This window comes from Syngnathoides biaculeatus, chromosome 7 (genome assembly GCF_019802595.1).
Source record: "Syngnathoides biaculeatus isolate LvHL_M chromosome 7, ASM1980259v1, whole genome shotgun sequence".
NCBI classification, from domain to species: Eukaryota; Metazoa; Chordata; class Actinopteri; order Syngnathiformes; family Syngnathidae; genus Syngnathoides; species Syngnathoides biaculeatus.
Genome location: NC_084646.1, coordinates 5,808,656 through 5,930,551, shown reverse-complemented (window position 1 = coordinate 5,930,551; position 121,896 = coordinate 5,808,656). Strand labels below are relative to the sequence as shown.

Genomic DNA, 121,896 nt, shown 5'->3' with positions numbered 1-121,896 from the left:
TGAGAGGTGTCACTGTCATCTTACCTGAATAAATGGTATTTTTTAGCAGTCATTGCATTCATATTTGTGTAATAAAGTCTGCCTTTTTTGAACCGGAACCTCTCGTCAATATCTGTGCGCCCTGAGCTAATTTCATGTCCAACTATTTCCCTGTGGGGCGGGACGGTGGAGCTGCTGGAAAGCGTTGCCCTCACAGTTCTCCCTTGTAAGGATAAGCGGCTCAGAAAATGTATGTATATTTCCCAGGGTGGCGGCGTCAGACAATTTCCTTGTGGAAGCAGAGGGACTTTCCAATGTTTGGTACGTCACGTGTGCATATCCAGTTAGTTATTGAGAACACCATAATGGATTTAAGAATACATATTTTCGTTTCTTAGAGCTATTTTGAAATACAGTACAAAAACAAAACAAGTACACGTGCTTTAAACGTTGACTGTGAACATGAATTTGTTTCACTCACAATCATAATACGTTCTCAATCTGTCTTATTTCCCCAAAATAAATAGTTAAGAATCCAGGGAAAATAAATGGCTATCAATATTTTATCCCCCGATTTAATGAATGAATTTATGGGAATTTGATCGTTTACCTCCACTAGAGGACAGCAAACTATTGCCTTTCGCGTGCCTTGACGTCATATGCATGAGCCGGAAGTAAACCAATAAACGCCGATGACTGTCATGATCAGCCAAATGTCAATTTAAAATATTCACAGGACAACAAGGTAAAGAAAACGTGCGTCTTTGTATGACAGACTAATATAGCGTCTCGTGATTATTTATATTCCATGCAAATTGCGGTCATGTAAAACTCGAAGTGTGCTGTTGTTTTTGTGAATGAGCTGCATGGTTTTATTAGGATGTGAGCTAATTAGGAAGCTAGCTCACGTTTCCATTCGTTTCGTCAAGTGTCATTCACACAATCAGCTCGACTTCTAATTATTATTTACAGCTTTATATTTGTGTGCCTGTTCCATACATTAAACAGCCCTAACCATAAATATCTGTCCTTATATGGCATTATTATATACAGATACCTGGGTCTCCTCCTTAAACACAAAAGGATGGTGAGTGATGCATCACTTTGTCAATGTCCAAAAGTTTCGTCTTAAGTCACCGTATCATATTTGCAGATGACATGTGGAAACATTATTCTTCCCTCTAAATTCCTGTGCATGACCACCTTCCCTATCTTTTTGATTTGTTCACAGCACGGTCGGGTGAAGGTAAAGTCAACTGCCCAGCAAGAGGAGGAGAAAAGAAAGGAGCGGGAGAAGAAACTCAAGATATACACGGCGGCACGAGATGCCTGTTTTTCCAAGGTGCTTTCGATGACAGTCAGTCACCAAAATCATTTAGAAATTTAGCGCTCCCCCACAATATCGCACGGTTCACGTACTGTTTCCCCACTGCATCACATTTTTTGTTTTGATGTATTGTATTTGTTTGTCTGCTGTAGAAACCTCCACAATTTTGAAGAAATCTGTGCTTTACAGCAATTTTTCTATTGAGGTGTTTATAGCGTTTCACATGAATATAAATGCAATGTTGCTCGGTGTTATAAATCTTATTTCGTTGCCATCTTCCTAACTCTCAAATCAGATCACCTTTTTCTATTAAAAGTTTTACTATACGTATTTTGTCCCTTACTGGAAAATTCAACATGATCAAAATGATTGGAAATACATTGCATCTGGGAAAAAAAAAAAAAAAAAAAATATATATATATATATATATATATGTGTTGATTATGACTATATTATTAGTTATAGTTGTGGTCACTCATCAGGGACTTCATCTCACACCATGATGTATATTCTGTGGTACACAATGTGTAGAACTGGATCTCACACATGCACGGATTCAAGGAGGGATTAAAAATGAAAGTGGTGCAGAAAGAGTGTCCCACCACCTGAGCTAGTGTGATGGGGACAATGCATTTCTCAAACATACCTTGACAGTCGCCAGCAAGATAATGAGTATTCCTCCAGTAACTAGTTGTCTTAAAAAAAAAAAAAATTGACCCAATGACTCGAAAGCCCAAATCTTCGTAGACTAAAGTGCTGATGCTAGTTTTTGTGCATTGTGATAATTCAATGAGCATTGCGATGCGCCTTCTGGTGTGTGATGCGATGCCTTGGAAGGCACTGATCCTCAGTATCTCAGGAATACCTTCAATATTTTTGAGAAGATTAAACTCCTGGGTATGTTTTTGGAAGGATGTAGTTATGTGGTTAGCGTCAGTGGTTGTCAAACTTTTGATATCATTTGTGGGCAGCATCCCATTTTTGGGACATGATTTTCACGCATTATATCCTTCAGTATATCAAAACTTTAAGTGTTTTAATCTGATTCTGTTTTTTGGGACGATCTACTAAGAAAACCCAAGTACCCTCTCACGGACAGCGTCCGTTTTTGGGACGAGATTATAAATGAGTAAAGTTATCATATAACTTAACCATAAATGGGGAAAAAAAGTATTATTTCCTTGATTGTGGCCTGTTAGGAGACTTTTGTCTCAATAAGGCAAAAAATTTCCACATTGCCCATGAATGGGTTAATAAATACAAAACTCTCCAAGTACCACTTTACAGAAAAATTATGCCTATGTAACTGTTTGAAAACGAAACAGTTCTAAAAACTTTAAACTGAACCATTATAAACCCAAATTAAATGGAATCCCATTGTGTGAAACATATTTTGTCATGGATTTTAAAAAAATTGTTTTTATCAATGTAACTTAATGCGCAGTTTGAACATTTAATCCTGCGATACTTTGGCGTACCACCAGAGAGAGCCTGTGTACCATGAGTAGCACTTATACCGCTCCGAGAAACTCAGTACTGGTAATTTTAGAAGACATCACTTATTGATCCTTTATTATGCATTCTTTGTGTTTAAATGTTTACAGTGTGTTTAAGTGTTTTGATAATTTTTCTGGGGTGTTAAAAATAGTCTGTATACTTATATATACCGTAGAAGCCAGACATAAACTGTACAAAAGCACACACTTCATTTTTTTTATTTCACTCTCTGAAGTTTCAAATCAGACTCAACTTCTCCCCTCTCCAAAAATTATATGTCATTATTGTGGCGTTTAATAAAATTAAATAATTTTGGTGATCCTGACTGACCTGAAACAGGAGAGGTTTAGACTGATTTGACTTCAGATAGTTTGACAAAAAAATGTAATGTTTTCTCACGCCACGCAGTATGGAAACCTCTGGTTTCAACTGTGTGTGCATGTGTCTCTATATATATATATATATATATATATATATATATATATATGAAAATGGTGGTTCATTGCATTGCTATTATGTTTTCATGATAGAGGAAGGAGGGCATTCGTGACGAAGAGGCTCTGCACTTGACCCAGCAGCTCCTATCATCAAACCCTGACTTTGCAACCCTTTGGAATTACAGAAGAGAGATCCTCATGCACCAGGAGACTGTCAAGTGAGTTTCCCCATCATTTTATATTCTATATAGTATAACCCACCCACCTCCAGCCCCTCACCCCCACAAGGGGATTTAACGGGTGCAATCGACTTCTGCTTGCAGAGACAATAGCGACGTGCAAAAGATGTATCAGGCTGAGCTGTCTTTTCTGGAGTCTTGCCTGAAAGTCAACCCAAAGTCGTACGGCAGCTGGCATCACCGAAGTTGGGTGTCGGAACGGGCGCCGCAAATGGACTGGGCCCGGGAGCTGACCTTGTGCGACCGCTGCCTCAGCATGGATGACCGTAACTGTAAGTGATGCCATTTGAAGAAAATATCCTGTCACGTTTACAGGCTTTTTCTTGCCTCGAATCAAGACGGGGGCAGTACAGTTCTGATCAGTTGCAGAAAATCCTATGCCGCGCCCTCCAGTGGCTCAAAGCAATGTTCCCTCTAATTTTTGACATGTCTGAGCAAACACACTAAGGCCGTGAGCGCCCCCTTTGGACTCCTGTGAGCAACCTCAGACGTATTCCCTGTAGTCAATCAGTGTCATCCATTGAAGTTACATGGCTCATTAAAAGTTTCAGATTATAGAACAATTTTCAGAACAAGTTTGTGTTTTTGCAAATTTACACTGAAACTGTCAAATACATTACAATACAAATACGTACCAAGCCAACTATAAATTTGAAATGTCACTTCGAACTTTTTCTTTTTTTTTTTTTTTTTTAACACAATGATATCCCAGTCTGTTTTTCTTGATGTAAAGCTTAATTATTGCTTGCAGAATATCTTTCGTAATGCATGTTGAGAGCTGAATGATGCTCCCACACAGTTTTAAAGTTAATGTTATGTTGCCTCCTACATTTAAAATACAGAATTAGCTTTTTGGGCATTGTATCGTCTGTGCTTTCATCCTCAATCAGCCTTTGTCACGGTGGAATTTTAAAATTATCCACCATCTTATCCTGTACTTTCTACTTTGGCTTCAGACCAGACCTTTCTCACTCAAAAAAAGAGAAAATCTCATCCAGTTTCCCCATTTTTTTTCTTCTATTCACAGACACCGGTGTTTGTAATTATGAGTGTACCCCTTTAAAATAGAGGGGAGGGGGCGGTGTCAGGTAAAGTAGGAAGTAGTAGTGTGGCCCAGCAGCACCTCTTTGTGAAAGGCAGTTTGCTGCCGTGTTTAAAAAACCACAACAAAAAAACACGTCAGGCTGTAGTTCACTGTTCTGGATCTGTTTTCCTCTGCGTTGAGACTGTGCGACAAGTGTGCAAATGCGCAGTTGCGCAGCTAAAAACAGTTTTTTTCCCCCTGCAATCTATTGAGGCACCCCCCCCCCATTAGTGGTGATACTTTTATCTGAATGAAGCTTCTCAGCAAACTTCCACAAAGTTCCTTGGTACCAAAATGCCACAAGATGGGGGCAAAGCAAAAACGACAGGACAACTAACGGGACAAGCTGAAAGAAAAAGATAAGAGAATAGCTTCCAGGATAAAACTGTTGGGACTGTTTGGCATAAATTGATATAATTCCTTCTAAGAGGAATTACAATTTAGATTGGAAATGAAGGTCAGTGCTAAGATAGACGTGTTTAGACCATCTTAGAAGGCCCTTTTGTCGTTTTCATGATTTCAGTTTTTCGAGCCAGAGGCACCTGGAAAGCAGGTGACCACGGCTGCTTCCAATTTATGGTGAACAATCCCGCGCTTAGCTGGAACCATTTGTTCATTTTTAATTTTTCCGGCAGTTCACTGCTGGGATTACCGGCGGATCGTCGTGAAGAAATCCGCCGTTCCCGTGGGAAAGGAGTTGGAGTTCACGGACCGTCTCATCGGCTCAAACTTTTCCAACTACTCCAGCTGGCACTACCGCAGTACCCTGTTGCCGCTGCTCCACCCGCAGTCTCCCGAAACCGCGCCCCCGTCGTTCTCCTCGCCGCCTTCGCCGCAGACTCACTCGCATCGCGTCTGTGAAGAGCAGCTGCTCAAAGGTAATCAATCCCCAGCAGACGAGCCAGCCCGTGTTACGCAGCACCCTACCAACAGGGGGCAGTCTGAGACTAAAATTGAATGAAACGTATCAATGCCGCTCCAGCACTTGCACTCCAGCAGACCTTGAACGTCGCTGACTAATATTTTTCCACCTGCATACTTCGACATGAGAAAAAACGGTATTTTGGAGTGTGTTTACAGTATTGCAAGTTGCATAAATGGTGCGTGTCAAGAAAGTGACCGAGACCGTAATACGCTACAGTAATTCTCTGCTACTAGCGCCATCGAAGAAGGGAGAATAGCAGAAAAGCGTACGTAATTGATCCCTCCACCAATTACATTATTGACATTGTTAATAGTTTAAACCGGCAGCTGCATTCAGAACCAAAGCAAGAGCAATCTGTAATATGACTCAGTTTTTAAACAGTTTCTTGGGGATTATTAATGTGATACGTTCACAAATCGAATCTTGACACAGAGGAGAAAGGGAAGGATTTTGCACATGTAAATTGTCTTTTTATTCACAGCAGTATTATGGAAAGACATGTTGTTATGATCTTAGATGTACAGAAAAGCACTAGGTTCTATAAAACAGATATCCATCCATCCATTTTCTTTTGCCGCTTACCCTCACGAGGGTGACAGGGAGTGCTGGAGCCTATCCCAGCTGTCAACGGGCAGGAGGCGGGGTACACACTGAACTGGTTGCCAGCCAATCGCAGGGCACATCGAGACAAACAACCACACTCACAATCACACCTCTGGGCAATTTAGAGAGTCCAATTAATGTTGGATTTTTTTGGGATGCGGGAGGAAACCAGAGTGCCCGGAGAAAGCCTGCACAGGCAGGGGGAGAACATGCTAACTCCTCACAGGCGGGTCTGGGATTGAACCCGGGACCTCAGAACTGTGAGGCCAACGCTTTACCAGCTGATCCGACGTGCCGCCTAAAAGCAATATATTAACATTATTGGTAGCTCCCATCAACTACGACCCAACGCCTCCCCCCCCCCCCCATCACCTACCAGGACGGTCCTGTCTAATGTACGAGTCATTGCTCACCTCGCTAAAGTCGATAACACTGTTTGCTAATGCTCATATGTGCTTCCAAGACTGCAGCTCTGCTTAACTTTTGGCTTTGATACTATCGTCTTCGAATTCAAACTGAGGATTTCCTGTAGTTCAACCAGAGTAGGTCGGCTGAGGGAGAATGCTGCCACGTACCAACTAAATAAATGGGGTCGGGAATTAAATTGTTTCACAGGAAGCTGATCACTTTAACGTCTGTTTCGCTGCAGAATATGAGCTCGTGCAGAACGCTTTTTTCACCGACCCCAACGATCAAAGTGCTTGGTTCTACTACCGGTGGCTGCTTGGCAGAGGTATGATTCTGTGTGGCGTGAAACGTCTTGAAGTGTTTTTTTTTTTTTTTCAAGGCCCACCGCACACCGAGCAACAGGGCCTAAGCTGACCGAACTGTCGTGCGGCGTCCAGGCTTCTGCCAGAAAATTTCACGGGTGGGTGATTGTTAGCCAGCGGTGTTGTTGAGATTTAAAACTTGAATTGGTGGCGGGTGGTCTCACAGCGTGCCATTACAACCGATCAAAAATGCCCCTGATTTCACCCCCACACCCAAACAAAAGTTTCCTTCTTTTAGGCGTAAGTGAGACCGAGGCAATACGAATAAAGCAGTCACTCACATTTGACGAGCGCAGCATTGCACGCGCAAATCTGTACAGTCGAGCACAAAAAATCACAAGCGTAAAATTTGTTAAGAGTAGAAAATATAGATATTGAAAGAGATCGTTTATTTTGTATAGTCTTGACATTAATTTACATAAACGTTTACAAAACAAGCCTGCTCCTAAACAATCAGTATTCACCCGGAAACAGGAAATAAGCGCATGTTCCAAGCTGCTTCACGTACTGCGAGCGCATTAACGTCAAAAGTCATCAACATCATGAGCCACGTCAAAGGAAATTCAGTTACACCACACGTGCTCAATGCGTCGATCGCGAGGCAGTTTTGCTTGATCGTGTGACGGCGTGCCCCGAAAAAAAGACATTAGACTATCATCCACCTCGTCGCTTGATTCAGGTGTGGGGAATACGTCGAGCGCACGCACAAAAAGGCGCGTTCTAGCAACCCGGCCACCTATTTACGGCAGTCGCGGCGATGCGCGTGTGGAGCCCCCGTCCCGCCCCGCCTGTCGATCAGAAGAGGCTGGCTGCTTGAGAAGTAGGTCTTGGGGGAGAAAAAAAATCTGGGCACCCCTGAGTTACATTGAAAACATTTCTGGGATATAACACGGGTAATGTTTCACTATCTAACTATAATAAGTATGAGATTTTGATTTACTTTGACTTGATCTAAGTTCTAATATTAGACTAGTCTGTCCATATTTCTAAATGTGAACAGCCATTTTCCCCCGTGGTACCGCGTTATCTTGAAGTTGAAAACCTTTCCCCTCCACATGCTTTAGGAAGATCTCGATCACTACTGCTACCTTTCATCAATGGATTGACAATAGATAACGTCGTAAATTACACGATACTATAACAATAGATCATGGTAAAATAAAATGATTTGATCATATGAATATTTAGTTTTGAAATTGAATTTCTATTGACCTCTTTAGAAATGTCTGTCTCAGTCTGTGCAGCGTCAGTAAATTATGATTATGGTATTAGGTAACAACTACATATTCGGGTACAACAACTCGGTAAGTTATTTTAAGGTCTTGAGATTCCATACCTAATCACACATGCAACCTTATATCTGCGGGCATGACTGGTGGACCACACCCGTAACTTTATATCTGCGGGCATGACCGGTGGATCACACCCGTAACTTTATATCTGCGGGCATGACCGGTGAACAACACATGTAATTTTATATCTCCAGGGATGACTGGTGGACTACACCCGCAACCTTATATTTGCGGGCATGACTGACCACATCCGTACGTTTTCCAAATGTGAGTGGCTGAATAATACAGTAAGATTTTATATCTCCAATAATACTATATAATATCCACCTCTGGCTAGAAAGCAAAGCGTGAAGAGTCTGTTGCAATATAATGCAAAAGGTGGAGTCAATGAATGGGGCGATCCACATCATTGGCAACAGCCTCATAAAATATTCTCTCGCTCTCTACTTTTTCTTGTTTGTGGCCATCTGCTTTTTCTTTGACAATCGTGGCATGTTTTTTCGGTTAAATGAAAATTTACGCAGGTGGTACGTGAAGGCTAAAAAGATTCGCAGTTTCTACGTTGCAGTATGTTAGTAGCTCAATCACTTGTTGATGAATTTTTTTTTTTTTTTTTTCACGGACAGTCCACTTCAGGCACAATTAGCTGCTTCTGCTAGGTGTGCGGCGGACCCAAGTGTGTTCTTCTGTATTTTCAAGTGTGCGTTTCATTTTGCGTTAAAGTGTCTGAGTATGAGTGCGTCTGTGTGTGTTTAAGTGCGTGTGTGTGTATGTGTTCAAGAGTGTGAGTGTGCTGAAGTATGCGTTTGAGTGCTTATGTATGTTTCCGTATGTGAGATGAAGTGCATTTAAGTGTCGATGTATATGTTTATTTAGCGCGGCACTGACGGCGTCAACTTAAACGCATCTTTTTTTTTTTGTGTGACAGCCAAACGGGATGAAATGATAAGTTGCGTTTTCATCAGCCGGGAAGACGAGAGAGTAGCTGTCGCCTTTTCGAGGCCGGTCAATGTGGGTTACGAGTCCCTGCTCTTACTTTTTATATTTATTTTGTTTTGTTGAAAAATTGAAGGAAAAAAAAAAAATCTCTCCCTGCTCTCATTCAGGCGCAGTCCGGTGGCCTTCTGCTGGTTCTCGACGGGCAGCCGCAGCAAGTGGAGTGGAGGAGTGTCCACCCACGATTTAAACACAGTCCAGTCTGGGTATCCTTTTTATGTTCAAAGTGGATCAGATTCCTGGGAAAGAAAAACAATGTTTGGAAAAATTACCAGCCAATCAAAATCTACGCATCTATTTTCAATAAGTGTTTTTCCTCATGCGGTTTGCGTGGGAGCGGGAGTCAAGTCTATCATTCTATCAAGTCATTCTATCTCCGGCGTTCACACTCACATTCACACTTATGCACCGTTTACCTTTAAATTAACTTAACAGATATGTTTATGGAATATGGAAGGAAGTCAGATAAATCCCACGCAGGCACAAAGAGAACACAGAGTACACAGGGATTCAGATCTGGGTCTTCTAACTATGAATCAATGATGAGAACTGCAGTCGTCGTCGTCATCTTCTTTTTCTTTCGGCTTGTCCCGCCAGGGGTCGCCACAGCGCGTCATCTTTTTCTATTCAAGCCTCTCTCGTGGATCTTCCTGTGCTGCCCACAATTGTTGTATATGTTTCCAGATTTACAGACATTTGAACCGTAAATTGAAAATATCATAAAAGTTGTACAAAAATAAGCCGCAATAGCTGAAACAAACTTGGGTCTGGCAATTCAAAGAGTTGACTCCAATCCCAGTTTAGTTTCGGTGATATAATCATATTCCCCCCTGTGCTTGTGTGGCTTTTTTCCAGGTACACCGGATTCCTCCCACATTGTAAAAGAGAGCATATTTTAGATTGATCGACAGCACCAAATTGTCCATAGCTGTGAATGTGAGTTTTTAAGGCTATGTGTGTATGGAAGTAGATTAGTGCCACCTGGATTTGAATTTGAAAAGCCACCAAAAACAGGATTTAAATTTGAAATGTAAAATGATCATATTTTCAATAATTGCTATAATTCGCTGTCTGAAATTCAACTGACTCCAATTCGCTGTCTAAAATTCACCGTCTGTGCCACCAGGCAGAACACGCAGCCGATCGCAGTTTCGCTTTCTTAGTCAGGTGACGTCACATACTAAGAAAGCGTAACTGGATTGGCTGGCCCTTTGGTCCTGACCTGAAATAACCTTGCCTGGTGGCACAGACGGTTGAATTTCAGACAGCGAATTGTAGCAAGTTGAATTGTTAACATTGAAAAAGTGACACTGAAATACAACGATTGAAAATGTGATCACTTTACATTTCAAATTCAAATCCTGCCGGCACTAATCTACTTCCACATACGTGGCCCGTGACTGGCTACGGAGGAGTCCAGGGTGTACCTGGCTGCTCACCCAAAGTCAGTCAGGCTCCAGCTCACCGTCGACCCTAATCAGTGAATGGATACTGCAGGAAACTTTGCTGCCTTAAAGTTTCAATTCCCACAGCAGCCCGTTTAATCTCCTAACCAGTAAGGCTTAAATTAATTAATGCTGAAAGATTCTGTTCTGTGTACAGAGACTTTTCCTTTTACCGCTATCACGACAGGACTTCCCACTGAAGGCCTCCCCCCCCCCTTTCTTTTAACTTGTCAGGAAGTGCTGACACCAACAGCCACTGTGTTTACTTAAAAGGACAGAGAACTGATGCCTTTTGGGAGGGACCTGCTTTCGTAAAGTGCATTTCCATTAAATCTCCAGACTTGCTTGCAGCACTAGACATGGCCTGGAAAATGGGTGACCAATTTTACTTTCAATCAGACTCTCTCGCGTTTATCCTTGTTGGTGTCTTAGTTGGATGTTAAATTATTACCTGCATAGCTACGGTTGCAAATGTGCTTACCGTACCATAAGTGTGACATAAATCATAGCCGGTTGCTCATTGGTAGAACAGGAGTGTTACATTTAAGGATCCAGTAAAAAAAACATTGGTGAGGGATAGAAACTGAGCTCTGATGCGTGGAATAAAACAAATTTTTAATCCTTCCTCCACTGAATAATCAAAGTTTAAATATTCCACAAGATACAGGATAATCCAAATCCACCTATGATCTGTAATACATCTTTTGTTACCCTGAAAAATAATAACACATGATTTGATTTTGAAAAATATACACCATCTGAAACATAAACATGTAGGAAAAAGTTCTTTCTGCACAGGCCACATTTAAAATCGTTGATACTCTTTTGTTAAAGAATGGGAAAACCCACAATCATCACTGAAATACGTTGAAAACTGGTGTGACTTGAATTTTCTGGAATACATATTTGCTTATCCTCATATGGGTGGCAGGAGTGCTGGAGCCTATCCCAGCTGTCATCAGGCAGGAGGCAGGTTACACCCTGAACTGTTTGCCAGCCAATCGCAGCGCACATGGAGACAGACAACAGTCGCACTCAAAATCACACCAAGGGGGCAATTTAGAGTCTCCAATTAATACATGTTTTTGGGATATGGGAGGAAACCGGAGTGCCCGGAGAAAACCCACGCAGGCACGGGGCGAACATGCAAACCCCACACAGGCGGGTCCGGGAATGGAACCCCCGGTCCTCAGAACTTTTAGGGCAATGCTCTAACCAGATGCCCCACCATGCCGCCTGAAATTCATATCGACAAGTCAAATTGATTCCGGTACAATGTTGTTGTTATGATTCTGGGTTTTTCTTTCGTCTACAAAATGGTACCCACAATTTTGCCGATGTTGTATATACAAAGAAAAGAAGACTAGCGTGAAAGAAACAGCAGGCCCAGTTATGTTCCGGGGATGCTTTGTGAACCTCCGGCAGGGTGTCTCAATCCTGTGCTCTGTGTAAAGAAATCTCCAGACTAACAAGGCGTTCTGCAGCAAAATGTGCTGGTCATGGGTTTCCAACAGGAGAAAGGCACAAGCGCAGCTAAAAAAAACAAAAAAAAAACGGCTAAGATCAAAACATCAGCCTATTCTGGAGAGTAATCTGGGAAAGAAACTTTGCAAAAGGAGCTGGAGAATTTCCTCAATATGGCTATAAAGTTTCCCAGTTGGTGTTGGCCTGTGTCGCCCGTACAGGTGGATATCAAAATAAAAACGCCTGCCATGGGCCAGAAAGTTCTTTCAGGAAGGCCCTTGTTGGGAGCAGCTAGTTCTTGGAGAAAGAGTGCTATCTTCCCTAACCCATTGTCTTCCCAGCCATTCTGTGAAAGCCTGCTCGTAAGCAAATAGTCAGTGGCAAAAATGTAATTTCGTTGGAGGAGCAGTGTGATTGAGTATCATCATTTGGTGTGCTTTTAGATTTAAAAAAAAAAAAAAAAAAAAAGAATCCCTTAAAGCTCGTCGCCTGCGCTGCCGCTCTTCCCCAGCTGCTTAAGTATGCAGATCTACGCCGTGGGACGCCTTTGTGCTGCCATAATCAATTGTATTTGGTTTCAGATTTATCCTTTTCTTCTTCTTCTTTTCCTTTCGGCTTGTCCCGTTAGGGGTCGCCACAGCATGTCATCTTTTTCCATCTAAACCTCCCTCGTGCAACTTCCTCTCTAAGTCACCCACTATCCTCATGTCCTCCCTCACCACATCCATAAACCTTCTCTTTGGTCTTCCTCTCGCTCTTTTGCCAGGCAGCTCCAACCTCAGCATCCTTCTACCAATATATTCACTCTCTCGCCTCTGAACATGTCCAAACCATCGAAGTCTGCTCTCTCGAATCTTGTCTCCAAAACATCCAACTTTGGCTGTCCCTCTAATGAGCTCATTTCTATTCCTATCCAACGTGTTCACTCCGAGCAAGAACCTCAACATTTTCATGTCTCCCAACTCCAGTTCTGCTTCCTGTTGTTTGTTCTGTGCCACGGTCTCTAATCCGTACATCATGGCCGACCTCACCACTGTTTCATAAACTTTGCCCTTCATCCCGGCGGAGACTCTTCTGCCACATACAACACCAGACACCTTCTACCGACTGTTCCACCCCCACTTCCTTACCACACTCTCCATTGCTCTGTATTGTTGACCCCAAGTATTTGAAGTCGTCCACCTTCGCTATCTCTTCTCCCTGTAGCCTCACTCTTCCCCCTCCACCTCCTCATTCACACACATATATTCTGTTTTACTTCGGCTAATCTTCATTCCTCTCCTTTCCAGTGCATGTCTCCATCTTTCTAATTGTTCCTCTGCGTGCTCCCTGCTTTCACTGCATATCACAATATCATCTGCGAACATCATGGACCAAGGGGATTCCAGCCTAACCTCATCTGTCAGCCTATCCATTACCACCGCAAACAGTAAGGGGCTCAGCACGGATCTTTGATGCACTCCCACCTCCACTTTAAATTCTTCTGACACATCTCACCGCTGTTCTGCTGCCCTCATCCATGTCCTGTACTATTCTAACATATTTCTCTGCCGCACCAGACTTCCCACAGTTCCTCTCTTCACTTTTAAAAAAAAATTCAATTTAATTCCATTCACTTTTTTCCCCCCCTTGTTAAACATTCTTGACCACGACTCAGATATGCCAACTTCCTCCCGGATCCATCAGCGACATCGCTAATGAACAGAATCTGACAGTGCACTGGTCTGAAAAACACGCTCGTCGGGACTGCGCACTGTACACAGGTGAACCGCTAATTGTATTGGTCCATCTCTTTGCGGCCACATGATTAAAATGGACAAGCACAGAGAGTGATTGTCACGTTATGAACCTGAGCAAAGACTGTTTTCCATACACTTGGTGCAGTTGTGACCTAAAAGAAGAGCACAGTAAGCCAAAAAGGTTAATCAATGTCAGGAACTGTACTCTCTTACCTTGAATCTAACTTGACAAGAAAAAGTGCTTTGTTCTTTTCACCTCTCTGTAAGGATTTCTGATATTGGGCTTCCCATTACTCATTTTGATCTTGAACGTTGGGAATGCAGGGGTCCTCTGCGACGGTCCCGACGTTTCAATGTTTTGAAGGGTCCACGATGAAATAGTACAACATATGTGTCACAAATAGATTAAAAAGACTGGAGTTTTTAGTACCCCCTACCCCCGTTGGATTGTTTTATACCATAATGGAACAGAGCCTTGCCTCAAATAGGGAAAAATCACATGTACCGTAATTCCCGGCCAACAGAGCGCACCTGGTTATAAGCCTCACCCAGTACATTTGTCAAGGAAATATCATTTGGTACATACATACGCCGGAGCTGTGTAAAAGCCAAAAGTGCCCCCATTGAAACCCACATTGAAACATGAGATATTTACATAGAAAGACGGTACACAGCGAGTTTAATGCTAGCAGTAGTGCCGCGCTAACGCTAGTGCCATGCTAACGGGGCCGGTTAAAAAAACAAAACAAAAAAAAAACATACTGGTAAAAATCGTTGAGACACAACAGTAATACGCTAGTCAAGTGCTATTAGAACCTGACCAGACCGGTAAAAGTCACTTCCTCGGCACATATATTCCGTCGGTCTCACTCTTACCTTTACCGCTCGAGTGCCCCCCTGCGGCCGTTTGAAAAAATGCACAAATTAGCCGCATAAACCGCAAGGTTGAAAGCGTGTGAAAAAAGTCGGACTTATAGGCCATAAATTACGGTAATTGACACGCAAAAAACGTTTATAATTGCCTAAAACTCTGGTTCTCGGAGTGGCAAGATTACCACGAGTGGTGCGCGGGCGTGCTCGAGTGGTACATGAACGAATCATTAATTAAATGTGTGAACTTTGCATGATTTTTACAGTGGCTTGAACTTTTTTTTTTAATCCAGTACAGTAATATAAACAGTGCAGTTCTGTTGTATTTGAATTTTGATTCCAATGCATTAGCATTTATTTTTTCACAATTTTGTTTTCTAGCTTTTAAGGACAAATTTTAATGTGTGTATATATATATATATATATATATACTCGCACACAGGTTAAACTTAGCATGTATACAAAGATCTTCATCTCTCACTCAAGCAGTGTCACTTCAACATACTTCCTTGACGCCAATTAGGGTGTTATAAAAAGAGCCCGACAATACACAAATGAGTAGATTTTTCTGAAAATGGCTGATGATAAGTTGCATGGGGGAAAAAAAACCTACTATAATTGGGGAAGGATTTTGCATTTGTGGCCAAGAAGATTTTTCATTCATGGTAATTCTAACTTTACTGCATTAGCATAAGTCACTGAAGCAGTACGGCACTTTCCGACTAAGAATGTTTAAATGTTAGTTAGAACATTGCATTAGTGATATGAGAACAAAAATGTTTTGAAATTAGAAGTTGGCAATTGTGACAAAACAGCTTTACGTTGGGACTGGGATACAACATTTCAAGGTCACGTGGTGTGCGCAATAAACTAGTTTGCTGGGCAGTATATGGTAGTTTTTCTTTCTTTTTTTTAATCCTTTTACATTCACATATTTAGTGCAAGAAATTAATAAGTGGCTGGGGAAAGCGAAGTCTTGGCGTTCTTCCTGCCAACGACCCGACCCGGATTTGCAGTAGGAGATGAATGGATGGAAATTGATACGTGAGGGATTATAATGCGTTCTGACAAATTTCGCATCTGGAACTCTTAACAGAGGGCCGACCCCCTGTACGAGCTTACCTTACACTGTATTTTTTAAAAAACTGGCATTTTTGTGCAACTTTTAAAACAAAGTTCCTTCCTCAGGACGAAGTGAGAGTTGGTGTCGTGATTCTGCCACTGATCAGGAGCTCTTCAGGTATTGATTTGCTCGATGATGAAAGTGTGGCTTTTCCCCCTACACCTGAAAAATTTTTATTCGAATTTAAATGTCTCCCCCCCCCCCCACACGATGATGAAAGTGTGGCTTTTCCCCCCACACCTGACAAATTTTTATTCGAATTTAAATGTCTTTTTTTTTTTTTCCCCCCCACACAGGAGTGAGCTCTCTGTTGAGAAGAGCTCCGTGCTGCAGTCTGAGCTGCAGTCATGTAACCAGCTACTAGAACTGGAGCCGCTCAATAAGTGTAAGTGCGGTTTTATTCCCTTTTTTTTTTTTCCCCGACAGAGCTGAGAAGTCTTATTTGGTGCTCGGTACTGTCTCGCCCTTGGTGCTGCTCAGAGAGATTATGAAATAATGCGTTTTCAGAAGCGCCTTGTGGCAAAGGTGCAGTTTTCAATCTGAGGAAGTCTCCCCGTGCGGGTAAATGTATTCCGACACATGGATAATTACCCTGCAAGAAGTGAAATCGGGGGGGTAAAGAAAGCATTTCCCAAATTCTTTTTACCAAATTGGAAGCATGCGGGTGTCGAAAATGTCTTGACAAAATTAAGAGTTACAGGAGTCATTAAAGCTAAAAAAAAAAAAAGCCTTTTGTCTGAGTACAAATAATTGGGTCTCTGGAGTGCTTGCTCAAGCATGATGTATGAAATTACACAACAAGTACATTTTAAGAGGGGGGTGCTGTCTGCGGTGAGCAGTTGCTCGTATGCGTGAGACGGCGCTGCTCCCTCAAGACAGGTGAATTTCAGGAACTGAGAGGTCTGGTCTGGTTAGATAATAATTAAGAGGTTTTTAATTACAATATCTCCCTGAATATTGTAATTAAAGACGACATAAAAAGGCCTCCTCGATGAATCATATATACGGATGAAGGTTTCCCTTGCCCCGACGTGGGTCCCCAATGCCTTGGTGGTCGGTTCGGTACCCGTGGGGCCGAATGGGTCACGTGGGTTGACCACGTGTGGGAGGGGCCACAGGGATCAGGTGCAGTGTGGCTGAAGGCACCTTGTGGCGATCTGATTCCCGGTGACAGAAGCTGGCTCTGACTTTTTTCACAATTTGTAATTTGGCCAACGTGCCCGCTGCATGGGCAATATGCACGGACCCGACCTTACACTGGGTCCTCAGTTTGCTACGGTCCATTATTTTCGGGTCAGGGCCAATGAGCTAGTTTCTGGACCAGCTAAGAATAGCTCGTCGCGCGGCACAAGAAGGCGCGGCCAGTTACTTGTTTGTTTATTTTGTTTTGTTATAAAGACTTTATGTGGTGTCTTTTGAAGAAAGCACGTCACGGATAATTAATACACTTGGGAACTGTTCCAAATTTTGAAAAAAAATGTCATGTCTTTAAGATTCAGGAGAAACTAAGTGTTGTAGTTGGAGCGATAATTGTCATTGAGTTTCTGTGTAATTGAAGTACAAGATGCTGTCTTCTGAGTGCTGGATTCCGGAAGCAAAATGTGTTTTTCCATCGAGCAGCGACAGATTATTGATCCTTTTACATAAATTAAAAATGATCCTACTGCTAAATGACTGGAGAAACACAGCCGGCAGGACCTTAATGAATTAACTCCACCGCCGCAGAGAAATCAGTCCAGCTTTCTGGCAAATTTCTTTGTCACTCTTTCAAAGTTATTCCGTTGCAAGTCCACACTTGGCTTCAGATATCAGAGAGCAGTTTTGTCGCAGCCGTGTCGCTGGCCTGGGCCGCGTCCCCAGGAAAGAGGGCACAGAGCCCCGCGGCTGTGGTGTACGGCCAACCACATCTGGATTTTGGTAAGGTTCATTATACAAAACTGGCAGAGGATGCACTAAATCTCATTTGTGTGCATGCACGCGTGTGTGTTTGGTAGCAGAGTCTGGGCCGAGGTTATATCGTGGCTAGCGGCCGCTCTCAGTTTCGGGGGGGGGGGGGGTTGGGTGCATTTGGAATAAGAATATCTGAGTGACGACGTTTCTAAGGCAAACAAAATCAAACCGATTTTGCAACATTAGTGTACTGTGCCCGCCACCGGTGACGATACAGAAGATGTTTTTTTTTTTTTTTTTTTTTTTTTTTCAGCCTTATGGGGGCTCGCTTTTCTCTTAAGACTGAGCCGCTTTGAGAACAGTTTGGTGCCGAGGAAGCCATAATCTCCATTGGCTCCTCGGTACGTCGGGGGGTATGCGTGGGGGCAGCAGCAGCTCATTTACATTACACAGAACCTCAGTTCCTGTTATTTAGACAACCGAGAACTGTTTTACATTGTGAAAAGGAATGCACGATATGTCTCCAAGACTTTTTCTCACATTCCTTAAATATTTTAATAATTCGAGGGAGAGTACACAATATTCAACTCCAAAATAATGCTTTTTTTTTTTTGGGGGGTGTGTGATAAATCCTTAACCAACTGATCCTCCTTGAGTTTGCCATATACGGTGAATGTTTTTTTTTCCAGCGTCTATCTGTTATTTGCACATTTTTAGCCATTTGGGTTTTGGTCTCCACCCCAGCGTGTAAAGACGGTTCCTGGTATGCCCCCTGTGCTTTTTTTTTTTTTCCTCTGCAGGGTGCTTGCTGACAATCATCCTACTGATGAGGGCGCTAGACCCCCTTGGTTACGAGAAGGAGACACTCGCTCACTTCCAAACTCTCAAAGTGAGCAGCGGCGCCAAGAGAAATTTGGTGTCCATTCCGTTAATTGGAGATGTATTCACACACAACACACTCATTACCGCCTCTCCCTCAGGAAGTGGACTCCATGCGATCATCCTATTACAGCGACCTGTGCAGCAAGTTTATGATCGAAAACACCATTTTGAAAATGGAGTACGCCGAAGTGCGGGTCTTCAGCGTTGCCAACAAGGTTTGGAAAAAATAAATAAAATAATAATCCTTTGCCGTCGCGCAGTCACCTGGGGGACGCTCGTGGGCGTCATTTCTGGCTTCTTTCCCCCACCGACAGAACCTGACCACCTTGTGCCATTTGGACCAGCTGCTCCTCATCACTCACATCAATCTGTCCTCTAACCAGCTGCGGCGCATCTCCGCTCACTTCTCCATGTTGCAGTGCTTGGAGGTAGAAAAAAGAAAAAGGAAAAAGACGCAAGCCATTGGAGTTTTTTCCCGTCATTTTTCCTGTCGGGGCTGTGATTGTTCCATTCGCTCGTAATCGTCCCTCTGTGTGTGCTTTGCAATATGTTCCATTCCACTTCGTGCCCACACACTTATAGGTGTTGGAGGCTGATAACAACTCCATAGAAAACTTGGAAGGCGTCTACTGCCTACCCAACCTGGAAGAGGTCCTCTTGAAGAACAACCGTATCCTTCGCACTGCGATATCTAACTTTTATTTGTCACTCGAGGGCAGTTGCGGTGTTTTATCTCTCCATTTTCCAAAAAGGATCGTCCTTATTAGTTACTCAAGGCTATCGCGGCTCGTAGGTAAGGACTCGTCGTATGTAATCCGCACGGCACAAAACGTCAAAAAAAACATTCACTGATATAATGGATAATTTGGAAACCATTCAAACTCCACACAACAAGGTTGCAACCGAGGTTTGAAACTAAATCTCCTGACCCCGAGACAGATGTTCCACCAGGCTACCTCATATTTGTGACTTGATACCTGCCCCAAGTGCGAGGTGTGCCGACGTGGTTAATTACATTCTAGGAACAAAACTACATAACTTGCAAACGTCTCACTTGACTAGTGATTAGCAGCACATCTGCCTCACAGTTCTGAGTTTGGAGGGTTAAATCTCAGCTCTGGTCCTCCTGGAGACATTGAATGAGTTTTTCCCTCAGTACTCTGGCTACCTCCCACATTTCAAAACATGCATTTGAGGTTGACTGAATCTTCTAAATTCCCCATAAATGTGAACGCTCACTTTGTTTGTATGTACTCTGCAAGGATAGGCTCCGCCTCCCAGCACAAGATAAATTGTATAGAAGATTAACGGATGGCTGTTTGTCGATAAATGCCCAAATTCAGCTGCAATAGGCTCCAAGTTACCCATGACCCAACTGAGGATAAGTGCTAAAGAAAATGGGTGGATAGATGGATGCATAAGCACAGTGGATCAGCTGGAAAGCGTTGGCTTCGCAGTTCTGAGGTCCCGGGTTCGATTCCGGACCCGCCTGTTTGGAATTTGCATGTTCTCCCTGTGCCTGCGGGGGTTTCCTCTTGCCCCTAGGTGTGATTGTCAGTGTCTCCATGAGCCCTGCGATTGGCTGGCAACCAGTTCAGGGCATACCCCGCCTCCTGCACGTTGACGGCTGGGATAGGCTCCAGCATGGCCCGCAACCCTTGTGAGGATAAGCGGCCAAGATGGATGCATAACTAATTTTAAACTTTGGTTGTTGCACATGCGCACAGAAGGCATTTTCAGTCCACTTGCGGTTCGTTTCAATTGGGATCAAGCGGGTTACATGAGGCAACTGAACATTGTGGTCCATAAAAAAGTAATTTTAATGCGTGCAACATCTTCTTGATAATGGTAATTATTGCCACCCACAGGAATGGAGGGGTACATAACAGATTTGAACGAGCCTGTTGGACATGATGCTACGGCTGGTCTTCATTCCAGCGTGTCTTACTATCGTGCGTTTTTAATTGTACTTTATTGAACCCAAAACGGAAATTGTCTTTGCACTGAGGAGCAATGTCAGCCGTAATTAAGACATTGTCCATCTGCCATTGGAATTGACCTCGCGATACTTTTCTTCTCACCCCAAATCTTTCCAGACTGAGCTACGGCTGGCAACATTTGTTTTTGTGTTCATTTGTTTTGGTTTTGGCCAAATTAACATTTTATGCAAGAAGTCACATTAAGAGCGAAAAAGTCAATCCAAATAAATAACCCTTGAAGCCGAAAGGAATTTATTTATTTATTTATTTATTTATTTTGGTTGCGCGGTATGTTTACACGTTATCATTAAGCTCTTGGGGACGTCAACAGCATTACGAGGCCGAATGTTATATTTAATCTCCCCGCGCAGTTGGCGGTGACTCATGAAATGTGCGAGCGTGCCTGGCTCATCGCTGCAAAACAAGCGCAAGCATCTGATGGTGTGCAAAGAGAGACTGTTAAAAATGTTCTTTACAGCAGTAATGGTGAGGTTTGCGGCCGGGGAGGCACTATTTGATTCAGATTTACAAATTTATGAGCCAAAGACTGTGGCATATTAGCAATTGAATGGAAAAAAAACATCGATAGTCGCCATTGTTCTCACACGCAAGGAACGCTATTTGCAGCGGTTTAGAGTGACCGTTAGCCATTGTAATTTTCTACTTATTTCAAAGGCTGCTGGTTAAATTTGTGTTTCTTCCAAATTTTTATTCCACTGTTCAAATGCTTTAAACAGACCGTTCAACAGTGTATATTTTAGTTCATTGGTTAGTTTTTAATTTGAATTTCTGGTTATTTATTTCATAGTGTGATCAAATTTGAGGTCAAATTAAACACATTTTTTTGCTTGTACATAAATTCCACGCGCCTCTCCCTCTAGACCAGGGTGCTCAATGCGTCGACGGCATGCCGACAAAAAAAAAAAAAACAAAAAAAAATGACGTCAGCTATATTTAACATGCAGTTACACGGCACTGTGAAGTCAACTCAGATAGTTACAAAAAATGTTCATAGTTAATTATGTAATGTGATATTGGCTCATGCGGTTATGCAAGGCACACAAACAGATATTTACACATAAAGAATCTTCAGTATACTTTAAATGTTTTGCATTTTTTGTAGTGGGTAGATCTTTGTGACTTGGTCAATCTATTTCATAATTGGTCATTCTAAAAAAAAACAAAAAAAAAAACTTTTTTTTTTTTTTTAATTCACAAAAGTCCACCACCACCCCACCCCGTCGATCGCGAGAGACTGGCTGCTTGAAAAGTAGATCTTTGGGTAAAAAAAAGTCAGGGCACCCCAGCTCTAGACAACACTCTCTTATTTTACTACAAACATCCAATTTTTTTTCTTGCACTCAAAAGTCTCTCCATTTAAACAGAGATTGTTGCGAGTAAAGAAACGTAAACGTACTTCCTTCATCGGTCCTGTTCTGTTTAAACGCGTGGATCTTTTTAATGCCAAATCCTTCCATATGCACTGTTCTAGGTAGCACAGTAAGCGCAAGCTGGACCATTTTTGACTTCACTGCTTTATTACAATATTTTTTTTTTAAAGGCAATAACATCCCTGAAAATATACCAACATGTATATACGCTCCTGTACTGCAGAATATGTATTTTAGGAGTCCCTAATGGTACTCTAACCCCACATCTCATTCAGTAGTGCCCCTTTAGAAAGTTAGAGAAGTGTAATCCCCAGCACCAGTTTCACCAATAGTCATGAAATTAGGTGGACATGTTAATCATGACAGGATGCGCCAAAAAGTCTTCTGGACCTATGCGTGAAATTGAGCTGCTAATGGGCAATTTTCGGATCGAGCAACTTTTAGGCTTAATACTTTGGTTAACTGTTCGAATTCAAATTACTTAATACAAAGGGACGGCACGGTGGGTCAGCTGGAAAGCGTTGGTCTCACAGTTCTGAGGTCCCGGGTTTGATCCCGGCCCCGGCTGTGTGGAGTTTGCATGTTCTCTCCATGCCCGTGTGGGGTTTCTCCGGGGACTCCGGTTTTCTCCCACACCTGAAAAACTTCTTCTTTCTTGTCCTGATAAAGGGTCGCCACAGCGTGCCATCTTTTTCCATCTAAGCCTATCTCGTGCATCTTTCTTTCTAACACCCACAGTCTTCATGTCCTACCTCACAAATTCTAATCTACTTTCTCTTTGGTCTTCCTCTCGCTCTTCTGTCACCAAGAACACCTTCAGTCGCATAGGACGCCAGACACCTTCCGCCAAATGTTCCTCCCGTTTCTTCTTCCTTGGCACACTCTCCATTGCTCTGTATTGTTGACCCCAAGTATTTGAAGTCGTCCACCCTCGCCATCTCTTCTCCCTGTAGCCTCACACTTCCCCCCCTCCGCCCCTCTCATTCATGCACATATATTCTGTTTTACTTTGCCAAATCTTCATTCCTCTCCTTTCCAGTGCATGCCTCCATCTTTCTAATTGTTCCTCCACCTGCTCCCTGCTTATCACAATATCATCTGCGAACATCATGATCCAAGGGGATTCCAGTCTAACCTCATCTGTCAGCCTATCCATGACTACCACAAACAGGAAGGGGCTCAGAACGGATCCCTGATGCACCTCCACCTTAAATTCTTCGGACACACCTACGCCACATCTCACCGCTGTTCTGCTGTCCTCCTGTACTATTCTAACATATTTCCCCAAAAACATGCAACATTATTTGGACACTCTAAATTGCCCCTAGGTGTGATTGTGAGTGTGGCTGTCAACCAATTCAGGGTGTACCCTGCCTCCTGCCCGTTGACAGCTGGGATAGGCTCCAGCCCTCCCGCAGCCCTCGTGAGGATAAGTGGCTAAGAAAATGGATAGATGGAAATAATACATAGTTGACTTGGATCATCTTAAAATTGAATTTAGTAATTGGGCAAGGAGAAACAACAAAAGCAGAAAAAGCAGTTTACACAGTGGTTGCTAAAAGAATGATTCTCGTGATTCATTTTGTACAGTCCCAAAATCTCTTGACAGTCACTGTTTTCGCTTATCACGGGAAGACGGTCTTATCTTACTTTGTCATCATGTGTTTTAGTAAAAAGAGGAATTACTGTATCCCCCAACCAGCAACATACTCAAATCCTTAATTTGAAACATTTTCCATGCAGCTCCGAAGGAAATTGGCCAAATGAGGGCAAGTCAGAAACGGGTACACGAGACGTTATTTAACTCGCAGTATACTTTTTGTGACATTTTCATTTGCTTTGCAGCTGAGGGATTTTGTAAACACCCCTACGCCACGTGCCGCAGTGATGCTAAATTGATCAGTGATGGCGACTTGCGAAAGAGCGCGGCGTCAAAAGTTTCATGATCGTTTCGAGGATGAAGAAGAGGGTGTGATGGCCCGTTCATCTGCGCTCGCGGCTTTAATTGCGTGTATTTTTCTTCCATCTGATAGGTTGAGCGGCCGCAGCTCAAGTTTGCCATTTCACAGAACAAACGGGCGTCATTAAGCAACGGCGGCACCTTCCCTTTCACTTTCTTGTTTCCTCTCGTATTCTTCGGAGGGATTAATGAGCTCCAAAGGTTTGGAGGCATTGACTATATATCTTTGTTTGAACAGGCTCACTGTGTAAAGACAGACAAATTCAACACACCCCTGTTCACTTTTTTATGTACAGGAAAAAAAGGCAATGTGAATAAGATAACAAACATTGTTCATATTTGATCACCATAGTGTTATTGTAGTCAGCCACTTATTGATTAAAAACGGCAACTTTGCATTGGGTCCAATTGAGCATCCATCCATCCATTTTCTTTGCTGCTTATCCTCATGAGGGTCGATCCCAGCTGTCAACTGACAGGAGGCGGGGTACACCCAGAACTGGTTGCCAGCCAATCGCAGGGCACATGGAGACAAACAGCCGCACTCACAATCACACCTAGGGGCAATTTAGCGTGTCCAATTAATGTTGCATGTTTTTGCGATGTGGGAGGAAACCCGCGCAGGTTCGGGGAGAACAATGCAAACTCCACACAGGCGAGTCCGGGATTGACCGGGACCTCAAAACAGTGAGACCAACGATTTACCACCTGATCCACCGTGCCACTCCCATTTGAGCAATAATACAAAATTGGAAGTAACAAAAAAAGAGAGTTAAGCATTTTATTTTCCAATTTTCAGTTTAAATTACATTTTGCTGGCCAATGGGGGGGGGGGGGTAATTTTTTTTATTTTATTTTTTCTCCAGTGTGCATTTTTGGAGTCAGGTCTCTTAAAAATAAGTCGAATTTCTTGGTCTCGGCTGTGCTCGATCACGATTGAAAATGTTACCAGAAAGCTTCACTCGCTGTTGTAATAATAATTAAAAAAAAAAAAAAGTCATCATTCAGCTAAGTCAAGATTTATAGCGTTTGCACACTTATTTGCAAGAAATGATTATTTGAAAGGCTTAAATTGGATTTTCACAAATTAAGTTATTAATTGTCCTTTAAAAAAAAAAAAAAAAAGGGGGACTTGATCCTGAAATCCGCCATTCAAAGATTATCATAATCTGCGAGACTGCTATTTTTTCTTTGGAAATCCTCGTAATGTGTCTAATGAATTTGTGATGGGGGGTGTAGCAATATTGCATTTTTTTCGTAAAATCTTCCGCCCTTATTGGCCACGCCATTTATGAATCCATTTTCTAAACGACATGTGCTTAGTGATCCCTGATGACACTGCGCAAGAGGTCCTTCATCACCCTTCCCCGATCGTGTTTAATGAGCGAAAATTAAATTTAGTAAATTTGCCCGAAGTTAAGAGGTTAATGTGCTGTTTAATGAAAGAATTAATTAATTCTTATGTAGGAAAACGCGCCGAACGCCACGGTGGGATTGAGTGATCATACCAAGTCGAAGGTTCTGTATCAGCATCTTACATGCATGTGAGGGCTAATTGAAGACTAAATTAGCTTTTTGGTGGAAATGTGAGCGTGAAAGCTTGTTTATCTATGTCACCGCCTCTTGGCCCGGATTCAGCTGGATTCGGCTTCACCTTCCTGGGACCTTGAACAGGATAAGAAAGTTTCCAAAGTGTGTGTGTGTGTGTGGTGTTTTTCCCATCTATCCGCCGTCTCTCTATTTGGTGTCCAGGTTTTGATTTAGTGTGTCAACGGGGGTGTGTTGGGCCCGCAGATGATGAGGCGTATTCATCACCACGTGTCTCCTCAATAACACCCCCATGAAAGGCTTCTTCCCTAACCCGGCACGTTCAGACATCTCCACTTTGGCGGCGCTCCGGCCGCTCGCCTCCTGCCCCAAGCTGCGGCGCCTCGATCTCCGCGGCAACCCCGTCGCTCAGCGCGCAGACGTCGAGCCTCGTCTCGCCGAGCTCCTGCCTTCCGTGGCGTGTCTCCTGCTCTGATGTGCCGGCAGCGGGAGTCTGGCCCGTCACTCAAGGATGACGCCGACGCCGCCAGCCAGTTTGTGAAGGAGTGAGTGGATGATTTTTTTTTTTTTTTTTTTTCCCCCAGGTGTGCTACCACTTCCACTTGTTTGGTCGAAATTCAATCAAAACAGCCCCCACTCGTCTGAATGCCTCTGAAGGCGGATATCGAAACGCCTTTAATAAAAAGTGTGTGTGTGTTTGTGTGTACGTGTATGAGTCATAACCGCTGTTTGTCAAAATGTGTGTATAAAGCAAGGTCTATTAATACCTCCAAATGCATGCTGCAACATCTCCAATAACGAAACAAATTGTATGTTGATGGATCCGCATGATCACATTTTATAAGCTTTAAAGACGCCGAAAGCAACAATGAGGAGCTGGGACGGGACTCAAAAGTACCACCACCATTGTGAACAACAAAATACATAAAATATAGTAGCGTCTTAGGTGGAAATTTTTCTTTATTATAATGACATGGGTGGGAAATATTATTGTAATGTTATTGTAAGCCACTGTCATGTATTGCACTGTTTGAAAATGAGCATTGCGCTGAATTAAAACTAGCCATCCAGCCATTTTCTTAGCCACTTATCCTCACGAGGGTCGCGGGGAGTGCTTGACCCTATCCCAGGTGTCGTCGGGCAGGAGGCGGGGTACACCCTGAACTGGTTGCCAGGCAATCGCAGGGCACATAGAGACAAACAACCAATTGCACTCTCAATCACACCTCGGGGCAATTTAGAGTGTCCAATTAATGTTGCATGTTTTTGGGATGTGGGAGGAAACCAGAGTGCCCACCTAGAGAAAACCCACACAGGCATAGGGAGAACATGTGAACTCCACACAGGCGGGTCCGGGATTGAACCTCGGACCACAGAACTGTGAGGCCAACGCTTTACCAGCTACCCAACCACGCCGCCCTTGAATTAAAATGAAAATTGTAAAAAAAAAATGTAAAAGTTCTTAAAATTACCATAATTCCTCTGTATTGTTGACCCCAAGTATTTGAAGTCGTCCACCCTCGCCATCTCTTCTCCCTGTAGCCTCACTTTTCCCCCTCCACTTTTCTCATTCACGCACAGATATTCTCTTTTACTTCGGCTAATCTTCATTCCTCTCCTTTCCAGTGCGTGTCTCCATCTTTCCAATTGTTCCTCTGCATGCTCCCTGCTTTCACTGCATATGACAATATCATCTGCGAACATCATGGTCCAAGGGGATTCCAGTCTAACCTCATCTGTCAGCCTATCCATTACCACTGCAAACAGGAAGGGGCTCAGAGCTGATCCCTGATGCAGTCCCACCTCCACCTTAAATTCCTCTGTCACACCTAAGGCACACCTCACCACGTCTGTTTACAACCGTTTTTTTTTTTAATTTTATACTGCTTACAAATGCTGACAAGGGCTAGCGACTGTTTGTTTCTGCTCTGTAACTTTTAAACCACACACTTGACAATAGTAAATGGGGTGGGGGTGGAGGGGTTGAGCCAATGACATGTACTACAATAACCCCCCCCCCCCCCAAAAAAAAGAGAATTCCAGCGGACCCAGCATGAAATTTTAACGGTAAATGAAACCTATATTTTTAAAAGTCCTGAAAACACACATCCATCCGTTTTCTATTGCACATCATTAAGATCGTACAGCTCCAAATATGTATTACACTTTTTTAATAGTTGTATCGAAGACCAAGCCTTACCAAAACACACTATTATTATATAAACTCATTATTCCCTCCATTTTTCACCATTACAATGGATTTGTTGAGGTGAATCCATTCATTAACCGCAGAACTTATTGAAAAAAGCCTTTACAATAGGTCAACTGCACCTGCAACATAACAGGATGGTTGACCTTTAGTCAGAAATGGAAAAAAAAAATCCCAATCAATATTTTCCATCATTAACTCCATTATTCACAATGTCAAATAGTAAAAAAAAAAAAAAACTAAAAAAAACAGCTTTGCAATCTGTCAATTAAACCTGTTATCCAATGTGTCAGAAACAGGAGAAAAAAAAACATTTTTCTCTTTATTAATTCCTATACTCACAATTGTGACGGATTTTTATAGTTGATTAAATTTAATAATCTGCTACGCTAACTAATTTAACTCTACAACACTCATTTCGACCTACCAATATAGAAACGCAGTCTTGATTAAAGTGTTATGTAAATGTATGACATATTTATAGAGGGCGGCATGGTGGATCAGCTGGAAAGCGTCGGCCTCACAGTTCTGAGGTCCCGGGTTCGATCCCGGCCCCGCCTGTGTGGAGTTTGCATGTTCTCCGCGTGCCTGCGTGGGTTTTCTCCGGGTGGGCACTCCAGTTTCCTCCCACATCCTCAAAACATGCAACATTGATTGAACACTCTAAATTGCCCATAGGTGCGATTGTGAGTGCGGCTGTTTGTCTCCATGTGCCACGTTTCTTATTGTTGCTTTCCACTCTGAAGCTTATAAATGATGACCGCGGCGTCGCCTACTTGTCACGTGTCGTGCGTTTTCCACCCGTTCGGCGGCGCGGATCGTTTATTGTACATGTCGGGAGATGCGCTCAGTCGCCACAGAATTATCTGTAAATGAAACATTAAATGGTGTCACTTGCCTTAACCGTGAAAGCTTCCCGTGTGGTTTGTGCGTGGAAATGAATGAAATGAAACGAATGGACATTTTCAGAGAGGAGCGTCGTCTTGACTCACCTGCAGGAGTTGCGCCACGTTTTTCCATTGGCTCGTTTCGTGGGACGATGAGCCTCGATAGTTGGATTGTGTCATGCACGGGAACAATATTTTCTGAAGAAGGTGAAAAGGCAAAGTGATGCAACTAGAACGTGTCAGCGGTGAGTCCCACCTTAGCCTTCCTTTGGTTTATTTATTTAGAACCGCAAAAGGTAATGTGACTCGCTACATGTTTAACGATTACAAAAAAAAGTCTTGTCAAAATTGGAAATTCTAATAGGAAATAATATTACATTGTCGTTCTTTAGACCCTGGTGTCACTACATGTTGAGTACAGTGATGCCTCAGTTCTTGACCACAATCCGTTACAGAAAACGGTTCGAGGAAGGATTTGTTCGAAAACCGAATCGATCTTTCCCATTACAATGAATGGAAAAAGAAATAATGCGTTCCAAGACAAAAAAAATTGGCTTTTTAAAGGATTTTTTTTTTAGCTTTTCCTGATAATAAACTGCATAGTAGAAATACATGTATAGTTTAAATACTTTATATAGAAAAATAATTTGAGAAATATATTTATTTTTTGCTTCAAATGTATGCTTTAGTAGTAGAGTACGCTAGGCTGGGAGCGCATTGCCGTATCTGTAGCAACTCGGCCCCCAGCCTTGTAAACTTTTTTCATTAACAAAAGTGCAGAATAACTTTAAACAAGCAACTTTCCTTCATTGGAGCCATGATTGGGGGATAATACGGTGGTCCTCGATAAGATGAAAAACAACAGTCACTACCGGGACACGTCTGTGTACAGAGGCTGCGTTGTACAGAATAACAAAAGTGTGCTGGTTGCGCCTCTCCGGGTTTTTTTGTGGGGGGTGTTCGAATTGACAATAACAAAACGCGTCGTGGGTCGGTCAACTGCTTGCGCCGCGAGTGATGTTTTTTCCGGGTTTTAACAGAGGGCGTTCGAATAGACAATATCAAAACGCGTCGTTGGTGGGATCAACTGGTTGCGCACGCACAATAGGTTATTTCCGTGTTTTTTTCTGCGGCGTGGGAATTCACAACAAAGCGCGTCTGGCTCAGCTGGTCTGGCCCCACGCAATACGGGGTCGTTCAAGTACCGATTTTTGTTCAAAAACAAGCACAATTTTTTCATTCATTTTCATTTTTTCATTCGAAAAACAATTTGTTTGAAAACGGGGACCTTCAAGAACTGTATCTTTACTGTATATTTAATACACTATGAAAATACAAATAAAAATAGGTTAAAAATAAAAAAAGTAGTAATAATAATAAATAAAAAAAGAGAAAAGTGAGAATGACAGCAGCAGAATTTTAATTTTACAAGAGTTGAAGTGACTCGTTATATACTGTAGTTGTTAAGAAATATTTTTAGGCTGAATATTACAAAATATAAATCAAATGGGAAATATTTGTAAAAAAAAAAAGTGCCAGACATTTCTGCCTTTTTTTTTTTTTTTTTAAACTCCGTTGCAACTGTCTGGTCGTTGTATTTAATATAATGAAGAATTCAAAACAGAAATACGGAAACATTTCTTTCCTTTTTTTTTTTTTTAAAAAGCACATTTCCTCGTTCCAAAATTCCAACCTTTCAATGTCTTGTCCTCTGTCTGATGCTGTATCCCTCCCGTTCTGAGTTACCGTGTTCAAAAGCGATATAACCAGTCAGTGCGGATGACGCGAATGAGTCAACTAGTGCGTCATTTCTGTCAGATTTATGTTGTAGACGGACCACTACCTCGCCTTCCTTACGTATGCTGTGACAAGACAAAGTAAGTAAAAAGTACATAAAAGTAGATGTTAAAAATACCAATACAACCAGTAATAAACCCCACTTTTATTCATAGTGTAAAATACAAAGTTGACTTTCCAGATGACAGTTGAAGAAATGTGTCGGAAATGTAACGTGAATGACTTTGTGTGGGTGTGTGGTGGGGGGGGGCGTGCCCTCAGCGTCGGAGGAATACTTGAAAGTGGAACATGTGGAATGCAAGCAACTAGTCTTGAGAAACACCACAAAGCCTTGTGGATAAGAATATTTCCTCTTCCTCCTCCTCTGCTCGACCTCCTTTTTTTGTATCCTCCGCTGACTTGAGTGAGTCTCTTTACAGTACTTTTAGGATTACTTTGTCGGAAGTGTCGTCTTTGGGAGTTCACGGCTCGCGTTCCAGGTGGCTTTCTAAACAAAGTTCAAGTTGTTTCGCTGCTGCATCCGTGCAGCTCGGGAACGCGGTAGCGAGTAGCTTGGAACGTTCAGGGGATTTTTTTAAACTGCCTACCCTGAGGTCTTCGGATGGACCCAAAGCAATACGGAATATCATTGGTATTTTTTTAGAGCACATTTAACACGAGTAAAATTATACAGAAACATATTTACTTGGATTAAAATAATGTTTTTCTGATATTTTTTTAAGGGCTTTGTTTGAATTTTTCCCTGCATTTTTTGGAGTATTTTTTCAGTTTTTCTACCCCCACTAATTTTCCCCTATTTTTCTGAATACCCCCCATTATTTTGTGTTTTTCCTGACTAATTTTTGTTCCACCTTTTTTTTCAGATTCTTTCCCAACCCCCCCCCCCCGAGTTATTTGGATGCATCGAACTGACGCGAGAATCCGCGAAGTGCAAGTGACTCTCTGCGGAGTTATTAATGGTGGATTACTGCTTACACTCCTTCAACCTGCCCATACGCGTTTACAGTACCAGTTTAATTAAAGTACGTAAGGGACATAATTATTACATTGTATGATACGATAATTTTGCTTTAGTTTGGCAGATCTTAATTGAACCAGTAAGGTAAACGCGTATGGGCAGGTTGAAGGTAATCCACCATTAGTGCATCTGCTAAGAGGTTTTTTTTTTTGCAGTTCTCAGGTTCTCGTGTGACTTCGATGTGTCCTAATAACTCTGAAAAACAGGTGGAAAAAAATTTATCAAACCGGGGCGAGGACAGGGGGAAATTAGCCGGAAAAAGAAAGACAAACCATTTCTTTTTAGGAAATCGCAACTATTCATAGGCCTTTGTAAAAAGAAATGATTCATGTGGAATGTTTCTACTACTGTTACGTGTGAATTTAGAATATATCCCCTCTCTCAAACCAGCAAAATATGACAAAGCAGTTGTATTGTGTTTAAGACAATTTAATCACACACACGAGTACAGACAAGGTCAGAAAGAGCTACATTGCGTTTTTTGTAGACCTAGAGAAGGCCTACGACAGAGTACCAAGAGAGGAACTGCGGTACTGCATGCGCAAGTCTAGTGTGGCGCAGAAATATGTTAGAATAGTACAGGACGTGTATGAGGGCAGCAGAAAAGCGGTGAGATGTGCCGTAGGTGTGGCAGAAGAATTTAAGGTGGAGGTGGGACTGCATCAGGGATCCACGCTGAGCCCCTTCCTGTTTGCGGTAGTAATGGATAAGCTGACAGATGAGGTTAGACTGGAATCCCTTTGGACCATGATGTTCGCAGATGATATTGTCATATGCAGTGAAAGCAGGGAGCTTGCGGAGGAACAATTAGAAAGATGGAGACACGCACTGGAAAGGAGAGGAATGAAGATTAGCCGAAGTAAAACAGAATATCTGTGCGTGAATGAGAAAAGTGGAGGGGGAAAAGTGAGGCTACAGGGAGAAGAGATGGCGAGGGTGGACGACTTCAAATGCGTGGGGTCAACAATCCAGAACAATGGAGAGTGTGGTGAGGAAGTGAAGAAATGGGTCCAAGCGAGGTGGAACAGTTGGCGGAAGGTGTCTGGTGTTCTATGTGACAGAAGAGTCTCCGCTAGGATGAAGGTCAACGTTTATAAATCAGTGGTGAGGCCGGCCATGATGTACGGATTAGAGACGGTGGCAGTGAAGAGACAACAGGAATGTTGAGGTTCTCGCTAGGAGTGAGCAGGTTGGATAGGATTAGAAATGAGCTCATTAGAGGGACAGCAAAAGTTGGATGTTTGGAGACAAGATTAGAGAGCAGACAGAGATGGCTTGGACATGTCCAGAGGCGGGAGAGTGAATATATTGGTAGAAGGATGCTGAGGATGGAGCTGCCGGGCAAAAGAGGGAGAGGAAGACCAAAGAGAAGGTTGACGGATGTTGTGGGGGAGGACATGAGGACTGTGGGTGTTCGAGAGAATGATGCACGAGGTAGGCTTAGATTGAAAAAGATGACACGCTGTGGCGACCCCTAAAGGGACAAGCCGAAAGGAAAAGAAGAAGACACGACAATACAACACAAATCAAAATGGAAGTTCAAAGACCGAATACTCACCAAAGTCGAACGAAGGTTCCCAAACAGGCAAATGTTCTTCCCAGCGAATATTCCGAGCGAACGAACGTTCCAGAAACGTCCAAAAGACGAAGGAATTGTGTACTTGACGGAAGGCAGCGGCGGCCGTAAGAAGCTCCCGTCGACAGACCTTCTCGGAACATCCCAGAATCCCGCATCGCAAAAGATCCGCATCATAATAACTCAGCAACGTATGAAAGGAAAATAAAGTAAAATAAGAATACACACATACATAACACTACTAATATTGCATTTTCCCATTAAAAACTGTTGCACATTCCTAAATGGACCAACAAATATTGATGTTACGGTTTCCTAAAAAGAAGACAAATTATTGTTGTTGCACTTTCCTCAAAGAAAAGATTTGTGCTGTCACACAAGATTCAACATCATTGATAAAAAACAAACAAAAAAAAAAAAAACTGCACTGTATTTATTTTATTTTCATATAAAAAACAAGAAAAGTTATTGCATTTTCTCGCCTGATGTGAACTTTACCATGATCTAAAAAATTAGATACATACGGCACACATTTATGGCGTACTGTTACACCACGTAGTGCAAAAAAGAACAAACAAGTGTATGTTATATGTATGTTATGTATCTGCTCGTTAAAGTTTGTGTCCAGTTGTGATTTGTTGTGTTGGACCAGAATGATTCCTCAGGTCCATTTCCAGTTTTGTGGCTCTCCAAAGTGTCCCACATCTGAGCTGCTTCGTACATTTGTTGGAATAGCCGTGTTGAATTTAAATCCGCGGCGAGCGCACAACAAGCGCAGCGTGTAATCCTTTGTGCCTGTCAGCGCAGCATTCCAAAAGTGAACGTTCCCTTTTGTCGGCGCCAGCCGCCCTCGACGACAAGCAGCCCGCGGGCAAAAACGGGTCACAAGTGTGCCTCGTTGCATCTGTTGACATCCTCGTGTTGGATCTGACATCACGCGGGAGGTGGGTGGGCGAGGTTGGGCTACTTTTTCTTTGCCAGATAATCTTCATTCATGGAATTTTCTGCGCTCAAGGCACGCGGGTGAGCGGAATTTTGCGCACCGGCTGATTAAATCTGTTTTGGGATCAGTTGACACGCTCATATCGTCGCTGCGCTAGCCCGAGAACAGTTTAGTAATAATCTGCTGCCGGATTACACATCTTTGTTTTGTGTTTTTTTTTTTTTTGTTTTTTGTAGTCTCCATCATTTGGAGCACCGTGCAGGCTGGAATTTCCAGAAAATCTGCCGCATTTTGGCAGATGCTACGGGCGCGTTTCATTTTTTCCTTTACTGCGCAGGGGTCCTGCTCTGCAGTGAAAAAGCAACATTGACCCCGCAGGGAGTCCTCGGTCTACTACGACTGAAATCCGTTGCTACAGTCGCGGCTTTACTCGGATTTCGAATGAAGTCGGATTCCGCCATTAAAGTCGGAATTTACATCAAAATACTTTGTATAAAAAATAAACAAATACATTGAAATAAACAAAATGATATACTTAGCATGACTGCTGAGAGTTGGATGGAGAAGAAGAAGGGGAGGCGGTGCTTAGCTATTGCCAAGGAACCTGGTCCTCAATCCCTCTCCCATCCCCACAAGTATCAAAGAACCTTGTTTTGTGATCATCGTGTCCGACATAGGAACAACGGAACCCTTGACATGTGCTAAAATACGGCTGTCAAGTTGTCTGTCAGTTCTTTGAAAAGGGCCTTGGTCTTCAAACAACTCAAATCTTCGTCTTTTCACAATTTTCATGATGGTTAAGGTGTTTGGAGGGTGATTCGCGGTTGATTAGCTTGAAAACCAGTTGCGTCTGACCGGAAACCGAGGGGTGGTGCCTTTTGGGTTTTTTAGTTGCTTCTTGGTTGCCTCGGTTGTTTGTTCGTGATTTATTCCTTTGGCTGGTCGGCTTTCTTTGGTCCACACAAGCTCGCATGCTGTCTGTGAGCAATATGGCCGCCCCTGGCCTCTGACAGGAAGTTTGAAGAGTTGTGTGATTGAGGTTTCTCTGCCCCCTGCAGGTCTGGAGGGGGACAGGTGCTCTTCCTGTTAGTTGACTTGACAACGGCCTTTGTCTTTAATATTCGTCACCACGGTCGGGCGACTGAAGCCTCGGTGGTGTTGGCGTCTCTCCTTTCTCCAATCTTTTTATGATCTTGAGCTTCGTTTCCATGGTAATGGATTTTCTTTTGGCTGCAGAAGCGTTGCTAAAAGACACGGCTTTCTTTTTTGGGGGCGGTAATGTTGAAAAAGGAGGGCGAAAAATGCGAAAATACTCCCGGCGGACAAGCGTTAGCCAGACAAAATGGCCGACGGGGGATACGGGCGTTGTAAAGTGGAAACGTCTTAACCCGAGGACTTTGTTTCATATTTCCCAGCCTTTGTTGCCGAAGCGTTCATTCGACGTGAGGAAACGCTAACGGCGCGCCAACAAATTGATTTATCTGGAGCAGCTGGTTAGCGTTTTCGCGTGTTCAAATCCCGACCCCGCCCGTGTGGAGTTTGCATGTTCTCCCCCGCGCCCGTGTGGCTTTTCTCCGGTCGCTCCGGTTTCCTGCCACATCCCAAAAACATGCATTCGTCGGGGGCTCCAAATTGCCACCTAAGTGTGATCGTGAGTGTCTCCACGTGCCCTGCGATCGGCCGGCAACCAGTTCAGGGTGTACCCCGCCTCTTGCCCGTTGACAGATGGGATCGGCGCCAGCAGTCCGGCGACCCTTGTGAGGATAAACAGCTCAGATCACGGATGGATATTACTTATTGATATACGTGTGCAATCTGGCCTGTTTATTTAAACCAGGGGTGCTCAATGCGTCGATCTCAATCGCGAGAAAAAAAAAATACATCAATCAGCCGTATTTTTCTGACCTTTCGCTCACCGCACATGTGCAAACGAAGACAGTACAGGAAAACACACTAGTCAGCGAGTTCCCCCTTATTTTAAGCCCTCGCTTAAGAAATCTTATCAAACATGAGTATCAAAAACAAACTTTCATACGGAATGGGAGGCGGCCAACTTTTTAACGACGTCACTTTCGAAGTGCGTTTGCCTCGTCTGCCAACGGAGTGAAATGCGAAGCGGCATTTTCAAACTGCTTATGGAAAATATGACGAAAAGCGAGCTGAGAATGATAAAAGTCAACAAACTAAAATCCCAACGGGTCACTTTTCACACAATCTAGTTCAGGGGTCGTCAACCTTTTTGAGGCCGAGGGCGACTTCGTGAGAACTGATTGTACGAAGGGCTACATGACTTCTCTGCAGCAAGCTCCAGTCATAGTTCATTATACGTACATGAAATATTTTCCTTTGAATTTTTTGTATATTGTGACATTAGAGGTATTTTAAAAATTGAAATAACATAAGCAAGTCAGGTTCAAAATTTAAAGCTGTGGTATTTTTAGAACATGCCTCGCGGGCCACCATGCGCCCGCGGGCACCTGGTTGGTGACCCCTGATCTAGTTCAACAGCGAAAGCCGCCGCCGCTGCATCGTTTCTGGTTTCGTCACGTTATCGTTGATAAGGAGAAGTCCTTTCAAGGCGGAGAGCTGGTAAAAGAGGCATAGCTGACTCGTTCCGATCTTTTAAAAATAAAGCGGAAATATTATCTTCGATCAAATCTCTGCAGCTGGAAAGGACTCCAGTTCCACGGCCGACGTGCGGAAGGACATCGGAGATTGCCCGGGTTGATCGCGAGAAGCTGGCTGCTTGAAAAGTAGATCTTGTGGTAAAAAAAAAAAAAAAAAAAAAAAAGTCTGGGCAAGCCTGATTCAAACTGTAGCCAGGTTCATAAATATTGACACAACTGGAATATTTTTCCGCGCAAACACCACAATATTTTCAGAATGGTAAAAAAAAAAAAAACAAGCCGCACTTTAACTGCAGACTTTCCGCTTTAATTTGAATGTATTTGCATCCAAATCAGGTGACCGGTTTAAGGAAGTGCGACATTTTGTAGATATACCGTACCTCTCACTTTCTAAGTGACGAAAAAGTAATGGGGGGCGGGGGGGGGGAATTTAATCATAAATCAAAACTTTCATTTGTGTATCCTTGGTTGTTAATCCTCTCGCAGTCAATTACAGCCTGGAGTCCGGGACACAAAACGCTGCTGAATTTCATCCCTGCTGGCTGACGCGGTGCCAGGCGTCTCCTGCAACTGTCTTCCGCTGTTCCGGTTTTGTTCTTAGCGTTTTCTCTTCAGCTACTCAAATTTACGGTCGCTTTCGGGTCAGGTTTGGCGATTGCGTAACGTTCCATTTCTCTGCCTTAAAATACGGTTTTCTTCCCGCAGTGTTTTTTTTTTTTTTTTTTTTTTTTTTTTGGTACATCTACGCCGCTGTGAAATGTCATCCAATGAAGGATTAGGCTGATTATGAGCAGATAATATAGTCTCAAGGCCAAACTGTACCAAACAAATATGAGCGTTGATCCAAAGCACAGGCCCAAAACTATAAATTTCATTTGTAAATATGACGGGGCCTCCACTCCCCGAGAGGGGTTGCATCAGGAAGGGCATCCGGCATAAAAAAAAACTGCGGCAAACAAATATGAGCGTTCGTCTAAAGCACAGGTGTCAAATTCCAGGCCCGGAGGCCAGATCCGGCCCGCCGCATGATTTTTATGTGGTCCACAGAGGCAAATCATTTGCGTCAAATTCCATGATTCTTTTAAAATCTGTACAAAAATTCAAATTGTCACGTATCATAAATGAAACGAGATATTACATTCATTTTTGTGTTCCGAAATATGAACCATGTTTCAAAACCATTTTACACTTGATCTCTGATTAAAAACTCAAAATTTCATTTGTAAACATGACGGGGCCTCCACTCCCCGAGAGGGTTGCGTCAGGAAGGGCAACCGGGGTAAAAAAAAAAAAAAAACTGCAGCAAACAAATATGAGCGTTCGTCTAAAGCACAGGTGTCAAACTCCAGGCCAGGGGGGCAGATCCGGCCCGCCGCATGATTTTTATGCGGTCCGCGGAGCCAAATCATTTGCGTCAAATTCCACGATTCTCGTAAAAATCTGTACAGAAATTACAAATTGTCACGTATCATAAATGATGACGGTGAGATGTTATCAGCATTTTTGTGTTGCGAAATATGAAGCATGTTTCAAAACCTCACTACACTTGATCTCTGATTAAAAACTATAAATTTCATTTGTAAACATGACGGGGCCTCCACTCCCCGAGAGGGGTTGCGTCAGGAAAGGCACCCGGCGTAAAAAATTGTGCCAAACAAATATTATGGTTCATCTGATGCAGAGGTGTCAAACTCACGGCCCGTGGGGCCAGATCCGGCCCGCTGCACCATTTGATGCGGTCCGCGGGGGCAAATCATTTGCGTCAACTTCCATGCTTCTCGTGAAAATCTGTACAAAAAAATTCAAATTGTCACGTATCATAAATGATAACGAGATATTACATTCATTTTTGTGTTGCCAAATATGAACCATGTTTCAAAACCTCACTACACTTGATCTCTGATTAAAAACTATAAATTTCATTTGTAAATATGACGGGGCCTCCACTCCCCGAGAGGGTTGCGTCAGGAAGGGCAACCGGGGTAAAAAAAAACTGTGCCAAACAAATATGAGCGTTCAGCTGAAGCACAGGTGTCAAACTTAAGACTCGGGGGCCAGATCCAGCCCGCCGCATGGTTGTATGCGGCCCGTGGAGGCAAATCATTTGCGTCAACTTCCATGATTCTCGGGAAAATCTGTACAAAAATTTCAAATTGTCACGTATCATAAATGTTAATGTTGAGATATAAGCATTTTTTGTGTTGCCTAATATGAATCATGTTTCAAAACCATTTTACACTTGATCTCTGATTAAAAACTCAAAATTCAAATTGTTAATATAATGAGGAGGTTAAAGATAATGTTTTTTGTCATCACGGCCCTCTGAGGGAAACCGTAACTACAACGTGGCCTGCGACAAAAATGACTTTGACGCCCCCTCATCTCAAGCTTAGATGGGAAAAGATGATACGCTGCGGTTACCCCTAACGGGACAAGCCGACAGAAAAATAAGCAGATGTTTGGTCACACAAAAATGTTTGCAATAGTTTAACGTTACCATTTATGATGTGACAATTTGAACATTTGGTACAGATTTGAACAAGAATGAGAACATGATTTGCCTTCGCGGGCCACATAAAATCACGTGGCGGGCCAGATCCGGCCCCCCGGGCCTTGAGTTTGACACCTGTAAATTTCGATCACGAAATCCTCTCTTTCCACATCGTCTTCCCCTCCTCTCACTCTGGTACAAGCTGATCATCGAGCGCATCCGTCCAGAGGATGTTGTTCCAGAACTGCAAAGAGTTTTTCGAAGCACCGCTGCTATCCTTTTTGACAAGTCCCCCCCCCCCATCCCCAACCCCCCCCCCCCCCCCCCCCCCCCGCCCCGGTGTGAACCGTGCCGAGCTCGAAAGAAGTCATCTTGTGCCCGTATCTCACCTGTTCATCGGGTTGTTGCGGATTTTCGGGTGCATTGTTAAAGGGCGCCGAGTCGGTCGGCGAGCAGCGCAACACACTCGGGGGGGCTTCACCGAAGTGTTTTTTTTTTTTTTTTGTCTGCCTGCCTGCCTGCCGCAAGGCCGCTCATTGTTTGGATGCCATTTTAATATGAATGCAGCGCGAGCCCATTGTTGGCCCGTAGCTATTTTCTTCAAAGCGCCTCTTTTTTTGGGAGGCGGCGCGCATCACGGCACTCATTTGAATACGGTAAATATACGCGGCATCGGGCAGGAAGTATTATGCAAAAACGTTTTAATAATTGGTTCTATGTAAATGGTCGGACCACATCCCCCCCCCACCCCCGCAAATGGGCGTGAGCGAGATGTTGCGAAATTTGCCGAGTTTTGAAGTCGTAATCCAGCACCCCTACGCCGAGTTACTTTTCCCAAAGACTGGCTGGCTAGGTCGGGTGAAGATCCGATTTCAAGCCACCGCACGGGGAACGCAAAAAAAAAAAAAAAAAAAAAAAAGATAAGCGAGAGCCGAAGCGCTGCTGGGGGCACAGATTAGCATTAGCTAAATGCGTGCACCGCGGTTACGGTTCTGATGGATTAAGCGCAATTTGGCGGCTCGGGACTGGAGTTGAGCCGCTCCCTCGTTGTCACGGTAATGAGAGTGAAGTGCTCGGGGGTGAGCAGTGGCTTATTTGCGTGAGATAGGACTGCCCCCTCAAATTAGACTTGAGTGAAAGTCCAAATTCATTCCAGATCTATTTTGACAAAAGAAGGCCACAGATTTTAAGACATGAAGTTGAAAACTGTGGAGATAAAAATGGAATATACACTGAAGAAAATAAGTATTTGAACACCCTGCTGTAGTGCGAGTTGTCCCACTAAGTCATCGTACAGGGGTCTGAAATTTTCATCGTGGGTGCAAGTCCACGGTGAGAGAGAATCCAAAAAGAAAAATCCAGAAATCACAATGTATGATTTTTTTTGTGTGATACAGCTGCAAATAAGTATTTCAACACCTGTCCATCAGCTAGAATTCTGACCCTCGAAGACCTGTTAGTCCGCCTTTAAAAGTCGACCTGCACTCCATGGATGATCCTGAATCAGGTGGACCTGTGTGAGGTCGTTAGCTGCATAAAGATAACCTGTCCACCCCATACGGTCAGTAAGACTCAAACTTGTAATATGGTCGAGACCAAAGAGCTCTCCAAAAGACACCAGAGACAAAATTGTACAATCTCAATCGGAGTGGAACCCCAGGCAAGATATCACCTCGTAGGGTCTCAATGATCCTCAGAAAGGTGAGGAATCAGTCCAGGACTACACGACGGGACTTGGTCAATGAGCTGAAAAGAGCTGGGACCACCGTTTCCAAGGTGACGGTTGGTAATACACCAAGACGTCATGGTCTGACACGGAAGGTTCCCCTGCTTAAACCAGCACACGCCAAGACCCGTCTTAAGTTTGCTCATGACTATTTGGATGATACAGAGGAGTCGTGGGAGAAAGTTTTGTGGTCAGATGAGACCAAAATATAACTTTTTGGTCATAATTCCACTAACCGTGTTTGGAGGAAGACGAATGATGAGTTCCGTCCCGAGAACACCGTCCCTACTGTGAAGCACGGGGGTGGTAGCGTCATGCTTTGGGGGTGTTTTTTCTGCACATGGGACAGGACGACTGCACTGTATTAAGGGGAGGATGACCGCGGCCATGTATTGTGAGATTTTGGGGAACAACCTCTTTCCCTCAGTCAGAGCATTGAAGATGGGTCGTGGTTGGGTCTTTCAACGCGACAATGACCCGAAGCACACAGGCAGGAAAACCGAGGAGTGGCTCCGTAAGAAGCATATCAAGGTTCTGGCGTGGCCTAGCCAGTCTCCAGAATCTTTGGAGGGAGCTGAAACTCCGTGCTTCTCAGCGACGGCCCCGAAACCTGTCTGATCTCGAGAAGATCTGTGTGGAGGAGTGGGCCAAAATCCCTCCCGCAGTGTGTGCAAAACTGGTGAACAATTACAGAAAATGTTTGACCTGTGCAATTGCAAACAAAGGCTACTGTACCAAATATTAACATTGGTTTACTCGGGGTGTTCAAATACTTTTCAGCTTTATCACACAAATTAATTGTTGTATTTTTCTTTTGAGATGATCTCACTCTCAGTGGACCTGCACCCACGATGAAAATTTCAGTCCCCTCCCTGATTTGTAAGCGACTTGTAATATAGCAGGGTGTTCAAATACTTATTTTCTTCACCGTATAATCAATTTGAGAAGCGGCCCTATTGTGTCTTCATTTCGTTACGGAGGCAACAAGCGCCCCAGTTGTAAATCAGAGCGCTTGCTCACTTCCGCGAGGCTTTTCCCTCCACACATCCATCAAAGTCGGCGTCGGCGAACGGGCTCTGGACACCCTTTGATGGAATCGCCGCGTTGTGCTTCCTTCTTGGGACCACTGCGGAGGAAGCCGGGGAACAAACGATTGAAGATCGCCGTCTCTCTCGGATGTGATAGCGTTGTTTTTTTTTAATTTTTGATAGCATTTTTACCTTGGTAAAAAAGGCTCCAAATGATGGATGAGAAATCTTTGTTTATTTGCGGCTTTTGTCCTGATTTACGACCGGCCGTTTCCTGAATCGTTTACCTTCACGGGAGCGCCGGAGACCGATCCCGGCTGTCATTAGGCAGGAGGCGGGGCACGCCCCGAGCTGGTTGGTTGCCAGCCAATCGCAGGGCACGTAGAGAACAACAACCATTTGCTCTCAAAATCGCAATTTGGAGTCTCCAATTCTTGCCTGTTTTTGGGGACGTGGGAGGAAACCGGAATGGCCGGAGAAAACGGGCACGGGGGGGACATGCAAACTCCACACAGGCGGGGCAGGGATTTGAACCTCAGTTCTCAGAACTTTGAGCCAGATGTCGTCCAGTCGTGCCGCCTCATTTATTCATTTTAATTGGGCCCACATTTTTGATTGCGTATTTGCCTCCCAACGTTTAGCACATGACGTCGTGGCTAACGCTGGAAGTTTATACTGCTGGCATTTAACTGACAAATGCTCATAATAATGAATATAAATCATCATTTGATCATTCTGTATAATCCGCTGCAATTGGCTGTTGACCAGTTGTGATGGGATTGGGGTGAGGAGTAGTAAATATTACGTGAGCATGAATTACGAGTAACGCGTTCTGATTACCGCAATTTCCGTTTTATAAGCCGCGACTTATTTCACACGTTTTCAACCCTGCGGTTTATGCGGTGATGCCGCTAATTTGTGCATTCTTTCCAACAGCCGCAAGTGGGCACTCGAGCGAAAAATGTAAGAGTGAGACCGGTGGAATATATGTGCCGAGAACGTGACTTTTACCGGTATGGTTTTTTTTTTTTTTTTCAACCAGCCCTGTTAGCGCTGTGCTAGCGTCAGCGCCGTGCTAGCCTGTTGCTTCTGTGTTACGGCCATGTCTCAGTGATTTTTACCGGTATGTTTTTTTCTTAACCGGCCCTGTTAGCGCTGCCTTAGCCTCAGCGCTGTGCTAGTATGTTGCTGCTGTGTTACTGCCGTGTCTCACTGATTTTTACCGGGAGGTTTTTTTTTCTTAACCAGCCCTGTTAGCGCCGCGCTAGCGTGTTGCAGCTTTCTGACTGCCGTGTCACAGTGATTTTTACCGGTATGTTTTTTTTTTTTTTTAACTGGCCTTGTTCGTGCCGCGCTAGCGTTAGCGTGTTGCTGCTTTGTTACTACCATGTCTCATTGATTTTTTTTTTTTTTTTTTTTAACAGCCCTGTTAGTGCTGTGCTACCATGTTGCTACTGTGTAGCTGCCGTGGCTGTTTTTTTTTTTTTTACTGTTTTTTTTTTTTTTTTTTTTTTTTTTTTACCAGCCCTCTTCATGCTACCGTGTTGTTGCTACGCTAAGCTGAGGTGTTAAAACTTCGAAAACGCTTTCTGTGTACCGACTTTCTTTGTATATATCTCGTGTTTCAATGTGGGCACTTGCGGCTTTTACACGGCTGTGGCCTATGTATCTACCAAATGGTATTTCCTTTACAAATGTCCTGGGCGAGGCTTATAACCAGGTGCGGTCTGTCGGCCAGAAATGACGGTAATATTGTAGAATGGTATCAAAAACCTCGTCATTGAATCGGCAGATGCTACGAAATGAAATATATTGTTGAGTCGAGTCAAGAGCAAAAAAACGCATGGCTCTATTGATACAATATTGTCACAGAACAAGCCTGCGGAGACCTGAGGATTTCGTTAATGAGCAGACAAAAGAATATAATTACTCCGACGCTGCCATATTTATTTAAAAAAAAAAAAAAAAAAAAAAACGCTTTTCCCCTGCTTCTCTTCAATACTGTTTAAGCGCACTGCAGACTGTGGTTAAAAAATACTTTCTTTTTTTTTTCCCTTTCCGCTAAGAGCAGTCGCAGTAGCCGCTGTCTCCTGATTTTAGAGGATGAGGGCGGAGGAAGCGCGGCTGTCAAGACACAAAAGGATGATAGTGCTAATTAAAAGTGAGTCATCGCTAATGGCGCGCTAAAGCTACATAAGAGCGGTGTTTTAATAAGGAGGCTTAAGCGGCGGATTGGCGTCTGCGGTCCTCGGCGAAAAAAAGGAAGGCCGAGCTGTAAGATCCGTCACCGGAGGGTGCCGAATATTTAAATAAGGCTCGATTTACACTGCGTTTCGAAATTTTGATTGAATGCCTACACCAGATTTTTGTAAAAAAAAATGTCACATCTCAAGTGCCGCATGTCCTCGTAGAAAAAAAAAAAAGAATAATAAATGATACTCATTAAATGTTGTTCGATTTGGCCCGGGATGACCCCATTGATTGATTTAAAGCGGCGTGACCTCGAAAGGTGCGGATAAGTCCCAGGGAGAGCGGCTATAAAAGTCTACACACCCCTGCAAATGCCAGGCTTTTGTCATATTAAAAAAAAATTAAAAATCAAGACCAAGGCGAAAAAAAAACACGTTTCCACCTCCAACTCAATTTTAAAAAATAAAATAAATCTGACGGGGGGAGTGAAAATAAATTGAGATAATCTGGATGCGGGAGTCTGCGGTTTTATAATGAAATTTGGGGGGGGGGGCTGTTTTTAGAACCTAAACTGTCAAAATCAAAGTCTCGTTAAATGGGAGTGAGCGGCACACGCGCGCCACCGGTTCGAGTGCCTTTGATGAAACCCAATTAAAGTTCCGCTTTTCACACAAGCTTTTGCTGACTTTTTTTTTTGCCGTGTGGCAAAAGCCTGAAGGTTTTGTGCTTTAAATATGTTCGTAAATCCTTTCACCTTGACTAAGACAGTTGAAGGAAAAACACCCCCAAAACATGATGTTGCCACTGTTACCGTTGGCTGCAGTGGGTGTTTGTTCCAAACATGCCTTTTGTAATTATTGCCCAAAAAAACGTGGTTTCATCTGACCATAACTAGCGTTTGGGAGACATTGTTATGGTCCGATGACATGACATAAGCTTGAATGTGAAAAATCCCAAGTTGTAAGAGGGTGTGCACACTTGTGCAACTAGATTATTTCAGTTATTTGGTTTTACTTCCCCTCCCAAAAAGGTTTTGGTGGACAAGATGTCACAAAACCCTTGAATTTGGAAAGCAGTGTGTCGTTCACAGGTGTCAAACTCGAGGCCCGGGGGGCCAGATCCGACCCGACGCTTGATTTTATGTGGCCCGCAAAGGCAAATCATGTGTGTCAACTTCCACGATTGTTGTTCAAATCTTTAACAAAATTGCAAATTGTCATGATCATAAATGCTAACGTTGAGATGTTGCGGCCCCATAACAGCCCTCTGAGGGAAACGGTAACAACGATGTCGCCCTTGACAAAAATGAGTTTGACACCCCTGGTGCAGATCTTATAAATGTACTCTATATTATGTATAAGTCATTAATATCAAGTGTTATCCTTCCATTTTCAGGTAGGTTGTAAATAACTTCGGCAGACTCGGAGCACGTCAAGTCGCGCCCCGAATAAATTCCGAGCGGAGTCATAAAATCGTGCTCAGCCGCAATGTCTGTCGAATGATAAATGAAATGTTTTTCAGTGATCACACAAAAAAAAAAAAAAATCTGAAAAACAACTCCGGTATGATATTAAATGTATTGTATGTCAAAACAAAAGCTTTGGCTGATGTCACATCTGGACTACGCCACACGACCTGAACAGAAAGAATTCAGTGTCATGTGCGGGGTCTCGCTGTGACGACCCGGGCTAAGGTTTCACTCCTCCGTCCGATAACCTTTCGAACTTTCCCCTCAGGATGGCGGTGGAGACGCGTTATTCCCGCGACACGTCAGCCGTGGGTCGATTTCCGAGCGTCACCTTCTCCGCGGGTGACGCCGACCCCGAGGAGTCTCCGGCGGAGGCCCCCGATGACGGCGGGGACGACGCCTGCCGGCGGTGGCTGCGCCGCGTGGGCCGCTGCTGCTGCCCGGAGACGGACGAGGACGTCAGCGATACGCTCGTCGCGGCGCTTGAAGAGGGCAAGGACGAGGCGGAGACCGGCAAGAACCCCGCGGCCGGCGATAGCGAGCTCGCCGGTACGCGCCTTATGAAATTTTATTCTCAGTCCCTGATGAACAAATGAGAACTTCTGGACCAGTTTCGACGCCGGACGTTTGGGAATCCCCGCGGTCTCGTCTTAATCTGCCCGCGTGTTGCGTTTCTGCAGAGCTGCCCCTCAAGGTGACGTCCGTGGACCTGATGAAGAGCAAGACGGGAGCCGAGCGCCTGGCGCACCGGACGCACCTCTTCCAGTGCGACGACTTCATCATCCGGCGGGGCCAGACGTTCCACGTGTGGATCACGCTGTCCCGGGCGTTCCGGCCCGGCACGGACAAACTTCACCTGGAACTCAAAACAGGTGTGTGCCTATAAATGTATGATTTTTTTTTAATATACCGCAATGTCCGACCTACAAGCCGTGACTTTTTTCACACAATTTCAACCCTGCGGTTAATGCGATGATGCGACGCTAGCGTTAGCGTGGTTTTAGTGCGGCGCTGGCGTTAGTGAACATGGTTATAAGCCTCGATACACAGAAAGAGTTTAACGCAGGGTTGAAAGCGCTAGCCCTGTACCGAGGCTTATAACTAGGTGCGCTCTGTAAGACGGGAATTACGGTATTTTTAGGTGGAACCTATTTCCATGTGAGTACCATACTGTTTTTGCGCGGAAAAAAGTTCTCATCTCAGATCCAGAAAATAGTGATAAAAAATAGAAAATAGATTACTGTAATTTCCAGCCTAAAAGCTGCGACTTTTTTCACACACTTTCAACCCTGCGGTTTACGCAGTGATACGGCGCTAGCGTTAGCGCAACACTAGCGTTAGTGCACCTGGTTATAAGCCTCGGTACACAGAAAGAGTTTAACGCTAGCGCCGCGCTGACGCTAGCCTGTGCTTATAATAGCGCAGTTAAGCATTTGAGAATTTGCCGATAAATTTATTTATTAATTTTTTTAATATACCATAATGTCTGACCTACAAGCCGTGACTTTTTTTCACATGCTTTCAACCCTGTAGTTTATGCGGTGATGCGGCGCTAGCGTTAGCGCACCTGGTTATAAGCCTTCGTACACAGAGTTTAATGCGTGGTTGAAAGCGCTTGCGTTAAACTCTTTCTGTATACCGAGGCTTATAACTAGGTGCGCTCCGTTGGCCGGGAATTGCGGTATTTTTAGGTGGAACCTATTCTGTTTTTTTCTGTGTTAGTGCCAAACTCTTTTTGCGCTTATGTCATGCAAGGACATAGCCTTGTCTAATGCAAAAAGCTCTCATCCCGGATCCGGCAAATAGTGGCTATTCAATTTAAAGATTACCGTGATTTCCGGCCTACAAGCTGCGACTTTTGGTTCATGCGGTGCTAGCGTCAGCGCGGCGCCAGCGTTAGCGCACCCGGTTATAAGCCTCGGTGGACAGAACGAGTTTAACACTTGCGCCGCGCTAACACTAGCCCCACACTAACGCTAGCGCCCCGCTAGCGTTAAACTCTTCCTGTGTACCGAGGCTTACAACCAGCTGCGCTCTGTAGGCCGAGAATTACGGTACTTATGTAAAAGAAACGTCTTCTCAATTTGAGATGCCAGAAAAATGTTCGTAAGAAATTTGAACGATTAAAATAATGGGCAAATGTGTCAAACGAGGCTTCAAATTCATGAATAATTGAGCCGTCGTCGCTCTACATATCGACACCCCACTGCAAAATGGATGCCACTTGAAAAAACATCAATCCCACTAAATATCAATATCAAGTAAATGAGAAAAATGACACGGCGAAAAACATTTTAACGCGACATATGAATGGTCCGTGTTCCTTCGTCTCTGTACGTGCTTTGATCAGTTCGCTGACATATTTAGAACTAAATTGCTGCCACTTTACGGGATCTTTAAGTCCAATAGCATTCCATATTTCGACTCGGGCCATTTCTGCCGTCATCTCCCGAGGCACGAGTGGGAATTGTGATTCCGCGCGTGAGCACTTGCCGCCTCCTTGTCTAAAAACGGCAGCTTTTAAATGTGACGGCAACGCCAACAACTTTTGGATTCGCCGAACGAAAATAAGGACGTTTTGCTGCAGTATCAGCCGGGAGGTGGGGAGGGAGATTGACAAAAAAAAAAAAAAAAAAAAAGGGAGCGATAGAAGGAAGGGCGGGCGAGGTTTGGGGATTTTTTTTTTTTTTTTGGGCTACTATCGCTATGGCAACGGCTCCGGGTTGCTACGCCGTAGACGGAGAGGCGCCGGGTCCCGAGAAATCCCTCCGAGTGACAATCCGCCCTCGCGCTTGCCACCCGGGCCGCGTGCGACGCTCGACCTCGGGACCGGAGTGGAGTCGGTTTTTGCGCGTCCCCGCTCGGCGTAGAACCCGTGATGGAATGCGCCCGGGTTGAACTGCACCGCCATTGACGCAATTTGTAATTCAATTTTGTTTTTAATCATTATTTGCTTCTGTAAAGCGCTATTGAGTTTCCTAATTGTGTATGCGCAGCGCTATCTAAATAAACTTGCCTTCAAGGAGACATAATGGCCCCCCCCCCCCTCACCCTCCAACCCCCCCGCAAATTAAAACTGTTCCCAGGTGTTTCAATAACAAGTTGGCAAAAATGTTTGAGAAAGGAACAAAGGCAAAAACGGTTTTATTGTATTTGTGACAGACACGTCATTAAGATTTGTGAATCGACTTACATAGTGCAAAAAAATAAAAAAAGATAAACCGTATGTCTCTTTACACTTTTTTTTGACAAATGTGCAATTAGACTTTTGCATTTTATCTTAATTCTGTCTCATGAATGATGTCTTTTCTGCTACTAGCGCCATTTGTGGCCTCCTAGTATGACCTTGAAGAGCAAGTATAGAGTTTTCAAACTGCGAGCAATATTTGAATGTCACTCCACCCCCCCCCCAGGTCACTAGCGCACGTGCTAAACATAAAATATGACCAGTCCGTTTTTTGTTTTTTTTTTTTAAATTCGCAATCATTTAAAAATACAGTCACTCACGTTTGAAAAATGTACAAGTGTAGTCAGTTAAGCCCGCACATCTAAAGTTGCAGGTGTGGTCCACCGGTCATGCCCGCACATATACAGTTACAGTGTGGTCCACCGGTCGTGCCTGCAGATATAAGGTTACAGGTGTGGTCCACCGGTCATGCCCGCATCCATAAAGTTTACGGGTGTGGTCTACCGGTCATGCCCGCAGATATAGAGTTGCGTGTGTGGTCCACCAGTCATGCCCGCAGATATAAAGTTACAGCTGTGGTCCACCGGTCATACCCGCAGATATAAAGTTATGGGTGTTTTCCACCGGTCATGCCCACAGATTTAAAGTTGCGGGTGTGATTGAATGATTGTTGGAATCTCAAGACCTTAAAATAACTTACTGAGTTGTTATACCGCAGTTATAGGAAAGTCTATAGGACTTGGGTCCTAAAGTTCTATAGTTCATTAGAAATGTTCTATAGAAAATTATTAGCAGGGTTAATCCATCCATCCGTCCATTTTCTTCGCCACTTATCCTCACGAGGGTCGCAGGGAGTGCTGGAGCCTATCCCAGCTGTCAACGGGCAGGAGGCGGGGGTACACCCTGAACTGGTTGCCAACCAATCACATAGAATATTAATTAAAAGGATTTTTTTCCCCCCACACATCATTTTATAAATATCCTACTGTCTCTCACTCACCGTTTTAATCAATCGACATAAAACGTTCTGTTTTGATTTTCATTTGCAAACTCCACCAGTAGGTAAAGCAGCACGCATACCTGCATAGTGCAGCGGGCCTCCCGCATTATAAATGAATCATCGGCGACGAAACGACGCCCCGCGTTTGATCTTATTGACAATGCGACGACTCCGAGCCAAACGCACGCGGAACGTCCACACATAATCCGGAATTATCATTAAAAGCACAAATTAATTCAAAGCGCAACCTGCTCAGCGGAAGTAATTAGTCTCGGAATTGTTTTTACGCGGATAAAAAGGGGGGGGGGCCGGGGGGGGGATTACCATTGAAGGGCACATTTTCCACCGTCCCGGCCCGTTTGATGTGACAGCACAAAGACCCATCCAGCTGGCAACTAATGGCGCCGCCGACATCTGAAAGGCTTTTGACTGCCGACGTCGTCGCGGGAAGCCGAGCGCAAACGGCGCCGTCGACAACAACACCGCGTCGACTTTTGCGGGGCGTTTTGAATGAAATGCAACCATTTGAGGCCAATCGACTTGGCTCGGGGGTGCTTGGAGCGATATTTGAGTCGTGTCTCGTAGGCTGTCATTTTCTTTAAAAAAAAGAAGAAGAAGAGGAGGAGGGGGGGGGGAAGAAAAACGCCATTTGCTGCGAAAGCATGCAAATTGCAGGACGCGCGGACAATTTAGCTATTCTGGCAATGTCACCTGTTGCGGGTTTGAACGCGAGTGCGCGGAATTGTAAATGAGGTCCGGGGCCTCGGCGGTCTGCGAGCCGCGTGACACGTCCGCACGCACACTTCATACGCGCGCGCGGGAAGCTATTTCGGCATCGATTCCGTAGCCTTCGCATCCATCTCGGGGGTTTGGGGAGCAGTTTCACAATTCTGGACTCTGGTAGAGTGACTGTGGTACTATTAACACTCCCCTCCCACCCCACCCCGCGGCTTGAGCCGTTTTAGGGATACTAGTACGACCTTATGATTACTATCAATGCACTAGCGTCTGCTTTGTCCTCACGAGTTCAGTGCATGAATACAACGCATACTGTACGAATGATCTAGTAGGACGGCGGCACGGTAGAACAGCTGGTAGAGCATTGGCCTCGCAGTTCTGAGGACCCGGGTTCGATCCCGGCCCCGCCGATGTGGAGTTTGCGTGTTCTCCCCGGTTTCCTCCGACCACTCCGGTTTCCTCCCACATCCCAAAAACACGCGACATTAATTGGACACGTTAAAAATTGCCCTTAGGTGTGATTGTGAGTGCGATTGGTCGTTTGTCTCCATGTGCCCTGCGATTGGCTGGCAGCCAGTTCACCGTTGACAGCTGGGATAGGCTTCGGCACTCCCCGCGACCCTCGTGAGGATAAGCGGCAAAAGAAAATGGATGGATGGATACTAGTAGCACAACTTTGGCATACTGATGGGCCACTGGCCACTGCCATGGGCGGGGCATCCTGTGAGGGGGCGTGGCCAGGCCACTGACCTCTGACAGCTGTCACAGCTGTGTTGCATTTACCACTTAAAGCCCCACTGACACGCAAAGCATGATTTTGATGATGAACCCATCCATATTTTTACCACACAACGTGATTTTGACGTATACGGCTTTTTGTAACCCCCGCCATGAAAGTCCTCTCGAGGGATTTGTTTTCGGGAAGAAGCAGGAAGTGAAGTTAATAGCAGACGCCCACTCAAGGCAGCCTTGTCTGTTTCTACTAGTTTTACCTGCGGGAAGGTAGCTCTTTGTTTCTTCGTGTTAGCCAAAATGCCGGGTCGTTGTATTGCTGGATATGGTTCGAACACTCGGGAGGATCGATTTGCTCTTCATACGTTTCCAAAAGACGCGGTGAGACGGTCTGAGCGCTCCCGGTGCTGCAAAGTCTCTTTGTGAGTCATGCGCATGCGCGTATATTTTGGAAACTTCCGTCCATGCTTCAACATGTGCCATTCGACAACCTGTCGCCGAGTGTACGTGTTCGTTATGGACGTCTCAGGAAGTATATATTGTGCATAAAGGTTTTTAAAAAAATAATAGTTGGGGGTGGGGGGACGTAATCCTTCTTTCAGCGAGCTCCGGGCTGAGTACGCTACATACTGTCATACGTACTGTCGGGGCGTCTGTTAGTTAGAAGTGATCCGCATATCATCTAAATATGGCTCGAAACGATAGGGTATTATTGCCCCAGTCACTTCACTTCGATTGTGAGATTTTCTCGTCTTCGAAAAGAGCTTCCGTGTCGCAAAATTCGTCCGTCTCCAATAGCAGGTGGCGCTACGTGTTTTCAATGGCGACTGTGCCAGTGTGACGTCTGCTGATGACGTAGCAGGCAATATGGCTGCCACTGGGATGTCGAATGGCACTTCCGCAACTTTGACGCGCTCTCCTTTATATTTGTTTTTTCGTCTAGACAATGAAGTGAATAATGTTCGATGTATTTTTCATCGCAATATCTATTTTACAATGTATATCGGGATGTCAGTGGGGCTTGAAGTACTTGGTCCATTCGTGTCCAAAACGCAACGCAGCTGTTAGAGGTGGCAGCGGCCTGGCCACGCCCCTCACAGGAAGCCCCGCCCACGGCAGTGGCCAGGCCATGCCCATGACAGCTACTAGTACTGCTGGAAAAGTCCTCGATGTTACGGCGAAGAATTTTATGAGACAATTCTTTCAGATTTTTATTTTTCCATGCGTCCATCCATCCATTTTCTTTGCCGCTTATCCTCACAAGGGTGGCGGGAGTGCCGGAGCCTATCCCAGCTGTCAACGGGCAGGACTCAGGGTACACCCTGAACTGGTTCCCAGACCAATCGCAAGGCATATGTGTCAACTTTTCGGAGCGCCAACTTGTATAAAGTACCAAAAAAATCCTTAGAACATATATGTCAAAATAACGGAGTTTTTCAATTCTTTTTATTGTTGATCTTCGTAATGATAATATCTGAAGTTAATGTCTATTTAGTTGGGGGGGGGGGAATGGAATTTTCAGAATCCGTATGATTTTTGATACACGGCCGTATAGGTGAGATTCACCGCAAAATCCGTATGAACTACGGCTAAACCGTACGAGTTGACAGGTATGAAATTGTCAAGTCGTGCAAAGTTACATGCTGTTGACCTACTCGTATACCATAATTGTCCTATTCGGGAGAGGGACGTGCTAGGTCTGTATACTAGTAGGTTTTTTTGTCCTCAATAGGGAGACAATTCAAATGTATATTTTTTTTAATAACTAGTATTGCTTTTCATCTACTTTTACGCAATCAAAGCTGACATCGAGGATATCGAATAAATTGTTTATGAAATGTACAGCTGATTTAGCCAAAAGCGGCACAAGTAGCGTTTCTAGTCATAGTCTGACCAATGAGGACAAAAACGAGCACTAGTACATGAAACTCAAAGTAGATATCTGCGATACGGAACAAAACGCTCAAACCTGCTTCCCATAAACGAGTTGTGTTGCCGCTTAATCAGAATTTTGAATGTGATGAATGTTTGATTCCCTGGGAGCGATGTTGGGGGGGGGGCAATCATTTTAGCAGGAACTCTTTCAAATGCAACATCAGAATCCCTCAATTTGAATCAAGCAGTCTCTTGTGCGTCTCTAAGTGGACTGTGGCACACTTACTAAAAGTATGCTAAATGCGGTATATTATGATTATGGAAAATTGACTTTTCTTGTCCAATATGCAAATTTCTGGGTCTCCGGAGCGGCCGCCTTACCCATCAACTGCGAAATTATACGACAAAGTTGTGCCGGGGCGCGTTTTCCGTGTTGCGACGCTACTTTACGTAAATTGCATTCCCGCGCAGAGTTCCTCCGCGCACGAATCGTCAGCTAGCAAGGGGGCGAATATCCGCCGCTTTCCAAGAGACGAGCGGACTACGGGGGAAAAGCCGATTAGCAACGCGTCCAGTTCTGCCTTGAGATACGAGTGACCCAATTTATGAGTTTTTCGAGATGCAAGATATCATCAAGCTCATTGTTAAACTAAATATGGAACAAACACAAGTGCTTTAAGAACGTCACCGCTAGCTTAATGGTAACACATGATGGAAAATGCCATTGACGAGCTAACAGATTTTAACCATTGTTACACTAAATATGAAACAAACGGAAGTGCCTTAAGAACGTCACCGCTAGCTGAATGCTAACACATGATAGAAAATTCCATTGACGAGCTAACAGATCGCGCCGGTATTTGTGCCGTTTTAACCCTTTACGCGCTGGATATTTGAACACAAGCAATGGAGCAACACTTGCAGACAGGCAATATGACAATACTCGCTGGCATGTCCGTATATAATCCCGTCTTTACTTGACGAGAAATGACCCAAGTCACAAGTTCTGCCTCTGGTTGGTTGTTTTTCCTCAGGCGCGCTGATTCCTTGAATATCAAATTAGAGCCACCAAATGAGGCCAGAAATGGCCTTACCGTGAACTACTGCAATAATTACTTTTAATAAAAATGATACAAGGCGGCACGGTGGGTCAGCTGGTAAAGGGTTGGCCTCACGGTTCCGAAGATCCTGGTTCGATCCCGGCCCCGCCTGTGTGGAGTTTGCGTGTTCTCCCCGTGCCTGCGTGGGTTTTCTCCGGGCACTCCGGTTTCCTCCCACATCCCAAAAATATGAAACATTAATTGGACACTCTAAATTGCCCATAGGTGAGATTGTGAGTGTGGCTGTTTGTCTCCGTGTTCAGGGTGAACCCCCACCTCCTGCCCGTTGACAGCTGGGATAGGCTCCGGCACTCCCCGTGACCCTCGTGAGGATAAGCTGCAAAGAAAATGGATGGATGGAAAAATGATGCAAAGACATATTTTTTTTTATTTTCAGAGAGGAAAGGAACACATTGGAGGGGGAAAAAAATTATTCGGTTCTCAAGAATTTTGTGTACGTGTATTTTAATGGGCAAAATGTAAAATTGAAATGAAAAGTTTTCCATTAAAATCAAATCAAAATTCATTTCAAGCGGAAAAATCCCCCCCGTCAACAACAAGTTCATTATTTCGGGCTTAAGCTCGACGCGCTCGCGTTTGCACTTGCGTCAGAAATGTTTGTTTTTTTCCCACTACCCGTCGCTCGTTTTGATATCTTTTTAGCACGACTACCTCCTCGGCCCTCATTAGCGAGTGCGGCGGGCGCACGTATGTCATCAAGAAAAATTATGCGGCCCGAGTTATGGAGCTTGTTTAAGGTGATCCTTCCGGGCATCCGGGCTTAATAGCGTTGGATCCAAACGGCAAATTACCGCACGCGCACTCAGCGCTGAGATCAAATGATTGTCTGGTGGGAGCGAGTGAGATCTTTTATTTTATTTTATTTTTTTTTAGGTCATCCTTCCATTTTAGCGAAGACATGTGGAACGCTTCAAAGGCCACTTAAGCATTAGAATGTTCGCTTTCACTTCATTAGGTTGCTTCAAATCCCGCCTTGGTTTCGTGCCCACGCTCGGAGATGACAACACTTTATCGTCTTTCCCCGTTGACGCGGATAATCCGTTCCGGCCGGCGACTTGGCGAGAGCCGAAAGAGGAGTCGAACGTCGACGCCGGCGTTCGCGGTGTGATTTTTGGATTACACATTACAAAAACGTGAAAAATGGGACTTTGGTAGTTACCAATGCTTCTAATTTTGCCAATATTATTTTATTAATATCACCTTTAAAGGGCCACCGTAACTTACTGTGACTTTCCCGTAGTACATATGTATCATACTCAGAACTGCTTTTAACATTTTCATTGACTGTTTTTTGAAAGGGCGGAATGGTGGATCAGCTGGTAAAGCGTTGGCCTCGCAGTTCTGAGGTCCCGGGTTAGATCCCGCCCCACCTGTGTGGAGTTTGCGTGTTCTCCCCGTGCCTGTGTGGGTTTCCTCCGGGCACCCCGGTTTCCTCCCACATCCCAAAAACGTGCAACATTAATTGGACACTCTAAATTGCCCCTAGGTGTGATTGTGAGTGCGGCTGTTTGTCTCCATGTGCCCTGCGATTGGCTGGCGACCAGTTCAGGGTGTACCCGGCCTCTTGCTTGATGACAGCTGGGATCGGCTCCAGAACTTTCATTTACCCTTGTGAGGATAAGCGGCTAAGAAAATGGATGGATAGATGTTTTTTGAAATGAGATGTTTCTCAGGTCCTAAAAATAATATGTCAAATGTATAATTGAAGGATATGTGTATTTTATTTTATTTTTTATTTTTATTTTTTGTACTTGTATTATTATTGTGGAGTGTCATTCCAAGAGTATGTACAAGTATCGTAATTTCCGGCCTATAAAGACGCGACTTTTTTCACACGCTTTCAACCCTGCGGTTTATGCGGCTAATTTGAGCATTTTTATTCTAACGGCCGCAAGGGGGCACTCTAGCGGAACAGGTAAGAGTGAGACTGGTGGAATATATGTGCCGAGGAAGTGACTTTTACCGGTCTGGCTCTGTTAGTGCTGCGCTAGCGTGTTCCTGCCGTGTCTATGATTTTTTTTTTTTTTCTTTTTACCATTGTTTTTTTTTTTTAACTGGTCCTGTTAGCGTGGCGCTAGCGTTAGCGTGATGCGAGCATTAGCGTGGCGCGAGCGTTAGCATGGCGCTAGTGTAAAACTCTTTGTGTACTGTTTTTCTTTGTAAATATCTCATGTTTCAATGTGGGTTTCAATGTGTGCAATTGCGGCTTTTACACAGCTGCGGCGTGTGTGTCTATACCCATTGTTATTTCCTTTACAAATGTACTGGGCGAGGCTTATAACCGGGTGCGCTCCGTTGGACGGGAATTACGATATCGGTGTAATGCAGTGTTGTTTTACTTTTACCGACAACCTTAGTATTAGAATAATTTGTGATGGTGTTCATCAAAATTGAGTATTCATGTTTATTTATCAAGTAAAGGCAGAATTGAGGATTTAGCACATCTGTGGAACGGCCGTGCAGAAAATGACCGGTTTGTGCTGATTGTAACACAAAGACATTTCAAAGAGCAGGTGTCTCTGTAACGGACAAAAAAAAAAAAAATGTCTGATGGTTTAAAAAAAGGAAGAAAAAAAATCCCTTTGTGCGTACCCTGCCACAGACATGTTATTAACATGCCAAGGAACCATTTTCAGCTGTGGCAGGAACAAAAAAAAAAAGAAGACGAAATGTCTTTATTTTACTGCCAGACGGCATTGTGAGTGTTTGTTGTCACCGTCCAAGCAACGGCAACACGTTGTGAAATTTCCTGACTCTCGGTCTTGTCCAAACAAAAGAGGTAAGGAATGCAGGTGGGGCCGCCGAATAAACACGCGCGCTTTCAAAACGGCGTCATACGAATCTCCGAGGCAGAGCAAACACGTTGACGTCTGCCTGCCGTCCCTTCAGGCCCTCTGCCGACGGTGTCAAAAGGAACCCACGTCATTATCCCTCTGGTGGACGAGCTGCAGGACAACCTCTGGCAAGCCTCCCCCAAAGAGTGGGACGGCGCCAGGATGAAGCTGTCCGTCAGCTCCCCGGCCGGCGCCGCCGTCGGCCGCTATCGCCTCCAGGTGGAAACGGAAAGTCCGGGCGGGCGGGCCGTTTCCGTGCACGACCCCGCTAATGACTTCTACGTGCTGTTCAACCCCTGGTGTGACGGTAAAAACGCAAACAAGCAAACGAACAAAATCCGCTCTGTCCAGGACCGCGTCTAAAATCCAGATCTGGTAGCTTGGGTGTCAACTAAATAATTTTAATTGGACATAAATACATGGACCTGGATCAATAAGAGGTCTGCCTAATAGCACGATGACCCAATTCATTTTTTTACATTTCTGGCAAACAAGAAAAAGCTCCACAAGGGAGAGTAAAGTTCCCTGGAATCGACCCGACCAGAACCTGAATGAAGAAAATATTTTGAGCAAGAAAATCTGTGTGTTGATTTTTTTTTTTTTTGTTTGTTTGTTTTTGTTTTGTTTTAATTAGTATTTTCACAGTAGCTTAAAAATTAGGCGAGGCAATCATGTTCTTAGGCTTAAAAAAAAAATCTAACGAGCTGAACTAATTATTCCTCATTATCTTAGCTTTGGGGCAATTAAAAGCTCTAATATGATTGTGATCTATTATCATATAAATCTGACATTCCTGCATAAGATATGTCTTTTTTTTTTTTTTTAAACAAAAAGTGTACTACTCCATGAATGACATTTTTTATGTCTTTTTTTTTTGGAGCAGGCACTTTTTTGAGAGTCCAATTTTTTTCCTCAGAATAATATCATATTTTTTAATAATAAATCTAGCTTCTTTTCCTGGTTGCCAGCGGACGCGGTGTTCATGGACGCCGAAGACGAGCGTCAAGAGTACGTCCTCAACGACGTGGGCCGCATCTATTACGGCACGCAGGACCAAATTGCAGTCCGGACGTGGGACTACGGACAGGTGAGGCGCACGCCGTCGACCCCGGTTTAACGCGCACGATCGACAAATTCTGATTTTGACTTTGACAGTTTGACGACGGCATACTGGCCGCGTGCCTCTTCGTCCTGGAGAAGAGCGGAACTCCTCCGTCCGGTTGGGGGGACCCCGTCAACGTGGTCCGAGTCGTGTCCGGCATGGTGAGAGAACGGTCCCTGAAAACGGGTTCGGTCCCCGCCGAGCCGGACGGCTGTCGACCGAGTATTCGATAAAGTTGACAGATGCTTGTAATATACAGGTAGACCGTATTTGCAATTTTTTTTTTTTTTTTTGGGGGGGGGGGGGGATTTATAGTAGTCATATTTTAACCTGTGCGGCTTTCTGGTGTGTTTCAGATGTAATTGGAAAGCTTAGCGAGAAACGCTGTCTCCTTGAGTAAAAGTCACTTTTTTTCTTTCTTTCTTTCACCGCGCTTTTGTTTTTCACGAGTGAAACTCCAAAAGATTTAAAGAGCCATTCCCGAAAGGCCTGTTTCTGTGAAACGCTTTTGACAAGTCTGCCAAAAATCTTTTGTTCGGGAGCGCTTTCTCCTTCGCCCCGGATAATCCATCCACCTCGCAGTTTGCAAATTTGAGTTGAGGTCACGGAGCAAATTCGACTTGTATCTCAAGGCACCGCTGTGCTGGTATGATTATCTTTAATATTCATTTCCGGTTAATTTTACATTACATATAGAGGAGCCTTTAAACACATTTGAATGGAGAAAAAAAAGTTGTCCAAATCCTACCAACAATTTTACGATTTATGTTTATAAAGAAATAATTTGATGAACGCTCATATGTGTTTGGCACAGTTTTACGCAAACCTCTGCATTTATCCTGGCTTGCGACCGGCCTAGTCCCCACGGTCCTCGTTGGAGTTGGAGTCTTCCTACTTGTGGTCCAATGTAGGCTTTGCTAGCGTTAGCTCGTCGTTGGTTATTTAATTTCCCTCTCAATGGTTGGTAAGTGTTCCCGTTGTCTTACCCCTTGTAGTCCAATGTAAGTCTCGCTAATTTTAGCACGTCGCTAGGGTTAGCTCATCGCTAGTGTTAGCTAGTCTTTGGTTATTTAATTTCACTCTCAATGGTTGGTAACTCTCCTTGTTGTCTTACTCCTTGTGGTCCAATGTAGGTCTTGCTAACATTAGCTCGTCACTAGCATTAGCTCGTCGCTAGGGTTAGCTAAGCGCTACCATTAGCTGATCGCTAGCATTAGCTCGTCGTTGGTTATTTTAATTTCACTCTCAATGGTTGGTAAGTGTCCTTGTTGTCTTACTCCTTGTGGTCCAATGTAGGTCTCGCTAACGTTAGCTCATCGCTAGCATTAGCTCGTCGTTGGTTATTTTAATTTCATTCTCAATGGTTGGTAAGGTGTGGTATCTTCCTTGTGGTCCAATGTTTGCTAACGTTAGTTCCGCAGCTTGTTAGTCTCGTCGTTGGTTTTTTAATTTCCTCTCAATGGTTGTAAGTGTCCTTGTCTTAATCGTTGTGGTCCAATGTAGGTCTTGCTACGTTAGCTTTAGCGTCTCGTCGGTAGCATTAGCGTCGTTGTTATTTTTAATTTCTCTCAATGGTTGGTAGGTCCTGGTCTAATCGTTGTGGTCCAATGTAGGTCTCGCTAGCTTTAGGTCGTCGCTAGCATTAGCTCGTCGCTAGGGTTAGCTAAGCGCTAGCATTAGCTCATTGCTAGCGTTAGCTCGTCGTTGATGATTTAATTTTACTCTCAATGGTTGGTAACTCTCCTTGTTGTCTTACTCCTTGTGGTCCAATGTAGGTCTCGCTAGCATTAGCTCATCGCTAGGGTTAGCTAAGCGCTAGCATTAGCTCATTGCTAGCGTTAGCTCGTCGTTGGTTATTTAATTTCACTCTCAATGGTTGGTAAGTGTCCTTGTTGTCTTACTCCTTGTGGGCCAATGTAGGTCTCGGTCAAGTTAGCTCGTCGCTAGCCTTGGCTCGTCGTTATTTAGTTTCACTCTGCAATGGGTATAAGTGTTACCGGCCACAGAAATGGGCAAATTCGCTTCAGACTTTTCACATGTACGTGACAAAACAGGTGGATAAAGATAACACGCTGTGGCGAGCCCTAACAGGACAAGCCGAAAGGAAAAGAAGAAGAAGAAGAAGAAGGTGTTTATAGATAAATCATACACTTAATGTAGTCGTATTTTATTTGACAGCAGCATTTGTGACAACAAAATGTTTTCGGCGGTTACTAAGATGCATGTTATACTTTGTGAGCTTCTGGACGTCCGCATTTGAAATGATTTTATATAAACGTAGCATCTGGGCCATTCTAATCCGTTCCCGTCATCTTCAATTTTATAGATCAACTCTCGTGACGACCAGGGTGTCGTGGAGGGAAACTGGTCGGGGGATTACAGTCAAGGAACGTCTCCGACCGTCTGGAGCGGAAGTATGGAAATACTGACAGAATACCACAAAAGCAACGGCACTCCCGTCAAATACGGCCAGTGCTGGATTTTTGCCGGGATCGTCACCACAGGTACATAACGAAGGTTCCCGCTTCAGATACTTGAGCGTCTTTATTCACATTATTGGTCGCTTTTGAGCGTCTCATTGTCTGCCGTGAGTGCACACACTTCACACACAGAAAGTCGCTAGGGTTAGCTCATCGGTAGCATTAGTTCGTCGCTAGTGTTAGCTGGTCGTTGGTTATCTAATTTGACTCTAAATGGTTGGTAAGTGTCCTTGTGGTCCAATGTAGGTCTTGCTAGCGTTAGCTCGTCGTTAGCTTTAGCTAAGCACTAGCATTAGCTCGTCGTTAGCTTTAGCTAAGCACTAGCATTAGCTCGTCGTTGGTTATTTAATTTCACTCGGCAGAAGTGGAGAAAGTTGAAGTTGAGTGTTGTGTCCACTTGTCCAGCGTCCACTAAGTCCCCAAGGTCCTCGTTGGAGTTGTAGTCTTCCTAATTATGGTCCAATGTAGGCTTTGCTAGCGTTAGCTCGTCGCTAGCATTAGCTCGTCGTTGGTTATTCAATTTCACTCTCAATGGTTAGTAAGTGTACTTGTTGCTTTACTCCAATGTAGGTTTCGCTAATGTTAGCTCGTCGCTAGGGTTAGCTCATCGCTTGCATTAGTTCGTTGCTAGCTTTACCTCATCACTAGCGTTAGCTTGTCGTTGGTTATTTAATATCATTCTCAATGGTTGGTAAGTGTCCTTGTTGTCTTAGTCCAATGTAGGTTTCGCTAATGTTAGCTCGTTGCTAGCATTAGCTCGTCGCTAGGGTTAACTCATCGCTCGCATTAGTTCGTCGCTAGCGTTAGCTCGTCGTTGGTTATTTAATGTCACTCTCTATGGTTGGTAATTGTCTTTTGTTGTCTTACTACTTGTGGTCCAATGTAGGTTTCGCTAACGTTAGCTCGTCGCTAGCTTTGTACCCTGAAAATGCTTCTTCCCTTCGTATAAGTCCACTGGCACGGTGGCTTTAGAGCGCCTCGTTGTCTGCCGTGAGCGCACACACTTCACACACAAAGACCGTCCTCCATCTTTCAAATTTGGGAAGTTTTCGAGTAACGCTTTTCTGGACATTCCTTTTCACATTACAGCGACATTCTATTCTATTACGCTATTACTGTACGACGTGCAAAACGTATGATTATAGATGACCGGAACCGATTATTGGCATTTCCATTCATTTCAATGGCAAAGATTGATTTGAGATACAAATCACAGAAAAAAATGTCGAGGTACCATTGTAGTCTTTTTCTTCTCCACATAGTATTTTGTATACTGACGCAAAGGTCCCCCGTCTTTGTGTGCAGTGCTGAGGTGTTTGGGCATCCCCAGCCGAACAGTGACCAACTTCAGCTCCGCCCACGACACCGACGTCTCCTTGACGACGGACGTGTACCTGGATGAGGACCTGCAGCCCTTGGCTCATCTGAATGCCGACTCCGTCTGGTGTGTGCGCGCTCTGTCCGGAATTACGTTTTGGTTTTAAACTGACAACACCGCTTCACCCAAGTGGAAATGGGTGACTACAGCCCAGCCAAACAATAAAAATATCAATGAAAAATACGTATATTAAAAGAAAAGAAGTGGTATTGGCTCGACGTGAGCCTCGCTGCCGGGGCGCCGACTTACATTCTGGTGTCATCATCGCCAAATAGCTTTAACTGACTTCTGGGGCGCGGATGTGACCGACATACATCGATCCAATTCTCCGCTCGCGTTTGCGCACGGAAAAACGAAAACGGCTCGAAGTTCCGTCGGCGGGTTATTCATTAATAATGCAAATATTGATTGTTAAATGGCGTCGGGTTGCCCCGGACGGGCTCTTTCTCGCCGAGTGATTTAAATCCCCCGAGGATTTCTTCTTTAAGGTTCTCAACCGCTAATGGGGCCATTATGGGAAATATGTAATTTATTATTATTTTTTTTTTAATGAGTGCATCCTGACTTTGCAAAAAGCAGCATTTTGGCACATTGTGAAATATTCTATTTACAATTTGAAACTGGGATTTCAAAATTAAGAGTTTCAAGTACAGTACGGGCTCGGTTCCCGAACGTCCCCGTTCTCGAACAAATTGGTTTTCAAACGAAAATTTTGAGATTTTATTTTATTTTTTTGCTCCTTTTTTTTGAACGAAAATCGGTACTCGAACGCCCCCGACGAAACCCGGAAATAACAGAACGCGCCCGGCCAGACCAGCTGACCCACGACGCATCCCGACGGTTGATTCGGTTTTCGATCGGATTGTGGTCGACTACCGCGGCTCTACTGGAATTGCGTCAAGATATGTTAGGGCGCAGGTGTGAAACTCAAGGCCCGGGGGGCCAGATGTGGCCCGCCACGTGATTTTATGTGGCCCGTGAAGGCAAATCAAGTGTATCAATTTCCGTATTTTTTTTTTAAATCTGGACTAAAATTGCAAACGTTGATATCATAAATGATGACGATGAGATATTGCAAGCATTTTTTGTCATACCAAACATCAATAATAGTTGAAAAACCCCTTACCATTGATTTCCGATTCCAAAACTAGTTGATTAATTTAATGTGTAAATATGATGGGTCAAATTAAAGAGTTTCAGTCATAATGGCCCTCTGACAAAAACCATAACTACAATGTGGCCCACGATGGAAATGAGTTTGACACCCCTGTAGGGTGTCACATGAAGGTTTCAAATAATTATAAGAAAGGGTTTGGGTTTTGTAGCTAAAATAGGGTTTGGGGTTCCAAACAAGGTCCCCAGCTTGTTTTAAGGCTTCCGGGGCAAGGGTTGGTTTCAAATTGCGGTTACAGACAGGTCCATCCAACCATCCGTTTTCGTAGACGCTTATCCTCACAAGATTCGCGGGGAGTGCTGGACCCTATCACAGCTGTCAACGGGCAGGAGGCGGGGTAGACCCTGAACTGGTTGCCAAGCCAATCGCAGGGCACATCGAGACACGCAGAGAACACGCAAACTCCACATAGGTGGCGGCTCCGGGATTGAATCCGGGACCTCAGACCTCTGAGGCTCACGCTTTCCAGCTGATCCACCGTGCCACACGTCGGGTTTTAAACAACAAAAAAGGGTTTCAAGACTGGTACCGAGTGTGAAATAAGGGTTGCAAACCGGGGTGAGGTTTCCGAGTAAGATTTCCAGCCTAAAGATCCTTTTGGGAGCTCCGTTGACGGAAGTTTGTTGGCTTCTCCCACCCCCCCCAAGGAACTTTCACGTGTGGAACGACTGCTGGATGGCCCGTCACGACTTGCCCCCGGGGATGGGCGGCTGGCAGGCGGTGGACGCCACGCCCCAGGAAACCAGCCAGGGCACGTTCCGCTGCGGCCCCGCGTCTCTCGCCGCCGTCCGCGACGGTCAGGTGTTCCTCAAGCACGACGCCCAGTTCGTGTTCGCCGAGGTCAGTCCAACGTGTTTGTACGTAGCGCGGCACCACATTGTGCCGCCTTTGTGATTATTTATTAGATATTGTCATGAAAAATACATATAACATGATTCACGTCAATGTTTACACGAAAAAAAAAAATATGAGCTCTCCGCTCATCCATGCGTCATCCATGCGCAAAGTTGCGGAAGTCTCATCCGACATTAAAGTGGTCGCCATATTGGCTGCATCTTCTGTCCGTGATGTCACACTGGGACATTGGCCAATGAAAACACGCGGTGCACCGTAACTATGGGAGACGAACACGCCCCTTCTGACACGGAAGCTCATCTCAAGAACATCTCACAACCGAGTGAAGTGACTGGGTGTTTCGAGCCATTATTAGATGATATGCGGATCACTTCTGACGAACAAGACTCCCCGACAGTATGTATGACGGTATGTAGCGTACTCAGGAGGACAAATGCAGATCATGGCTAAACCACATACCCGTCCGATCCACCACCGCGTTGGTGATAAACAACGGCGCCCACAAGTGACGACGACGGCACGGCCAAACCGCCTCCCCGTCCGATCCACCTTTGTGGCGGTGGTGCCGCGACGAGCCACCCCATCCGCCGATCGCGGCTTCGGCTGGGGTGGCACATCGACACATTTAGCACCCCTGACTCACGGATTACGCCCCCCCCCCAATTATTGCTTTTTTTAGTAGCTGTATACACACCTACCCACAAAGTTCTTGTCCTTTTCACCTGTGCAATCCATTTTTGACGCGAACCGGGTCTTTTGGAAAAATCTGAAGAGCGAATCCATCCTCCCGAGCGTTCGAGCAATATCCAGCAATACAAACGAGCCGGCATTTCGGCTAACAAGGAGCTAGCTTCCAGCGGGTAAAACTAGTAGAAACGGACAAGACCGCCTGAGTGGGCGTCTGCTACTAACGTCACTTCCTGCTTCCTCTCGAAAACAAATCCCTCGAGAGGAGTTACGAAAAGCCATATACGTGAAAATCGTGTTTTTGTGAGTGCATGCCGGCTGCCGTTTTTTCATTAATAACTTACTAAAAAAAAAATCACGCGTTTCATGACAGTGGCACTTTAATGAGCAGCAACTCTCAGGTCTGTGAAAATTAAGAATTTTTTTTTTTTTTTTTACGCTGACTCCCTTTTTTTCTGGAAAAGGAAGGAGTGGTATACGCCACAGTCTCCGCTTTGGTGCAGCACTGCCTCAACGTCTCCTTGGATAAAAGACGACTACTGACGCCGCTGCGTTAACCCCCCAATAATCTTTGCTCTGCTCTTTCAATGCTTGCGTCACATACTTGTCGGTCTCATTTTCACGCTGCCTTTAAAGTGTTTCGGTATTTGACTCCGGAACGTAAACACTCCCTCTAAACATCTCGTCGGACCGGTCGCGCAGGATTTTGCTCAAGGGCGCACTCGGTTTCACCCGCGGCCGGCTTGAGAATCGAACGGGAAGCGGAGCCGCCGAGTAAGTGACAAAAGTTGAGCGCGTACAGGACAAGGCCGACCGAGCGTCGACAGCGTACCCGCGTGCGCTGCGTGTTAACACTCGGCCATATGGCGCCCGTCAAAAGTGACACTTCACCTCTGTTCTCTCTTTCGCGCTCTCTTTTTTTCTTCTTCTTCTTCCTCTCCCCTCTGGCCGTCCTCAGGTGAACAGCGATAAAATCTACTGGCAGAGGAACCCGGACGGGACCTTTTCCAAAATATACAGCGAGAAGAAGGTCGTAGGCCACCTCATTAGCACCAAGGCCGTCGGCTCGGACCAACGGAGCGACATCACGCATCTTTACAAGCACCCCGAAGGTAACCGCCGGCCTTGGAATAAATATTCGCTCCGTTTGCCTTGTTGACGTGAAAACGGTTGCGAAGTGAATTCATTTGGTGTGGGCATAAGTGGGCTGAATCTCGCCGGCAAGTGCGTGTGTGACAGTTGGCTGGATCTCACCGGCGAGGGTGTACTTTCTGGTCAGCGTTTGTCAGTCTCATCTTTTCTCTATGGACCGGCTCTATTAGTCTCACCAATACGCGTATGCATAAGTAGTCTGAATCTCGCCGGCAAGTGTGTGTGTGACAGTTGAGAGGATCTCACCAGCGAGTGTGTACTTTCCCATCAGCGCTTGTCAGTCTCATGTTCTTATGGACTGAGTCTAATAGTCTCACCAATAAGTGTATGCATAAGTGGGCTGAATCTCGCCAGCAAGTGCGTGTGTGACAGTTGAGAGGATCTCACCAGCGAGTGTGTACTTTCCCATCAGCGCTTGTCAGTCTCATCTTTTCTCTACGGACCGACTCTATTAGTCTCAACAATAACTGTATGCACAAGTGGGCTGAATCTCGCCGGCAAGTGCGTGTGACAGTTGACTGGATCTCACCAGCCAGTGTGTACTTTCTGGTCAGTGGCTGTCAGTCTCATTTTCTCTCTACAGACTAACTCTATTACTCTCACCAAGAAGTATATGCATAAGTGGTCTGAATCTCGCCGGCAAGTGTACACTTTCTGGTCAGCGCTTGTCAGTATTATGTTCTTATGGACTGACTCTAATAGTCTCACCAATAAGTGTATGCATAAGTGGGGTGAATCTCGCCGGCATGTGCATGTTTGACAGTTGACAGGATCTCACCAGTGAGTGTGTACTTTCGGTCAGCATTTCCCAGTCTCATCTTCTTTCTACGGACTGACTCTATTAGTCTCACCGCTAAGTGAATGTATAAGTGGGCTGAATCTCGCCGGCAAGTGAGTGTGTAACAGTTGACTGGAAATCACCAGCGAGTGTGTACTTTCTGGTCAGCGCTTGTCAGTCTCATTTTCTCACGGACTGACTCTAATAGTCTCACCAATAAGTGTATGCTGAATCTCGCCGGCAAGTGCCTGTGTGACAGTTGAGTGGATCTCACCAGCGAGTGTGTATTTTCTAGTCAGTGGTTGTCAGTCTCATTTTCTCTCTACAGACTAACTCTATTACTCTCACCAAGAAGTGTATGCATAAGTGGGCTGAATCTCACCGGCAAGTGTGTGTGTGACAGTTGACTGGATCTCACCAGCGAGGGTGTACTTTCTGGTCAGCGTTTGTCAGTCTCATCTTCACATGGACAGACTCTAATAGTCTCACCAATAAGTGTATGCATAAGTGGGCTGAATCTCGCCGGCAAGTGTGTGTGTGTGACAGTTGACTGGATCTCACCAGCGAGGGTGTACTTTCTGGTCAGCGTTTGTCAGTCTCATCTTCTCTCTATGGACTGACTCCACTCGTCTCACCAATAAGTGTATGCATAACAGTGAGTTGGATCTCACTGGCAACTGCATGTGTGACAGTTGACTGGATCTCACCAGCGAGTGTGTACTTTCTGGTCAGAGTTTGTCAGTCTCATCTTCTCTCTATGGACTGACTCCACTCGTCTCACCAATAAGTGTACGCATAACAGTGAGTTGTATCTCACTGGCAAGTGCATGTGTGACACTTGACTGGATCTCACCAGCGTGTGTGTACTTTCTGGTCAGCGCTTGTCAGTCTCATCTTCACATGGACTCACTAAATCAGTCTCACCAATAAGTGTATGCGTAACCGTGGGTCGGATCTCGCCAGCGAGTGTGCGCGCCTCAGTGGGCGGGATCTGGATGGCTTTTTTTTCTTTACGTTAGCGATTAAATACAGTATGTATCACTGATTTAACTGTACTGCTCAAAGAAACGTCCGTTGAGTCCTTTGATTTGAACGGATTCCCTTGTGTTCCCCTTCAGGAACGGCAGCTGAGCGCACCGCTGTCGAGACGGCATGTCGTTACGGTTCCAAAGCGGAGGTGTACACCTCCCCCGTGGTGGAGGACGTGGCCATCGCGGTCTCCATGGACGCCGACGGCCCGCGAATGGGGCGGGACGCCGAGCTGACCGTCACGCTGCGAAATAACAGCTCAGAGAACCGTAACGTCGTCTTGCATAGCCAGGTCGCCGTCATGTACTACACCGGAGTCCAGAAGGGGACCGTCAGGACGGACCACACCAGCCTGGACCTGCTGCCCACTGAGGGTGAGTGCCATTGACTCCACAGTCTCCACTTTGCTGTTGCACTCCACTTTCTTGCTGGCATCTGCCTGCTATTGGCCAAATGAAAATCTCCATTTCTGGATGATTAGCTATGATGCCCCACAGTCTCTGCTTTGCGTAAATGTTCTGTTTCCTTGCTGCCCTCAGTGTCCTCTTGGATAATAATACATTTCCTAAACTCAAGACACTGTTCAGTAGGCCACTCCATTTTCTCACTGCCCTTCATCTCCTCTCGGATAAAAGAAGACCTCTAAGCTCAGGGAGCCGTGATATTATTTATCTTCTCTCGCATACAGTAAAACCCTCAGTTATGGACGCTGTGAAGTTGTACTCCACAGTCTCCGCATTGCTGCAGCACTCCTTTTAATTCTTGTCCTTTGTCTCCTCTTGGTTGAAGGAAGACTCTTTACCTCTCGTGACTGTTGCAATACTCGACAGTCTTTGCTTTGCTGCAGCTCTACATTTTCTCAGTGCCCTTAGTCTCCTCTCGCATAAAAGAAGACCCTTATCCCTCGACTTTGCATTGTTATACTCGCTGATTTTGTGCAGCATTGTTTTCTTACTGCTCTTAGTCTCCTCTTGGATAAAAGAAGACCTCTAAGATCAGGAAGCCGTGGTATTATTTTCCACAGTCTACACCTTGCTCCTCAATGCCCTTAGTCTCCTCTCGCATACAGTAAAACCCTCCGTTATGGACGCTTTAAAATTGTACTCCACAATCTCTGCTTTGCTGCAGCACTCCTTTTTATTGTTGTTCTTTGTCTCCTCTTGGTTGAAGGAAGACTCTTTAGCTCTAGTGACTGTTGTTATATTCGACAGTCTGTGCTTTGCTGCAGCTCTCCATTTTCTCAGTGCCCTTAGTCTCCTCTCGCATAAAAGAAGACCCTTATCCCTCCACTTTGCAGTGTTATACTCGTTGGTTTTGTGTGTGGTTTTGTCTCCTCTTGTATAAAAGTAGACACCTTAGCGCCTGATGCCACAGTCTGTGCTTTGCTGCAGCAATCCATTCTTTCCCTGCCCAGAGTCCAGTCTTAGATCAAAGAAGACCCCTTATCCCCGGAAGCTGTGGTGTTATGCTCCCGAGTCTCCGCTTTGCTGCAGCGTGCCGTTTTCTTATTGTCTTCACTCTCCTCCTTTTTTTTTTTTTTTTATCTCATTCCAACTGACGCATTCAAGGTGATTTGTTTTTCCCAGTTGCCGCCATAATCCAGTATATTGAATTCAGTGTTGGCAATTCACTGTGTTTATTTTTGGTGAGGGTTTTTTTTTTTTTTTTTTCTTCGTGGCGTTGCCTCCTGCCTCCACAGCATTAAAATCTTGAAGGATGCTGATGCGCCTGCCACAATTTTATCAGTCTCGGCAATCCGCTGTCTGCCGCTGTTGGTTTTGAGCGCGAGCACAATATATCAAATGGCAGGACCAATCTGCACTGCTGTCAGTCACTTGTGTGATTGCAAAGGGCTTTTTTTTTTTCTATTTTTTTTTTTAATGGCATGTGTCTTATTTCCCCCCCCCCTTCAGTGAAGGTTTTGGAGTGGACCCTCGAGTACAAAGACTATAAGGACCAACTGGTGGACCAGGCCGCCCTCAGGCTGACTCTCTCCGGCCAGGTCAAAGAGACGCAACAGGTGCTCGCCACTCAGTTCAGTTTCCGACTCAGGACTCCGGACTTGCTCTTAAAGGTAAGACAAACCATAATGTGCAAATGAAGTTGGGACGTTGTGTTGAACATGGATCAAAACAGAAAACAATGATTTCCAAATCATCTTCAAAGCAATCCCACTGCTAGTCTTTGTATTCGTTTTTGATTTTCATTTATCAATGTCCCAACTTCAGTGGAATTGGGTTTGACCTGTGCGTATGAAATAAAATCTAATGTGCGCTCAAAAGACAAGTTCAAGGGAAGGCGGCACGGTGGATCAGCTGGAAAGCGTTGGCCTCACAGTTCTGAGGACCCGGGTTCAATCCCAGCGCGCCATGTGTGGAGTTTGCATGTCCTCCCCCGTGCCTGCGTGGGTTTTCTCCGGGCACTCCGGTTTCCTCCCACATCCCAAAAACATTAATTGGACACTCTAAATTGCTCCAAGGTGCGGCTGTTGTCTGTCTCGATGTGCGATGCAATTGGCTGGCAACCACTTCAGGGTGTGCATCATCTCCTGGCCGTCGACAGCTGGGATAGGCTCCAGCACTCCCCGCGACCCTTGTGAGGATAAGCAGCAAAGAAAATGGATGGATGGGTTCACTCCGGTTTCCTCCCACATCCCAGAAACATGCGACATTAATTGGACGCTTTAAATTGCCCCTAGGTGTGATTGTGAGTGCGGCCGTTTGTCTCTTTGTGCCCTGCGATTAGCTGGCGACCAGTTCAGGGTGTACCCCGCCTCCTGCCCGTCGACAGCTGGGATAGGCTCCAGCACTCCCCGCGACCCTTGTGAGGATAAGCAGCAAAGAAAATGGATGGATGGATGCACTCCGGTTTCCTCCCACATCCCAGAAACATGCGACATTAATTGGACGCTTTAAATTGCCCCTAGGTGTGATTGTGAGTGCGGCCGTTTGTCTCTTTGTGCCCTGCGATTAGCTGGCGACCAGTTCAGGGTGTACCCCGCCTCCTGCCCGTCGACAGCTGGGATAGGCTCCAGCACTCCCCGGGACCCTTTTGAGGATAAGCAGCAAAGAAAATGGATGGATGGATGCACTCCGGTTTCCTCCCACATCCCAAAAACATGCAACATTAATTATACACCCTAAATTGCCCCTAGGTGTGATTGTGAGTGCGGCCGTTTGTCTCTTTGTGCCCTGCGATTAGCTGGCGACCAGTTCAGGGTGTACCCCGCCTCCTGCCCGTCGACAGCTGGGATAGGCTCCAGCACTCCTGTGACCCTTGTGAGGATAAGCGGCTAAGAAAATGGCTGGCTGGATGGATGTATGGATGGACGGAGAGGGAAAATACTGCATATTGTGGCTGTGATTTTTTTTTTTTTTGCCTCCCTGAAAAGTCCCACATAGGGACAAAAATGTCAACATGAACGTCTTCTTTGATTCAGCCTGTGGGGAAGGCCGTCGTCGGGGAGAAGGTACCCGTGGAGATTTCCTTCACTAACCCGCTACCTCAAGTCCTGAGGTCGGTCATGTTCCACGTGGAGGGACTGGGCCTCACCACCGCGCGAAAGATTCATTACGGGTGAGCAGAAAACCGTACACCGCTGGCTGCATTTTTTTCCCCTCCCCCCCACTTCCTCGTTTTGGACTCACCCCACCCCGCCGCCCTTCAGAGACATCGGGAGCCGAGCCACCGTCTCCCTGACCGAGCACGTGGTCCCCACGCTGCCGGGGCCCAGGAAATTACTGGCGTCCCTGCACTGCCGGCAGCTCACGCAGGTCCACGGCGTGACCGACGTCGCCGTGCACCCGAGAAACTACGGCGCGCTGTAGCCGGCTGACCTTTTCTGAAGAAAGGATCAAGAAGAGCGCGCAGTCAAACTTTATTTCAAGCCCGACATTGGGCACGGCGAAGGGATATCAAAGCCCTCGGGGCAAATGTGGGATTTCACCTCGGAAAAGCACTGAAAGTGAAAGTGGAGTCGCGCGCTGAAATAATTAACAAGCTGGAAGTCCTTGTCCTTTACGGTGCGCTTTTAGGCACGCTCGGTCGGGTTGAAAGAACTCGACACGCGGCGGGACCTCCAGAAGGTCAGCGACGCGTCCAAGCGGGATTCTCCTTTCTCCAGTTTGCGTGCGTTGAGTCCGTTCAAGACCAAATTGTCCGTAGGTGCCAATGTGAATGCTCGTTTGTGTTCAATTAATTAAAGGGTTCGGTGTGCGCTGTTCACAAATTTATGAATGAAATGCTTCTGATCCAGGGCGGCACGGTGGGTCAGCTGGTAAAGCGTTGGCCTCACAGTACTGAGGTCCCGGGTTCGATCCCGGCCCCGCCCGTGTGGAGTTTGCATGTTCTCCTCGTGCCTGCGTGGGTTTCCTCCGCTACTCCGCTTTCTTCCCACGTCCCAAAAACATGCAACATTAATTGGACACTCTAAATTGCCCCTAGGTATGCTTGTGAGTGCGACCGTTTGTCTCTATGTGCCCTGCGATTGGCTGGCGACCAGTTCAGGATGTAGCAGCTGGGGTAGGCTCCAGCGACCCTCGTGAGGATAAGCGGCGAAGAAAATGGATGGATGGATACCTCTGATCCAAGTCACTTCGGTGCAGGCAGCGTGGGATCGATTCCCGCTGCGACTGACTGGCGACCAGTTCAGGGTGTAGTCCGCCTTTCGCCCGAAGCTAGCTGGGATAAGCTCCAGCTTCCCCGCAACCCTTGTGAGGATTAGCGGCTTGGATAATGACATGACACGTTTGATCGAATGTCCGTTTGCCTGCACCTCCATCAAATTCGACCAAAATTGCGTTAGACCAGCTGCACCAAAAGTTCAACCAGCTTCCAGCAGGTATTAAGTTTTGACCGGCTTTCGGTCATCAAATTGTCACACGTGCCGTGCCGTGACAATTTGCCCATCTTGGCGTTCGCCAGATTGGCAAACATTATTTTTTGAACTGGTTTATTGTCTTGTATTGTATTTTCTGTACCAAAGCTTGCTTTGCGCCTCATGATGCATTTTTAAATATTGCAAACTGTGAGAAAGCCTCAACATTGAATTTGTGGTCTCCAGCACTCGAGAGAGCGAGAGAGACGGAGAGAGCACTCGTGTGTGGATGAATTCACAATTATTCATCCCTAACGGGGGCAAAGTTTGCATGTACAGTGGCACCTCTACTTAGCAAATTAATTTGTTCCGGAAGTCATTTCATAATGTACATTTTTCTCAAGTAGAAGCGCTTTTTCCACGTAAACAGCTTAATCTGTTTCAAGTCCCCCACCCAAAAAATAAGCATTCAAAGTGCATCATGTGAAGAAGAAGAAAAATTATGGTCATTTACCTTCGGAGGGGGCGGCACGGAGGCTCAGCCGCTCAGCTGGAAAGCGTTGGCCTCACAGTTCTGAGGTCCCGGGTTCAATCCCAGACCCGCCTGTGTGGCGTTTGCATGTTCTCCCCCGTGCCTACGTGGGTTTTCTCCGGGCACTCCGGTTTCCTCCCACATCCTCAAAAACATGCAACATTAATTGGACACTCTAAATTGCCCCTAGGTGTCCCCCGCCTCCTGCCCGTTGACAGCTGGGATAGGCTCCGGCACTCCCTTGACCCGTGTGGGGATAAGTGGCTCAGAAAATAGATGGATGGATGACGTGGTTCTTTCCGGCATGCCTGCTTTGGCCACCAGGGGGAAGTATAATACATGCATACGTAAAGACTAGAACTAGACAATCACAACTGCTCAGGAGGCTGCATTTGTTGCAGAGGATAAAGAATATATGCATTTGAGTATTGTTGTATTTGTCCGTCTACATGTTTTGCACCATGCTTGTGTTTCAAGATTAGGGTTACTACTACCTCAACGGTCATGCTAGTTTCGTTAGCCCGTGAATATAGTTTGCCACTGTGTTTTAGCATGAAGCTAGTGGCGTTTTTTTTTTTTTTAGGAAAAGTTATTTGTCGTTTGGATAAATGTATACGGTTTTGTTGTAAGTTTAGTCTTACGGTAAAGTTTAAGCTTGACTGCTAAGATAGGCTCCAGCACACCCCGCGAGCCTTTTGAGGATAAGTGGCAAAGAAAATGGATGGATGGATAATGCGAAGAGGAGGTTGAGTAACAGGCAAAAGGCATCGTGGGGGATGGAGGTGGAGGCAAACGTTTGACAGCTGAGAGAAAATATACGTACGAATTTCTTGGGGCCTGTGGTGAAGAAAGATGAATAAACTTGCAAAAATCACAAATGAAAAACTCACAAAAAAGTTGTACTTTATCAATAAGCGCTAGCGCATGACAACGTGTGATTCGGTGACACTCGAGCGTCGAAGGGAAACGAAAAGGATCGTGGGTAAAGATTGCCGTCGCTCCTGGCCAATGGGATGCCAGGAAGATGGCGCGGTGATAGCCAATGGGAGAGAGGCTCTATGGCGCCACTTTCAAACCAATACACAAGATGTTTACGTTCGGTGGAATTTGGGAGCTGCGAATCCGGCGCCTATTTTTTCTTTTCATATCCTGAATTTTCTTTGTAACCACAGACTATTTTTCCGAGGAGGCTTTTTGTAACCTGAATTTTTTGTTTATCACAGACATTTGTAAGTCCAGGTACCGCTTTAATCTTAGCTCGTTTGTTAATGCACGCAAACTGTATTTTATAAAGTTATTATCACAGTACTTCTAATAATTCTGATATTGAGAGTACAACAAATCAGCTACACAGCTAGCATTGTGATATAATGCTAAAATAATACAATGAGTATCACGTTACAGCTAGCGCCGCCTATTGCCGGTATCATGATATGGCTTTATATGGCCGGTATAAAAAAAAAAAAATATTCTACAGTATCACAAAAGGGTGTCACAATATGACCTAATATCACAATACAGCCGCTATACAAACATGGCCCGCATCACAGGTCATCTTTGATACCGATGATGACATAACACGTATCATGATACTTCCAATATTAGGATACAGGTCGTCTCACGATGCCAGTATGGACAGTATCACGATACAGTTAGTTACAATATCGCCAATATGTATAATTAAAAATAATAACACTATCATCACGATACAGTGATCACCACAATAAGAAGTATTACGATACAGCTAATATTTCGATGAAACTACTGTTGCCCGTACTGTATCACAAAAAAACAACTTGTATGGCAGTACAACTTGAATCAAGATCCTAGTATCAGGATTCAGTCAACATCAGGACATGACTAATACCTGGATACGAATACTAGTATCTCTATACACAGAATATCTGCATATTAGTAGTATCCACTACATCCGTACAGCAAGTGTCAGAGTGTGGCCAGTATAACAAATGAATAACTTTGTAAAAATGTCTTTTTTTTTTCCTCCACCAAAACCCGATTTGCTCTCTCTCTGATGTTTTAATCATGTGAACTAAGAGCAAACGGTGAGGAAAACGCAATCCGACGAATGGAGCGTACGCTCGCTTTTGTACAGATTCCCGATTATTATTCGCTACCGGGGGCCAAAGTTTTTCGGTTTTTGTTTGTTTCCGCGCTCGCGCTCCGACCTCCTTTTTCCTCTCAGCCCTTCGCGCCGAACACGTTCGGTTCAAATTCGGCGGACGGGAGACGAGTTATCCGGCGTTCTCTCGGGGATAGAAAAAGAAACGAGGGGAAGGAATTCTCCTCTGCCCAGTGAGCCGCTACCTCCAGTTTTGACCCGACAGCCGCCCATTAATGATGCATTTCCGCGTTCGATACCTTGACAGAATGTAGTGGGCCGCAAATTGAACTTCCGTTATGAAAACAAATGTGCCGCGTCTGATTCAAAAGGAACGTGCCAGATCACGTCGAGTTCCCCGGCGTCGACGTCGGACAACTCGGACCGTTTATTCTTTCAAACTGGAATTAAGCTCTTACGTCGGCACGACGCTTAACCGTGAGACATCTGCGCCCGTGCCGCAATTACTTTCCTTGTCTCGCCCGCTGATGTGTACATATTGAAATAAATGCTCTCAAATAGGAGCGATGCGCAACCAACGATGGCTTTCTCCCGGTTCAGCTCACTGGCGGAGCCCTACGGGAGGATAACGCCGCAAAGTATCATTATATCCATCCATCCATTTCCTTTGCTGCTCATCCTCACGAGGGTCGCGGGGAGTGCTGGAGCCTATCCCAGCTGTCGAGGGGCAGCAGGCGGGGTACACCCTGAACCGGTCGCCAGCCAATCACAGAGCACATGGAAACAGACACAATCACACCTATGGGCAATTTAGATGGTCCAATTCATGTTGCATGTTTTTTGGGGTGGATGTGGGAGGAAACCGGAGTGCCCGGAGAAAACCCACGCAAGCACGGGAGAAACTGTACACAGGCGGCTGTGGTAAAGCGTTGTCCCCACAGTTCTGAAGATCCTGGTTCGATCCCGGCCCCGCCAGTGTGGAGTTTGCATGTTCTCCCCGTGCCTGCGTGGGTTTCCTCCGGGCACTCCGGTTTCCTCCCACACCCCAAAAAACATGCAACATTAATTGGACACTCTAAATTGCCTATAGGTGTGATTGTGAGTGCGGGCGTTTGTCTCGATGTGCCCTGCGATTGGCTGGCAACCAGTTCAGGGTGTACCCCGCCTCCTTTTCCATTGACAGCTGGGATAGGCTCCAGCACTCCCCGCGATCCCTCCTGAGGATAAGCGGCAAAGAAAATGGATGGACGTATGGCGTTTGAGTTCAAATCCCCGTGTCACCACCCCGGTAGTTTTGGTGGTTATTGCCGAGCGCGCGAGGAAGTCCGCCCACCAGTTTTCCCTTCGCCACTGGCTCGTTATGAATCACGCATTTGCATGCATTATTCATAGTCAAACATCACAACTGTAATTAGATGTACTAACTAAGAAACATAGCGAGTATTATGATACATCTCTGAAAAAAGCTAACAATTTGACTATTATCACAGTATGGCCCGTGTCACATATGAACTAGTGTCACGATACAGCGAATATCACAGTAAAGCTAGTACCATAATACGAGAGCAGGACATTAAAATAAATTAGCAACTACAGTATCCGCAAAAATCATAATACGACAAGGAACATGAAACATATCATGGCGACTGGTGAGTACTGTATAACAGATCAGCGATGATTAGGATATAAATAGCGTCACAAAGTGACTTGTATTTTGATAGGGCAAGTATTGCAATACAGAGAGTCTTTCGATGCGGCTAGCATATTGCAAGCAGGACCATAAATCAACTAGTATCAAGATACAGGTGATACAGCTAATGTCACGATATGATGAGTATCAAGATACAACTAGTTTCACAATGTGCTTGTATCACAAATCAGCTAGTATCATGATATAAACTAGTTTATAGTACGGAAAGTATAGAAATGAGACTAGTATCGTCCTACAGCTGGTATCAAAATACAACTAGTATAGTGATACAAAGTTGGCCAAATCTCAAACTCAACACAACTTATTATACATAAATCTAGTATCAGGATATGACTGACTAGCATCATAATAAAACTAGTATCACAAAAGAGATTCCATAAGAATACAGCTAGTATCACACATCATCTTGTATCTTTATACACCTAGTATCACCTTACAACTACAATCACGACACAGCTAATGTCATGATTCGCCCAAGACCAAAAGTCAGCTAGCAGTAGTTGATACTGTTAGTATCACAGTACAACTACTTTTTGGATACAACGAGTATCATGAATGAGATTCCATAAAAATTCAGCCAGTAACACAAATCATCTAGTATCATGATATAAAATAGTTTATAATACGGAAAGTATACAAATGAGACTAGTATCATACAGCAGCTAGTATCAAAATACAACTAGTATAGTGATGTAAAGTTGGCCAAAACTCAAACTTAACACACCTAGTATTCATCAATCTAGTATTGGATATGACTGAGTAGCATACAACTAGTATCACAAAATAGATTCCAGCCAATATCACACATCATCTAGTATCATTATACACCTCGTATCACCTTACAACTACAATCACGACACAGCAAATGTCCCGATTCGACCAAGGCCAAAAGTCAGCTAGCAGCTGTTGATACTGCTAGTATCACAGTACAACTAGTTTTAGGACAAAACTAATATCATGAATGAGATTCCATAAGAATTCAGCCAGTATCACAAATCGTGTGATATCTTTATATAACGAGTATCAGCATACAACTTCAATCACGACGCAGCTAAAGTCACGATTTGACCAAGACCGAAAGCCAGCTAGCAATAGTTGATACTGCTAGTATCACAGTACAACTAGTTTCAGGATGCAACTAGTATCGTAAGTCAACCAGGACCAAAAGTCAGTCAGTCAGATACATTTAACATCACAAACATACATATTTGTTACAATATAGCGTCAACACTATCTACGATATCAATATAACCAGTATCACCAGTTAGCTAGTATCACAATACAACGAGCATCAGACTACAACCAATATGCATACAGCTGCTGTTGTGATACGACCATGATCAAAAGTATTGTATTACGTACGATGTGGCTAGTATCATGATTACACCAAGAACAAAAGTCAGTCTTTCGCATACTTCTGGTATCGTAAACATGTCAGGGTCACGGTATCATAAATCAGTTCATATTTTGATAAGGCTTTTCTATGTAGAAGTTTTTGATCGCTACTCTATGTTCGTCTTTGGAGGCCCTGTAGCTCAGTGGTTAGAGCACTGGTTTGGTAAACCAGGGGTTGTGGGTTCGTATCCCACTGGGGGCCTCCACTCCCCGAGAAGGGTTGCGTCAGGAAGGGCATCCGGCGTAAAAATTGTGCCAAACATATATGTGCGTTCATCTGAGATGACACGCTGTGGCAACCCCGAAAGGGACAAGCCGAAAGAAACTTACTCTATGTTCGTCTTTGTCTATTCTTAGTGTGGCAACTTGTCTTTGTGTGTTGTCCGGCTTGCTCCGCGCGTTAACCTTTGAGTTCGTTAATAAGCCGGCGTCCTCGCCTCGCTTCGTCACGCTGGCGCCGCGCGGAGTACCGCCTTGCTGGTGGGCAACCGCGGCGGGCTAATTCCTGCAAAATGTCAGGGAAAGAAGCGCTGAGTCACTCTCGGTAGCCGTAGAGCAGAAGTAATGACGCGCTAATGTGAGTTGCACTTACTCTAGCGCGTCTTGAGATGCTGATTTCAGTATTTTTATGTAACTATCAATATTGGAAATTGTTTTTTCTCATGTGATGCAACGGAATGGGGATGAGTCGTACAATTTAAGTCAAACTATGAAAGTATTTCATGGAAATATATCCGTGGTACCACAGTTGTGGTAAAGGGCAAACAAAGTCGAAAGGTGAAGCTCTCAATTTACCAGTCGACCTATGTTCCTACCCTCACTTGTGGGCATGAGCTGTGGGTGCTGACCGAAAGAACAAGATCCCGGACACAAGCGGACAAAATGAGTTTCCTCCGCAAGGTGTCCGGGCTCTCCCTTAGAGATAAGGTGAGAAGCTCGGGCATCAGGGAGGGGCTCAGTGTCGAGCCGCTGCTCCTCCGCATCGAGAGGAGCCAGATGGGGCGGCTGGGGCATTTGATTCGGATGCCTCCCGGAAGCCTCCCTGGTGAGGTGTTCCGGGCATGTCCCACCAGAAAGAGACCCGAAGGACAACCCAGGACACCTGGAGAGACTATGTCTCCCGGCTGGCTTGGGAAGGCCTCGGGATCCCTCTGGAAGAGCGGGAAGAAGTGGCTGGGGAAAGGGAAGTCTGGGTATCCCTGCTGAAGCTACTTCCCCCTACGTTTCTACCCTCACCTATGGGCACGAGCTGTGGGTCGTGACCGAAAGAACAAGACCCTGGACACAAGCGGCCAAAATGAGTTTCCTCTGCAAGGGTGTCTGGGCTCTCCCTTAGAGATAGGGTGAGAAGCTCGGGCATCAGGGAGGGGCTCAGTGTAGAGCCGCTACTCCTCCGCATTTAAAGGAGACGGATGAGGTGGCTGGGGCATCTGATTCGGATGGCTCCCGGACACCTCCCTGATGAGGTGTTCCGGGCATGTCTCACCGGAAAGAGACCCCGAGGATGAACCGGGACATGGTGGAGAGACTATGTCTTGAGAAGCCTCGGGATCCCTCCGGAAGAGCTGCAAGAAGTGGCTGGGGAAGGGAAGTCTGGGTATCTGCTGAAGCTACTTCACCCGCAACCCTGTTGCAAATTGAAATGCCAGAAATAAAAACTGTACACTTCAGTGTATCGTTACCATTTGAGGTCGGATTTGAATTGTTGCGTCCAAAGCTATCACCCAAATGCAGGATGACTAACAACTTCGGCGGACTGAGCCATGTGCCTTGCCAAAATCCGCGAGAATATAGAAAAACATTCTGATTTGTAGTTTTAGATGCATGAAGAAGAGCGTTGATTTTTCTTTCCTCAATTGAACACCTCCAAAATCTACTGTAGGATTGGGACCGCAGTCAATTTAACGAGAAGCGATTCGGGCGGTTTTAGGGCGAGCCTAATCTGCTCCGAACTATCGAGAGAAGAGTGTTGATGTCGGTTTCAAATCCAAGTGAACCGTCAAGCCGGATTCCGAGTTATTTGTACCAAGTGAAGAACGGCAAAACCCGTAAAAGCCCGACTCGGTTTGCGTGGGGTTTCCGTTGAAGAGCATACGCTTATTTCGGCTTATTTTCAATCATACATCTGCCTGGAAAGGAGCATTTTGAAAGTTATTAAAACTCGTTTGAAACGTAGAGAGGGCAGTGTGATTAAAGGAGTTAAAAATATACACAACGGCGTGGTCGGCATACAAAATGAGCAAGAGCGTTAGCGATAGCGGCGACATATTGTTGATCTCAAATTAAAAAGCATTGGACCAAGAATGGTACCCTGTGGGACGCCGATATGACTATTGCTAGCAGTACTGATGGTCTTAACAGGTTTTCCGGGTCATCTTGAGTCTTTGGTGCACTTGTAGTCTCGTGACAGGTAGTTCCAGGATCCTTTCCCCGTAGAGACCGATAATAGTTAGCCGGCCTGTGATACCGAGCCATCCCCCAAGTATGAAGTCACGGTCGTCTCCATTATTTTTTCCCCCCCACGCAAGTATCCAAAGTACATTCCCCATCAAAAATTGTCACATTACTCATTCCTTATTATGATCTGGTTTCCTTTCCTTTCACGCCTGTCCCCTAAAAATGACAAGATATCGTCACCGCCAACTTTTTATTTTTTTTTTTTCAAAGTGTTTTTGCGGGGTTGCAAACTTTTTGTAAGTGACAACTCTTCCACCTTCTCGCTGGTGAAGAAAACGATACTTCCTACTTTTGTGTGGGTGATTGTCAGATCGCCTTGGGAAAGGCTGTCAAAAAAAAAAAAAAAGAGAGAAGGTTATCCGACTACCATTATGATTCGCCCCGTCATGTGTTCTGGGCTTTCCTAAGCTGCTTATTGGGCGCTGGAGCTGATCCGACACGAGCGCCGCGCTCTCACATTTGAAGCGATCATCTCTTTTTTTTTTTTTATTCCCTATCGATTGCACATATTTTACACCTTTTGCTACAAAACTCCACAAGAAGTAGTCTATAAATCGAAAACATTTGTACGAGCGAAGGCCTCGGGTGCGTAAATGACGCAAAATACGTAATTCCATCCAATCGGACGCATCGGGGAGCATAACGCAGCGCAAACCGACAGCTGGCTTATTAAAAATTCAACGTCGTTCCGTCGTACGTTCATTGAAATTTCGAAGTTGACCAAAAGTCATCTCAATATGTTGCGTTAATTGTTGGTTTGTTCGTTTTGAACGTTTGCAAAAACATCTGCTCGGCTCACTCGAGACGGCATCTCGTCTCTGATGTTGACAAAAGCCGTGTGTGCTCGGTTAGCTGCGGGGTAATTGTAGCATTTGGTTCTCGGACTACATCGGGGGGGGGGGTCGGGAACCCGTTCGGCTGAGGGAGCCATAAAGGCCGAATATTTTAAAATGTCACTATTTACAGGTGTATTTGAGCGTTTATGTAAGAGCGACGCTTTGAGACTCCAATAAGTCTGATAATTAATGCGATTTCTGGTGCTTCATACGTCCGTTTATCGTGATCATGGTGGTACGATGGTGAACGGTTCTTGGCGACAAAGGCATGACTTTTATCCGTTTACCTTGTTTTTACGCGAAGTTGGGAAAATGTTTTATCGGCAACATCGAGGACAAATGCTTTGGCGGCGTACTCCCCATGTGTGAACGTAGACACGCAGCAAAACGCTCCCTCCCCACAAAGGCTGTTCATTCTAGTTGAAAACTTCGATACTCCTCATTTTTTGTTCTTTGAGCGACCTTTGTCAAAAGTTTTTTCCATAATTAGTCGATCGGTGTTCCACCCGAAGCCTGTGGACCGTCAGGAACCTCCGGTAAGGGGCCGGACCCAAATGCAGGACTTCGAGACAGAGGCATGATGTTCAATGTGATTTATTCCGGAGACAGAGAAATTCCAGCACAGAAACGCTAGGTTAGGCGGGATCCAAAAGTCGTACAGCGAGGTCCGATGACTCTGGAACCAACCAACAACCTCAACAGGATAGGATCAAACAAAAGGGCACAGAATCGCTGCTACTAGGATTACTCCAACTTACACGTAGAAGTGTAGAGTCCTACAGGCAGTGAATGCAACTCACTAACACAAAGCAACGAACTGGCAAACGCCAGTGACAAAAAAACGCCTGTCTGATTACAGTCCGAATGTGAAACAGTTGCGACCGGTGACAGTTGCCGCCGCCCAGAGCAGTGGCCCGGCCAAGCCTTGCTCATGACAGTCGACTACGGCAGCCCCACTAGGACAAACTGTCTCTGCGTCATTTGCGTTGCTAGCGCGACAGAAATCACATGTACTGTATGTCGTTATGAGGGCTCCGAGCCAGGTATAGGTTTCCGACCCCTGGATTACACGGTCAGCGATATTTACAATTATTTATTTGCTGTTGTTTAGTTATCTTTAGCGTGTGCGTCCACTTAAGACTGCGTTACTGTCAATGTTTACAAAGGTACAAGAAAGACTAAATCGCCTTTGATCCTGACAAGAGCGCACCTTTTCAATCCCGACGAGGACCTGGAACTGTCTTTGATGTTGGCGAAAACAAGTCACTTCGGGGTTTTATCCGCGCACCGCCGCCGGCTGGCTTTGCGGCGGCGGATCCAGCAGCCATCCCGTCCTCCCTTCATGTAGTTTGTTTATTTCGCCCGGTGACAGCGCGTCCATCACTCGTGCGCAGACGTTGCTAATTTGTCCTGATTTAATGCGCGTTATTAACAGATGTGAGCGAACGCGACCGTGGGAGGAAAGAGGCCGCTAGCGCAAGGTTAGATTTTTATTATTATTATTATTTTTTTTTTATCAAGGCTGCTCCTGTCTGTCTCATCCACCTTCTGATGTGTCGCCAATGAAAATAAGCCAAATTAGTTATGACACGGTCTGTTGTCGTCGCGCGGAGGCAGCACTTTGTCCCGCAAATTGGGAGCCGGCGAGTGCAGACGACCGACGTTGGTCTCCGGCCGACGGGGAAGGGGGAAACGTCTGGCGCCAGAACGCCGCCGACGTTTCTCTGGAGGGCCGCCGAGTTCCAGGTGTCGGGCATCGTTTTGCCGCAAAAAAAAAAAAACAAAAAAAAAAACGACTTTACCGGACCGTATTAGCGGTTCATCGGAGGCTAAGTGTCATTGATGTTTGGGAAAATGGAAGGTTAATCCAAGACTAAATTCTCTCTCGTATCTTTGCAAAAGTTTCATGTTGGGGTCATTGAAACTCCACTTTTCTTCACTGTTTACAAAGCGCATCCATTTTCTTAGCCGCTCATCCTCACAACGGTTGCGGGAATGCAGGAGCCTTTTCCAGTTGTCAACGGGCAGTAGTAGTTTTGGTGGACATTTTTTTTTCCTCCGCGTGATCGTTTAATTTCGGGTTGTGAGAATGTTGGTGATCCAAATACAGGCTCGAGACGATGAACAGTTTCTTCGAAGCTTTTTACTTACAGAATCCATCCATCCATTTTCTTCACCGCTTATCCTCACGAGAGTCGCGGGAATGCAGGAGCTTATCCCAGCTGTCAACGGGAAAGAGGCGGGGCACACCCTCAACTGGTTGCCAGCCTATCGCAGGGCAGATAGAGACAAACCACCGCACTCCCAATCACACCTACGGGCAATTTGAGAATCTTCAATTAACCTAACCCTGCATGTTGTTGGGATGTGGGAGGAAACCGGAGTGCCCGGAGAAAACCCACGCAGGCAAATTCCACAAAGGTGGTTTCGGGATTGAACCTGGGACCTCAGACCTGTGACGCTTTCCAGCTGAGCCACCGTGCCGCCACATAATATTCATCCATCCATCCATTATCTAAGCCGCTTATCCTCACAAGGGTCACGGGAAAGCTGGAGCCTACCCCAGCTAGCTTCGGGGGAAAGGCGGACTACACCCTGAACTGGTCGCTAGTCAGTTGCCGGGCAGATATCGACATTAACACTCAGCGGGTATCGATCCCATGCTGCCCGCACCAAAGGTCCGTGTGTGTGTACCACTACACCACCAGTGGCTACCACATATATAATACGTTAATTGAAAACTAAATACAGTGGTACCTCGGTTTTCAAATGAAAATTTTGTGATGTTTTTTGCTTTGACTTTTAAACGAAAATCGGTATTCGAACTTTTACCACCTGACCTACGACGATTTGTTATTGTGCTTTCGAACGCACCCCCGAAAAAAAACGGAAAAGACGTAATGCGCGCGACGCAACCAGTTGACCCACACACTCCTCTGCAAGCGGGCGTGTCCCGGTAGTGACTTTTTTTCTGCGCTCCCAGCTTACCATACTCTACTAGGCTAAAGCATACATTTTCAGCAAAAAATAAATATATTTCTTAAATGTTTAATTTTCTAAAGGATTTAAACTATAGGTGTATTTCTACTATGCAGTTTATTATCAGAAAAAGCTAAAAAAAAATCAGTTAAAAAAACTTTTTTAGGCTTGGAACGCATTATTTCATTTTCCATTCATTGTAATGGGAAAACGTGCTTTGGTTTTCAAACATTTTGGTTTTCGGACTGTGTTCAAGAAACAAGGCACCACTGTACTATTAGTTGTGAGAAATGTTAGCTTAATTGAAGTCTAAATGTTTTTCAAGAAGAAAAAAAAATGTATCTGATGTTCAGCACAACATCAATCGCGGTTCAAAGAAGAAATTGCAAATATTGGCAAAAAAATGTTTTTTCCATTGATGTCTATTTTTTTTTTTGTAGCTTACAACAAGTGTTTCTTAGGGCCATTAAAACATTGTCTTTGATGTTCATAAGAATTCAGTTCTATAAGCGGAACTGAAGACGAGATTGTCTTTGATCTTTCTGAAAACGCCTACTTTAAGTTAACTCTTGTCTTTGATGTTTCCCAAAGGTGACTTTGATTGGTGACATTTTCTTTCCTCATTTCATCGATGACCAAATATTTTTTCCGCTCTTTGCGAGAAAAAAAAAAACAAAAACCAAAAACACACACACACAAACATGCACGGCATTTTTTTTTTTGACAATAACAAGACTGGCATTTGTCTTTCGTGTTTACAAAAATGCGCGTTTTCCGTGCCGAAAGCCGACGTCTTTGTTCCTGGCTTCCCCCGAGAAGCCCCCGGGAAGATTTTCATCTCGGCCCTCGCGGCATTAGCGGCGTTCCATCGACCCGCGGGTCACGCGAGGTTGAGGCGAGACGTCCGTACGCCGCGCGACCCACATCTACCTTAGACACGGATAATAGGATCCCTCTCTCGTCGAAAAGCGCTCCGGCTGGCAGCGTTACAGGATGGCGGGATTAAAAGCGCCTCGTTCTGTTGATGCAAACGCGACCCAAATGACTCACTCACAAGTAGTCGCTACTTTGTGTCTTATCTCAAAAGTACACCGCCTGTTTGCCGGCGTGATTTTGATTTAGTTGGGCTGGCAAAATAACAAACTCCACGCGCTTATCGCCGTCGACAAAGGAGCCGCTGAGTACTGACATCATTGCGGCGAGTATTGTTTATTTTGGAAAGACGTGTTTACGTGCGTTGCTTGGTGTTTTTTTTTTTTTTCCCGCGGAATTATTGTTACCTCACGTCGTCATTCCTTTCAGCGCCGGCGCCAAAGTTATTATCGCTGTTTTTTCCAGATAAAAGCCACGCGACACTTTATCGATACGGTGTATGTTGACGATTGCGTCGATATTTTGGAAAATAATGAACCGCTTCATTTTGACGCCCTCGTATAAATCATCTATTATATGTGATAAGAGTATCGTGTCAATATTTTATCTTTCCTGGTGTTGGCGGACGTTTTTTTTTCCTCCGCGTGATCGTTTAATTTCGGGTAGTGAGAATGTTGTTTGTCCAAATACAGGCTGGAGACAATGAATACTTTCTTCGAAGCGTTTTACTTTCAGAATCCATCAATCCATCCATTTTCTTCACCACTTATCCTCACGAGGGTCGCAGGGAGAGTTCTGGAGCCTATCCCAGATGTCAACAGGCAGGAGTGGCGCGATAGAGCCTCTCTCCGTTGGCTACCACCACGGCATCTTCCTGGCATCCCATTGGCTAGGAGGGACGGCAATCTTTACCCACGATCCGGCTGTATTGTGATATTAGGTCATATTGTGACACCCTTTTGTGATACTGTAGAATATTATTTTTTTTTTATACCGGCCATATAAAGCCATATCATGATACCGGCAATAGGCGGCGCTAGCTGTAATGTGATACTCATTGTATTATTTTAGCATTATATCAGAATGCTAGCTGTGTAGCTGATTTGTTGTACTCTCAATATCAGAATTATTACAAGTACTGTGATAATAACTTTATAAAATACAGTTTGCGTGCATTAACAAACGAGCTAAGATTAAAGCGGTACCTCGACTTACAAATGTCTGTGATAAACAAAAAATTCAGGTTACAAAAAGCCTCCTCGGAAAAATAGTCTGTAGTTACAAAGAAAATTCAGGATATGAAAAGAAAAAATAGGCGCCGGATTCGCAGCTCCCAAATTCCACCGAACGTAAACATCTTGTGTATTGGTTTGAAAGTGGCGCCATAGAGCCTCTCTCCCATTGGCTATCACCGCGCCATCTTCCTGGCATCCCATTGGCCAGGAGGGACGGCAATCTTTACCCACGATCCTTTTCGTTTCCCTCCGACGCTCGAGTGTCACCAAATCACACGTTGTCACACGCTAACGCTTATTGGTAAAGTACAACTTTTTTTGTGAGTTTTTCATTTGTGTTTTTTGCAAGTTTATTAATTTTTCGTCGCCGCGGTCCCCAAGAAACTTAGCGGGATTAAGTTGCGTGCGTGCGTCCATTTGTACGTGTTTTTGTCCCCCACGAAGCCTTTTGCTTGTTACGCACCCTAATCGCTCAACCCCGAAGGTAATCCATCCATCCATTTCCTTCGCCGCTTATCCTCACTAGTTTCCACTCGGCAAAGAGTTTCTGTCTGAACCGGTTCTACCTGGTATCAACTGGCGCATTTCTACGCCCAATGTATTCCTAAATAGTTTCCAGTACAGAGTTCAGCGACGTTAGCCGACGCGCGATATCACTCAAGGACGGTTCTGGCTACAGAACAGAACCCCACTGAGGACGTGAGGAAATTGTCCAAAAACGTTGAGCAAGTTTCTTTCGGATTGTCCCGTTATGGGTCGCCACAGCGTAACATCTCAGATGAACGCTCAGATTTGTTTTGGCACCGATTTTACGCCGGATCCCCTTTCTGACGCAACCCCTCTGAGATACGACACTGAGATTTGGGGCCTCTTAATGAGGAAATTATGCAGTCATAACTAAATATGGGCAGGAGACAGACTTCAATCTCCCTTTTGGACTCGAAAGGCCTTTTCTTCGATACCGCCCATGGTCCGCCCTTCTGACAAGACAAAAGATGTGCGCTCTCTCTGGACCTTTGCACTTATGACCTCCTAAGTGCCCGGAATATTCTATAAGTAAAAAGCTTCGAAAAAAAACTGTTCATCATCTCCAGACTCCATTTTTGGATCACCGACATTCTCGCTACCCGAAATGAAACGAACACGCGGAGGAAAAAAAAAAAAAAACACAAATGCTGCGCTCGAAAGATATGAGATATGGGTATTGATGACGACGCAATGCCGACCGTCCTGCGTTGCCATTTTGTCCCTCGCCCCCTTCTGACCGTGAGCGGCGAACGGCGCTCGCAAAAAAAAAAAAAAAAAAAGTCAGCGCCTTCAGCCGATAAAGGCAAAATGCATCACCGTGACGAGTGTTGTAACTCGACTCTATTCAGCCGAGCGCCGTTTTGACCACCCACGTCGACAAATCACTGCGCCGCCGGCGCTGCATAATTCAACAGTACGCCTTACTGCGGTTTCCTTTTCGCCCCGTCCTTAATCTGGTGATGTTTTCCGCCGTCGTCGAGGCAACGAGGCGTCGCGGAAATTTGGGGGGGGGGGGGGGGGGGCTCGTCGTCCTACACGCGCAGACAAAAAAAAAAAAGAAGAAGAAAAAAAACGGCGTCTCTGCACCTTTTCCAGCACCAGTGTGGGAGGTGAAGACGTTCATGTTTGCATATGATTTGGCAAAGGTGATGCGCGCAAATGGTTCATTGAAACCCTTGATGGCTTTTGCTCAAGCCTGTGGGGGGACGGGGGACTGTTGGGGGGGGGGGGGGTCGAGCCCGTGCCAGATGGCTTCCAAGTGGACTGAGCGACTGTCAATCACAGCGCTGACATTAACATCAAAGAATATTTAAAACCTTTAATTAGCGCTAACGTATAGTGCGCCACCCCCCCCCATCAAAGACGGTTGCGCTTCAAAGAACGTAGCATGCTAGTTTTTGTAAACAAAGGAAATGTAAAATTAGACAAACATACCAACAAGTACGATCATTCTTCAATTACATAAAGAAATAAAAAAATATATCAAAAATTAAAAACAATTGCGGTTTCACATAAAACAGTGAATTTATCAGAGATACATCCATCCGTTTTCTTAGCCGCTGATCCTCACGAAGGTCGCGGGGAGCCTATCCCAGCTGGCAACGGGCAGGTGGCGGGGCACACCCTGAACTGGTCGCCAGCCAATCGCAGGGCACATGGAGACAAAGAGCCACACTCACAATCACACCTAGGGGCAATTTAGAGCGTCCAATTAATGTTGCCTGTTTTTGGGATGTTTTGGAAAAACACAAAACAGAAACTTTGTTTCAGTGAACATTGTTACAAAACAACAAACACGATGAAAATACATTTGTTTTTTAATCAAGCAATCAAGAATTTTCAATGACTCTAGCGTGTATCCATTTTCTCTGACCCTTATCCTCACAAGGGTCGCGGGGAGCACTGGAGCCTATCCCAACCGTCAACAGGCAGCCAATCGGAGAGCATATAGAGACGTAGGGGCAATTTAGAGTGTCCAATTAATGTCTAGCGTACATGTTTTTGTAAATATCAAACATAGTTCAAAGGAAGTCAAATTATGAAAAGCAAAATTGGAAAATTCGTTTATGAACATAAGAGATAATTTAAACTCTTTAATGAACCTAACGTGTTTGAAAACATCAGACAGTTCGTCCTCAATAAAAATAAAAACATCAAAGACCATATAAAATCTTAAATACACATAAATGTTGATATAAACATGGAAAGTGATTTGAAGGTCCATCTTTTAAATATACCTTATATTACATATTTTGCCCAATTCAGATGAACAGCCTTTCACTGTGATGCATGAAGGAAATTCATCATTCATGATTTCAAATCGTGACGTTTCGGTTCAAATATGTGAGTCGCGCTAACTCCGAGCTAGCTAGCTACGCGTTAGTTAGCTAGCTAGCAAGCTAGCATCCTGATACATGGAGAAATCTGGCAGCCAGGAAGTTCAGACTGCCCCAATTCCAAAGTTCTCACGTGTTGGGGGGGCACGGACGGACTCGGGGTGCTTTGGGGGGCCGAAGGGGTCCACCGATGTCGTCTTAAATGAAGTTTGATGAGAGAATTGGCCTGACCGACGATTATTCCAAAGTATTTCTGGACTCCGCCTGTCTGCCTTTGAGGTATTTTTCTTAGTTTAAAGAAATTCACTATATATTTTGTGCCAGATGTTGCATCACCGCGGAGCATCTGCTCCCTCAGCTGCCCGCGAAAAAAAAAAAAAAAAACCCCAAAACTCTTCCCTTCTAAACGTGCTCTGCTTTTAACTTGGCACGTGGGGGGGGGAGAAGAAGAAGAAAAAACACGCTAGGCCAGCGCAACCACCTGCCAGCTGGCGGATTCTTTGGCCTCACGCCGCTTGCGTTTTGCGAGAGGGTCCGGGGAATGAGCCACGGGGGGAGGCGAAGGGGGGGGGGGTGTTTATATGGAAGCTGTCAGAGCACAAAGCTAAACCTACATCCTGACGTCGGTTGGGGGTTAAAAAAAAATGCGCGTCGATGCGGGATGAGGCAAGAGGTGCTGCAACATTCTTGCAACATGTATAGAAAATGGCAGGGCGCATAATAACCAGCGCAAAAACTACGACCAAGTTTGACTGCGGTGAACTTCAAATGCCATCGATATTTTACATTTTCCTCAGCGCAAAATATATGCGTGAGGTGGTGTGAGGGGTTATTTTTTCCCCTCCCTTTGATAAGAGGTTCCGCGGGGAAGTGGGAAATATTGAACTTGAGGCACGCGCACACACACACGCACACAATACTCCATAAAAATATCAAAATAACTACAAAAAAAAAAAACCCTCATCGCACCCAAGAACCTCTCACACACACAAAAGAAACTTCATATTCAACAGTAAAAAACCCACTAGAAACCTTAACCAGGGGTGTCAAACTTTTGTGCGGGCCACATTGTAGTTACTGCTTCCCTCAAAAGGGCCGTTATGACTGCAAAACCACAAAAAAAAAAAAATGTAATCGCATCATTGTGTTGCACGTGCAATTTATGAACTTGTTTTGGAATCACAAATCAAGGGGAGTCACAGTTTGGTATAGTGGTTACATACGCCTGCCCCTGGTGTGGGCAGCGTGGGATCGATTCCCGCGCAAGTGATGGTGTAGCTATCCGCCCTGCGACTGACTGGCGACCAGTTCAGGGTGTAGTCCGTCTTTTGCCCGAAGCTAGCTGGGATAGGCTCCAGCTTTCCTGCAACCCTTGTGAGGATAAGTGGCTTGGATAATGATGTGACAAATCAAGGGGAAAGGGTTTTTCAAACATTGTTTGTTTGGTTACAGAAAAATGCAAATTATTTTTCAATGCTACCGTTTATCTTATCTGACAATTTGAAATTTTGGTGCAGATTTTTTCACAAAAATTTGACAAGTGGTTTGCCATCATGGGCCACGTAAAATCAAGTGGCGGGCCGATTCTGGCCCCCGAGCCTTGAGTTTGACACCTGTACCTTAACCACGCAACACTCACACTCACAAGATTCTCTCAAACACACACGTGAACCAAAACCTTAAACACACAGAAGATCTAAATAAATAAAAAAAAAAAACATAATATATATCCATCCATCCATTTTCTTAGCTGCTTATCCTTAACAAGGGTCACGGGGAGTGCCGGAGCCTATCCCAGCTGTCAATGGGCAGGAGGCGGGGTACACCCTGAAGTGGTTGGCAGCCAATCTCAGGGCACATAGAGACAGACAGCAGTCACACTCACAATCACACCTACGGGCAATTTAGAGTGTCCAGTCAATGTTGCATGTCTTTTTTTTTTGGGGGGGGGGGGACCCGCACACGCACAGGGGAAAGCATACAAACCCCACACAAGTGGGGCTGGGATTCAACCCGGGACCTCAGAACTGTGAGGCCATCGCTTTCCTGCTGATTCACCGTGCCGCCACATATCTAATATCCATCCATTATCCAAGCCACTTATCCTCACAAGGGTCACGGGAAAGCTGCAGCCTTCCCCAGCTAGCTTCGGACGAAAAGCGGAGTACACCCTGAACTGGTCGCTAGTCAGTCGCAGGGCAGATATCGACACCATCACTGAGCGGTAATCGATCCCACGCTGCCCGCACCAAAGGTGGGCGTGTGTACCACTACACCAGGGGTGCCCGGACTTTTTTTTTTTTTTTTTTACCCCAAGATCTACCTCCCAAGCATGCAGCCTCAAAATACTCACGCAGATCTCACATACCAATAACCTTTCACATTCAACACTAAAAAATAGTCACACACACACACACACACACAAACTCACAATCACCCCCCCCCCAAAAAAACTCCCACCACAAAACACCTCAAAATCTTTCACACTTACAAAAAAATACAAACAAAATACACACAAAAAAACCTTCATACACACCGAAAATCTCCCATACAAATGTAAATAAAAAAAAAAAACACCCATTCAAGAAAAACTTGATAAACACCAAGGAAACAACAAAAAAACTCACACATACAGAAAACTCTCACTCACGCCACAAAATTCTCACATTGTACAAAATACCTCTCACACATAAAAACTCTCACAATTATCACCAAGCTTTCTGCTTCTCTCTCATGCACGTACACACAAAACACACTCATAAAAACCAAACAAACACCCCCCCCCCACAAAAAAACTCCTCTCAAACATGGCATTTAGCCCCCCCCCCCCACCCCCCGCCGCCTTGCCAATTAGCAGAGTTGCGCTCAACTCGATTTTCGCGCTTGTAAATGGCACACAGACGACGAAGACGTGATTTTGTTTTCGTCACAAGTGAGACGACGCGGCAGCGGGTCAACCCGAAAAAGGGGGACGTGGTCCCCCCACCCCCCAAAAAAACCCTAATTTGCATATTGATAGTGGCCAATTACTCGTCTAGATACTCCTGTGGCTGAGCTCTTATTTATCTCCCGGCTGCTTGTCTTCCTGCCGCCAAATTAACATACAAAATGGGGTCGAAAGTAATCAAGCTTCAAATAAGTGTTAAAAAAAATTGATAAATAAAAAATGTCTCATGAGTGACAAGCAACGAGTGAGTGACAAGCGGCGGGGGGTGGGTAGGGGGGAAATATTATTTTTTTTTCCCCCCATTTGTTAGCGCTTTGTCTTTCCGGTCACGCGCAATATGAGTTAGGGTCAATCGATACGGGCTGATTTTTCGGAGTGTTTACTAAACAATTCAACGCTGAAGTGTTTTGTTTTTGTTGTTTTTGTTTTTCAAAATTGCTGGTTTCACACCCGAACTTTTCTGCAATTTTGCCTTTAACGAAGCTAACCTGCTAATAAACTTTTTTTTTTTTTTTCTGCAGCGCAGAGCTGAAGATAAAAAGGGGACCGAGGTGAGCAGGAACACGGACCACGGGTTAATTACACGCCGAGCACGTTACAATTTAAGATGAATACTAATTAAGATATCTCAATCTTTTCAGTAGGACTGATGCAATAATACTTCATCATTTTGCTAGTTAGAACTTCCTGAAAGAGAGAGAAAAAAAAAAAGGTCAATCGCTTGATTTTTTTTTTTTGGGGGGGGTGGCAGGGAAGATGATAAAAATGGTAATATAAATAAATAAATATATATATATATATATATATATATATATATATATTGTTCTTTTCCTTTCAACTTGTCCTGTTACGGATAGATAGATAGATAGATAGATAGATAGATAGATAGATAGATAGATAGATAGATAGATAGATAGACTTCAGCTTTCCTGTAACCTTTGTGAGGATAAGCGGCTTTGATAATGACATAACATAATGACATGACATACATTATATATATATATATATATATATATATATATATATATATATATATATTTTTTTTTTTTTTTCTAAAAGATGTAACTTGAACGCAAAGAAAGAGTACATTTCCACTCACATAAAGACAGACAGTATAAAGTATAAAGTATAAATCAATATTTGTTTGTGCTTGAAATTATTTAACGTAATTTTTATTTTTCATCCCCATTTTAATAAGATTATTTAGCTATTTCTCCATAGGAACTGAATTGATCCATTATTCATCAAAGTGAGGGGGAAGTTAGCGCTTCTAGTAGCCGTAAGCTAAATGTTCATTTTTTTTTTTATCCATTTTTAAAAATCAAATTTTTTTTGTTTTTCCACTTGAATATATCATCACTGAAAAAACTATCCGTTTTTTTTGTATAAATAACGCTTTGCAAAATAAGTAAAATTGCATTAAGAGTAAAAATTATCCATTTTCTAGGATGCTAGGGTTAACTAGCTTAGCTTAGCTAGCCCCTGTGAACTCACACGAGTTAGGACAGACAATAAAGAACGTTCTCGCTTTTCCGCGCCGACGTCGCTAAAGACTCAACTCACACTCACAATTGACATCCTACCCGACAGTCAACCAATCGCTTACCGAGCTCATCCCGACTTTAAAGTAAAACAACAACAAAAACGTTTTTCTTTGGTTGATTCCGAGTACCTGTGACACTGTTAAAGGGGGGAAACCCGGTTGGGTCACATATCACAAATCCGCAGATACTGTCACAAATGTTGGACCGGCAAGCTTCGTCGGACCCCTGATTGTCACGGCTTATTATTCACGTCGCCTCGTGGCTTCCATCTGAATTTGGGGAGCGCTTTGCCGAATTTCTGCTTCATTTGCCGGAAATTCTCTTCTGACTGCAGAAGAATCCTGCAGAATGATAATAAAAAAAACAACAACAAAACTCACATTTGCAGCTCGTTGTCCTTCATGCTACTTTTAGCTATCGTTAGCAAAGACGTTTTTGTGGTTTTCGAAGGCTGCCGTGTCCCGATCAGCAAGGACGTGGCGCAGTTTTGGCCAGGAACTTGAAGCGCTGTTAAAATGGCCACCGTAACGTGCCTTCTGATTCCGGCTGACCGCATCCTGCTGTACGCGCCGCAAAAATATCAGTTCCGATACTTTTGTTTTTCGTGAATTGAAATCCTCGCAAAATGCCGATTTCTCTAAATTGCCCCTAGGTATGATTGTGAGTGCGGCTGTTTATCTTCATGTGCCCTGCTGGCGACCAGTTCAGGGTGTACCCCGCTTCCTGCCCGTTGACAGCGGCGACAGCCTCCAGCACTCTCGTGACCCTCATGGGGATAAGCAGCTAAGTAAATGAATGAAATCTGTTAGCAAGCGTTTCTCCTCTGCCGAGATAATCACAGGTGCGGCGTCTCGAGATGCCGATTCGACGCCGCGACGATTACTGCACGGCAATAAAAGGCCGCCTGAAATTGTGCAGTGATTGTGTATTGTCATAATCCAGCATCAATATAAAAAAAAAAAAAAATTGTTTTTGTTTTTTTTTTGTCAGGTTCACTGCCGGATTGCACACAAATTACCATTTTAGGTTCAACCTAATTGCGAAATTTCAAAATATTTTCCATTACCGCTAGCAGGCAAATTCAACGTGAGTGTCACAGTTTTGGGGTTACAGCCTGTCAAATTCCGCCGTGTGAGGGTTCAATTGCTGATGGAACTGGGGTAAACTCAGCCCCCCCCCCCCCCCCCATTCCAAATAAATACCTATGTGTTTATTTGTTGAACAATTTAAAGGTAAGCCCTTCACCGCTAGACTCTTTCAACTGCTCTCAACGCGGGCCCGAGGACGCTTTAAAAGACGGAACGGGCAACTTTCATCCTCAACACTCCTCCGTCCTCTTCCTCCCTCACCTCCCTTTCATCTATTCATCCCTTCCCTCCGTCTACCCACCCCCCACGCACTCCTAGCTACTCTCCATTCCCATGTTGCAGGAGAATACACGCCGTTGAGACCTCCTCGCTGCGCTCCCTACTGTGTGACGCGTGGCTGAAGGGAAAAAAAAAAACACGAAGGTTTCATCTTTTTCTTTGAAGTAAAACTTTTTCTTTGAATACTAAAGCTCGCCTAACCATGTACAGCTTCGACTCGGATCGAAAAACGCGACCGCTAGGTTGCCGCCGTCCACCTTCGGCTGCTAGCTAATGTCGCCGTAACTTTGACCATTGGCTCGACGTAGCCCAAGCAACCATTTTGAATCTATTCATTCACCCTTACAGCTAATAGCTAACTAGCATGTCGTAGATATGCTACACAAATCATATACAATGTACTTCACACGATCATCGTACACCTTATGAAAGGTTGGAAAACATTTTTTTTGGGACAAACCGCTTCTGTCACATGACTCTTACCTCCACAAATTGTCTCCTCTCTCTAAATATTTAGCCACATGTTGGAATTTTTGCGACGGTCGCTTAGCAACAAAGCGTGGCCGGACTCGGCCACCGGCTCATCTTAACCCAGCCTCCCCTTTCGGCGAATGGATTTCTCGGCAAAGAAGATGTGCTGACTAACGAACGTTGACACATTTGTCAATTTTGGTGGTTTGAGAGCGGCTCCGACTAACCGCAGACAAATTCCTTGGGTTAACGGCGTATTTAGCAAATAAACCTGATTCTGATACTCTGTGAACAAACTTAGAGCCCATTGAACATATTGTAGAAGTGCTACGATCGTCACACCTCATTTATACCGTAATTCCCGGGCCTACAGAGCGCACCTGGTTATAAGCCTCACCGAGTAAATTTGTAAAGGAAATACCATTTGGTATGTACATACGCCGCAGCTGTGCAAAAGCCGCAAGTGCCAACATTGAAACCCATCTCGAAACACGAGCTAGTTTCAAAGAAAGACGGTACACAGAAAGAGTTTAACGCTAGCGTGGCTAACGCTGCACTAATGCTAGCGCTAGCGCTAGCCCCGCGCTAAAACTAGCACTAACGTTAGCACTGCACTAGCGCTAACGCTAAATAAAACAAAACTTACCGGTAAATATCACTGAGACACGCCGGTAACACAGCAGCAACACGCTAGCACAGCCCTAACGCTAGCCCAGCGCTAACAAGTCACTTCTTCGGCACACCAGTCTCATTTTTACCTTTTCCGATCGTTGCAGTTGCGTTTGCAGTCGTATGAAAAAATGCACAAATTAGCCGCATCACCGCATAAACCGCGGGGTTGAATGCGAAATTACGTTAGTTTGTTACTTCCCACCGCTGCTAATTACTGGAACACTTTTGCCCCTCCTCGCCACTTTGCACCGCAACTAAATCGCTTCCCTCCCGGTTGCGCTGATCCTCCAAATCGGATGGAACGAGAATGGCGACATCGTAGTTTCTTTCGCCCGCCGCATTTTTTTGTGCTTTCGCGTTTGAGAAGGGAGTCGTTCCCCACCTCCGCGAGCGGCATCAAAGACGATTTCCGCCGTCACCGTCGGCGAGCCGCGCCGCTGCCGGCGGAGGCCGTTGATGAAACTTTGAATTATTTCATTTAAACTCAGCGGGGGGAGGACGAGCGAGTAAAAATAATATCCTAGGTGTGGGATTTCGCAAACCGTAATGTGGAGGGTGCGCAAAAACAAAACTTTTTTTTTCCCCCCTACCGTTGTTATTTTTAATGCGGTTGGTACGCCTTTGATCATGAGATTTTCCTTGCGATGGTTAGACGGATGGAATGTTTGACGGATGATGTGGTATGCTTTGGATCTCCCTTCAAGAGACGGAACGCTAGCTACCGGTACTTGTTCTGTTCGGCTGGTGGATCACGCAGGATGAAAAACCTGCACACACCCCCCCCCCACCCCACCCCCAGCCCCTTTTACGCCAGAACAGTTTTACTGCGTCACACTGGTGCTTTTCAGCTTCCTCTGTGATTTTTATTGAGGATCAGAGTCAATCCGTCAAACGGAACCGAATTTCCAGAGGGGTGAGAGAGAAAAAATAAAGACAAAGACAAAGCACTCACTGTAAACCGAGTGGAAAAAAAGTAAATCATTCCATATCTACAACAAACATTAAATATGGATGCCGTGTGAGACCTCGGCGCTACGATCAGAACATTCTCAAACTATAAAATACGGTTCCGTCCCGAAAACAAACACGGCGGTGTTGCAAAGACTGATATCGCCGGCTCCGAAAAACGAAGGGAACGCGAGAGCCGTCTGATGCTGACGCGGGGTCGCCGTGGCAACCACAAAGAAGCTATTGTCCTTATTACGGAGCAGCGAGGCAGCCAAATGATTTTGAAGCCGCTATTTTAAGGTCAAATTACAAAGTATTGCGCGAAAGGACACAAGGCCGAGGTGGGGGAGGGCGCAATGATGTGCATGACGGCTGCGCTGACCTCCCGCCGCACAATACCGCTCTTTTATTATGATTATTTCGTCTCGGTGCCAAGGACGCAGCAGCGTGTGCTGCTCTTAAGTGAAGCGCGATGGCACCGATGAAATCTTTCCCCATTCGGTGGGGGAAGCAAGCGAGTCGCTTCCTGTGTGCGTCGTCGCAAACGCGCACTCATTCAAGTCCGTGCTAACTTTTTTCCCCCCCGCACTCGAAAAAGAAAAAAAAAAAAAATCGCTTGGATTGATGAGTCGCAAATGAATAAAGGAAAAGTGCATCTCGGGAATTTATCATCTTAATAGAAAACTACAACTGTTTGTCTTCTTGTTAGGAAAGCCGAACCTCAGCAGTTTCTCTTCATTTTAATTTGTCTTCCTTTGAGGTAAGTGCAGAGTCTTTCTTTTCGAAAATTATTTCCCTTCCACGTTGGCGCAACGTCAAGAGTTTGTCTTCATTTTAAAGGGAAATTGCGGTGGTTTGGATTAAAAATGGATCCAATAGGTCATGTAATATGTACTCCATCTTGACAATGTGATGTGAATCCTCGCTCATTTAATGGTGTTTTGAGAAGATTTTTATCGACAATTACGAATTTTCAGGTGCGCCGCCATTTTGGCGAGTCACGTGACACACGTGCGCGGATGTGACGTATTACGTGCCGCGCCAAAGGCTCGATTACAGGGGACGCCAATATGGCCAGCATGGATTTCTCGGATTTATCCTCATCTGATGAAGAAATAGCAGTATCGGGCGAGCTCCAGCTAGCGAGCTCCGGGGAGCGGCGGGGGCCGTGAGCGAGCTCCGGCGAACGAGCTCCAGTGAGCGGCGGGGCCGCGAGCGAGTGGCGAGCGAGCCCCGGGGAGCGACGGGGCCGTCAGCGATCTCCGGCGAGCGAGCTCCAGTGAGCGGCGGGCCGGGAGCGAGCGGCGAGCGAGCTCCGGGGCCTCGCGAGCGAGCTCCCCGACCCCCGCCGCCGGAGCTCGCTCGTCAGGCTCCGCGTCATTCCGTCCGAAGAAACATCTCAATACTCAACATTATTTACAGCCACAGGTTCAAATCTGTATGGAAGTTTTCCTCCGTCTTCCCGATCAACCAATATTGCTATTTCTTCATCAGATGAGGATAAATCCAAGAAATCAGCGCTGGGCATGCAATGGAGCCTCTGGTGCGGCACGTAATACGTCACATCCGCGCACGGAGGTCATGTGACTGGCCAAAATGGCGGCGCCTGTGGAAATTCGTAATTGTCGATAAAAATCTTCCCGAAACACCATTAAATGAGAGAGGATTAACATCACATTTTTAAGAAACAGTACATATTACCTGACCTATTAGATAGATAGATAGAATTTCCCTTTAAGAAAGTGCAACAGCAATAGTTTCTGTTTTCTTTTTATCAAACAATCAAGTGCACTGTGAATTATGACGCTGTAATGTTTTTTTTTTTTTCCCCCTCAGCTACACGACCATTTTATCAACACGGCTTTCGTGAAGAATTACACCAAAAGAGGTCTCATGTGCGCTTTGTCCTCTCGCGGAATTTGTTTTCGACGCCGGCGCTTTATCCCCGAGCGATGCTGATGAGAGGGGATACGAAACCTCTTGTAATTTCCTTTTTGGAACGGCTCAGACTATCACCTGGTGGCTCTCCCAGGGCGAACTGGAACAATGTCATTCCTGGCAGCGAGCAATTTGTTTTCTATTTGCAAGTCCACCTGCGTCTCGGCACGGGTCAGCCTCGCCCCGGTCTATTCGCCGCATCCTCCGCTGACCTTTTAAGAAATGCTTCCAAATTGACTCCGACACGTTTGTCTCCCCCCCCCCCCCCCTTAACTGCCTGCGCGCCGGTGTCGGCCCCTCGTCCGACTCATCCGGATCAGCCTATTTGCTTCCGAGCGTAAAGATTTTGACAGGCGGCCCGTCCCAGGAGTTCCACACTTTTTGAGGGAGAACATTTACGCCTCGGAGTGCTTTCTTGTTTTGGGGCCTCTCGACGCGTTCGCACATACTCGGAGGGGGGGAAAAAAAAATGAAAAAAACTGCTAAATGGGGTCAATGGCAGAACAACAACCTCGCTCAAAGCTGAAAAAGATATTTTCCACGGCGCGGTGAATCAAGGACAAGCGCCGCGACCAAAATTCCTTCAACTTTCAAACAACTTTTTTGATGCCATGAACGATGGACATTATTTTAATTTAATTCCCCCATTTTGCCTTTTTTTTTAATGACGACGAACGTTTACTTTGTGGATATAGCAAGAAATGCTCATTAAAGAAAAAAAAGGAAACATAATTTTAGTTTATTTTTTAAAAAGAAATAAAATAAACCTTTGTTTAAAAAAACCAACAACAACTAAACTTTTTTTTTTTTTTTTTGGCGCTTTTTCAGCGCTGATTTCTTGGATTTATGCTCATCTGAGCTTCGGCTAGCGGCGTCCGAGCTTCGGCTAACGGCCTCCACTGAGCTTCGGCGTCCGAGCTTCGGCTAACGGCCTCCACCAAGCGTCGGCGTCCGAGCTTCGGCTAACGGCCTCCACCGAGCTTTGGCGTCCGAGCTTCGGCTAACGGCCTCCGCGGGACGCTGAAGCTCGGCCAGCAGCTTCCGCCAGACACCGAAACTCAGCTCGAGGCCCCCTGCCGAAGCTCGCTCATCAGACTCGGCGTCAATCCCGTCCAAAGAACCATCCGAATATTCAACATTATTTACAGCCACAGGTTCAAATCTGTATGGAAGTATTCCTCCGTCTTCCCGCTCAACCAAAATCAAATCAAATCCGAGAAATCAGTGCTAGGCACAATGTAATCGAGCCTTTGGTGCGGCACCTTACACATAACATCCGCGTACGTGAGTCATTTGACTCGCGAAAATGGCAGCGTCCCAGAAAATTCGTAATTGGTGATCTTCTCAAAACACAATTAAATGAGAGAGGATTACATCACATTGCCAAAATAGAGTACATATGACATGACCTATTGGATAAATTTTTCATGCAAACCACCAGAATTCCCCTTTAAGGAGGTGACGAAATGAAGACACTGGATAAAGTTAGTGTACTGTTGACGCTGAGGTCTTGCTGAAATTCGACTACGGCAGTGTCTGCTCTCAAGTGTTAGGTGCATTATTTAAAATGCGGGCTAAATGTTGAAACGCAGAACTATACCGAAGGTTTCGATTTTTGTTTTACGCCGACTAGTACGACAGTCGTAGCCACGCTCGCTCTCAATGGCTAGCCATCGCTGATAGCAATGGTCACTTTACTGTGTGAGTACGGGCGCATGCGTACTGCGGCGGTCTTTCTTTTCGTTTTGTTTGAAGATCAGGTTACAGTTTGCCAAGGAGCACATATACTGATGACGTAGACCACAGTCCATGCTTTGATCCAGTGTTCCTATTTTTCCAATCGGCTGCGTGGAAGTAAATAGCTTATTCGACAAAAATTGTGTATAACAAAGTCATTATCTTTACTCGAAGCTAAGTTTCTATTGCTTTCAACCCCGTTTTATTCGTGAACTGTATAGGTTTTCTCTAATCTGTGTACATTTGAAGTATTTTCGAACGTCAGCACGGCATGAACGATCAAAATGTTGCGTTCAATAAAAAACAAATCGAACTCTGACGTATTTTCATCTCTTTTATGGCTTTGATTTTACATTATCTTGCTCAAAGTCAATGTCTGTTGGCTTAGAATAGTGTTTTAATGTGTTGATTAGACTTTATTCACTGAAAATTTCATCCAAATCCTTGCATAAATAAAGAAACGGCATTCATTTCATGATTATTACTATTTCAGCTCACAAGCTTTTTTGGCTTTCCTATAAATTAGCCCCGCGCAGTCGACTTAAAATCGTCATAACTTCCTTATTATCTGACCTACGGTAATGGTTTTTGTATCATTGTAAATGGGTTTTCAATGTATTTTCAATGGTACCATAATGAATGTAATATCTTTATTTTTTGGGTCACTTTGCTACTTTAAGAAATTTAGACACTGTATGAAGTTAGTGTACTGTTGACGCTGAGGTCTTCCTGAAATTCGACTACGGCAGTGTCTGCTCTCAAGTGTTAGGTGCATTATTTAAGGGTGAATCTTTCAACGCAGAACGATACAGAATGTTTCAATTTTTGTAATACGCCGACTAGTACGACAGAAAACAACACAAACGACTCACTGTTGTGTCCAAGCAGCATCAGCCATTTAAACACGTTTGGATTATATTATTTCGTTAATAAGGTGGAGACGTCGATTACTTGAGGCACCAACCAGTTTGTGTTTTGGGTGTTTTGGTCTCGCCGAATCCCGTCCTCGTGTTGCATTCGACGCTCAGACCGTCACACCGGTTCGAACACATATGGTCGAATTACACCTGCATGGAATATTTTTCGAACATGGGAAGAATAAGAAAAGCCCCCCCCCCCTCAGTTCACATCTCTTCCACAGAGCATTCTGTAGATTATTGGTTGTTTGTCACTTTGCCGAGTAGGGGCATACGCAAGCGAGGTGTTACCGGTTGGGTCCGTTATCTATGTTCTAGTTATTTACGTTTTCGTTAGTCTATGTGTAGCCCCTCACTGTGTTCCATGTCCTCGGAGTTTAATAAACACTCATTGCTTTGGTAACCTGTGTGATCTCTTGTGAACGCGCAAGACGCCAGTAGCATTTACATATTCCATAAAAACTTCATCTATCTTCTCTAGGTCCCACTCGCGCGAATGATTGTTTATGTTTGGAAGCCATTTCTGTATTGGGGCGTTGTCTATGCGTGATGTCACACGGAAGTAGCTTTAGCAGAGCCTCGGTTTGAAACAAACATGGGAGGCATTCGGATGACAAAGAAAATGTGCACTTCGGGGCCAATTTATTTCATTTCTGTTGTGTTGACAATTTTTAAAACACTTTTTTGTGAATTTTTATCTACAATTGCATGAGAGACAAATAAAATACATTTCCTATGGGTTAATACTGTAATGCTAAAGCAAGGTAGCTAGCTAGCTAATGGTCAAACTTCAGGTTAATGTGAATAATGATGTAGTAACAACAATGTGCACTGTAGGGATTTGCGAGTTGGACCCTACGCGGAAGAGATGACCAACCATTAGACTGGTTAACAGCAAATGGATTTATTACAAAGGAATGTGCGATACAGACGTCCGGGTCTTAGCTAGGCACCTGCCGCACACGAGACGCGTGTCTTCTGACAAAATGGCCGAAGAGGAAGACAAAAGCTGCGCGGTAACACAAAGGTTTTTGTATGTATGGGGGGACCGAGTCCGGTCCCGAGCCGGGATAGTAACTTTCCGCTCCAGTGTTGTTCGTCTCCACGGCAACGCCTGGGCGAGGAGGATGTCACCAGATGGTTTCTGCGTACAACAATCAAGGACAACCGTCACGTCGCGCAACACTTCCTCGTTTGATTAAATGTATAAGGTCATATTCAAGCAAATAATGAAAGTACAATCAAAATAAAATAGTCTATAGTACTCAATCAAGACTCGCATTCTTACAGTCAGTCTTTATTTTATGTTTTTCTTTGGCTACTCACACCGACACACATTCATCGCCAAGTTACAAAGTTGTCAAGTGTTATTATTATTATTTTTTTTAGGGGGAGGGTACAAATCAGTCTTTGAATAGTAGTAAATACTGCATCGAAAGAACACACAACTATCAAACACAGAGTTGGCATAGATATTTTTGTACAAAACCGCTCATTGTGCTGTACATTTCGGAGCGTCGACCGCGGGGGGCCCGACGAGTGCAGGTTTTTTTTTTTTTTTGTTTGTTTTTTAGAGTTGGCAGGTTTCACCTTTTCGACGCCAACTTTTCACATCCGGCGATGCCAAAACCAAACCAAAAAATAAAATAAAAAAAAGACATTCAGTGTTGAGTAAACCAACGCGAGGCGTTCGCGTCCTCTCGGCGTCCAAGACAATCCATTCGTCACGATATTGCTGCGAGGCGACGGGCTCGGATTTGCTCGCTTTTCCGGCGCAAAGGTCCGCGTGTTCTTCTGGTGGCCGACGCCACTCGTGAAAGGATATTTTGTCGATAAAAGGTATCATAACACATTTCAGGGTGAATTATTGTTGTCGTCGGCGCACAAAAGGAGACACACACGCGCACAAAAACGCACAGTGACTGGAAAGCTTAAAGCACGTCACTGCGGAGATTGTCTGTGATCGTTCGCATGCATTTCCACGTAGACATGTACACCTCACAGAGAATCTGTGCTTTTTTTTTTTTTTAATTTCAAGCAATTCCATCTTTTTTTGTTTTAAGGTGCCATAAAAGTCCCAAGCTGTTACCTCCGCCAAGGTCGTAGATTTTTTTTTTTTTTACAGCATTTTTGAACGGGGGAATCAAGGTAAAGGATCAAAGTGCAATATATATATAAATTTTTTCACATTTCTACATTTTCCTGGATGGAGATATATTGTATTATGCCTTTTTTTTTTTTTTTGTCTTTTTTACAATTCAAAACAGTTCCGCGGTGATTGTATTGGAGGCAGCACTTCACCGCCGAGCCGCATCACGTAGCGGATCCGTGCACGTGGCGCAAGCGGCGGAGACTTCGACAAGCACAACCCCCCACCCAAGCCCCAGTCGTCGAGAACTTTGCCAAATATTCGTGAGACGTCAACGCTAATCTGCGCTAGCTAGCACTGCAGCTTTGCTTATCTTTTGGCTTTGACATGATAGTACTTACGCGTAATCCAAGCGTGGCTTCAAAATGGCGGATATTCACCCTGTGTAGCTGCCGAGTCGTTGGCACAGAAACTCGGGGCAGAGGAAGGTATTATTGTTACGTCAGAATTCTGCTCGCTAGTAGACACGTTTGGGAGAAGCGGGAGATAAAATGCGTCTGCGCAATTTCACGGTCGATGGGTTAGCAGGCACTCCAGAAATCCAAAGTAATTGTCGAGAAGCAATTGTAAAGGCAAATTGACAAAAACGTGTGCTCTTTCACTTTCTTGCAAATAACGCGCCAATTGGCTCGTTCACTGCCATGGACGTTTATGTACGTCATTCGGAATTTACTGCCGCTGATGCGTAGACGTGGTAGAGCAGGGGTGTGAAAGTCATTTTTCGCGCGGGCCACATTGTAGTTCTGGACTGTGAAACAAAAATATTGAATCGTCTCATCATATTTACATCATCAATTTATGAACTCGTTACAGAAATCAAGGCTAATGTTTCTTTTTTTTCAACTATTAATGTTTGTTATATCTCAATTTACTATTTTGGTCCCGATTTTTACAAGAATCATGGAAATCGACGCTGTCCATTTGGCTTCACGGGCCACATAAAATCACGTGGCGGGACGGATCTGGCCCCCCGGGCCTTGAGTTTGACACCTGTGCGGTAGAGGGTCTGTAAAATTCTGATTTGTGAACCACTATACGGACGAATAGATTCCTGTAGAGGCACGCAGCTGAATTTCTACTCGTCACATTGAATATGACGTTACGAAGAATGTATGCATCGCACTGGTTAGCATAAAGTGAGTGTTGCAAACTTGAGGAGGAAAAAAGCATCCGAAAGGTCAGTGGAAATGTTCGGAAACTGGGCAATACGGGCAACTCGCTTGTGCAAAACGGCTGGCAGTGAATGAGTCAAGGACAAAATTAAGGCATTTTCAAGTGGTCTTTGTCGTTTGGGCCATTTTACAGCGGAACCTCAAAAATGTCACGTTTTTCGCAGCTAATGGTTAACATCCATGTTAGCATGTATTGAATTTTCTTTGGATTTTTTTTTTTTTTTTTTGTGTAGTGATGGCAAAGTCCTGGGTATCCAACTGTGTGTCATTTTCCATCCGTCCATCGCTCAATGGTACCAAATATTTATGAACTGTACAGAAACCATTAATTGGACACTCTAAATTGCCCCTAGGTGTGATTGTGAGTGCGGCTGTTTGTCTCTATGTGCCCTGCGATTGGCTGGCACCCGGTTCAGGGTGTACCCCGCCTCCTGCCCGTTGACAGCTGGGATAGGCTCCAGCACTCCCTGCAACCCTCGTGAGGATAAGTGGTGAAGAAAATGGATGGATGGATGTACAGAAACTTCGGGTGGCACGGTGGGTCAGCTGTAAGGTCTGAGGTCCCTGTTTCAATCCCGGACCCGCCTGTGTGGAGTTTGCATGTTCTCCCGTGCCTGCGTGGGTTTTCTCCGGGATCTGTGGTTTCCCCTCACATTCCCAAAACATGCAACTCTAAATTGCCCGAAGGTGTGATCGAGGCTGCGGTTGTTCATCTCTATGTGTGCCCTGCGATTGGCTGGCATCCAGTTCAGGGCGAACCCCTCCGGCACTCCCCGCGACCCTTGTGAGGATGAGCGGCTAAGAAAATGGCTGGATGTATTGCAACTACTGACTTTGAAAAGAAAACATAACAAATTGGCTTTTAAAAAAAAATTATTATGATGATTATCATGCAAATAGAAAATATTGTGGTCATCCTAATTGAAATGGGAAAGGCTTGGTCTGATTTCATGTGAGGGGGAAAAAAAATTGATATAAACTTCTGGTTTCAACAGTACATCATCCATCCATCCATTTTCTTTCCCGCTTATCCTCACGAGGGTCGCGGGGAATGCTGGAGCCTATACCAGCTGTCAACGGGCAGGAGGCGGGGTACACCCCGAACTGGTCGCCAGCCAATCGCAGGGCAGATGGAGACAAACAGCCGCACTCGCAATCACACCTATGGGCAATTTATTAAGGTGTCCAATTAATGTTGCATGTTTTTGGGGATGTGGGAGGAAACCGGAGTGCATCCAGCCATCCATTTTCTTTGCCACTTATCCTCACGAGGGTCGCGGGGAATGCTGGAGCCTATCCCAGCTGTCAACGGGCAGGAGGCGGGGTACACCCCGAACTGGTCGCCAGCCAATCGCAGGGCACAAAGAGACAAACGGCCGCACTCACAATCACACCTAGGGGCAATTTAGAGTGTCCAATTAATGTTGCATGTTTTTGGGATGCGGGAGGAAACCGGAGGGCACGGAGGGAACCCACAAAGGCAAACTCCACACAGGCGGGTTCGGGATCGAACCCGGGACCTCAGAACTGTGAGGCCAACGCTTTCCAGCTGTTCCACCGTGCCTATATGAAAACAATTATTTAAAAAAAATCATATTTAGAGTTTCTGCTGTAGTCTTCCGCGCCAAATCGGGGTCCATCAGGGATGTACTTCAAATAAGTGTGTTATTATTTTTTTTTTTTTTTTTTGGGGGGGGGGGGGGACAAGTTTTGGGATTGTCCTGCCTTGGCGGAGGTCCCTGCTCTTCTGCTTTTTAACTTCATGTGCTTTGAGCAACCTCACAGTCTTTTTTTTTCCTCCCTCTTCTTCTCATTTCGGACTTTTGGGATGGAAGAACAAAGAAGTGAAGTTCTTTTTTTTTTTCTTTTTTCCCCCTTTTTTTTTTCTTTACACAGTTTGTCAGTTTTTGCATCGGTTCGAGCGTTTGGCGCATCCAGCGGCTCTAGCACGACTGCGCCTCCGCCACCTGAGGCTGGACGGATTGTTTCTTGGGACACAGGATCTTGGAGAAAGCCCTTCGGAAGCTGCTGTGGCACAACGGGTACAGGAACGGGTTGATGGCCGAGTTGATCCACAGGAGCCAGAACGTGATGTCGTACCAGTAGTTGGCCACGCACGTCCCGCTGCAGGCGGCGCGGATGATCATCAGCAGCGTGTAAGGGGCCCAGCAGATCCCAAAAGTGCACACGATGACGGCCAGCGACTTGGCGATCTTGATGTCTCGGGAGAGGCGGGATCCCGGCGTCCGGCGGCCCGGCGCCCTCGACGCCGGCGAGGACTGGAACAGCCTGGAATTCCTCCCCCCCGGCGAGTAATTCTCCCTGTGCGCCAGGATCTGGCTGGCGTCCGCGTTGGCGCCGGACGGCGGCGAGATCCCGTCGTCGTCCTCGATGACGGCCGAGATGGCGGTGGGCTCGCTGCACGACACCTTGACGAAAGAGCGGAATCGTGTCGTCACGAACGCGGGTCGCTCGTCAGTCAAATGAAAACTGCGCGGCCCCGCCGCTAATCACGTCGTTCGCGTCGCGTAATTATCGTGGCGAACAGCTGGCTAGATTTTATGGACGGGGGAAGGCTGGGCCGCCGGGAGATGTGCGAAACGTAGCGCGCGTACGCCGGATTTTTACAAACAGCTAGTCAAGAATGAGAAATTACTTGTCAAAAATTCTGAAAATACAGTGTAAAAAAAAAAAATGCACATCTACTGTAATTTCCAGCCTATAAGACGCATCTTTTTTCACACTCTTTCAACCCTGCCACTAATTTGTGCATTTTTTCTAACGGCCGCAAGGGGGCACTCAAGCGGAAGAGGTGTGAATGAGACCAGTGGAATATATGTGCCGAGGAAGTGACTTTTACCAATGTTTTTTTTTTTTTTTAAAGACCCTGTTAGCGCTGTGCTAGCATGTTGCTGCTGTGTTACTACCGTGTCTCAGTGATTTTTACCAGTATGTTTTTTTTTTTAACCAGCCCTGTTAATACTGTGCTACCGTATTGCTGCTGTGTTTATTTTTTTTTTACCGGTATGTTTTTCTTTTTTTTTTTTTTTACCAGCCCTATTCGTGCTACTGTGTTGTTGCTAGGTTAAGCTCAGCTAAGGTATTAAAACTTTGAAACTCTTTCTGTTTACCGTCTTTCTTTGTAAATACCTCATGTTTCAATCTGGGCGCACAAATGCGGCTTATGTATGTACCAAATGGTATTTCCTTTACAAATGTACTGGGTGAGGCTTATAATCAGGTGCGCTCTGTAGGCTGGAAATTACGGTACATAAATCTTAAACATGCACACCTTGACTTGGATCCCACGGCTGGGTTTGTTTTATTTTTAAGATGAAAAAAAAACAAATTAGTGTTGCTAAAATTAATGAAAGTACTTATTCGCTGGAAAAGTCACCTATTGTATTTCTCTATCGCCATCTGGTGGCATCTTTGTGACTAGGCATCGATTTCCGGCACAGCTAGAATGTCAAAGGTCGCAGTCAGAGCAAGGAAAAGGACAGCGGAGTAACCTTGCGCGTCTTGACGAAGAACACGGACCACGCCGCGCCGTCCCGCTGCTTCTTGGTCGGCTGGGGCGGCGGCGCCTCGTGGGGGGGGCCCAGGCCCGCGTTCCTGTTGCGCCGGTGGATGTTCAGATAGATGCTCAGGTTGAAGTAGGCCACGGACACGAAGGGCGTGAAGAACTCGAAGGTGGAGGCGCACAGCAGGAAGTACCAGGTGAAGTAGAACTCGGCGTAGCACTCGTGGGCCGGCACCACGCTGTGGCCCACCGCCGCCTCCCAGAAGATGATGGCGGGGCCGTAGAGGAGGAAGGCCAGAGCCCACACCGCTAACATCTTCAGCACCGCCTGCCGGGTCATGTTGCGTTGGGCTCTGTATTTCACCTGAGTCACAACACGGGCACGGGGGTCAATTTCGGAAATGTTTAGTTTTGTTTTCCCGGCCGACAGAGCTCACCCAGTACATTTGTAAAGGAAATACCATTTGGTACACACATAGGCCGCAGCCATGGAAAAGCTGCAAGTGAAACACGAGATATTTACAAAAGAAAGACGGTACGCAGAGAGTTTAACGCTAGCGCCACCCTGCTAATGCTAACACTAGCGCCACCGCGCTAATGCTAACGCTACCGCCACTGTGGCAACAGGGCCGGTTGAAGAAAAAAAACATACTGGTAAAAATCACTGAGAAACGGCAGTAACACGCTAGCGCAAGCGCTAACAGGGACGGACCGGTAAAAGTCACTTCCTCGGCACATATATTCCACCGGTCTCACTCTTACCTTTTCCGAACGAGTGCCCCCTTGCGGACGTTAGAAAAAAAATGAACAAATGAACCGCATCACCGAATAAGCAGCAGGGCTGATAGCGTGTGAAAAAAGTTGCGGCTTGCAGGCCGAAAATTATATCGTATATGTGCAATTTTTTTTTTACACTGTACATTCTGAATTGTTGACTATTAATTTCTCATTTTTGACTAGTTGTATGTAAAAATCCGGCGTACGCACACGACGTTCGCACACATCCTGAACATCTACCGGGGGCCCATTAAAGCGTTAATTGCAAAAAAAAATAATGATGCAATTAATAATGTATTGACTCATCAGAAAATTGATTTTGACCACACACGCTCCTCCATTGACCGCGGGTGGAGATCATAAAGGCGCAATTGCGAAAAGGTCACGTGAGTTGAGTTCACTGCCAGCACGTAGCACTCAAATGTGCTTTGTTTTGTTTTGTTTCTTTCACTTGTGCAAAAAATGTATTTGCAGCTCCCTTCTTCTTCTTCTCCATTTTGCCTCTTAACACAAAACAACAACAAAAAATGGTAAAACCGGAATAGGCGAAAATTCCCAAAGACGGGGGCGCGCCTGTAAGTCGAGGCGCAAGCGCGGCAGCTGAAAACTCTTTCCCCGGCGCCGCCGATAAATCGCGTATCGATGCGCCGCAGCCGCCGGCTTTCCTGGCAGAGCTGACAAACGTTTAAACGGGCCCCCGAGCGCCGCTGCGCTGACGGAGCCGCGCCGTAAATAAAAAAAGCCACTCGTGATGCGCTTATTCCACCCTGTGTCAGCGCAGACGGACGGAGGAGCGCGGGAGGAGGGCCGCTGGGGGGGGGGGGTGTATTAGGCCTGGGGGGTTTGGGGGTGGGGGGGTAGCTGAAAGAGACATCTGCGCTTTCTGTCTCCGCACGTGCACTTAATCTATTAGCGCCATCATTATCATCATCATCATCGGCATCGTTTTCGTCGTCATGGCATCGCTCCGGAGACACTTCATCGCCACTCATCCGAAATCGCGCCATTCAAAGGACGCGCCCTGAAGTCTTTGTCGCCGCGTCCATCCCTCCATTTCCTTTGCCGCTTATCCTCGCGAGGGTCGCGGGGAGTGCCGGAGCCTATGCCAGCTGTCAACGGGCAGGAGGCCTGGTCGACAGCCAATCGCCGGGCACATCGAGACAAACAGCCGCACTCGAAATCACACCTATGAGCAATTTAGAGTGTCCAATCAATGTTGAGTGTTTTTGGGATGTGGGAGGAAAACGGAGTGCCCAGAGAATACCCACGCAGGCACGGGCAGAATATTATATACTGGTAATATACTGGTCGCCAGCCAATCGCAGGGCACATCGAGACAAACAGCCGCACTCACAATCACACCTACGGGCAATTTAGCGTGTCCAATTAACGTTGAACGTTTTTGGAATGTGGGAGGAAACCGGAGTGCCCGGAGAAAACCCACGCAGGCACAGAGAGAACGTGCAAACTCCACAGAGGCGGGTCCGGGACCGAACCCGGGACCTCGGAACTGTGAGGCCAACGCTTTATCAGCTGAGCCCACCGTGCCGCTTGAAAAGTAGATCTTGGGGTGACGAGGGTCACGGGGAGTGATGGAACCTTTCCCAGCTCTCAAAGGGCAGGAGGTGGGGCACACCCCGAACTGGTCGCCAGCCAATCGCAGAGCACAGCGAGACAAACAGCCGCACTCACAATCACACCTCGGGGGAATTTAGAGTGTCCAATTAATGTTGCATGTTTTTTGGGATGCGGAAAGAAACCGGAGTGCCCGAGAAAACCCACACAGGCACGGGGAGAACACGCAAAAACCACACAGGCGGCGCCGGGATCGAACCCGGGACCTCAGAACTGTGAGGCCAACGCTTTCCAGGTGTCCTGCCATCACACCTACGAGCAATTTAGAGTGTCCAATCAATGTTACGTGTTTTTGGGATCTGGGAGGAATCCGGAGTCCCCGGAGGAAACCGACGCAGGCACGGGGAGAACATGTAAACTCCACACAGGCGGGGCCGGGATCGAACCCGCGACCTCAGAACTGTGAGGACAGTGTGAGAACTTTGTTGTTGCCACATGTAAAAAAAAAAATAAAAATCAAATCAAATTAAAAAAAAAATCCACCAATGGAGCTAGCACAAGTGGTTGACATATCTGCATCGCACTCGAAGGCTCCGGGTTTGAATTTGCGTGTTTACTCCACGTACTCTGACTTCCTCTCCAGATTTGAAAAACACGCAGTTCGTATTCATTAAATATTCCGAACCAGGACTGTCCGCATATTTTTTTATTTGATTTTTTGAGGGCTGCTTACGGTAAAATCAAAGGACGTTGACATTTGTCACCATTTATTTATTTAACACGCTAAAACCAATCAGCATAAGTTAAGTTTGAACCGTGATTTTATTTTATTTTATTTTACTTGAAGATCACTGCAACGTCTCCCCGATGTGTATTTCAGTGTCGGTTTTTGAAGGGTCTGATATGCTTTTATCATATCAGGCCTCGCGGGTCCTGGCGTGTATTAATATGTGGGGAGTCGAATCCTTATTTTATTTTATTTTTTTTATCTCTGTGAAGAAGTTTCGAGTTGCATTTTTTTTTATTATGAAAACGGCAATGTAAACAACATTTGTTTGATTGAAAGATATGCTAATCAATTGATTTTTCTACCAATACCCACCCGCTATCCCGAGCCGCATCAGAATCGGAACCAAAAAAGAAAAACAATCTATACTGGGATGACCTTGACATGGAGCAGATGTGGGAGAAAACATTCACCGTTGATGCTGTTTGCTCATGGAACAAAATTACCTTCATTCAACGAAGCGTTATGAAATGAAAGGCTCTTTTATGTTTGTTTTTTTGTTTGTTTTTTTTACTATTTTAGTTATGAATAGTTTCTTTGTGTTTTTGCAAATCCAGAAATCTCATAATAAAGTTCTTTTCTCCTGTATGTTTAGTGATATGTAGCGGAGACGTTTATGTAAATATAAATAAAATGTCCAATTATTCATTGATACTATTATCCATCCATTTTCTTAGCCGCCTATCCTCACAAGGCTGTCGCCTATCGCAGCTGTCGACGGGCAGGAAGCGGGGTACACCCTGAACTGGTTGCCAACCAATCGCAGGGCACATATAGACAGACATGTCGCACTCACAATCACACCGACGGGCAATTTAGAGTGTCCAATTATGTATATATATGGATAGTATTTTTGGGGGGTGGCATGGTGGCTCACCTGGAAAGCGTTAACCTCGCAGTTCTGAGGTACGATTCCGGCCCCGCCTGTGTGGAGTTTGCATGTTCTCCCTGTGCCTGTGTGGGTTTTCTCCGGGCACCCCGGTTTCCTCTCACATCCCGAAAACATGCAACATTGATTGGAGACTCTAAATTGCCCCAAGTGTGATTGTGGAAAAGCTGGAAAGCATTGGCCTCACAGTTCTGAGGTCCCGGGTTCGATCCCAGACCCGCCTGTCTGGAGTTTGCGTGTTGTCCCCATGCCTGTGTGCGTTTTCTTCGGGCACTCCGGTTTCCTCCCACATCCCAAAAACACGCGACATTAATTGGACACTCTAAATTGCCCCAAGGTGTGATTGTGGAACAGCTGGAAAGCGTTGGCCTCACAGTTCTGAGGATCCGGGTTTGATCGTGGACCCGCCTGTCTGGAGTTTGCGTGTTCTCCCCATGCCTGTGTGGGTTTTCTTTGGATACTCCGGTTTCCTCCCAGATCCCAAAAACATGCAACATTGGACACTCTAAATTTCCCCTAGGTGTGATTGGGAGTGGGCATTGGCCTCACAGTTCTGAGGACCCGGGTTCGATCCCGGCTCCACCTGTGTGGAGTTTGCATGCTCTCCCTGTGCCTGCATGGGTTTTCTCCGGGCACTTCGGTTTCCTCCCACATCCCCAAAACACGCGACATTAATTGGACACTCTAAATTGCCCCAAGGTGTGATTGTGGAACAGCTGGAAAGCGTTGGCCTCACAGTTCTGAGGATCCGGGTTTGATCGTGGACCCGCCTGTCTGGAGTTTGCGTGTTCTCCCCATGCCTGTGTGGGTTTTCTTTGGATACTCCGGTTTCCTCCCAGATCCCAAAAACATGCAACATTGGACACTCTAAATTTCCCCTAGGTGTGATTGGGAGTGGGCATTGGCCTCACAGTTCTGAGGACCCGGGTTCGATCCCGGCTCCACCTGTGTGGAGTTTGCATGCTCTCCCTGTGCCTGCATGGGTTTTCTCCGGGCACTTCGGTTTCCTCCCACATCCCCAAAAACACGCGACATTATTGGACACTCTAAATTGCCCCAAGGTGGTGATTGTGGAACAGCTGGAAGCGTTGGCCTCACAGTTCTGAGGATCCGGGTTTGATCGTGGACCCGCCTGTCTGGAGTTTGCGTGTTCTCCCCATGCCTGTGTGGGTTTTCTTTGGATACTCGGTTTCCTCCCCTCTCCCAGATCCCAAAAACATGCAACATTGGACACTCTAAATTTCCCCTAGGTGTGATTGGAGTGGGCATTGGCCTCACAGTTCTGAGGACCCGGGTTCGATCCCGGCTCCACCTGTGTGGAGTTTGCATGCTCTCCCTGTGCCTGCATGGGTTTTCTCCGGGCACTTTGGTTTCCTCCCACATCCCCAAAACACGCGACATTAATTGGACACTCTAAATTGCCCCAAGGTGTGATTGTGGAACAGCTGGAAAGCGTTGGCCTCACAGTTCTGAGGTCCCGGCTTCAATCCCGGCCCCGCCTTTGTGGAGTTTGCATATTCTGCCCGTGCCTGCGTGGGTTTTCTCTGGGCACTCCGTTTTCCTCCCACATCCCAAAAACACTCAACATTGATTGGACACTCTAAATTGCTCATAGGTGTGATTGTGAGTGCAGCTGTTTGTCTTGACGTGGCCAGCGATTGGCTGTACCCCGCCTCCTGCCCGTTGACAGCTGGGATAGGCTCCAGCACTCCCTGCGACCCTCGTGAGGATACGCGGCGAAGAAAATGGATGGATTTTTTGGCTTGAGTTGCCAAACCCCGCTTTGCTCAAGGGGATACCGCAATGGGATCCCAACAGCACCCCAAAATCATCTTCAAAAGCTAATTTAACACAGTTAGCCAAGGTTCATTTCCCGCGTGCGTGGAGAAAAGCGGTACACCAAAGTACAAACGGCAGATTACCCCAAATGAAAGCCGGCAATGACGACCACACCACGCTCTTGTCGGGCCATAATTTGGATGCTTTTTTTTAAACGAGCGATCCCGTTCGGCTTCCTAATAACGCCGCCACTCGCAGTTTCCTGTTCCTCCGGAGCAATTGCGAGGGCTAATTAAGAGGCACAAAACAAAGAACGGGCGTACTGTACGCTGGCACGCGGCAGTTGGCGGGAGCGCGCGACCGACCGAGCCTGGCGCCGTCCGAGAAATTAAAAACGCGGCGCAAATCGAAACTGCCGCTCGGCCGGCTTCATTCGGAAACGCGGGGGACGAAGAATTGGTTCCTGGGCTGTGGGTAAGAGTCATACAAGTGTAAAAAGAAGTTGACCGCCTCTAAAACTGCAGGTTTGTTCGGATGTCAAAACAATGTTCATTCCCGCAGGAAATCATGGAAATGGAAATAATGTATGTATTAATGTATTGTATTAATGTATTAAATATATATATATAAAAAACAACAATTTAGTATCAAATTTTTGTCATCACAAAACCTGATTGGACGTCTAGAACCTATTTGACGGCATTATAAGCCTTTGATCATCCAGCAAAAAAAAAAATGTAATCCAATGTCTCTTTCAAATGATTAATAAGTACTATACACTAAATTAAAAATATATATTAAATATGAAACCGCTTGATTGGGAGGAACGCCCCCCCTTCGGAGACACCCTGGGACAGGGGTGTCAAACTCATTTTTCTCGCGGGCCACATTGTAGTTCTGGTGAAACAAAAATATTGAATCGTCTCGTCATATTTACATCATCAATTCATGAACGAGTTTAGGAATCAGAAACCAATGGTAATGGTATTTTTTTTCAACTATTCATGTTTGGTAACACAAAAATGCTCGTATTTATGATACGCGACGATTTGAAATTTTGGTTCCGATTCTTACAAGAATCGTGGAAATTGACGCTGTAGATTTGGCTTCGCGGGCCACATAAAACCGTGTTGCAGGCCGGATCTGGCCCCCGGGCCTTGAGTTTGACACCTAGTGCTCTAAATAGTCATGATATGAGTTCTCTTGAGCAATATGACTTTGTTTCTTATGTTAAGTAAATAAAGACCTTTATTAGCTTAGAAATTATTCAACACTTTTTTTTAAAAATATGGCACTTTTTGCAATCCAAAACAATACATTTATATAGAAATTTTGAAATGTTCAAAATTATATTTTCCGAAATACAAACTGATTATCTTGAAAAAAATAACATTTTTTTTTCGTCTTTAAAAAAGACGTCTTATTCTGGAAAATTATATTAAAAAAGAAAAATGTAGTGTAACTTTTTTTAAAAGACTAATTTTAACCAAGTTTGGCAAATATTCTTGTTTACAATCAGTAAAAAATAAAGCCCATTAAACTCAAAACACTAGACTGGATCTGGCCCCCGGGCCTTGAGTTTGACACCTTGTGCTCTAAGTAGCCATGATATGATTTTTTTTCTCTTGAGCAATATGTCTTATATTAAGTAAGTAGATAAAGACCTTTATTAGCTTAGAAATTATTCAACACTTTTTTTTTAAATATGGCACTTTTTGCAATCCAAAACAATACATTTACATATAATTTTTGAAATGTTAAAAATGTTATTTTCCTGAATACAAACTTATTATTATCTTTAAAAAAACATTTTTTCCTCCTCAAAAAAACCTTCTTATTCTGGAAAATTATATTAATTATTTTTTTTGTAAAAACTAATTTGTAAGCTATTTTGGAAAATATTCTTGTTTAATATCAGTAAGAGGAGCTGGGGGATGTTATTGGCGGGGGGGAGTCTGCCTGCTGCTCCTCCGCATTGAGAGGAACCAAATCAGGTGGTTCCTCGATCTGATCAGGGCGCCTCCTGGGTGAAGTATTCTGGGCCCGTCCCACCAAGAGGAAGCCCCGGGGACGACGCTCGAGGTAATCAAGCTCGGGTGTGATCGGTAAAAATTTACCAAAAATTACTTCATGATTTAAAAAAAAAAAAAAAAAAAAAGGTGAGGGGGGTGATTGGATAATTTTTTTTCTTTAAAAATGAAATCACAATTATAAAAATAAAATTGCATTTTCGGTTGCCTTGAGTAATATTTGTCTGATATTTGCATTTGTCTCTTAAAAATGAAAATGGGGGACGCTAAGCCCCCCCCCCCAAATTTTCTAAATTAAATTTGATATATTTTTTACGCAAATGCCAGTCGGGGTTTTTGCCATTAAGACAAATCAATTTGCACTCCCAAAAAATGATTTCAAAATGACAAAACACTAAAAATAACCAAAAAAAAAAAAAATGTAGGCCAACTCGCTGTCAAAGGGAGCAGCTGGTGCCTGAAGTGAATATTAAAACACACCTAAAATATTCCAAATATGCATCCATAAATCAGTGCAAAAAAAAATGCTGCTTGGTATTCACTGGCTGTGCACCTTCTCCAAATCAACTCAAGGTTGTATGACAGAAGGTCTTGTGGCTTTCAAGCAAACGTACGCGTGACTGCGTGACTCTTGGGGTGGGGGGGCTCGGTGGGTGTTCGTATGCTTAATGAATCCCTAATGCCGGCCACCAGGGGGGGGGGGGGGGCGCGCTCAAATGAACATGAAATGCCCAGTAATTTGTCTCCCAAATTTCTCTTTGAAGGCCTCCTATGGCCATTTATTATTTATTTTCGCTAACTTTCATGTAATTCCCAACCTGAGGCTTGGATTTTTTGAAAGTAAATTCCATTATTATTATTATTTTATTATATATACGTGTATTTCTACGCCGCCACCCGCCACACATCCGTCGAGTCCTGAATTGAACTGCGTTCATTCATAAACACGGCCGCGAGCCATACATACAAAGTAGGACAAATGAGCAAAGGAATTCATCCATCCATCCGTTTTCTTAGCCGCTTATCCTCACGGGGGTCGCGGGGAGTGCTGGAGCCTATCTCAGCTGTCAACGGGGAGGAGGCGGGACACACCCCGAACTGGTCGCCAGCCAATCGCAGGGCAAATAGGGACAAACAGACGCACTCACAATCACACCTCGCGGTAATTTCGAGTGTCTAATTAATCCATCCATTTTCTTTGCCGCTTATCCTCACAAGGGTCACGGGAGTGCTGGAGCATATCCCAGCTGTCGACGTGCAGGGGGCGGGGTCACACCCTGAACTGGTTTCCAGCCAATCGCAGGCCACATAGAGACAAGCAGTCGCACTCACAATCACACCTATGGGCAATTTAGGGTGTCCAATTAATGTTGCATCTTTTTGGGGTGTGGAAGGAAACCGCAGTGCCCGGAGAAAACCCACGCAGGCACGGGGAGAACATGCAAACTCCACACAGGCGGGGCCGGGATCGAACCAGGATTTTCAGAACTGTGAGGCCAATGCTTTACCAGCTGACCAAGGAAATTCAGTTGTGTGTAATCATGGGAAATGACACAGGGGAAAAGTATTGAACACACAAAGTGGTGTTGTTTTTTTTTTTTTTTTAAATACTTAAATACTACAAAAGCCTTTGTTCGCTTTGACAGCTTGAGGACGCCTCCTGTATGGAAAAACGAGTTGCATCCATTGCACTGGTGTATTTTTTATATATATATATTTTTTTTTTTTTTGGGGGGGGGGGGGGGATTCCTCCACACAAGCAGTCTTCAAACCTTGAAGGTTCCGTGGGCTTCTTATATGGACGCTTGACTTTGAATCCTTTCCACAAAATTTTCAGTTGGATTCAAGTCAGGTGATTGGCTTACTTTTCTTTCTTTGACACCAATTGAGATTTGTCACATCTTTTGGATGGTCATCCTGCTGAAATGTCCACCCTCATTTCATTTTCATCATCCTTGCAGCAGATTTTTGTCAAGAATTTCCTGGTACATTTGCCAATTTATCCTTCCTTCAATAATGTGTAGTTTACCAGGGCAATTTGTTGAAAAGCAGCCCCACGCAATCCCGTTCCCACCTGCGAACTTCACCATTGGTCCCGTGTTTTTCGGGTGATGCGCAGTGCCATTTGTCCTCCAAGCGTGGTGCGTATTATGGGATCCAAATAGGATCCAACACTTTTGCGCACAACAACCAAAGTATAATCTCCCAGTATTTAACTTCCTTGTCCAAATTTTGTTCCCCAAACTTTAAGCGACCTTTGACATGCTCTTTTTTTCCCCAGCAATGTGGTTTTGCATAGTGAGTGCGCATGGGTCTTAGAAAACTCTTCTGATTATTCCTTGCACTCCTCTGTCAGAAATCCTGTAATGAACACCTGATCGAGGCCCATTTGTGGTATAAAACTGGCTTTCCACGAAGGTACTATTGCCCTAACTGTGCTCACTAGAAAATCATGAGATGTGTCTTCACTCAGACCCTGCCAATCAGACTTTTTCCAAGTACATCAATCGGGACTCGACCAGTTGATATTCATTTCTACTGACAATTTCTGTTTGATTATTGATAGATTCGAGGTGTTGTCTTGGCTTTCCATATCTTTTTTTAAACTCCCTTTCTTTATGTGTTCAATACTTTTTCCCCGTGTCTCCACTTTCTTTGTATGTATGATTACTTGGGTTGTTCCCAACAATCGATGACATTTTCAGGTCAGTACCACCTTTGGAAGTCTATTTACTGAGAAAAATGTTGACGTGTTAAATACTTATTTTAGCTGCTGCATTGATACCTGTATACCCACACTTTTTTTTGACTATTTAGAAATGTTTTCTCATTTATGACAGACTGCATATGTTGACACTGAGAGTACGGTATAAATTTTTAGCACGGAAGTTGAGAACCCAAAATGCTAAACAGTTAGCAATCTCAATTAGCATTAGCGCACTAGCGATTAGCATTTTAGGTTAGAACTCGCATTCAGCTCACTCATTCTAAAAATATTATATGTACATTAGACATCTAAATGCGTCTTTAAAATATTCTCACAGGCTTTCCCGTCTTTTTTGGGCAAAGTTTATCGCTGGCCCAACACCGCGTCCGCCTGCAATAAATGTCTGTGTGAAATATGGCTTCAGGTGGTGCAAACGTGGCTTTTTTTTTTTTTTTTTTTTTTTGGGGGGGGGGGGGGGTCCGGAAGCTTTGAAGCAGAAATTTTGCATTGATCTATTTTTTTTTTTTAAGTCGACCTCGGTGAGTTATTGAATTTTTCTTTCCCATCCCTGACTCGGAGGGAGTCATCTTATTTGAAGTATTTGAAGAACAACTCCTGCAAAGACCTGGACAGGACATGTAAGCTAGGTTTTAAACCCTGAAGCACACAACTGCGAGACACGTGTGCCGACCGCTAGCGCACCTTGCAGCCCCAATCATTATTATGTGTTCGACTTAATTGGACACATCCAAAATATTAGAAAGAGTTCTGCGCGTGCCGCAGTGCTCCGCGCCTCCAATATTGAGCCTCAGCATTAAAAGCACATCTTTTGTTTTGTTTTTTTTGGGGGGGGGGTTTCGCATCAGGGAGGGGGACGGTAGTATCCGCAGCCCCGGTGACAGAAAACAAAAGAACAGGCGCACACCTTGGACTGTTCACACCAAAATTCACAGCTATGAACAAATTAGTCCGGAATAACCCGCACGTGGGAGGACCCAGTCTGCCCGAAGACAAAATGCAAACTGGAACACATAACCCGAGATTCAAACCCTGAACCTCCGAGGTGACATGGCAACCACGAATCTGACGTGTTGCTGCATTCGGTTTTATTTGGGTTTCTTTTTTTTTTTTTTTTTTTGGGGGGGGGGGGGGTTGTGCCTGACTTCTTTGTAGACAGTCCAAATATTACGCAGGACTCTCGTTGTGACGCAGTGAAAATTGCACCTCACCACCAAAAGCAATGATTTTTTTTTTTTCGTGTGTTGTTGTTGTTGTCTTTTCTGATGTCTTTTTTTTGGGGGGGGGGTGCGTGGGGGGGGGGTGTACTCACAGCTCTGGTGACAGACAGGAATCGGTCGTAGCTGATGAGCACGATGTTGAAGACGGAAGCGGTGCAGAGCAGGTAGTCCATGACCAGCCACACCTTGCACAGGGTCTTGCTCAGCATCCACCTGCCCGTCAAGTTGTACGGAATGTACACCGGGATGCAGAAGGCACCTGGAGGGGCGCCGTCACGGAGGACATCATGATGAGGGTGAAGATTGGGGGGGGGGGGGGCAAACGTGTCAGTTTACACATGCAAGGGGGCAGATGAGCGACGGTTTTGGAATGCAATCAGATTCCCTGCAGTGGTTTGATTGAGCGCGGGGGGGGGGGTGCAAGGGGAGGTGGGGGGGGCACCTTGTGCTGCAGATCAGAGCAGCACAAATGGTGAGAGGAAGAGCACCCCCCCCCCAAAAAAAAAAAATAATAGTAATAATCATAAAAAGCACATCTATTTTTGGCTGCTTTCTAGTGTACTCCATATTGAGTGATTGAGAGATAATTGTAGGGTGGAACAAAAGATTGCAGGGAGGAAGATGCGCGCGCGGGGGGGGGGGGGGGGTGTCCAAAATGTGAGAGCGTACAAAGAAGGCAACTCACCCACGAGGAAATCGGAAATGGCCAGGTTGAGGAAGAAGTAGTTGCTCTGAGTTCTCAGGGATTTGTCCACGACGAAGGCCAGGATGACCAGCGCGTTGCCCGCCACCACCGTGGCCACCAGCGTCCCCATCAGCACCGACAGGAGCAGCGCCAGGTAGCCCGGCAGCGGCAGCGCTCCGCCGGAACCCGCCGCCGCCGGGGTCAAGTTGCCGGTGGAGTTGGACTCCAACACGCCCATCGCTCAGCGGATCTCCCGCAGCATCGTCACGCCCTCGGACTTCCCAAGTTCAACTGTGCCGCCCGAAAAACACCCGCGGGAGACGCGCGCGGCTCGGGTCGTCCGCCATCGCTTCTTTTCGGGACTTTCTTGAAGTTTTGTTATTTGTATTTTTTTTTTTTTGGGGGGGGGGTGAGAAAAAGAAGAAGAAAAGAGAGCTCGCCCGAGAAAAAGAAATGATTTAAAAAAAAAAAAAGAAGAAGAGAGAGCCTTCCGCTGGTCACCTCGTGGACGCTGGAGCGGGAGGGGGTTGGGGGTGGGGAGGGGGGGGGGTAAATCTCCAGCTCGTGCGTGGCGCGCGCCTTTATTCCTTGTGCGCATGAGAGGTGTGAGCGCACGTTTTTTTTTCACCCCCCCCCAACTCACCATCCGCGCTGCAGCCGCGCGCTACTTCCGTTCGGAACTCCACAATAAAAGCTTCTCCACAACAATGACAAGGTCACACGATTACACCCCCCCCCATGCCT

The 121,896-nt window shown here is 45.2% G+C and overlaps 3 protein-coding genes and 1 long non-coding RNA gene across 6 annotated transcripts; 2 read left to right on the top strand and 2 right to left on the bottom strand.

Annotated features, from left to right (window-relative positions):
- The first annotated feature begins 604 nt into the window (after positions 1–604).
- rabggta (Rab geranylgeranyltransferase subunit alpha) lies at positions 605–26,729 on the top strand. Its single transcript, XM_061824513.1, has 17 exons — positions 605–724; positions 1,033–1,066; positions 1,211–1,321; positions 3,334–3,458; positions 3,564–3,751; positions 5,199–5,441; positions 6,741–6,824; positions 9,082–9,164; positions 9,260–9,355; positions 13,716–13,821; positions 15,856–15,907; positions 16,087–16,175; positions 18,481–18,569; positions 18,661–18,777; positions 18,877–18,990; positions 19,145–19,232; positions 25,767–26,729. The coding sequence occupies exons 2-17, from the start codon at positions 1,064–1,066 to the stop codon at positions 25,913–25,915; spliced, it is 1,737 nt and encodes a 578-aa protein (XP_061680497.1). The 5' UTR covers positions 605–724; positions 1,033–1,063; the 3' UTR covers positions 25,916–26,729.
- A 7-nt stretch (positions 26,730–26,736) lies between these two features.
- On the bottom strand, positions 26,737–35,580 carry LOC133503192 (uncharacterized). The gene is made up of 3 exons (XR_009795677.1): positions 32,910–35,580; positions 28,642–28,734; positions 26,737–28,515 (listed from the first exon to the last, which is right to left on the bottom strand). It is a non-coding gene; the product is annotated as an uncharacterized LOC133503192 (long non-coding RNA).
- On the top strand, positions 28,659–74,001 carry LOC133503189 (protein-glutamine gamma-glutamyltransferase K-like). 2 transcript variants are annotated; one of them, XM_061824512.1, is made up of 14 exons: positions 28,659–28,781; positions 45,669–45,949; positions 46,081–46,272; positions 56,943–57,194; positions 57,856–57,974; positions 58,043–58,150; positions 60,316–60,493; positions 61,775–61,913; positions 63,669–63,861; positions 65,522–65,675; positions 67,612–67,896; positions 69,436–69,596; positions 70,962–71,098; positions 71,190–74,001. In XM_061824512.1, exons 2-14 carry the CDS (start codon positions 45,670–45,672, stop codon positions 71,347–71,349), a joined length of 2,358 nt encoding a protein of 785 aa, XP_061680496.1. In that variant the 5' UTR covers positions 28,659–28,781; position 45,669; the 3' UTR covers positions 71,350–74,001. The 2 variants fall into 2 exon arrangements, with proteins under 2 accessions (XP_061680496.1, XP_061680495.1); XM_061824511.1 differs by lacking the exon at positions 28,659–28,781 and adding an exon at positions 30,649–30,736.
- A 32,202-nt stretch (positions 74,002–106,203) lies between these two features.
- Positions 106,204–121,525, bottom strand: LOC133504064 (histamine H3 receptor). Of its 2 annotated transcripts, XM_061826237.1 has the most exons (5): positions 121,153–121,525; positions 120,560–120,726; positions 108,880–109,049; positions 108,675–108,777; positions 106,204–107,591 (listed from the first exon to the last, which is right to left on the bottom strand). In XM_061826237.1, the coding sequence occupies exons 1-5, from the start codon at positions 121,388–121,390 to the stop codon at positions 107,106–107,108; spliced, it is 1,164 nt and encodes a 387-aa protein (XP_061682221.1). In that variant the 5' UTR covers positions 121,391–121,525; the 3' UTR covers positions 106,204–107,105. The 2 variants fall into 2 exon arrangements, with proteins under 2 accessions (XP_061682221.1, XP_061682220.1); XM_061826236.1 differs by having other exon boundaries at positions 108,675–109,049.
- Between the last annotated feature and the right edge of the window lie 371 nt (positions 121,526–121,896).

Excerpts from the sequence above, each read along its gene's own strand:
- LOC133504064 (XM_061826236.1), bottom strand. The coding sequence starts at position 121,390 with ATGGGCGTGTTGGAGTCCAACTCCACCGGCAACTTGACCCCGGCGGCG. Across the intron at positions 120,727-121,152 it reads CATTTCCGATTTCCTCGTGG|GTGCCTTCTGCATCCCGGTG; the intron begins GTGAGTTGCCTT and ends GCGCCCCTCCAG. Across the intron at positions 109,050-120,559 it reads TCCTGTCTGTCACCAGAGCT|GTGAAATACAGAGCCCAACG; the intron begins GTGAGTACACCC and ends GTTGTGACTCAG.
- rabggta (XM_061824513.1), top strand. Across the intron at positions 3,459-3,563 it reads ATGCACCAGGAGACTGTCAA|AGACAATAGCGACGTGCAAA; the intron begins GTGAGTTTCCCC and ends TTCTGCTTGCAG. Across the intron at positions 9,356-13,715 it reads TTAAACACAGTCCAGTCTGG|ATATGCCAACTTCCTCCCGG; the intron begins GTATCCTTTTTA and ends ACCACGACTCAG.
- LOC133503189 (XM_061824512.1), top strand. The coding sequence starts at position 45,670 with ATGGCGGTGGAGACGCGTTATTCCCGCGACACGTCAGCCGTGGGTCGA. Across the intron at positions 58,151-60,315 it reads TCCGAGTCGTGTCCGGCATG|ATCAACTCTCGTGACGACCA; the intron begins GTGAGAGAACGG and ends TCAATTTTATAG. Across the intron at positions 60,494-61,774 it reads TGCCGGGATCGTCACCACAG|TGCTGAGGTGTTTGGGCATC; the intron begins GTACATAACGAA and ends CTTTGTGTGCAG.